Raw genomic sequence first — 138,696 nt, 5'->3', positions numbered from 1 at the left:
GTTTCAGGGAATTTTTTCTTCTTTCATAGCTAGCCAGATGTCTTTGGGATTTCAGTATCAGGATCTTCCACTGTTAAATACTGCGTTTACTCAATATGTCTTAAGATTTTCAAAACCAGAGATTTCACTCAAGAAGAGAAAATACAGTGCATTGCTACACAGTCATCCGTGTCATGTGTCAATAATCTCAACAGCTTTCTGCAGGCCAGAGCTGGTTTTAATCTGTGATAAACATCTTGATTTCAGTTCTTCCCTTTTCTCTCTCACACACAAAAAAATGATTGTTAAAGAAACTTGTTAGCGACACTATTATTTCAACCTCATCTTGGAAAATGAGATAGGGTAGTCCCTGTCTTGCAGTTCTAACCTTTACATGTTTTGTTGTTAAGATTAAAACGGTGCTTTCATCTTCCACTAAAACCAAGAGGAGATGAAAGGTACTCAGCTATTTTCAAAATTACTTTCACTTTTAAAATTTACATACCATTTTCTGTGTCATCACTACCAAGAAGTCATTGAAGCTGATTTTTCCTGTTCCTTCCTTATCGACATCTGATATAATTTCCTTGATCTCTCCTTTTTTAGGTTCAAACCCTAGTGCCCTCATGGCCACCTGTAAGAACAGCAAAAAAGTGTAAGTCATACAAAAATATAAACAAAACCACAGGGCAGGGGGAAAGTTGAACTTTATGCCAGATCACATTAAAACGTGCATTCTGTGACTCAAGGAAAACAGCAAGGTAAGGGGCAGACTTAGAGCAATGCTTCTCTACACACAAGGGCACACTGAAATGCAGAAAACAGGAAAACAACCATTCATACTCTAGCGTGGGGCTTCAGTTAATTCAGAAATGTCCAAACCACATTCTTACCATGACAACTGCCACCTCCAGCTCAGAAAGGGCAAGAATCTGGAGGGTAAGGCTATATAACAGAGTCTTGGGAGAAATACGTTATCTGAGAACATTCGGATTTTTTCTAAAGTCTTAGCATCACTATTTCGGTATATAATTTTTTACATTCTTGTGATACGCACTCAGAGCGTAAAGAGTCCCACTTTGATTACTATTTCGAAGGAAACATCCCAAACTACCACACAGTGCTGTAGATAGCAATATACAAGGCTACTGGAAAATTGAATGTTATTCCATTCCTGTCAAAGGAATTGCTATTAGTATTCCCTCTGCAATGAGAAACAAGACCCTGAATAGTATTTTTTTAAAAAAAGCTTATTTCAGGCCCTGTTGTAAGCAAGATGGCTAAACAGAAGATGCAGAAATGCCTCAACAAAATAACTTCAACTGACTCCATGAAAGAAGTTTCCATCATACCTGCAGCTTTACTGAACTCTACCAGCCTGATCTGATGGCACAAACATGAAAGACCTTAAGCTGGTAGACCACAGAGAACTTCAATGAGTTAATTTTTCAATCTAGTAACAAAAATCTTTTTCAATGAATGTTGGGAAAACACAATTCAAACATTTTGTGTGCCTTTCTGACAACACTCCTATAAGCAGCATATCCAAGGATGCCTTCACTTGCAGACACATGCACGCACACCTACAGGCTTTCCTCTGCTCTCCTTTGATAAAGGGACAACCAGCACGTTGGAAATCAGGTCTCCCCCTGTGGTCTTAACATGGACATCCAGCTAGCAAATAGGAAAAGCAAATTCTGAAAGCAAAAGAAGTCCAGGTTTATTGATCACTATTCTTCTCAAAGGACAGAGGTGGGGATAGATGGAAAAAAATTTGCAATAAAGTATGAAAATTAGTAACATTGGTGTATTCCATTGAATAACCTAATTTGCAAAGCATGCAATCCTCAACAACATATAAGGGGGAGGGGTGTTTAAACTCACCTTTTTAATATGTGCAAAGCCTTTTTGATGTTTTACTAACAGAGAAAGAGACAGTACAGAAAATACAGAACTGTCAATATATTTTGATCAGCCTAGCCCTAAAGACACCTGATAGCAGCCTTAAAGAGCTATAATTAGAGAAGAACATACCTGTTGACAATGAGGTTTTATGCTGGGGGAAAAAAATAATCTATCCTATTTAAGGTCATTTAGGCGTTTATGCCCCTATTTTTAAGCTCAGCAGAGCTGTCCTTTTAGCACCAGGAAAATTCTTACCTTTAGTTCCTTAACATCAATGTTCCCGGTGCCGTCTGTGTCAAACAAGTCGAAAGCCTCCCGGATCTCCTTCTGTTCCTCAGTGAGCTCCAGCTTGGGGCTCGCTTTCTTCTTCTGGGACGCGGGTCCTAGCGAGGGCTTCTTAAAGCTGGAGGCCTTGGCACAGCGACACAAGAGCAAAGGGGGTAAGGCCGCTGCCGCGACGCACCGCCCCGGGAAGGACGGCTGAGGCCTGCAGGACAGCGGCCGCCTCAGCCCCAGCCCCAGCCCACCCCGGGCCTCCCCCGCGGAGCCGGAGCGGAGCAGCACAGGCCCGCAGGCGCCTCTCGCCGCCAGGCCGGGCCGCACTCACCATACCGGCGGCCGCTGCCTCGGAGCGGCTCCAGCCGTGGCAGGCCCAACCTCAATGCCACTCTTCCCCATTGGCTAATCCCCCTACGCCGTTGCTATGCAATCCTCACTCCTATTTGCTGCAGCACCCGGCGGGGGAGGGACTGAGGCGACGGCTATTGGCCAACACGTGGTGGGGGCGGATCCAAGAGGCGACTGAGCAGGGAGAAAAGCCTCTCCTCCTTCCGTCAACGCGATTGGCCGAAACGAGGAGGGCGCAGGCCAATCAGCGGGCGAGAGCCGGCTAGCGCGATGCTCAGCCCAGCAAGCTTGGGAGGAGAAGCGGCGGGAGCCGGCGGGGCGGGCGGGGCCTGCTGGAAGCGGCCTCGCTGATTGGTGGGCTGGAGGCTCGTGCAGGAGCCAGGGGCGGAGCCGGGCCGGGCTGAGGGCGGGCGGCGGGGTGCAGAGGGCGCAGCCTCTGAGGTGAGCGGGCAGGGTGAGGGGCTGAGCGCGGTTATGGGGGCTGTGGGGACAGCCTGGAGGTAGCGAGGCCTGCAGGGCTGTGGGGGTGGCTGAGGGAGGGTGTGGGCGGTGTGCGGGGAGGGAAGCTGGGGAGCGGGGAGGGAAGCTGGGGAGCGGGGAGGGAAGCTGGGGAGCGGGGAGGGAAGCTGGGGAGCGGGGAGGGAAGCTGGGGAGCGGGGAGGGAAGCTGGGGGCTGTGAAGAGAGCTGGGGCGTGGGGAGGGCCGTGGGGGCTGTGGGGGGCAGGCTGGAGGCAGCGGGGCCTGGAGGGCTGAGGTGGGTTCTGCAGTGCGCAGGGGGAGGCTGCGGGCCTGTGAGGAGGGCTGGGGCGTGGAGGGGTGAGGGGGGTGGGTGGAGGTGGGGGCAGTGTGAGGAGATGTGGGGTAGAGGGTGGGGTGGGCAGCTGGGGTCTGAGGTGCTGGGGGGAGGGGAGGCCATAGAGGGGTGTGAGGAAAGCTGGGAGTGGGAGAAGGGTGGGGGTCTCTGGGGTGGGGGGACCAAAAGAGCTGGAGGGAAACTGGTGATGGGACTGTTCATAAATTACATTTTGGAGAGGGATAGGGACTGTGTTAAGGGATATGTAGGGGTAGAAGAAGGAGCAACAGGAGGGTGGATCACCTTGTGTCCATTATTTCTAACCAGCTTGGTGTTCCTGGCTGGACAGGCACCAATCCTGCTTTTTTTTTTTTGGCTTTTTGTTTGCCATTTCGAAGAGCTTTTCAGAAAAATAAAAACTGATGAGTGCTAAATTGTGTAACCTGCAGAGTGAGCGAGTCCAACATATGTATTTGCTTGTGTGAGGCATGGTACTGTGGTAGTTTTATAGCAACATCGGTGTTTCTGGATCTCATCCAGTTGTGTTGGCACTACTGTTCATGAAACGAGATGGGTCAGAGAGCTGCTCTGGCTGAAAACCAACCCAGGCAGAAAATGATTAATTTCTAGCTAGTCATAGCTTTCATCCATCTCAGCGCACATATAGTAGGAGGTAGTGGGAAGCATTCACTAGGAATAAGGAGAATCACATACTCTCTATCACAGTAGTTTATCATAGTGATGGTTTAAAGTGACCATAAAGCCATCAGAAGTCTTTGTGTGCAGCTTGTTTTGATGTTGAGAACAGATCTGATAGGCATGTTGTCTTCTCACCTTTCAGTTGTACTCCATGCAGTAGGGTTCCAGCTGAATTGGGAATTTTGTTTGCTCCTGCTGGGAGGAGGAGCGTATTTTAATGAAACTGGTGGCATCAACAGCCTGTGATGTGAAAAACACTGGCTCCCCTCTCTTTGCTGATGGGCACCAAGTTTGTGCCGGTGTTTCTCCTATGCTGTGTCAGCTGCTGTGGAACAGGTGGACATGATGCAGCTGAAGTGCTTGAACTTCAGTTTTATTTTGTTGCTCCTAACACACTTGAGCAAGTGTATTTTTGAAGAGGACATTTGCAGAACTTGCAATTGTATTCATGTTATTTGGAGTGTAAATATTCAGACTTAAAGGAAGTGCATAAAGCTAATATTAGCTAAAATAAGATGATGCCTTTGTTATCAAGGGTATTTTGTTATATTAAAGTTATGTCTTTGAGAAAGCTATTTGATGTTACTGTTACTCTTGTGCTGCTTATTCGGTTCAGCAGGGCAGGCAGAATTAGCTCACTTTTCATGCTTCTGCTTTAGTATAATGGCTTCAAACCTTGACTTCTATAACTAAAAATGTGGTTTTAAAAGTAATTTTTTTGTGAATAAAATAATATTCTTTTTAAATGAATCAGGTTGATAGTGAATCATCTGAGAAATGGCCACACGCCTCAGATCGGTAAGTTGAGGGCTTAAATGGTGTTTTATGAAGATTTGTCTTGCAGAAACCTATTTTCATAGATACTTCTGAACATTACTAGGGAAGGCATGAGACTGTTCCTGCATTAATACTAACTCTAGAGATATTATTGGAGGAAATGTGATTTTCCAAGGAATAATTTGCTGCTGTTCTGGAGAGATCCAGGAATGCTCCAACCCCCGCAAGAGAATGAGTGATTTTGTCAATGCTGCCAGATCAATTGGTCTGGAGTTTTAGTTACTCCAGGATGATTTCTACATGGCACATAACATTATTCCATGTTGTAGTGCAAATAAAGTCCCAGCTGAGGTTCCTGAGATCAACTAGACCATTGTAACCTCTTATTATGATGACTGCATTGAATACAGGAGGTTAGAATATTGAAAAAGTAACATCTTGCTTAGTTCAGGTGTTCGGACATTACTCTTAGGAATACAGTTTATTAAGCTGTTCCTTTGAGTTACCTGTGGTTCTTGTTTACAGAGAAATTTCTACCTTCTGAACTATTTTCTCGTTAATCCATATGAAGCTAATGGAAGACCAGTGAATCTCAGGTATTTAGGAAACAAAGAAACAAAAAATAACGTAGTGTCATGGTAGAGAGTATGAACAAGTTGTTGTGTCTTCACAGCACTAGACAGGTGGTAATTTGTATCCTAAAATCAATATAATTATGGATAGCCTGCCTTTTTACCAGCGTGTTTTAAAACAGCTGATGAATCCAGGTGCAGCACTGCTGGCTGCAGTTACACTGATTCTGGTGATTGAGTTGGTTCATTTAGTACTTTCCCAAGAGGTGTGTGCACTAGATTGTATTGTATATTATGTGCACTAGTGAGTATTTAAATATTCTGTTTCTCATCACCAGTTAGAATACTGTCCGTATACTTTGGAAAACTATCATACAGAAAAACCTGGACTGTCTCATCTGTGCTGGTAGAAAATGACACTGGTATTTGGAGCCAGGCAGAGGGCGTCATTCTACCACTGTAAACCCGGTTCAGCACATCTAAGTACGGTGTGCAGTTCGGTGCTTTTGTTTTCTGAGGAATGCACTGGAATCAGAATGGTTTGGGTTGGAAGGGACCTTAATGAGAAAGGGTACAGGGGAATGAAAGTAAAAATATCGATGGAACGGAGCGACTGCCTTTTGAGGAGAAGCTGAAAAAGCTAGACACATCGACAGGGAGAGGACACCGCAGCGGGGAGGGGTGGGACTCAGTTTAGAGAATCTGGAAGCTAATGTGTAAAGCAAATGCAAAACTGTTGTAGTGAGCTACAGAGAGTCCTTAGGCTCACATATTCGATATCGTCTGTTTTCTTGCAGCTGTCAAAACCAGAGACCACTGGGCCAACCTGTTAGAACTTTTATTTTTAATTACTTTAATCAGACTGTACTTTGCATGCACCATTCTAAGTAACTGGTTATGCTTTAATGTAACTGAGCAACTACAGTGAACTGGTCTAATTTCTGTTGTGGATAATTGACACTTTGCAGTGGAACCTTTGTTTTAGGATGTAGTGCTTAGAAACTCCTGAACAATTGTAATCTTTGTGTGGTTTCACTGCGTTAAAATTCCCTTCAGCTTGATAGTATAACGGCAGAGGTGGGGTTTTGTGTAGCAACAATAAGCATAAAATTTATTTTCAACAAGGACAGAGCATTCTCTGTACAAAAGCTTCCTCAGAGCCATTGCTTATGTGTTCTGTGTTGGTGATAAGGCCTTCAGTATGTCCAGTTAGACAAGTGACCAGACCACAATCTGGGAGTGACTCTAGACATCTATTTTTTAAAAGCTTAAAAAAAGAAAGAATGAACTAATGACTGACTAAAATGGATAATCCTTGCCTTTACCCAATTGCTTTCCTGGCCTGGAGAAGCCCGGGTTTCACATGCTTTGAAAATGGTTTTGCCCTTGCCAGCAGTGACAGTTTTAGTATTCTGAATTATCTGTGCCATGTGGCTGAAGCAAATTCTGTTTGCTTTACTATCAGGGCGAAGTTTGTGGGAGCCAGTCCTTTTTTTTTAATTTTTTAATATTTTTTTCTCCCCTTTTTTTTTCTCTTCCTTTTTTTTTTTTTCTCTGCTATGTGAGCCACTTGGTTATGAGGCAGTCTTGCCAAAATACAAACCAGTTTGTAGACCATTAGCATGCTTGAACCTTTAAGATACTGTAATATCTCAAAACACTCTTCAATATGTCTGTGCTATGAGTTTAGACTCCTCCAATTAAACTAGCTACTAACTAGTTGTGCAAAATTTCAGTGCATTAAGATCTGGGGAAGTTCAGATCAGCTTACTTGTGCAGTTGATTGGTATGTGTCTGCTTGCTGAAGTGCTTTTCTCCCCGTCTCTGCAGGCTGGTAGGAAATGCACAGTGATCGGTGGGTCAGGATTCTTAGGCCAGCACATGGTGGAGCAGCTCCTGGAGCAGGGTTACATGGTCAATGTGTTTGATATTCAGAAGAGGTTTGACAATGACCGAGTGCAGTTCTTCCTGGGAGACCTTTGCGACAAAGAGGTACAGACTAACAACAGTATGTGATGTGGGTAGATAGAAAGGATGTCTGATTAAATAAGCGTTTGTTGAAACAGCTTACTGACCCTTGCCTGAAGCACTAAAATACCTGAATGCATCACACAGGTTGTAAAAGGGTATGTAGATATGCCCCCCAGCGGTCTTGCTGTGAAGTCAATAGCCTAAGTGGTTTTCTGGTGGAAGCCTCATCTAGGAATATACTTGATGTCTGCTTGAACCTGAAAAGGACAGAACTTATTTCTGTATTGTGATTTGCATTACTGTTATCTTAAATATACAGTGTAATTACAGTCACCATTGGTAATTGCATGTGGGTGCTCTCCTAGCTAACCTCAGCTGCATGAGAACGGCAGAATGCATTATTCCTAACAGTTAAGGCACACTAAGACCTCTTGCCTTAACTCAGTCATGTGTGTGAGCCTTGGCAAAAACATTTGTATGCAACATGAAGAGACGTCTCCCCACCATTATAAAGTATCATGTCTGAGCTTTATGACAGTCATCTCAAATGCAGACAGTGCCATGGGGGACTGTTGGCTGTTAAACCTGCTGCTTGCTGAGTTTTCTAACTCCTATCTCCAAGTAGCTTTGAGTCTAATATCTGCACTTGAGACTATTGCAAGTAGTTAAGTCTAGATAGCCTCCAGGTCTCAGAAAGTTCCCAGGTTCTTCTCTGGAAAGAAAAGGTGATATAGGGTATTTTTTACCTAGCAAGCAGGAGAGGACACTGACAAGATCCTGGATGTTGATCCTCTTCCAGCTGCTGACCTTTATAGAAGGAATATGACTTGAAATTTAGCAGTTTTGTTTCCATAAGAAAAAACTGTGGTTTATTTCCTTTCTTTTTTCTTTTTTTTTCTTTTTTTTTTTTCAGAGTAGACACTATTGCTCTTGCTTCATTGCTGTCTCATGTGATGTATCTTCTAGGCTTTGCTCCCAGCTTTACAAGGTGTGTCAGTGGCATTTCATTGTGCATCACCAGCACCTTCAAGTGACAACAGGGAACTGTTTTATAAGGTGAATTTTATGGGAACCAAGGCAGTCATTGAAGCCTGCAAAGAAGCTGGAGTGCAGGTAAGGGTAGAAAAGTACATGGACACTCCAGGGTGGTGATTATAACAATTGCAGCGTGGACCGGTTTCAGTTTCAGAAGGGCAAAGGTCTCTGAGATACTGAATTCCAGGTTCTTCTTTGAAAATTAGTAGAAGAGAGAGGTTCTGCTGGTCTCCTGCTTAGTGTCTGGTGTAAGCTGAGTCTGTGTTTGCCACAGAAAACCTACACATTGCAATCCTCCTGACTGCAGGAAAAGCATCCATTAAAATTTATCCTACTAGACATCTGGGAATCACCCGCAGGAGAATCATGACTGACAAGTGGATTCTTTCATGCTTTAAGAAGGGGACAGCTCTAAAGATAGCTTTTCTGGCAGTGGAAGTATTCATGGCATTTATTACTTATGTGAATTCTTCAACATGTAATGAGAAGGAACACACTTGTGCCGTAATCTGAGTATAATTTGGTTGAGAAAGTCATTTGCCCACAAAAGAAAGAGCCAGAGGAAATGAGGCTGCTGTTCAGGCAGGGTTGTTGGTTTTTTACTCCTGATGTTATTTTGATATCACAAGAATTTTCATTTAAATTTATAGCAAATTTGCAAGCACAATGCATGAGAAGGTCACTTATATATTCTGGGCAGAGATGGTACCTCCAATGCATGCATTTTGTGCATTTAGAATTAAATGATGTCTATCACATGGGACTCCCAGACTCACAGTTTGTTGTTCGTTGAGATTTTTTTCCCTCTGTGTGTAATAAGCTGTTTTAGGAAATGGGCCATGTGATATTTACCTTCAGGCTTTAGTCTGGATTCTGTCAGAACAAGGAGTTAAGTCTTGTTGGAACTTGTTGGATCTAGTCATCTTTCTATTACGATGCAGATCTTATTTAAAACCATGATTCTGATTACTCAAATACATCACTGACTTCCTGTTTTGAATCCACTAGGATATGTTTGTATCCAACAAAACCATCCAAGATACTCTGCCATTATATTGTTATCATCAAGAAGGACAAATATATTTTAAAAACACTAATTGCGTGTTAAATGCTAAAATGTGCCAAGGCAAGTGGACACTGATTTTCCTGGAGAAGTTTTCCCCTTGACTGGCTGCCTTGGATGTTTGTTGAAATGTTTAGTGCTACCTAAAGGAGATTAAAACAATGTGACAAGAGTTGGTTAAGAGAGTGGGAGTTTTCTTACCTACAGTTTCAGATCGTCTTCCGTTAAACAATGTTCTTCTAGACTTGGTTTATTATCTGTAGAATCTGTTGTTTAAACATTATTATTGTCTTTACTCAGCCTTCGTAAATAATGACCTTTTTGTCTTAGGCTTTAAACAACTGTTTTCTTTCACGTCTGTTGCAGAAACTAGTGTTAACTAGCAGTGCCAGTGTAGTTTTTGAGGGCACAGACATAAAAAATGGATCAGAAGACCTCCCTTATGCCAAAAAGCCTATCGACTATTATACAGAGACGAAGATCCTGCAGGAGAAGGTATTTTGTCATCATTTGGTTAACATTGTTGCTTTTGATACTTAAAACTGCCCTTCTAAAAGTAGGGCATGCCCTAGGGGACACAACACTCCTCAAGACTGAACAGATCTCTCTTGTTCTCCAGAATCTCTCTTTCATTAAAAAGAAGTATCTTGTGCAAAGAAAATGTGCACAAAATCACGCATATGTAGCACTGCCTGCCAGAGTTTTCAAAGTACAATTGAAACAGAAAATTCCCTTCTTTTAGACAAATCTGTCTGATTTTAGCCCTTTTATTCTCAGCATGGAGGCTAGTGAGTTGTGGATTCATTTATTCTGTTACAGAGAAGTATGGCAGGTGGCTGCTGCTTGTGTATTTTGTAGGTGGCCCACGTCCTTTTTTGTAGGCATGCTGAGGGGTTGGTCCAGGGGATGCTTTCAGAGCTGCTGCCTGGCAGTCCAAATACATAAGTACTCAGTAACATCTTCCTTGGCTGGTGAGACTCCTAAGTAGTGTATTCACGTAATAAAAAGAGAATAAAATAAAGCTGTGACATAAATTACCAGGGAAGTTGAATGAAACAGTGTGCTACAGTACAGAAGTTCTTTCTAGCAAAAGAATAAAAGAACTGGCAGAGATGTTGCTTTCACTGCAAGAGTCATGTGATAATCCCATTTCTTAACTGATGCAGCTTTGTTTTAAGAGCAGTCGTACAGAATTTTTTTGCCTTCTCTGCTCTACTAGAAGACTGTTTCAGAACCCCATTTACCTGATTTGCAGCCTGAAGTTACAGCTGGGATTGTGAACATGTCACTGGGGAAAGAGATGATGAGATGAAGATGTGGACTGAGTTAAGGAGTGTGCCAGCCTATAACATGTTTTGAGCTAATGCTACTGGCGAGATACTGAAAACAATCTTGTTCAAAAAGATATAAACATTTCCCCTGCATTTGAATGACTGCTACTTTGCACATTTGCAGACTACCAGTATCTGTTCTGTTTCAGGTTCTTAATGCTGCAGTATTTGTGGTTTAAATATGGTACAACAATGTTTTAAATCAAAGTGAACAAATGTTTTTTCAAACTTTTTTCAGTGGTTTGCATTTCCTATGCTTTTTGTGCAAGAGGAATTTAGACTTGATTCCATACTGAAGCTGATAGTGTGTCCTCTAAAGCAGAGTCTTAGCCTTTAAGAATTTTTCTTATGTTACTTAAAAAAAACTTTACTGAAAATGCAGCATAAAACCATCTGTTCATTCGCAAGCAGAACCACTTTGCAGTAAAGAGGACTAATAAAGTGGAAGGTTATGAGTAGCAATAAAGTCTAGCCCAATATGCTTGTAATAATGTTTTTGTTTTGGGTGAAATAGTGAAAGTATTCAGTGTTTATTTGGATGTGGTGTTCTTGGATTTTTATTAGAAAATCCAGCAGCTGTTAAAAATTCGTAGAACATGTTGTTTGGCAACTCCCAATAGAATTAAAAATCTTCTCTCCCAATAGAATTAAATCTTCTTCAAAGATGCCTTGCTAAATCTGCTTAGTGCTTGGTGCTGCCAGGAAGATGGGATCACACGCCTTCTGAATGAGATTGAGAAGGCCTGCAATGGAAATCTTCCATCGACTGAGGGGAGAGACAGAGGTTGAATTCATAACGAATTCATGGAATGGAGGAACTTTGAAAGCTCCTCTGGTTTCTATGGTGTTAAATGAGAGAGATGAAGAGTTCCCTTCCTTTGCCTGTCAATTAATTGTGTTCAATAATGAAAACTGATTTTTGTCTGTTATTCTTGTTATATTAGAGTATATTACGTAATTACTTCACTGATGGCTTCCCAAGGAGATGAGAGAGCACCAACCCCCTTTAGTGGTGATCTTGGAATATAATACTAAACATTACTTTTCTTCCCAACCTTTCTTCTGATTTGTTGTTGTGTTTGGTTTTTTTTCCACTACAGGAAGTGCTCAGTGCAAATGACCCAGGCAACAATTTCTTCACTACTGCTATTCGTCCCCATGGAATATTTGGTCCTAGAGACCCTCAGCTGGTTCCTATCCTCATCCAGGCAGCTAAGAGTGGCAAAATGAAGTTCATAATTGGGTGAGCAAGGCTCAGTCATTTTATATCTTTTGTTAAAATTGATGCTGAACCTACAAAGCCCTTTTTGGAAGGGCATAATATTAAAACAGTAGTGTTGGTGTGGCGTGGAAAAAAAGTACGTTTCTTTAGTTTCTCACTTGTGATCCAGGATTATCTTTTTAAAAATCTTTCTGTCTTAGGGATTCATGCATTCAGATGGTAAGTGTTTGTAATGCAAAAAGAATATCAGTGGGGAAAGCTGGTATAGCTTGAGCTGTCTCTGTATTGTCTGAAGAGCTGTCCTTCTGAATGTGAGAATGCTTGAATTACTTGCTATTCATTTAACTAATACACACTTCTGGTATTGGAGGCTATTGCAATTAAAAAACCTATATGGTAGTGTTTAAATATTTCTGATTGTAAGATCAAACATATTTGCCTTGTTACTGAGCCTTGCAAAGCTTCTAGTGGACTGCTGAAATTTTAGAGCAAGAAACACTTCAAGCTACTATTAAGGATATCTTTATCAATTGTATTATGCTCTTGAAAAGAAACACACGTTTTAATATATAATAGACTTTTATTACAGGCAAGGAGCTTGTTTGTGTGTATATATGCACATGTGAATATGTGCTTGAGGTAGAAGGCAGAAAGGGAATAGGGTTATGGTTATTTTGCTGTTGGGTTTTTGGGGTTTGGGGGGCGTTTTTAGTTCTTATTCTTCCTTACTAATCACTTCTGAATTGATCTTAAACTGATCTGAAAAGCAAAGCTCCACAGACTCAGGGTTTCCACTTCATGCAGCTCTGCATCCTCTTCCAGTGCAAACATGCATTCCTCACTTGAGTTTTCCTATTTTTATACAGACCTGTATATCCCTTCCAAGAAAGCAAATAAAATGGCTATTCATCCATGAACATAGGAAATTAAATCTTTCTCAGAATGTTGGATTGCAGCAATACTGGGTTTATGGCCAAATGAGTGTAGTGGTTTTGTAACAAATCATTTGTTTTAGTGGGACTCTTGAAAGTAATAATGTGGATTAATTTTAATTTTCTGTACCTATGTAGAAATAGATTTAACACAGTGGCTTAAATCTGTTTCAGCTAGGGCTGAAGTTGGCTTTTTGAGGGAGCAAGTTAGAATTTAATGAGCTGAGAAATTAATAATTGAAAGCTTGTCCTTAAGTGATTTTCTTTCTGCTAGTTACTGCTCTTTCTTATTTGTTCTGTTTCTGTGGATCACTGCTGATTGAGACCTGTAGGATCTGCCACACCTTGCAGCTTGGTAACTTGGGAGCTTTAAAAATGGTACTATTCCAGGAATGTAGTCTTTGAGGGCCTTGACAAGAGCTGAGATAATAACAGCCTTTCCTCTTGTCTTCAAAATCATATGTAGCGATGTCATCTCTCTGACAGGATATAGAGCCTGAAGTTGTAGCAGAAGAGAGCAGAAGAGGAAACTTGGGATAAATATATCTTTTGTGAAAGTCCTTTCTTTTGCCACAGCATATTTTCAGCCTAACTTACCTGAGGGCTAAGCTCCCTATTTTTTTCTCTGCAGGGATGGAAAGAACTTGGTAGATTTCACCTATGTGGAAAATGTGGTCCATGGACACATCCTTGCTGCAGAAAATCTTCAGAAGGACTCTCCCCTGTGTGGGAAGGTAAGGAAGGACCTAGCAAGGGGAGGGGAGTGGGTGTCCTGTAGCTGAACTTCGTCTGCAAGCCTTCCTTGACTTCATGTGTCTGCTCTGTAATTCATGCTGGTTTTTGTCTGTACTGTACATCTATCCTGGAGGTGAGTGGAAGCAGCACACACAAATAGGTCATTTTTTTTTGTGTGTGGGTGTAATGAATGGTTGTCCATCTGGTGACCATTTAGTGCAACCACATGAGCTAAGACATATACTTTAACTTCATGCTGTAAAACTCCTTGTGAAAGGAAATACAGGCAGAATTGTGGGCAGCCAAGATGCATATGTAAGAGACAGTTATTTAGCTCTTATGATAGAGTTCAGAACAGGAGAAACTTTTATTAGATTTTCATGGCACCACGGTGCCCTGGGCATGCACGGTACATACAGCTAGGATGCTTTAATGTGTGTTGTGTCATTCAGTTTGACCATTTATGAGTAATCTTAACCTCTGGAGCATGAGAAGTAGCTGATTTCTTAGCAAAGAAGGGGTTCATTGCTTTTCAGACAGAGGTGGTCAGTGCAAAGCAGTATCACATGAAAGTGCATTCTCAGTCAAGTCAGGGATGTCGGTCTGCTCAGCACGAACATGAGATGGGCCATTGCAGAGACAAATTTGTGGAAACCATAATAATTTTACCATCTGGCTTTTTGTCTTCCTCTTTCAGGCATTTCATATCACAAATGATGAACCAGTTCCTTTCTGGACTTTCATGTCCCGTATCTTGACTGGCTTGAACTACGATCCTCCCAAGTACCATATTCCTTATTGGCTGGCATATTACCTGGCCCTATTCCTGTCTCTAGTGCTGTGGCTGCTAAGTCCGCTGGTCACCATCAAGCCCACTTTTACCCCTATGCGGGTAGCGTTAGCTGGAACGTTTCACTACTACAGCTGTGAACGGGCCAAAAGAGACATGGGCTACAAACCAGTGGTGAGCTTGGATGAAGCAATAGACAGGACTCTGCAGAGCTACCCCCACCTACGTCGGGCGAAGGCCTGAGAAATTCTAGCTGGATTTTTTTTTTCTACTTGATTTTTGTAATTGCTTTGACATCTTAAAATGAACACTGAAGCAAATTTCACTAATTCTGTGGTAATGGGAGCTTACCAAAGTCTCTCCTCCTCACCATCAAAACGGTTTTATCTGGGTTTGAAAAAAAAACATGTAGAGGCTGTGCTAACAGCCTTTCTTTGATGTGACTTCTTGTTTTGAAACAACAGCTGAACCCTATGGACAATGAATAAACACCCTGCTGTGCCCTCTTCAATCCCAACCCAGCACATCGGCATTCCTTCGCCTTCTCTCTCCACCCTTGTCCTCTGTTTTGTTGCTCTGGTGATAACAGCCACCTCTTCTCATAGCTGCAGACTGGTTAATGAAATACTTCTCACAACTGGTTCCTCTCTGTGGTTTGGCTTTTTTCTGTACAAGAGCAATGAAAATGAAAGAGAGGCTCATGCCAAAAATGAGTTCTGCCACCATCTCTTAAATCATTGAAACTAATCTTGTTGTTCCCTCCGTGACTGGTTGGTGATTTGGCTTCCTACTGAGGCATCAGAAGGGAACCTGACAAAAGGCATGCTAGGCCTCCGTTGTGGTTTGTTTGGTTTTTTTTTTGTAAGGAAGCATGTGCCCTTGTTTCTGCAGGAGCCTATTTCTCTTCAAAAATAACCCAAATAAATCAAGAAGAGATGACTTCCTAATTTTGTGTTTCATCTTTGAAAGGGCAGATCCCATCCTGAATATCTCATCATAAACAGTATTTTAATCATTCCCTTTGTGGGGGGAGAAATCTTTGCTGCGGCCTTTATCAGTCAGCACATACTATTTTACCATAGCTCACTTCTTGCAGGAAGGAGCTACAGTGGTTGGAAGATCCTACTGCACAAAGCTCTCATCTTGTCTGACACGTTATTGTTGGTAATGGGGATTTTTGTTGCTTTGACCACTTAATAGATGAAAAAGAGCTCTTTCCACAAGAAAATGGTTATCATCATACTATGCTCACCATGCTGTTTAGTTTAACATTTATATTAAGTGTACTTTACCCTATAATCCTTGTAAGTGCTTCGGTTTTGTTTTTAAATGAAGAGTTCAAGTTAAGAGTTGGAACTTCCCTCTGTGCCAGTTCCTGGCTCCCCAGGAGTTTTGGTGTTTCAAATTTCAGAAGTATGGGAAGCGCCACATTCAATGAGCCTTAACTCATCTGGGAGCTTGATATGCTGCTAGAATCATGTAGAAATTAGTTTTATTTTAACTTCTAGCTTTTTTCTGGAGAGTTCTATGTTGGGGTTTTTTTTTCCTGGAAATTTTTATTTGCTGCTTTAACAGCCAGCTTGTTTTACCAACCTTTGCCTTGCTTGATCTTGAAGTAAATACTAGCCAGTTGCTTGGGCCAGTTCATGCAGTTCTGGTTTGCACTGGTCAGCCACCTTGACCTTTTTTTTTTAATTACCTTTTTCCCTAGTCTGTAGGGTTAAATATTTAGAGCTTGAATTCTGGAGTGCAATTCTTCAGCAGCCTGTTGTTCAAAAACAAGTCCTGTGGTTCCTAGGATTTCTGGAATCTGCTTGTGTCATCCCACATCCCATTTCAGTGGGAGACAGTTGCTGCTTTCAAAGACCTGAGCTGTGCTAGCCTCAGTGTGATGCATCAATGTGCTGGCAGAAATTCACTGTTGATGGAAAGGCTCTTTCTTGTCTCGCTGTTTCTGTAAGTGTGTACCAGTGCCTCATCAATATAAAAAAAATAAAAATTTTGACATATAAAAAGAACACTCAAATGTTGAAATCATGCCTGGCTGAGAGACATGGCTTTATTTCCCAAGGTGTTGTAAAAGGCCAGGCATCTCACCAGCTTTAAGCAGTGAGGGAGGACTGGAGTGTTTGTTCCTGTATTTTTTTGTAATGTAGTCGACTGACACTAAACTTGAAGCTTGTTACTGGAAGAATGGCCTTTTGTGAAAATGGGAAATTCAGATGCACCTCTGCTATGTGCAGTAGAGGTAGCCGCTAAACCCAAGCGGGCAAGTACAGAAAGCCCTGAGGGACAGCAGGTTCTAGTTCAAATGCAGTGCTGCACAGAAAGGCTGGTACTGCTTTTGGGACTCGTGGTGCAGCGTAGCAGGGAACCAGCTCCTCATCTGTGAAGCCGGGATAACACTGCCCTCGAACAGGTGGTGCTGAGAGAATAGGGTTGTATTGAAGTGAAAGGAGCAAGCGCTATGGTTACTTGAAGTCAAATGTAAAAATAGGTAAAAGCACCTTTTGGCCTGTAGATGGCATTTCCCAGCTAGATCTGCCACGCAGCTGCTGTCGGTCCCAAAACTGCTGTCACTCAGTCCTTGGACCCAGTTCCAGTGGAGGGTTACTCATCTCCTGTGCCTTTGGAGCACTGTCAAGGTAAGAGGTGAAGGTAACAACCAGAAGGTGCTACAGAAACAAGAGGCACTGGAAGTTCAAGTCTGCTGGGTAAAAAGCAGCAGGCAATATGGTTTCCCTCTCGTGTCTGGCTAATACAAGAAAGGTAAACCAGAGGTTTGCTTGAATGGGGGCGAGCAGTTTCCCAGAGCCAGGCATGGAAAGAAGCATTGCATCATGCTGGAGTTGGTTTGACTTGGTACTCCCTATATAATTAGGTCAATTCCCAGCATTTCTTCTGGCAGGCTGACTAGCTTCTGTTTTCCAAAACAGGAGTAAACAGGCCCTGTTGCTGTGCTGGAGCATGACATTGCTGATGCCTGTACCCCTCGCAACAACAGAGGACCACCCTTGCTTTATCCATAGCCTCTTCTATCCCCGATCCAGCCTCCTCCTCTCAACTAGTTTTCTCATCCTAATAAGCACCTGCATAAGTCCCATCTTGTGTTTTATGGGCAAGCCAATGAGATCCTTCTGTACTTGCCTGCCTGTGATTTGTCATGCTGCCGCTTTGCAACCTGTATCTTGTGTGTGTCAGCAAGCGAGCAGGTGGCCACAAAGCAAAATTGCCATTATCAAAATTTCCTTCCAAATACCTAGGGTCAAAGGCAGTTACAATTTGTCGTTCTTAGTAATGCTCAACAGGAGCTGCTAAAGACTTCAAAGACTCTCCTATGACACTTGTCAAACTTCTTATCTCTCTCGCTTTGCTTTCCTGGCTTCTTGCTGCAGCTCCTAATTTTGCTGACCTGAGACTGGTTTTGGTTTGATAAGCAGTGGAAGAGATAAAGGAGACACCTTCCATTGCTTACGCTAGAGAAAGGAGAGGGAAGGGAAGAGAGAGAGGGATAGAAGTGCTTTTCTTAGTGGAGTTAAGGTAATGACCCCATTTCCCCTCTTTCAGAGAGACCGCAAAGGAGGCACACACACAGGCGGGGTGTTAAAGGCGAAGAAATACCTTTCAGTCTTGGCCTTGGAGGGTGGGGGAAGCTCTTGTCCAGACACACCTCAGTACTAAAAAGGAAAAAGGGTGGCTTTTGTAATTACTTGAAACAGGTAAGAGGAGCAGTGGATGAAAAGCAGGTCAGAAGTTATCTTGCATGTCCAGTGAGCAAATAGGCATGGAGGCAAACTTAAGTCAGGTCTGAGGTGGATACATAGGAGCTTCCAGGTGGAGGATGGTGTTTGCATTGTGTGAGCATGTGGTTACCTCTGTAGAAGCTCAGTACCTTCAGCAACCTCTAAAAACAGGGATCTGCGATGCATTACAGTGCTCAAATATAGCCTTTCGTGAAACTGAAAGGGGTGCCTTTTCATTCGGTAGATCCTTCCATATGTTGTTCAAATCTGCTGATACTGGTGGTCACCAAGCACTAGTGTGAGTTCCCAGACCTTTTAGCACTGCAGAGCCAAACATGGGCTGGGTTCTGCTCCTTGAGAGAATTGTTTACCAAGTTTCGCTAATGCTTGTGCAAGCCTTTGGAAAGTGCCAGGTCCACAGATGCAAGTGATGGTGCAACTTGGTTCTTATTGTGGGAGAAGGAAAGCAACGTGTTTGCCTCGGAGCCCAGAGGAAGCTTGCTGAGCTGGCGATGAGAAATAAATAAGCATCTCCCTACTTGCAACAGAGCATGTTTGAGGTGTTTCTGTTACCTGATTGCACATGCTGTTTTACTGTCTTAGCAATGCCATCAGGCTGGCACTTAGCCACAGCTTCTCTTTTGTCCTGCGTTTGCTGACAAGATCATTTTGTCTCAGTGCTGAGAACTCCTGACCTCCTGTGCAGGTGTGTCTACATGGCCATGGTGAGATTATTGTATTCTAGCACTAAACAGGCAAGGATACACGATTCTGTTCTGCTACCTGCTATTAGGAAGGTGAGGTCTGGCATTTTGGCAGTGCTTTGTAATGACGCCTCACGAAAAACCAGTTTGATTCCCTTGTAACAAATGGGTGTAGTGGTTTTACACCCTTCTACTCATCGCAGCTCTGTTCAAGCCTCTACTGAGGCTTTGGTTTTCTGTCACCTTGGCAAAGGCCGAAAGGATTGATGGGTTAGTCACCTTCCTTCCACCTTCAATGCAAGGATGGGGGCCAGTTAGTTACACATGAGAAAACATTACTGAAAAAAACCAGGAAATGTTCTGGTGGAGTCCAGAGTTCTGGAGAGGTGTTGACTAATTTTTCATGACTACAAAGTACCAGAAAAAATCTTAAGAATATATTGTAGCAGCTGTTCAAACACAAGCTGGACTAGGCAGGAAGGCTGCCTGCCCTGGGCAGAAGTCCGCTGCTGTCATAGGAATGACAAGAATTGCTACACTACCCAGTGTAACACCTTGCCATAAAATTGGTTGTCCTGAATTTTGAGAGTTGAGCAGGTTCCTACCTCGCAGACATTACTGTTTCTAAAGGTATGTGTACTGCACTTCTGGAAAAGAACATACTGTAGAGTTACACAAACTGGTTTTAAACAGGCTGTTTCTGGAAGTGGTAGCAGTGTGCCCATGACAGGAGAGTTTGGAGCAGGTTGATTTACCCTAGCAAGAAAAGACTATACAGTGTGGGCATAACTGCAGTTCAGAGCCAGCCCAGCCTGCTAGCCTGGCCGCCTGCCTTGCTAGCTGTGAGCTTTCCTGCGCTTACCTCTGCATGGCAGCTTGTCTGCTGGGATTTGGCTAAGGGATCCCCTCTGGGACAGCTTCTGGACTTCAGGAAATGGAGAGTTCATCTGTCAGAGTGCAGGCAGTATTTAATGCCTATTACGCTTCCAAGAAAAAACCCCAAACCAGCCCAGCCCCAAACAAGAAAAACTTTGCTTGGAAAGTGTCTGGTTTGCAGCTCAGTCCTCAGTTTTTCTGTTATGATTTCTTGAATGCAAGTGCCCTTCACGCCACATTCTCTCCTGGATAGTTGTTTTACACTATGGTCAAGTCACTTGTGTTTCTCTCTCCTCCCCACCCCACCCCCCAACAGTCTGAGTCCTTTAAATCTTTTGCTGTTCGGCGTTCTCTCCAGCCTGTGAGTGGTTTCTGTGGCTGCAGCTTCCTTGTGTGATGTAATTCTCATGTCTTGCTGATCCCAAGTGATCTGCTTTGCAGTGCATCAAGAATTTAAGCAAGGCAGATAAACAGCAGTATAACAAGCATCGACCAATGCTGACTGTGAAACATCTTTGAGAGGTGCTTGTGCTCTTCTTGTAAAGCAGATTCAGGGAGAAACCATTTCCTGGTAAAGCCAGATACTCCAGGCTGAAATTTTACCTGCAGCTTTTACAGAAAAATAATGTTTTCTAACTGGAGATGGGGGGAAAGAAGCTGCTTTCGACCTGCTCCTCTCTCCTCCCCTGCTGCAGGAGTGTGTCCATGTCCCTGGAGAAGGTTGTGGTGTTGTAACAGTGGCAGGGCATTCCTCCTACTTTGGGCCTGGCTGGCTTCTCTGGCACACCTGGATGGCAGCATTAACTGCACCTTTGGCTCGTGGCTGAGGAAGGAATCCAGATCTGCAGCAGGAGTGGGTGCGTGGGTGGGTGGGGGTTCAAGCCAGACCCTCTTGGTTTTAACCTGCTACACAGGCAAGAATAACCCTCTTGGATTCTGCTCCTGGACTGAAGATAAGGGACTTGTTGTTGTTGACTTCAGTACAGTACATGCAGGGTTTGCTCCAGAGGTACACAGGTTAACTGTGCTGTTTCCAGATGAAGGCTGCTCTTGCCAGTGAGACTGATTTTGGTGGCTTTTTCCTAAAGCATTGTGAATTTGTTAGTATATAACCTGTAGCTGGTAGCTTGGAAAAGCAGCTACTTCTTGCAGTGGTAGGAGTTACAGTTTTGCTAGCTTCAGAGTAGTATCAGACCATAGCTGTTGCTGTATACATTAGCAAAAAAGACCCAATTTCACTCCTCCTACACACATATGTGTGCGCACACACACACACACACAGAGCGTATTAGATGGATTCCTAACATAAATCTGGAGTCTTAATCCCCAAGCCTCTTCTAGAGGCTAGGGAGATGATGCTCCTTATCTGATTGTCTCAGTTAAGTGCCTTAAAGTGAAGTAAATTGACTCTGCAGTCTTACTGGACATAGCTTCTTGTCTGGAGGGACCTGATCGTGCTGCATTTCAGTGGCCCTGTGCTGTGGTGTTCTTCGAGATGTCACACAGGCCTGCCACTTGCTGGCAAAAAACCTTCTGCCTCTGGCCACTGCTATGATTTTGAAATGCCATGTCATTAGAAACTGAATATGCTCCTGTAATTATGAGGAAGAAAACCACCCATCAGGGTTTCTGTGCCTGCTGGTGTGAGTGACATCCAGCTATACTTTGGGAAGAGTGGTTTATCTAAGAGCTTAATTGGGATAAAACCACAGAGACTTGTTTGGGACTGATTATGCCTAACTGTTCAACCCGCTGAGCACCATAGATGTACTTACTGAGCTTTGTTTGCAGGACGGGAGTCTTATGAACTGTAGTGACATGACAGCCCTGGAAATCTCCAATTCAAGATAAGCTGTCTGCATGGCTGGCCATGGCTATTTCAACTGAACAAAGAGTATGAAAAGCCTTTTTGGGGGTTGGGGGGAGGAGAGATGTGTTCCTATCCTACTGCCCTTACTGGGAAACAAAAGACAAAGCTGTTTACATTAGTATACTTGTATACTAACGTGTGTGTGTATGTATATATGTATATATACACTACGTTTCCTGTGATATCTAGTGTCTCTGGCCCTTTGGTGTTGTCCTAGTCCATGTGAGAAAGATAGAAGGCCCCTTTCCATCTTCTAGTCCTGGAAAACAAGTGTTCGTGAGAATTCCTTCTTCCCAGACTTTTTAAAGTGTGCTTTATCTTTCTTCCTTCTTAATAGGGAAACCTACTCCCTTAGAGGTCCGTGATGTTCATACTGTCCTTGGAGCATCCCCTTCTCTGCTCCTTTTCAGCCAGAGCCATGGCTAGGAGAGTTTCCCTGCTTTACTCTTCTTGCAGAAAGTGGTGTTTGGCAGCCATGTGCTAAATGGTGATGAGTGCAGTGTTTTAGTGGCATGATGCTGCCCTTGGTGATCCTCCTGTGCAGACCTCGAGTCTCTGAAATGCACAAGCTTGACTTCCCTTGCAGTTATATTACGGCAAATGAAAGCAGCTCCCCCGAAGTGAAGGGCTGCACTGCTTCAAAACAAATGAGAGAGACCTAACTGGAGCTGCGGGGTAGGTCTCAGGTTTAATTGCAATGATAAGCTAGTACTTTTCAGACAAGGTACTAGCTGAAGCACAGGCATTGCTACAGTGGAGCAAAGTGCTTGCAGGACACATGGGTACCTCAGCACTGGAGGGGCCATGCACCAAAGGGGAAGAAGCTGTGTGTTGCTGCCGTTCACAAGTGAATCATGGCTTCTTAAATAAAATGAAACTGCACCCCACTGAAATGGGAAATTAGCTGAAAGCAGAATAAAATCCCTTTTATTCTGATGTGGGCATGTGTAGCAGTTGTAGCAGTATCATAGTTCTTCCTTGGCTTTCCCAGACATCCTTAACTCTCCTTTTGCTTCACTCCCAAGAAGCTGTATATGGCCAGTGTGATGTACAGCAGTGAGTAGGCAAGTATTCTGCACTCAACAGGTGTGCTGTGCAGCAGCCGTACATCTCGAACGTGTTAGCCAGCAGCTAAAATTAGGTAGTAGCGTTTGCACCAGAAAACCATGGCTACGTTAACTGAAATAAAGTGTCTCCTCCCTTTGTCCCTTCTCTCAGGAGCATCGCTGCAGGATTAGCACAGTGTGGAGAACCCTCTGTGGGACTGATGCGGATTTCAGACTGGAGTAGCAAGGTTGCTGACTCCTGAAATGGACAAAGGCTGTTTAAGGTCAGTGCTGAGTCAGTGGGGCTTTGGGTGGCATCAGGAGGTTCAATGTGGAGGCTGGAAACTGAGGACACTTCAGAGAGTTGAGTTTGACAGAGGTTGAGTCATTTGACAGTTCATGTTGTGGAGGAGAAGCATTTTGCATGGCATTTCTCCGTGTCTCACTAGGCTATGTGCTGCACAGTGTGTCTTTCACTGACAACTTGTGCACCCAAGTTGTGTTGGAGCTGCCAGCTTGGAAATACATTCTCTGCTGTTCTACCTTGCCACCACACCCCTGGCTTTAAGGCCTGTCTTTGGAAGTTTTGTACGTGTGCTTGGACCTGTATTTTCAAGCAAATAACAAAATGTTACTTAATACTGCACCGGTCTCCTCTTAGTTAATTAGAAAAGCAATTCTTTGCTGTGTTCCGTTCTTCTGAGTAAGAGAGCAATGCTGGTAGACCACTATTATTTTAGCCTGTTCAGAATAGTTGCCTGCATCTAGTAAAACCACACTCAGCTTCTGTGTGTATTGTTTCAGGATCTCCTTATCCATTTCTTTTGGTGTTTAATATTAAGGTCCTCATAATAGGTGCTGCTAGCCTTTTTTTTTTTTTTCTTTTTTTTTTTCTTTTTTTAACATTCATTGTGGAACAGTGTATTCACACTGGGGAGAAAAGCATAGTCCTCAGACCCTGGGGTCCCTTCTGCTTGCTTGGCAGAGGACCTATTGTACCCAAAAGGCTGGCCAGGCTGTTAGTCACTATTATTTCAGGAAGAAACCTGAACGAACCTTCAGCAAACAGTGGGATGACTCAGAGGTTACTGAAAATAAGGCTGCATTGTCAGCTGGAACCCTGGAGCAGAGGATGCTTTACTGATGTAGGGTCTGGGCTGCGTTTCAAACAGCCCACTTTAAACATCCTAAATTTTCCTGAGTTGGACACCTCCCTGTGCCCACTCTGAGCTCAGGGTGTGGCTTTGTGAATATTACATCTTCTCTCCTGTGCTTATCTCAGCTGGGATCACCAGCAGCCTCTAGGGAAGAAAGCTCAGCTGAGCCTGCGCAGCAGTTGGCATTACAGCATGAGTAGATCAGAGAGAAAGATCTGGGATTGGAGTAACAACGTTGACATCAGGGCTTTTCAGACATTATCTTCCTTGTGCTGCTGGGAGCCAGGGATGGGTTATTAGTGCTGTTATAGCACATCCCAGCCCAGCCTGCTTGTGGTTTGCCCACCACCTCACAGCAGATCTATCAGAGGGCTGCAAGGAGACCACAGGAGCACTTCTCTCCAGCAACTCATATACTACAGACTTGGCATTACTTCTAATTGCTTCACAGGGGCAGCAGAAAGTGTGTGCTAGTGGGTACAGAAGTGGGGAGTAGTCCTGACAGATGCTTGGCTGGGGCTTCATCACCTTCTTACCAGCCCATGACAGTCCTCGGCTGAAGCCCTGGCTCTCAGCAGTGCTCTGAACTCATGTCCCCAGCCACCGGTCTTTAGGAGTTGGCAGAAAGTGCATCCACGGGTCTCGCAGTGCCCATTCAGACTCGCCAAGCTGGGCCTCAGGGATCTTACAGTGACCACAGCAATTAGAAGGGGAAGTAAACTGAAGAAGAGCAAAGTACCTGGCAGTTTCCTCTGTAGTGAATAGTGATAATCATAGCTGCACACCTTATTTAAATAGTTAAAGTAGACAATCGCTATTGAGTGCTAATTACAGTGCCAGTCCCTGATGCTACCTGGGTACCACAGCTGTAAGCGGCTCTGAAATTCAAGGGCTTTCTGGTACCTGCATAGCAGTGGGGTGCCTGCTCCCCTTTCCTGCTGGGCAAGCAAGCCTGGCAGTGCTTGGCCTGAGAAGTTTGGGGGGGTGGGGGCTACTCTCTGCTGTCCCAGTGCAGCAGAGGGCTGGGGAACATGGCATTTGCTGGAGAATGCAAAGAATGTAAAGGAGAGCTTACAGGGAGGGGAGACCATGCCGACTGAATGGAGAAACCTGTTTGATTCCCCTGAAGGGCAAAACACACCCAAGTCTCCTCCTCAAAACAAGGCTTGGCTTCCAGGAGCCAGCCCTCTCGGTCCGCCCAGCAGGTGAGCGCTCGGCTTCACCCACAGCTGCCTTCGCTGCCGGGGAGGGTCGGGGAGAGCCGCTGCACCCTTGAGGGCAGCAGTGCCTAGAGGTTGCGTGCAGCCTGCTCCGCATCGGCCTTGCTAGGGGAAGGCACAGCTGAGGAGCCTCTGCAGGTAGGGCTGGGCAGGGAGGCTGGTCCTGGGCGCTGCAGAGGACAGCTCTCCGCCGGGTTTCACCTGCTCTCTGCCTGGGGAGGAGGAAAAGGCGGGCAAGGAGGGCTGTCCTTTCCTGACCGGCTGGTGCGGGGATCTGCTGGGGGTGAGGGAGGCTTGAACCGATACCTTAAATCCTCCTCCTGCCTGGGGAAATGAAGTTTCTCCATTGTGTTCTGGACCAAAGTGTGCATCTAAAATGGTTCATGAGTACTGCAGGGATGGTGTTAGTACAAGTACACAAATGAGGCAGAAGAGGGGAGGTTTGGGTATGGGTCTCTGTTGCTTACCCCATCTGATCACTGAATTCCCTTCCTGCCCATTGCCCCGCATCTTTCCCAAATCTGTCCCCCTCTTAATTTACTACATAGAGCAGGGGGCATGGCAGTGAGCTAACTGGGGAGAAGTCTGTGCGTGGGTAGGAGTGAGCAGGATCTGGACAATATGGGTAAAATTTGAGCCCGTGTCCCTTGACAGCCTCTCAGGAGGTTTTGGGTAAGCTGCATCACTTTCTGCCTCTCCAGTCCCACCTCCTCAGGACTCATGCGGGAAGGAGAAGGCTGCAGACAAGGATTTTTCACTCTCTCCTGCTCCGCCTTGTTTTGTTTCTCTCTGAATTAGTATGAAATCAGCACCCTGGAAAGGAGTGGTAAAGCTGGTACAGAGGAGGTGAGCACCTCCCTCAGCCTTTGCTTCATCCTACCACCAAGCTTGGCGAATGCCTTCTCCATTTGTTTCCCCATCTCCACCCCTCTGCTTGGCCCTTGACTGCTCCAGAGCAAATCCGTAACAGGAACATGAGCTGGATTCAGCTGGGCAGGTTGCTCCGCTGCAAGCTGGGGAGCAGAGATGTCCTCCCTCTTCAGATTGATCAGGACTTTGTATTTAGGCTAGTTTATTTTATTCATCCAGTCAAAGAAACAGCATTAAATTTGTTCCCCAAAATTTATCATGTTTTAATTGGAAGTCATAATTTTCCATAACTTCCAGATGACAGATTTTAGTTTTCTTTTACAAAAATGTAGGTTTTTTTCTTGGTAGAAGTTTGTACCTTCTCTGTGATGTCATGAAGCTTCAATGGGATTTTCTGTCCTGCTCTGTTTGTGGGTCTGATTCAAATGCAAAGCTCTGCCTTCGAAAGGAAAACAAACTTTTCATTCCTTCTTGCTTTTCATCTTTATACATCAAGGCTTAAGGTCAATGGCATGTGGGTGCGGTAAACATCATTATCCTTCTTCCTCTTCAAATACAGAAATTAGTTGAGCAATTAGGAGTTAATGCCTTGTAATTAGACTAATGAAACTATATACCTAATATGGTGAAAAATGATCTAGTAATTTTTGGCAATAACAGCAGCGAAGTTTTGTGTTTGGGGGTGGTCATACTGTGTAGGTTTGTACAGCTCCTAGCACAACAGGAGCCCCAAGATAGTCTCTTGGGATACACAGGTTTGTGTGCCGCTCTAATTAAGTTTATGCCACACTTCCCTGACTTCAATAGCTGACATCTTTGCCAACTTCATCTGGTCAGAATGATTTTTTTTAATTTTTTTTTTTTTTTTTAGTTTTGTGGTGTATGTGGTTGCAAGTGAATTAAAAGACATTATAATTGTGCATTTGCAGCTTCACAACTGTTGTCTTCGACACGGCTGAAACATGTCTGCATTGCTCATATTAATGAATTCTGTGCAGGCTGCCCCATGGCAATTGCAAGTTTTCATCTCTGTTCCCCGTGCTCGGGAAAGAAGAGATATTAGCTGTCCTCAGGCAGCAGTGACCAAGTTCCTGAGAAACTGTGGTGCTGGGCTGAGGCTCTTCGTAGAGATCCTGCACAGCCAGTCAGGCTCTTCTGGAGCTGCAAGTGCCTGATGCTTCTGTGGTTTGTATTCAGGGTCGTGTTGGCCACCCTGAAAAGGGTGGGTGCACAGTTTGATGACCATGATGCAGTTTAAATTATTTGGCTAGTGTCATGGAAGAACTGTGGCAGAGGCATAACATGTCACTTGCAGTGGAGTAACCATCCATCCTCTCCAGCTGACACCTGACTCGTCAAACACCTCCAGCAGTGGTTCCTGGGGAAAAGAACCTCCTCTTGTAGCCTGGCCTCTCCTTAGAGCATCTCTGCATGCACCGAGCAAGGTAGTGATGAGCTTTTGTATTGCATGAGCCTAGAAGGGTTGATTTAAGGTTGCTTGGACTGCTTCAACTATTGCATTCCTAATCATTCGCAAGCTTGACTTCAGAAATCTCCTGGTGTTTCTTAAATATCACCAAGTGTATATGTGATGGTATCAGTGTGAAATAGTCACTGTGTGGAAAAAGAAAAAAGGAAGCATGAAAAGCTGGTCCTTCGGAGAAGCTAAGCATTGTCCAAAACATGAGGACTCTCACCCTGCCTGTATGGATGAGCATTCAGCTGAAGTTTAGTATTAAAAACCTTTCTGCTGTTCAGAGGCAGTTGTGCATGACTTTATCCACATTTGAAAGCCCAGAGCCATCCAGTTACTCCTAATACTGAGCATTATCAAGACACTATAATGTTATTTGCCACTGAGGCACAGTCCAAGTCCTGGAGCGTGCCTCAGGCTGTGGGTCGGGATTTTCAGACTGACTGACAACCTCCCACTTCAAACTCATTCAGCCACCTGTATGCATGAGGTGGGATGAAATCCTAAATTGCAGGTTGCAAGTTCACAGCGTGAAGCCTGAAGTGTAATTCCTGTTGCCACTCATTTCCCCAAGTGTAGACAGTGGGACGGAAGTGTCCATCCTTCCCAGGCACAGGGTGCCACTCAAGTCAGAGTTCAAAGGTGAAATAAATCTAGTTTTAAGAATGCTGGCTCAAAACCATCACAGCCACTGGGCACGAAGCGCTAATCCAGCATGAACTTCCTTTACTGGTTCAAACTTGCTGAAATGAATGCAAAGGGTTAACTTTGTTCTGGCAGGGTTTATGCTAGATCAGGTACAGTCTCTCCAAGCTGCTCTCACTTCACAGGAGATCAGGTAACAGCTGACATAAAGGCATAACATTGGCACAAAGTTTGCATTGTGTGCTCTGGCTAATGCATGAGAAATGCAAGTATGTGCCCACGCCTAATCCAGATCACTGGAGGGCAGTCTGACAGTGCACAGATCTGGATTAGCAATCCTGCAACCTGAATGCTGCCTTTCTGGGGCAGGGTGTCTCATGGCTGCATGTAACCTATGGAGAACAGCTTTTTTCCCTGGCTTTCCTTCCTGTGGGTTTGTGAAAGGTGGGCTTGATCTGAGCATTAAATCAAGGTCCCACCTTTCACCATAAGGGTTGGAGAGTAAGGACTTGGAGCCTGATTTAAGTCTAGATGACAGAATTCTCAGCAGAGTTTAGGAGGTTCAAATGAAGAAGGTTCAAACCTCTTGCAAGCTTTAAATGCATTTTAATTTGAGGACTGTGAAGGTCAGAATAGGCATCAATTATCATTAAACCAGGATACTCTTCTGCGTGACTGACCTCTCAGTCTGTTTGCAGCTGAGGGCCAGCAATCAGGTCACTGGCCAAGTCCTCCATTAGTACACGAGTTCCTAGCTGGTGAAATGAGTTTTGTGCTTTTACCCAGGAACAGGAGGAGCATGTGAGAGCTCCTTGGAAAGCAGCGGGACAGCACGGGTGGTCTCTGCTAACAGGCAGCAGAGCCCAGAGATGCTGCTGGATGAGAGTCGGCAGGTCAGGATTGCTTTGCAGATGGTCACATAAGTGATGCCACGTGGGCTTTGGGCTGCAGGAAAGTAACACTGGTTTAGGACACAGTTTGTCATCTATTAATGACCCTTCTGTTGTGGCATCAAGAGTTTAACTCCCTGTTTCGTGGGCTAGGGAAGGCAGCGGTGCATGGGTCAGTTGTGGGGTACCTGTCCAGAAAGGGTCTGACTGACACTGCATGTCCAGGTGCAGAGCATCTCACCATGCAGCCCTCACAGGGACCAGCGCAGTGAAGTGGGCCTGGTGCCCCAGACATCAAAGGCAGATCCCACCCTGAGCTGGAGAGCGAGGCGCGGGCAGGAGTGCTGTAACATGAACTCGGTAGCTGGCCGGGGCTGTGTGGACAGTTCAGGAGTCTAAAGGCACCCTGTGGCGCTTCCCGGGAAAGCTGTATTTATGAGATCAAAGCAGCTCTGCTTCCTTTCCCAGAGCATTCATTTAGTCCTCAGAACTAGGTCCAATGTCGGATCCAGCTCATCGCCAAGATGAACGGAGGGCAAGGTGGCTATTAGGCACAAAGGGGCTATTACTGCAAGTGCCCTACAAACTCCTGACAACAGCAGGCTGAAAAAATGTTATTAACATTTTAAAGTTGCAGTTGAACCATCAAAAAGGAGGATGGCTGGCAGGTTTTTTCTTTTGTGTGTTTGCAGGTAATAGGGGCTACAGTCAGCTTTTAAAGAATACTAAGTGTTTCATCTCCTGGGCTATAATTACATCTTTTTAAGTGGCTTACATGGAAAGCAGAATCAGTCCCAATTAAATGATGGGCTGCTGATTTCAGGCACTGGAAGAATTTATTAGCAAAGACTGCTGGTCTGGCTGTAGATCAGCTCCTTTGCAGACGACTGTATGAGCGGGCAAGGATCTGTCACCCTCGCCCTCCGCCAGCTGCAGCTCTGTGGCCTCAGGGGGAGTGGTGGCTACGGGGATGGACAAGAGCATGGCTGTAGTTACCCCCTTGTTCAGCCCATGGGCTGTGCTCTGTAGGGATTGCTCTCTGCTGGGGGTCAGAGAGGAGTCTGTGGTGCCCGAGCCGTCTCAGCTCCTCTGCTGGTACCAGTGACGATGGTGCCCGCTGCTGTGCTCGTGTGTGTGTGTGTGTCATCTGTCCCTGGGCAGCCACACGGATCTCTCCAGCTTGTTTCAGGTAGCACAGCCACCTGCTCGCCTGGCAGGGTGAGGGTTTTCGCCAGGAGCCGCTCTCTGAAGCGCTGCTGAGAGACAGAGGCTCTGTGCGCCATTAGCAGCGGTGGCATTGCTTGAAGCGCTTTAAAAACACCAAGCGCGTGGAAATCCCTGCAACTGGGCAGGGACCACTGCGGGAGGGAGAGCCTGGCTGCCCGCAGACGGGCACGCCCTGAAGATTAAAATCTAAACAAGGTTTTAGCTCCCCTTTCCTTCTTAAATAGCTTGTAATTGCTTTCCATCACGTGGTGAGGATCTCCTAGTTAGTGTCTTCAGTGGGAGGCAGCTTTGGCAGCCCCCGCACCCTTCCTGCCCCAGAGCAGCTGCCTGCCCAGCTCTGCAGCACCCCGGGGGCTCCCAGAGGTGGGCATAACCTGCTTGTCAAGGGTCTTGGTAGTGCTCTGTGCCTTTGAAAACCAGGGCTTTTGTGTAAGTGGTTGGCATGGATTTAGCTAGCAGCTCCATTTGAAGCATGCAGTCTCGGGACACGGTCTAATAGGATTTTGGTCCTGCACAGGCAGAACATTTATTTCTTCCGCTGGGATGCTCATGTTGGATGCTTTGTCAGCAGGAATTTAGCCATCGTAACACCCGCTTTTGTGGGTCTGCTGTTGCCTGGGCCATCCCAGTGTTACATCCCAGAGAGTGGTGTTTGAAAGCTGAGCACTAGATACAATCAGCCAGCCTATAAATTGAGGGACTTGGCAGTGGTAGTGTTTTGGCCATATTGTACTAGAAACTCGAGTCTGAGCGGGACTAAATCACAGATGACTTAAAATACCAGAAAGAGTATCCAGCTGTCAGGTATTTGTATTGCCCACAGGTGGGGATCCAGTTTCCTGTATCTTGATGCTGCTTCTAGGGAAGGGCTGGAGAGAGAAGGAGGAGGGGCTGAGGCGGGCAGGCCTGGGGATCCTTCTGGCTTGTGAAGTGCTCTGCAGAATTAAGGAGACTGTAAACTCTCATAACCAGGCCAAGCTCATCCCTGCTGCTTCCTGGAATGAGCCCTGCATAGCTGATGGAGAATGAAACCCAGCTTATCAAGAGGTTCTCCCAGTAATATAACTCAGGTGATCAACCTCTGCTTCTCTAGCATTACTGGGCACTTAGCTCCACCTGTGCTACTTACCTGAGACCTGCTATCGCAGGGAAGGGAGGGGCAATTTGGGTTTAATTGCCTGCAGGCTGATTGGATCATGACTCATAAAGGGCTCCTGAGAACTGGGGTAGAGGAGATGAATTTAAAAGTTGCGCTGTCCAGTGGCCAGTGTGTCACTCCTCCCCCGCGTAGGATCAAGGCATTGGTGGCAGTGTCAGTCGACTCTGTCTTTTCTGTTGTGTTCCACGCTGGAAACATCCTGTGAAGTCAGAGCCTCTGTAAGGTGCCAGCCTCTCTGAATCTTGGCTGTGGGCAGATCCAACAAGAGGGAAGGACAAGTCTGGGAAAGAAGGAGATAACAGGTAAAAGAGATGACAGTGGTATCGGGGCCAAGCAGCACAGCAGGGATGAACGTGGAGTGCAGAAGCCTGCAGCAAGTCAAGACAGCAGGGTGGAAGGTTCGCAAAGACAAACTTGTCTATTTCTCCTGTTGTAGCAGGATCCGATTTTGGAGCGGTACACTGAGATAGTGTTGAATGCTCTGCACTTGCCCCTCTGCTCAGCTGGAATCCAGTGCTGGGTGTGAAGCAGGTACAGAAGATCCAAGTTTCAACAGACTGTCCCAACTCTGCTTCTGGGGTAGGATTTCACCACAGGCGCTAATAAGGGCACAAGCAGGCCACTAATGGGCATTCCTGCAAAACATTCCTATGACGTGCTGCGCCCAGCCGGCATGTGGGAGGAGAGCAACACTCCTGTAGCAAGGATAAAGCTTCACCTCTTGCTTAAGAGCAGAGGGTGTCAGGGAGATTCATCCATCGGAGGAGCAGAGTGGAGGCCAGCTGCACTGAAGCAGGTATGCCCTTAGGATCGTATGAAGATACACCCCGAATTCACAGCTTGGGCTGTGGGTAGAGCATTTGGTGAGTTTCAGTAGGGGAAGGGTCTTCTTAGGGGCTTTTGGGTTGTATTTTTTTGGCTAGGATCATGGTAAAGGAGACATTTGGAGTACTTTGGGGAGGCTGTAGCTGGCAGCTGCTTTGCCTTGGGAACTTGGACTGGCAGTGATGAACCTGATACAGCTCCGAGGTTAGGCTTGTACAGTGTCTTCCCCCGCCCCGAATTGGCAACACTGAACCCTTTCAAAAATACATACAAGTTTTGTTAGGCTTTTGTTCCCAAGAAAAATAAAATTGAAACCTGAAACAAAAGGCTAACTTAAGCCTTTTGTAATGAAACATTTTCATTTTATGTTTTGAAACAACATGGGTTTTTTCCTCAATTTTCATTAATTTTGTTTAAAACAAACATGCAGCAGAACATGTAACTAAATCCTTTGGCTGATTTAGTCTGAATTTCTGTTTGCTGAAAGCTGTGTTCTCATGTAAAACCAGACAACCTTTTTCTCTGCTGGAAACACTCAGTGAATAAAAAATCCTCCATTTTTGCCCATTCCTAATGATGCTTGAGAAATGAGTAAGCCCATAATCCCTTAATTTCCCACTCCTTTTAACATTGCACTGCTATGTTGAAAAAGCAGATTATGGAGAAGGGAGACAAATGTCCCCTCCCTACGTGCCAGCAGCGGGGCATGATTCAGGACCCCTAAAGGACACAGACCCGCTCCGGGACCGAGACAGGCGATGCCACTGGCTCTGCTTGCTGACGCCGGCCACGTCAACAAAGAGACGGGTGTTTTCTTTGGGCTGCCTGTGGCACCGAGCAGCGTGTTGGGCCTCTTCTTTTATCCTCTTTATTAAATAGACTCAGATGGCACCTGGGGACTTGGTCTTCCTTTCCTCAAGCTAAGGCAGTCAGGAATTAACCCCTCTTATTAACAGTGGTGCTGCCTCTATGTAACAGGCTCCCAGTCACGTCGCTCATTGAATGGCTCAGGGCTCTTCCCTTCCTTGGAGAGCAAAACCGGTGGGGGCCTTCCCCCCCTCTCCAGCTTTTTCCAGTCTGCAGACTGCATTTCCTATCGATACACCTTCACTGCTTGGGGACTAAACATCCTGGCTGTAGCCTTTCCAGACTTATTTTCAGTAAGAGCTTGTTCTTGTAAGCTGTCCACAGGACCCTGGGGGTTGTAAGGATCAGAAGATGAAAACTCCTGTAGGCATTTATCCTGGGAAACAGAATCACTTTGATTCTGTTACCTCCCATTAAACCTTATTACACAGACGGGCTTTTGTGAAGCTGTTTCTTCAGAAATTCAGTAGGTGGTTTGATTTAGCCCGTGAGGGGTCTTTTGCAGTTAGGTGCATTTGCTCACTGGGTCTGGGGTTTGTTTCTCATGGCTACAGGTGTCAATAACCCCTGCGTCCAGCATCACGGGGACTGAGGCTTACTGTGCCAGCTCTTAGAGCTTCGCCTGGTTTCCTTCGCTGCTCCCAGCTAAGGGGTTTCTCACAGAGCCCTGTGCTTCTGCAAGTAAAGCACTTACCTTAGAACAAAAGGAAGATGTAAAATGTGTGGTGAAATTGGCACATTTTTACCAGTCTGGTTTTGTTTGTTTCTTTTTTTCTCAAAAAATATTTATTCTTGGAGAAAACCCAACAAAAACAAAACACGGTCCAAATATTATTTGTAGTGCTTGCTGGAAGAACACAAGCGCCAGTGTTGTGTACTGTTTGAAACATCCGTTCTGAGCTGTGTGTGCAGAAATACCAATGCACAGTGACTCTGCCAAGTGCAAAGAAAAAAGCAGTATGCAGAATAGAAAAAACATAATGCATTTATGCCTAGCTACAGATTAAGTCATAGGAAGGATTCAGTATATATATTCTTGGTCTAAGTGTCTGTGCATTGCATGTGCTGCAGTGTTTGTAACCCACAGACATTACTGTGGACTGGTATGTTGGTAGGTGGTATTTGAATTTGCACTGGTTTGTGCTCTGCATGGACAGTACAGATGGCTGTGTGAATCACAGACCTTTTAAAATAGATAAAATCTAAATTATTTTAGCTCAGGAGAAGCCTGTAAAAAGGTGCAGGAACTGAATTCTGTCCCTCATGCTACCTAGAAGTTTTCCCTAGACTTTCTATTTGACAGGTAGGTCATGGATGAACATACCTGTGTCTTGAGCATTGCCTGTAGCAATGCCCAGCTGTCCCTGCTGCGGAAGGAGTCACTTCAACAGGCAGGTTTAGGCACCACAGTCAGTCTGGTGGTATTTTATTGCTTGCTTGATGTCTCTTTCTAGCGGGTCATGCTCACAAGTTCACATGAGTCCCATCTTCCTCACTGTCCAGATTAAACCCCTCCGGTCCTACACCACAGCTTCCTGTAAGCCCAGTGCCAGGGCTCTGTCGGCATGGAAACAAGTGTGTAACGGGGTAGGAATAATGGGGTAGGAATACAGGGGCATGGCAGGAGCACAGGCTGGACAGGGTACACGGGACGTCAAGTGGGCAGCTGCAGCCTTGAGCTACAGCAGCGAAGGGAATAAATGGCCACCTGTCTGCAGCCAGATGCAACTCCTGACGTTCTGTGACGGTTTTCAGAGGGGAATCGCCTCCCAGAGCTGGCGTTATGCAAGCCAACCTCATATTTGTTTCAGGGGTCCCAGGGCACTTTGCAAACATTAAGCCTGAGGCAGCTCTGTCCAGGGAAAGTGTGTTAAGGGAATCAACCTTCCGAGCGCAGCCATTGCGGAGTAAACTGGGCAATGCTTAACGGTGCAGCAGAGCCTGCAATAACTGTTTGGATCAGGAAGTGAGGAAGGATTATTGCTCATTTACATAACGATGGCACCCGAGGGTACCAATTAGGATCAAGGGCCTGTTGCACTGGTGGTGTGCAGGCACTTAATAGGAGGTAGTTGTCTCCAAAGGGCTCCCACTGGACTTCTGAAGAAAAACTTCCATATAAATAGGGAAGGAATAGGGATTTTTATTTAAACAGATTTTAATTTTTTTGTCTCAGATTTCATATTTGTGGTGAGTGTTTGAGAGAAAATATATATTCCTGAACAGCTCTGTTCGGTATCTAAACCAGAGTGACTCGGTGACTTACTGTGTGTCCTTTTATAACAGAGGTGTTCCTAGTCAGGCAGCAGAAGTATTTTCTATTAGGTAATGAATAAACAGGGAACAAAAAGGTGTGTCCAGCCTGGCAGAGCTTATTTTCAAATTGTAAGGCAAGAGGGAAGGGAAGGATCTGGTCTGAGGCAGAAGAGGTTTTGGTCTGCATGAGGTGTGGAGATCTCCATGTTTTCTAAGGGTGGTGACAAGAGTTTGCTGCTCTGTGTTTGGAAACAGGTGATTACAGAGATGGGTAAGTCAGCATGCATAGTGTTAGGGAAAAAAAAAGAGAGAGAAAATGGGATTCTGCAGTGGTGGGGAGATGGAGAGAGGACTGTGGGACAATAGAGAACAGGGATGGCCAAGAGCTGTGTGGGAGACAGAAGTGGGAAAGGTTACAAACTCTTCAGCTGTACCTGCTTGTCTTTTATCCAGTGCCTCAAAATCTGAGACGTGCTTGTTGGTGAATGGAGATAAGGATCCCAGAGGTTCTCAGGGGACAGCCACCTTTGTGTACCAGGAAAAGAGGAAGTGAGTTGTTTGCTGCCACGCTCCTCTCCAGTGCTGCCTGCATTTCTGTGGTGCTGCAGGTCTGGAATTTCCTGTGCATGTAGTGTTCCCCGTCAGCAACAGGATGCTGTAGACATGGGGACTTGGGGTGTCCAAAATACAGAGGGATCGATTGCTATGTTTCCTGTCCCGAAGCACCATTTTTGGGCCGTGGCGAGTCATGTGAGCTGCATTTTTTCCTTTTATCTCTCGTTTTGCCACAAGTGTGAGGTCCTGGGCTAATGTTTGAGTTGTGTTGGCAAGAGGAGGCCAGAGAACAGCATATCTCTGGCATCTTGTGTGGAGGAAGGGGGTTCTTCTAGGGCTTTTTTGAGAATCTGTCCTGAAAAAATAGCTATAGTGGTGTATAGCTGGAGACTACACTCACAGCCAACTCCAGAGATTCAGATATCCCTCAGTACTGCCAGAAGAGAGTTTTTTCTTTGCTCCCAAACTCATGAGGTGTGCTCCCACCTTCTAAATGACTCTCAAAAGTTGGACCGCTGCTTTTGGATCCTAAAACCTCCAGAAATTCAGCCTGCTCCAGTGAAGCCTGGGACTCAACCCACTGGGAGAAAAAGCATTTGTCTTATCTAAAGGCAATAGAAATTTTTTTATCCTGTGGCTGTAGCTAATAATTCCCAATTAAGCTATACCAACAAAACCACTTCTTTTCCTTGTAACAACATCACACATGTAAGTTCCAGCAGCATAAAAGCATATTTTTTAAGAAGCACATTCGCTAACAACATTTTGGTAAGGAAGATTTTTGAAGTGCTCTGTATTGCTTTGTCATAACCTTTCAGGACAATAATGGTAGGCAGTGTTAACAGCTGAAGATACCCCTCCAAATCTAGAGCTGAGGTCTTTGAGATTTACTGCACTGCAGAATTACAAAAATTTAAGTATAAAGGCATAAGTGCTTGGAAACATGTTTTGAGGTCCTATAGCATGTGTTGAAGCCTGAACTCAAATTTTGTCAAAATAGGGAAGCTGTTTCCATTTCTAAGCTGTCCTTGGAGCAGTGAGAAGCACTTTCTTTCCCAGGAGTGTTGTGTCAGTGCTGTAGAGCCAGACACCCTCTTGCCAATCTTCTCTGGCTCCATCAATCTTGTGCTTGTTTCTGCACATAGTTTGAGCAGATGGACTGGGATGTGGACCCACTGCAGCCTGAGAAGCTGTATCTACTCTTTCTTATTCTAACCACCAACCGCTGGAATATCAAAACATGGACACATACAGTTGAAAGGAAGATGCGAGCATTTTTCCTGATAGTAGTTTGCTGACCTGTCTGTCTTTGGTTTGGGTTAGTGGGTCCCATATCTCTCTCCTGTTCTTGTTTCTTCATCACAGCTACTATCTTGGCATCTGTAGATGTCGGTTTCTCTGCCAGGTATCACTGCCACTTAGCATTAAAACAAGTAAATGAGCTTTCCATTTCTCATCTGAGAAACGCTGATTTATTCTAATTGCAGGATTCATGGTATAACCTGGGTTGATTTGTCTTTTAATATTCTAGTTACTGAGCAGACACTAAGCATGCATAAGATCAGCACAAAACTTTACCAAGCCCAGTATCCTGTGACAACAGGAGCCCATAGCAGGTGGTTAAAAAATAAGGGCAAAAAATGGGGTACTTGAATTCTTTTTTTCTTGCTGAACCCACTCAGCTTCCGGAGATCTTGTTTAGGCTGTATTGCCTTGGTCCTCAGGTGAAAGGTAAAAATAGCCACCTGATAGCCTTCATTAATGAAAGAGAGAAAATGATGTTACAAGGAAGCAAAAGAGCTGACTCCTCTCCATCTCTCACAGAAGAGCCTTTGCACCCTTCTCCATCTCTCACAGAAGATTTGCTGAGAGCTTCATTCTGCATTCCTTTTTTACACAGCAGGGCAGGAGGACAGCCGGTTCTAATGCCCAGCAGTTTCTGCAAGTCGAGCAGTAGAGCCATCCCGATCGGTCACACCGTGCAGGTACACAGTCCAGCGCTGCAGCAGGCCTGGTGTGGAGCGGCCACGCCGCTGCTACCATCGAGTGATTCATAGCTGGAGAAAGCAGGCTGGTAGAAAACATTTGCCAGTCCCCCAAAACCAAGCCCGGTGAGCCCCACCGACCTGTTCCAACACCTGTTTGTCAAGCCAGAAATATCAGTGGAGTACAACAGTGTTTGCTGCAGTCCCTCCCAGGATGATGTGAGCTGGGAAGAGGGAAGGTAGTGCCAGAGGAAAAGGCTTGGCCAGTGTGCAGTTTCTGGCACATTTTTATACACGTGCCGAGTATCACCCTTTGTGGCTTCCCTTCCTTTTGGGTGTATTTGTTAGGAGAATCGTGTGAGTAAGAAGCAAAGTTTCTGTTTAAGCAATAAACGGAGACGTTGTTTCTTGCAGGGCTGGCGCGCGGTGCCCACAGTACGTGCCAGGCGGAGCTGGGGTGCGTGACAGGAGTGGAGTTTAGTCCTGCACCTCTGTGAGCTTCAGTCCTCCCTCCAGACCTTCCCGAGGATCTTTCCTATATGCTCCTGAACTCTGCTTATTTCTGTAAAAGATCTGTGCTGGGGGACTAATCACCTCTCGGTTGTGCTGCTGGACAGGTAACAGCTCCACAGCTTCCAAACACCTCCATTATGTGACAGCACGTAGCTTATGTCTACTTCTGCCTTTGATTTGCCCTGGATCAGAGCCATATCAAACTCTTGGAATAGTTCTTTTCCACTGCTTCTCATCCTCTACTTGCTTCAGTTTTATTTTGTCCTGGAATAGGAAAGAATTTACTAAGTAGAGGAGAGTGTCAAATGCAGCTCTGAATTGCAGTCAGCAAGGCAGCTGTGGGTTGAATTTTCCTTACTCAGATACTGTAGGTAATGAAGCCACGTGGCTTCTCTACATGCAGGTCCACAATGCTGTGATTTCTTTTTAACCCAAAGTGGCCAGATTACAGGTCTGTCAGCTGTGCTCCTGCAGACTACAGCCATGGCTCCCACCTTTAGTATAAAGATACCCAAGTGTTTTGAGGCTCTTCATGGATATCTAGGACAACGCTACAGTTTTCATTTCTCTCTAAATAGCAGGGTCAATTAAATTTGCGTGGGAAGGGGGATGTGGGAATGATAAGAAAAGAGGTGGGCTGTCTGCTCATGGTGAAAGCTGAATTAATGTTTGGGAGTGTTTGCAAAAGGGAGAGGGAGCCTTGGGGTAATAGCAGAGAGCTTGTTCGCAGTCCAAACTGGATGAGGAGTGGATTTGCAGGAGGTAGATCTTCGGCTGAGACAAGCTGAAGGAGTAGGCTTTGCCAAGAAGCAATGCTATGAGATCAGCACTCGGCATTCCTTATGGGCGTGTGGCTTCACAGCAATATTGCAGGGACAAGCCCACCAGCAGATAATAACAACCTAATTTTAGATTCACAGACTCCTGAATAGGGTTGGGCATTTTTATTAATGAATAGCAGAGTCGCTTAAGAATCCAGGTTCAGCAGATAGTTTTGGCAAGGAAAGAATGGAGGGTTGTAAAAGCTGGAAGTTGCCCTTGATTTTCTCCTCTGAAAGGACAACTTGTCCCACAGTTTACAGGAAAAACTTTAGAGAGTGAAAAAAGAAAATAAACTTTTCCGATAAAATGTAATCAGGTGCTGAATTAACCTGGGTTCTACTAATCTCAGAACAGTGGGTCCATTTTGAGGGGATTTGCTTTCTTTTGGTTTTTGTGGTGGTTTTTTTTGTTTGTTTACAACTAAAAAAAAAAAAGTCTTGGCAGAATCTGAAACAACCAATTTCCACCCCACCCCCCCACCCCCGACTCCTGGCTTGTTGTTGGTTGTGGTTCAACTACAGCACTAAATGATCACTGTTCTGCAAATTCCTCACCTCAGAGCATCTCTGAGGTTGTACATCCAGGAGTTTCTCCTTGCTGTTTTACTGTGGTCATTTGAAGGAGGTGCCCAGCTGCCATCAGAAGCAAGAACTAAGTAAGATGTTCTCTCTGCTGTGTCCTGGGGCAATAGCAGATATCTCTGCCAAGTGAAATTTGTCAGAGCACTTACGTTATACTCCCATTTGACAAAAATACTAAGGTTTACCCAAGCAGCCTCAGCTGCTCTGAGTTCTATAGACTCCAGAAGGTCTGCCCCACCTGAGTGACTCTGGGCACTTTTGCTAAGGTCTCCTCCACCACTTTCCTCACAGAGCTGGAGGGATGCATCTGTTGTGGCCAGTCTGAAAACTTACTGTTGTGGAGAGCACACCCATTTGATTTTTCCTATCCTTGATACTGAAGGTACATGGCATGGGGAGAAATCACAACCCTGGTTATATATGCCCCAGTCTCCCCATCCTCCAGGCTCTGTGGCCATAACGTTGTTGTGATGCTCTCCCACATAACTTCAAAGTTTTTATATCAGATCTACTATTCTGCTTTCCCCCTTTTTCATTTCTTCCAGGGGCTTGTTGCATTCAAACAGTGACTGAAGTGGAAGGTGCTTCTGAGAACCATGATGTCCCTGGGTGTCAGTAAAGGTAATTTTTTTCCTCGTCCCAAGCTGTTGGGGATCTGTCCACTGTCATGGCTTTCCTTTGCCTTCTTTGCTCAGTTTTATCTGCAGTAACGTCTCTGCTCAACTCCCTCAGTGCAGTGTGCCCAAGGGTACAGGACACCTCTTCCTTGTCTGGGACCTGCTCCAACCTGCAGCTCCAAAATAACATGCATTTGGCTATCATTTCAGTGTCCATGAAGGTATAGAGATCTGAAGAGCTTATGGCCTGACTGATGTTTTGAGATGAGCAAAAGACTAATAAACTTCCATATTATTCTTTTTTCAAGATCCTCCTTAAAACTCTCTGTCCTTGAAATGTCTACTGAAAATACAGCAGCGATCAGCAGCCAGTACAGCAGCTGACTAGGTTGGCTTCCCTTTATCCATGTACCCACACCCTCTTGTTGTCTCTTCTAGAGATAAAAAACAAAAGTCTGTGGGCTGGAGACCACCCTTGTGCAGCGTGCAATAGCCATACAGTAATGAGAAGACTGCCTTTATTATTAATAAACTCCTAATAATGTCTTATTAACCAAGGAGTGTGGAAAAATCATACTGGGGCTACAAGTTGCCCTGAGTTGTCCCAGGAACATGCCCAAGGTGAAGAATTCTGTGGCAGACTGAGATGTAATTTTTAAGCAACAGATGCTCACAGGACCTTTAGGTGTGAATAAAAGGGACAATGCTTCCAAATCTGTAGGTAAGCTGAAACAGGAATATGAAGAAGAGTGGAAATGCCTTACTCATTTCCATTAGGTAATAGATTTAATTTTTTAAACTGAAAATTAAATTTTAGTGCTAAGAAAAGCAGCCCTTCCCTTTCCAGGTGCTCCCCATGAAGAGTACTACTGCTGGTCCCTAAACTACACCCTGGCGTAGATGCGGCCCTGCATAACTGTGCCTTTTAAGTGCTACTGATTCCACCTGAGGAAGAACATCCTCTTCATTGTTATAGCTGTTTTCCTTAGAGACTGTCCAATGTGACCAATTTTTTTTTTTTTAAGTAATAAAATCTTACCCCTACTATGTAACATATACCTGAAGTATATGACAGTGTGTCAGAGATTCATCAATTCACTGCATGTCAGCTGCTCAGCTGTAACTATTTCTGGGCAGCCTTCTGGCCCATCATGAGCACAAGATACAGAGACATAGATGACCTTCCATTCCTGGTAGCTAAATTGAATTATTTCACGTTTGCCACAGGCTAAGAGTGTACAGGCAGGCAGTTTCCTTGGCTTGGATGATAAGAAGTTGTAAAGCTGCAATAACTTGTTGGTGTCTCTAAACTCCTGAGCTGTATTGGTCCAGGTGTGACAAGGAGAGCAGGCTTGACGTTTTCAGCCCTTACCAGTCATTTCCAAAATGGTAAAAGATAGAAGATAGTTAGAAATACATAGAAAAGGAGATTTCCTTATCTGGTCTTCATCCGGGTATTTCCCTGGCTATTCATCAACAGCTATCTCCCTCAGAAGAAAATGCTGGATGGGGAAATTCACAGTTAAAATGTCTTTTTTTTAAAAAAAAATAGTAGCCAGCAGCAATCAATTTAGTCCAGCAGGACTTTGGCACTCCAGGATGACTGATGCCCTTCACATCAGTCACCTGCACATTTCCTTATGAGAAACTGCTCCCCCTTCCCCAGCCTCCCATCTCCTTCCCTGCCTGTTCCCAAAACTTTTGGCTTTAATACTCCTTCCCATTAACCTGTGCTTTTCCCACCCAATATTTTTCCCACTGGGAGGACTTAGCAACTCCTAATCCATGACCTTCTGCTATTTCCTACATTTTAATTTTATGTTTTAATTGCCATTGCTGACTTTCTCAGCCAGAGGACGTAGGTGTTATTTGTGGCCTTGAACAAAGACAAGGAGCAGAATGAGGATGGTGGCAGATTTGCTGTTGGACAGTAAAAGAGAGACCACACAGGCTAGGACATTTCCAGACTCGGGCCAGAACCACACCACTGGGGAGACATGGTTTGAGAATATGTCTTTGAAACTGAGCTTTGTAATGGAAACGTGGAAATGAGGAACCAAAGGACTTCTCCAACTCTGACAGGCCACCAGAGAAAGCTGACAGTCTGGTGTTGCATTTTATGGCTTAGTTCTAACCCCCAACTCTTGGCTCAGCTTCATGCTCCAGACGTATCATCCTCTCCCACAAACCAGAAAAGCCTCATGCTAGAGCTGATGTGATGGGAAATGCTAGAGGGAACTCGGTGCTTTGTAAATCTATGACTAGACCACCCACTGAATGTCTTGGGTCTTCCTGAAAGAGAATGTCTCCTTAATGTTAAACAGTCCTCTGAAAGGAAAGAAGAAACTATGTGAGAGGACGTGATGCATCAGCATAAATTGATCCTGAAGTCTGGATGACAGCTTGTTTCCATCTTTCATTAGAAGTGGCAAAAGACTCATTCAGTGTTTGGATCTCTGACTGAAAGGAGACTCGTGCTCCTCGCTCTCCGAGATTTACCCTGGCTCACCTGCTGATACTATGAATTCTTGCCCTTTCTCAGCAACCCTCCTCCTCTCTCCTTTCTTTCCCTCTGCCTCTCCTAGGACGTGTCATTCCACCCACGGATGAAGACCGCAGGAGGATCATTAAGCAGATGAAGGTTCGCACCACCCTGAAAGGAGATAAGAGCTGGATCCACCACCATAACTCAGACTCTGAGGATGAGAAAAAGAGCAGCCCGCTGTAAGTGTGGCCACTGAGGAACATTCCTCTTCTCCTTTCCCTTTCCCTCATCAACTTCCCGTGGGTACTCTGTTCTCCAGCCTACAGAAGCAGCACATGCGGTGCTAGCATGTTTTGGGGTCCCCGTGATGCCAGGCGATGGTACTGCCAAAGGGAAGCGGTGCTCCTGTTTATTTTTGTTAAATGCAGCCTGGGGAGAAGCTCCGAGAAACAGCCTTTCCTGGGAGCTGAGAAGCCAACAGCACAGGCAGATTTGAAGTCTCAGGAGAACTCTGAAATTTTTTTGAAGCCAGATTGTGTTTCACCATCTCTCTGGCATGACAAACGAAGGGGCAGACCTCAATGGGAGGGAGTTTAAGTGATAAAACAGCCAGGTCTGCAGCTCCTGCAGCTCACAGGGCTTGTCATGCAGCCAGCCTGGTACCAGGGAACGCCACAATCTGGACCAGCTTCTCTTTATTTAGAAACAAAACCAAGCCCAAATTAGTCTTAGCAACTCTCCCCAAAAATGTCTCGCCATGTTCAGTAAGATCAGAAGTTAATTATGTTACTGTGTTTTCTCTTTACTCAGGTCTGGACAGGCCAGTGGGGGATCCACAGCCTCAACGCCTATTGCTCCCCAGAATGACAGGTATTTTTGGGGACCCATCCTGTTGCTTCCCTTCTGTGTTATCTCATGGGGTCCGTGCGTGCTTTCACTGGTTTTTCACAAATATGTGCTCTTTCTGCACCTCCTCATACCCTGCCGCAACTGGGTTGAAAAATACAGAGAGCCTGCATTGGTCAGTGTAACATCTTACAAACTGTCACCTGGTAGAGAGCATGGCTTATCTGCTGCAAAGTCCAGATGGATGAATGGATGGTTTGATGTCTTTAGTGCAGATGAATGGATGCCTTCAAGCTCACGATCTCACAAGATTACTGGTGCACATCAGCTCCTGTGCTGGCACAACTGTATGCTCTAAGCCTGGGGGCTCCTCAGAGCAAGCGAAACCCTGGGTGGGAGCGGAATTTCCTTCAAGGCCAGAACATGAGGGATCTTCAGAAGCCCAGGAGCTTGTAGGACTAGTGTCCTGAAATGTAAAACTGTTGGAAAGAGCTTAGTTGCATGTGAGAACTCTTTGCTAGCTGCAGTGCCATTGCTGGGAGAGCGTTGTCCTCTCCCGTGAGCAGTTTCCTGCTTCCTCTCCTTTTTCTGTGCCGGCTCTTGTCACTTCTTGTTGCAATTAGACAGGATGGTTTCCCTGCCATGCCCTACCTCTTTCTGCCTCCCTCTGCAGCATAGTGCTTTATCAGGCACAGGATAAGTAAAAACAGGGATGTTTGTGACACTGGAAATGTGGCATCTGAAGGGGCATCTTCACACAAATGTGTGAGGCCCTCAAGTTGAAAGAAGGTGAGTGACAGGGAGTCCAGGACACTCAGGATCTTCTCAGTTTATACTTCAAAGGAGAGGCATTTATATGACAAGCTGGACAACTTCTCAGCTTCCTTACAGTTCTCATTCAAAGCTCAGGGAGCAGCTAGGCAATAGGGCTGAGAAGGTCTGCACCCTGCTGGTGCCTGCTCTGAGGACACCGAAGAAATGAGAGCTTGGGGCTGCGCTCAGCACTCATCCTCCAGCGCATCCCACCTGGAGAGCTCCAGAGCTAGGCTGGGCCTGCAGTGAGCCTGCATTTCTGTGTTTGTGAAGGCAACTGGTTAAATTTGAGATTGACTGCCACCTCAAGCATGTGGTGATGGGCAGTGTAAACCTGTGTTCCTGTTAAGCTCTGACCTGATGGCTGACCTTGCTTGGAGCAGAGATCTGCTGAGCTTTCTTACTGAATTATCTTGGTCCTAAGGGCACTTGGGTAGACAGGAAAAGAGGAGGTGGTATCTGCGCAGGGGTGAGGTGAGACTGTCTGAGCTCATTTGATGGGAACCAGGTCCTTGAGGCCCATCCTGGTTCCCACCTTGCTCTCAGGAAGACATGTCCAAGACAGCTTAAAACAAGTTCCAGAGATGCTTGCCTTTGCCCTGGTGCCAGGGGCCAGATCCCCACCTGACAGTATCCCTTTCCTTTCCCTCCAGGGTAGCTATGCCACACTCCCTTCCTGAGAATGGACCCTCAGAGAAGTCAGTGTGAAGATGATGTTTTCCCGTGATAAAACAACCGGGATCTCTGCTGTATCTAATTTCCCTGCTGTGTGCCATGAATCTGGGGGCATAATTTTGAGCCAGAAAACACTAATGGCTAATTTTAATTGGCTAACTCTAAAATTCACTTTTCTTATAAAAATCTTTTATAGCACTTCTTCTGATGATTTTTCATTTTTAAGGAATCCAAGCTTCATTTTGGTGCAGCAGCTGAGGTATCACTCAGGGCCCATTTAGCCAGATTTTTGGCTTGACAGCCACGTGAACGTTTCCCTTTAATACTGGTGCTGCTGCTGTTGGTTTTCCTCATGTTTCTTAACTTGCTAATGTCTGTTCTTTGCATAGGTCTTCTGCCCACAAGCCTCAGTCCGGTTACCTCATCAGGTTCGTATAGATTGGCATATATTTGGGCTGTAGGGGAAGAACGTGATCAGGAGCAACAAGCATGAAAAATATGGCTCTCTCTTGGGTTCTCCTATTAGTTAGGAACATTACAGTGCTCAGGGAGCGACTTAGTGAAGAGATAGTCTTGAAAATTTTGTTCAACGGGTAGTTCAGTAATGTTAACGGGAAATCAGATCTTCCCTGTATGATACAATGACCACGGAAGGATTATTGTGCTGGGAAACCATTCCACCACCCTTGTGATCACAGCACCAGTGATGGGGCTTGTGTGCTTCAGCTTCCTCAGACACATGGGTTGCTGCCCACAGAGACTCTGATGCCACCATAATCCTAAACAGGTTGACAAGCTCTGTGATACCCTACCCAAGCCTGTGCACAAGCTGATTTTAGAATCAGAATCAATTTTACCATGTTGTCTAAGGCCAGGAGATAGTAAGATGGGACTTTTTCCAGGTTGACTGTCCCAAGGAAGCACCTTCTAATTCTTGGGGTCCTGAGCCAGTACCTTCTTCCCAACAGGACACACAGCCACTGTTGGGCTTTAGAGTGGCTGCAAGTATCTTAATTTTAGTTCCAAACTCTGTCCAGCAAAAAATGTAACATGTCTCTATTCCTGTCAGAGGGGTGTTCACAAGAACCATTGATAAGACCTCTTCTGTGCCAGATTCTTCATCTTCTAATGAAGCACAGAAAAGGTACGTGTGTGTCTTCCTCTTTTTCGTGAGAATGGACTTCTAAATATTGTGCAAATTTCTAGTCATCCTCTTACCTTGGCCAGTGCTTGTGGGCTTCCACTGAGCTCCACTAAATCCCTGCTAAGTGTTGGAAGATGTGGCTGTTCATTTGACAGCTCCACTCAGCAGACACAGCAAAAAGACAAGGCATCGGAATTCCCTATTTTCCTCACCAGGGCATGGAATGGCAGTTGGCTGTGAAAGTACTCACGGGTTTGGGTTTAATTTAGCAAACAGTTTTGAGTGGGGGACAAATCACAAGGAGGCCTTGCAAAGCTGTAACAATGCATTTTGAGGTTTTTAATGTGGTTTGGTTGTTTGTTTTGAAACCTGTCTTGTGAGAGGCACTTACTAGATCTTACTAGAATTAAATGTAAGTAAGCAAGCAAGCATGGCTCTGGTCTAAGCAGATGCTTTGTAGCACCTCATGGTGAAACCTTTTGAAACCCCATTTTATCATCTGTTCTGATTCATCTGGGGAGAAGGATGATGCCACAAGGTGACCCCTTCCTTCTCACTGGCTGATTTTGGGATGGAGCAGCACCGTCCCACAGAAGGGTATGCCCTCTGACAGTGTCTTTCACAGTGGCCCTGGGGAAGCAAAGCAGACCTCAGATCCTAGCCTTAGGCTGTGAAAAGATGGCAAACGCTGCCCTTTAATTAAATAGATTTCCCTGAATTCAGAGAGTGGATATTTGGGGTCACCTGGTTTTCCCCCCATCACGTGGAACATGGGGTCACCTGGTTTTCCCCCCATCACGTGGAACATGAGCTCACCTGAGGAAGAGGGTGGTGAAGGGTGAGCACTCAGAAGGGGGATGTTAATAGATGTGATTGTGCCATCTGCAGCGCTTCTGCGAAGAGACACAGCCTGTGCCGTTCTTCCTCTGGCTACAGGATGACCACTGAGGATTACAAGAAACTGTGAGTGTGCAAAGGGGAGCAGCACTTTCTGTCCGTGCACAGGCTCAGCAGCACCTGAGCCTCAGTGATGAAGTCGCCTGCACATGGATGCCCATGTCCAAGACGGCCGGGCAGGGCTTCATCAGCTGAGCAGTGCAGAGCTGTCACTAGGAGCTGAAGCAGGTCCCGGTGGTACCTCCAGGCCTGTGTGGCCCATAAGGTGTTCTTTGAACTGGTAATGGCCTTTGTGTGGAGTGAATCGTATCACTTGGTAGAAATTACGGCAGAAACTGGAGGATGCAGCCTGGGGACTTGGTTTACAGCATTGCTGGCCTTTCTGAAACCAGGAGAAAGGAGGGGCCTTGTGGCAGAACAGCACTGCTGACATTTCCTACACAGCTTTTTATGTTCAAAAACTGTGGCTCTAATCTGAAATGCAGCTGAGCATTTATTATGAACCAGCTCTATACTTAACACCTATGCTAAAAACCCCAAAATTCTATGTGGACATGTACACCCCAAAGCACATGAAAAATACGAGTGTCTTCCACACTTGTGTGCAACACTTCTAGGGTCTGAACTCATGCCCACATGCCCTACCCTTGGATTTACCTTGGGTTTTGCTCTGCAACAGGCTACAGAGGCAGTTCCCTTACCTGGCTCTCCCCTTTCTGTTTCAGAGCTCCGTATAACATCAAGCAAAAATCAGTGGACTTGGATGAGGATGATGTGCCTTTTACTCCAGATGAACATAAAAAGAGGTAAGCCCTCCAGGTAACTACCTTTTTCTTGGAGGGGCAGTGACAAGTGGACTCACTTCAGTTATACTGTTCATTACTGGGAGGGTCAGTTTGATGATGGCTGAGCCATTAGGGCTGATTACAATAAAATAATAATAAGCAGATATTTCTACACAGCACGCATCTGTGCCCACAGGCGACTGCACTCCCAACAAAATATAATTAAAAGCCTGACGTGATTCAACCTGACAGCATACCCCAATTAATTTGGCAGCTGGAAATGGTTGTGGAATCCATCAGCTCTGTAGTGCCTATGCAAAAAGATAGAGATGTACAAATATCCTGGCAGTAACAGGCGGAACCCACCTCCCACAGCCTACATGTGCACCTTTGAGTCTGGACCACTCGGGGGCTTGCATCTAAGTCCAGATCCAGAGAGGTCTGTCCTTCTCATACCCGGAGTGGAATGTGTTTCGTGGTAGATCTGCATCTGATGCAGCCAGCGTCTTTGTTGCTTTCAGTTGAGTTTCTGATTTTGTATCTTTTCCTCAGATACAAGATTTTACAACTGAAAACTTGGTAATTTGCCCACTGGCAATGAACCAATACAAGTGCTTTCAGAGATCTGCACTCCTCCCTTGGTACATCTAGTGGTAGATACATGTGTAGACACGTGCATCCCATGTAGCACATCAGCCACAAAGCCTGTGTCCCATTGTTTTGTCCTGCAGTACGCAATATTGCAACAGTCTAGGTCTTGAAAAGGGGAGCTCCCTCTGCCCTCCTGGAAAAGGAAGTATTTTTTTTTTCTGCCTTACACTTTACATGCACGGTGAAAGTGCCGTGGCCCGGCATGAATGACACTAAAGAAAAAGATAAAGATACTGTTATTCCTCTTAGTTCTGGCTGGATTTCCACTCCCCAGAGCACAGGAGCTCTGTCAGGGTTAGCACAAGCCTCCACTGGGGTGTTCACCTGTTGCCTCTTCAAGGCTGCAGCCTGCAGCCACTAACAGCATGAGCAGAATGTGACCCCTTTCCTCCCTTCTAGGACAGAGGCAGCCAACAGTGTCCTGAGACGCACTGCCAGCAGGGAACGTGCTTACGTCCTCTCAGCAGCCAAGAAAAGCAATGGGTGAGTCTTCAGTGTGCAGGTTCGGGGAAGGAGACAGGGAAGAGGCAGTTGAAGGCAGTCTTACAGGTGTGGCAGCCTGACCCAAGGCTCTCTGAAGGTCATGGGTGCTTTTTCAATGAGTGAAGACATAGCTGCTGTTTCCCTAGAAGTACCAAGGATTTCTGCAGGTTTCTGCAGAACTGGGGAAATCCTCCAAGAGCCTTGGGAAGTCTTCCTTACTGAAATTTCAGGAAGAGAAAACCCATGATAGTCCCTAATTCCCTGAGGCCCACAATCAAGAATTCAACTTTCGGACTCAGTATGACTCTCTCCAGTATTGTTGCATTCAAGGGGAAAATCAGAACCAATACAAACTGTGTCCAATATGGATCAGCTTTTTGCAACAGAGTTTGGCTTTATATTGTGTCTGAACAGTAACTAGATTTAAAAGATCCTGATCTCAGGTGCAACTTCAAAATAGTTCTGTGGGGAAAAAGAGCAATAACAGTAGTGTGTGGATGTGTTACAGGAATGTGAAGGATGTGTAGGAGCCACTGGTGCTCAGGGCTTTGTTGTCCATCTCTTTCCTGGGAGGGGAAAAAAAAGCAGATTTCCAAGGTCTGTGATCTCCCAGGAATCATGATAGTGATTTTTTTGCAGCTTGCTTTCACTCTAAATCCTTTTTCCTCTTAACATAACTCAGTGTGACACAATGAGGCACCAGGAGGTTGCTTGTGCGGGAGGAAGCAGGGAGGGGATGCACCAGAATGTGCCCAGAATGAGAGAACTGCTTAGATAGGACTTTACGGGTGTTGGCACTGGCTGCTGGTTCCTCTCGTGCAGTATGGTGTGGTATGGAGGGAGGCAGGTTTCTGTGCAGGAAGAAAAACAGCCATCAGGAAAGGATACAATTAAAAAGGCCCTTTGGGGAAGCTTCTTTACTTCATGTTATAACTAGCTGCTCTTCCTATTTTTATTCCCTCTGCTCTGTAATTTGCACAGGTTTAACACACCTGGTCACGGTCAGCTCTGCCCAAATGGTGTTACGTGACCCCTTAAATGCCTTGCACCATATGGGTCAGTTACAGGTTAGAAACTGTGGGAGCTGCCCCTGCCCAAGGTGTATCTTTACCTCCAAACTTCTAACGGTTGCCTTCATGCTTCCTTTACAGCAGCCCAACACAAGAATTTCCACCCTTGTTTGCCAAGAGGTAGGTCACTGACCCTCTGGAAGTACCGCTGGCATCATGCATCTGTGTTCTGTACCAGGGCTGCTGTTAAATGCTGGGATAGGAGACCCCCAGGTGTTCCAAAGCAGAGGAGGGACACTTCCTTTATAAGTTCTGGGTTGAATCACGCTGGCTTTTGAGAGCCCACAGTGTTGTAAACACCAAGAATACAGTAGTGACGATGCTTTGGGTTATGGGCAACCTGAAACAAGGAGAGACTCGTTCACTGCCTTTATTTTTCCGGGGGAGGCTGGCTCCAGCCAGCAGGATGCGTGCTCTTCAGGCATCAGGCATTTAACTTCCAAAGCAGTCAGTGTGATAAGGAAATGATGCTTAAGGCGCTCTCTGGAATTGAAGCATTCAACTAATGCTGTTTGTAAAGTGACTGTGATGGCAAAATGCCACTGATCTCACTTCGTTCAGCCAGTTGAGATGCTCACCAGTAGCAGAGCAGAGGGAGCATGAGGAGCAGGAAAAATCTGCCTCTAGGGGAAACAGAAGGAAAACATGGCTTAAGGGAAAACAAGAATAAACTGGCTGAATTAGCTGGCAGTGGGGAATAGGAAACAATGTGGTATTTGTCTCTCTTTTTGCCTTTTGAAAGAATTGAGATAGAAGAAGAGGAAGGACAGCAGAGGAGGAGTCCAACTGTTTCTGGTTCATGCAGGTTCACACCGGATGACAACAGGTATTTACCTCATCCTGGAGTCGTGTGTTGACTGCCTTTGATTTTAGGGCACATTGATTTGTCATCTTTGCTGGTAACTGCATTTTTCTGCAAGGTAGCAGCTATATGAACACAACTAGAGATGGAGGTTTTTCTCAGAAAATCCTGGTGACCCCTTTTTTGCAAAAAGAGAAAGATCCAAAATGAAAAATGACATCAGCTAACTTGGTGAAACAAATGGGCAGGCATGGGGACAGGGCCAGAGTGTCAAAATGTACCCAGCTGACAGCCCTGGGGCGTGAGAAACTGCATTTAACCATGGGCCAACTCTAATGTGAGTGGTATGGTGTAAACCCGCCTCTCCCACTCACACGCCATAGCCCAATCAGTCCTGTCTTCACAAGGTGCTCATATGCCACAGGAATGAGCCTGGCGGCACTGCTGGAAAGACAACTTGCAGGAGGAGTCAGAGCCACCATCAAGCAGCCATCAGATAGTAACGATTTTCTTTTACTAGCAAACTTGGCTGCGTGAACTGACCCCATCACCTAGACATGAAATACTCAATATCTCATTATTTCCAGTCCCCTGAGCCAGCTCTCTGTTTTCATTAGACTTTAGATTTAATTATTCTACTGTGATGGCAACAGATAGGTGTGACCGGAGAGGTTTGAGAGGTTCATTATCTTTAAATTGATCTTTGCTTTGATGGGAAATGTTAGCCTCGTTTCAAGCCCCCAGACCCTTTCACAGGCTCCTGTGAAACCCAAGTATACGCAGAACTGTACGGAGCAATGACAAAGTGCCTTGGTGCGCAAGACCTGGGGCCAGGCTCTCTCTGGTGTAACGGGGCAGTAGCGACACTGTCCCTGAGTCCACACTGGTCAGAAGCAGCTGGCACATGGTGTGGGTCTGAGTGAGACCAGTATGCAGAAACGTTTAGCTGAAATGGAAATGTTTGCCCTAGGAGGGAGAATCCTTCTCTGTTTTCAAGCAGATTCATTTAATTTGGGATTCAGCCCTCTCTTCGCGCTCTGAGGGGTGGCTTGGTGCCAGGCAGCAGCATTATTAGCTTCTCAGCCACTCTGGTCCTTAGTGGGCCCAGCAGGGAGCCCAATAAATGGGGCCTTTCAGCCCAAATTGCTTTGTTTTCAGGATGAAGGAGCTGCCTCATGAATTTTGGTAGCAATTTTGTGCTGTTGTGGTGCAGGTTTGAGGCAGGGCTGGGAAGCAGTTACCCTCCTTTCCTCATGTATTACATACGTGCACAACAGTGCAGTCAATTTTGTGAATGCACTGAGCTTTCATCTATACATTTGGGGAAGGTGGGTTTTAGTGCAAACTGAAACACTGGGGACAGAAGCAGCTCCAGCTGTGTTAAGTAGGAAAAGCCAGTTTCTAAAGACCGAGTATTTCAGCAGAAAGGCAGATACTAGTCATGTCAGTGCAACAGCGTGTAGGGACAACTGCGTGAGTCCCTGCACAGCAGGGTTTGGCCTCACTGCCCAGGAAACAGACACCAGAGCTGGGGGCCAGAAAGCAGGATGTGTGTCCCCCCAGGAGAAGGCACCTAAAAAAATCTTCTATCTTTAATGCTTTGTTACTTTTTTTTTTTTCCCCCTGTCAGTACTAATGGGCTAAGAAAAGCCACCTCTGGGTCTTCCTGGAATGAGCCAAAGACAACAGCAGTGTCTCCCTCCAGGTAAGTGTTACGGCACAGCCAGGATGTCTTGGACATCCTTTGCAGCTGTACCAGCCCACATGTAGGTGTAGGTTAGAGATTTCTGTGGGCATCCCTCTGGGAGGTGAAATGAACGACATTTGTCAGCCTTGTACATGGGACACTTTTCTTAGATGAAGGCAGCTGCTTTAAGAAAGGTTTTATGTCTGAAATCCATGTTATATCCAGCAAAAGTGCTCAAAACTTGAAAGGAAAAAACCCATGCATGCTGAACTCTTTCTTGCCAAATATGTGTAGGGGAATAATTTTCAGTTACTTTCAACTTTGATTGAATTCACGACTATAGTATAAAAAATGCTGAAACGGTTTTCCACAGTACTGCAGGAAGCACTTGGGTTACTGACCTTGTTATGTTATTTTTGTTCTTTGTGTATCATTGGCAGAAGGTAGACGTTTCTGGCAATATCAGTGTTTTTAATTTCAAAATTGCTTCTGTTAAGATGACTTTGTAAGTGAATGTATTGAAAATGGTGCTGTTTGTTTTCCATTTTATTCACAGAAAGGAACACTTCAATGCAGGAAAATTTTGGCCAGCTGCAGTGGGGAGCTGGTTTGTTCAGGAATGACAGCTTTTTTCTTTGCCTTCTCTTGCAGCCCTGAAACAGAGAGTAAGAGCCAACCAACCAGATCCTTAAGTGAAACTTCAGAGAGAATCTCCACTTCTGCTGAATTCAGGTAGGTCTGTTGGCCCTGCATCATCCTAAAGCTCCACGAAGGATAGCAAGGACCATGCTGGACTGGAGAGTTTGGCTCTGTGTTGTGGGGTTTTGCCAGGTACACATGATTGTTCTAGACACAGTGCAGTCATGGAACAATAAATACTATAGCATAGGAAATCTAAGAAAGGAGCACTTTACAAAAGCATTAGCAATCTGGGAGGAAATGTACCCAGATGGAAGCTGTGGGCCTCCCGTGGCTTGAACACTACCCAGTTCATTATGATGGGAATACGAGTGCAAAACCTGCAGACCTTTCTATCTCCCAGACTGATCAGGCTTTCATTTTAATCCAATCCCTGCACTGTGCATAGCACACTTCCCAACACGCACCTTGCTGTACTGTTCTTATATCTCACATTGTGTCCCCTCAACTCCCTACCTAATTGTTCTTGCTGTTTTGCTTGCAGAAATGGTAAAAACAGACAAGTCCCTAATGGAAAACCCTCATCTGAAACAGTGTCACAGCATGGGGATGGGTAAGGAGTTAAGAAAGGCTTATCTGTGCTGCTGAATATAAGGCATAAACCTGCTTTTTGCTCAGAAATAATATATACCTGCTAGTGGTCTCAAACAGATGGGATCTCTCCAGTCATGGTCCTGGGCTGCACTCCAAGAGCATCATCTGCTTGCTAAGCTGCGAGTTTGTCAGTTTTCTCTACTCTTCCTTCACCTCCCTCAAGGATTCTCCTCTCTGGCTCAGTCCCTAAAGAGCCTACTTCATCCATATTTTTTTTAGGTTGTTTTTTTTTTAACTACACTGATTGCCCTCCCACTGCCATTCCCTGGGGAGCTTCTTACACCTGTGAGGGATGTGTTGAACCTCAGTTGCTGGCGGCTCCTGCTAACATTGGTTCTATTCCTGTGCACCCTGTGGAAAGTCTGAAAGGGTGGCTGGACAAAAAGACCAAGTGTAAAAAGTTCTATTGTATGGAGGAAAACCTAAGAAAGAAGGAATTGACTGGGAACCTGAAGGCATGGGTACAGGTTCTAGACACATTAAAGGGCAGAGCTCTGGCACTGTGTAGCTGCACAGGTGAGACAGGGAATTTGCAGTTGAGAGCAGGGAAGCTTCTGGCCCTCCTGGGAGTGAGATCACTCCCTCCTTGTACGCTTATGGCCAGTAGCCTTTATCCTGTGGACTGCATGCAGGGGAGTTTCAAGATTTTTAAAATATGCCCCGTATTAGCAGGGCTCTTTTTGTTCTCAGTGTTATCCCTCTGAATGTTTTGGCTGTGTCTAGACTGAAGTAGGCAGAGTTGTACATGTGGCCTCACCTTTCATTCTGTTGTGCCTAAGCCGCTGTAGGCGGCTTGGATTCGCTAAGTTAATTTGTGTAGAATATACAGTTAATTGCAGCTCACTCTCCACCTGTGAAGGTAAAGCTAGAAATGTTCCCAAACTGGTCTCTCGGGCTGAAGCAAAATCTAGGGTGCTTGAGAAAAGGTAGAGGCTGGACTATTGTCGTGGACATTCAACTGGGGCCCATAAATACATCCTTGTATGTCATCGCAGGGACAGCCTGGTTACAATGCACTCATTGTGCTTGGGGTCGTTCGGGTCACATAGCTGCTCCTAATTGTGAGGCAGTCTCCCAGAGAAATTAGAGGATGCCTCATTACTTAAGCCACCTAAAACTGGAGACAGAGTAATTGGCAGGGAAGGAAGGAGACAGACGCACAGCATGACAGGTCTGGGGGAGTGAAAGATGGGTGTAGGGTCCAGCTGGTGGACCCGCAGAATGGCCTTTCTGGCCCGTGAGTAGAGAGAGAACAACTGTTGTAGGGCGCTTAGGCTCACCCAGGCAAAGAGGCAAGCAGTGCCTCGCTGCAGGGAGCGGTGTGACCCATGAACCGAGTAACCCACGCACTGCATTCGGGCCCATGGTCTCGGAAAGCTTGGCCCTTCCTCTCCCAGTATGTTGAGTTAGCCCCACTTCGTGCTCCTCCTAATCACGTCAGCAGACTGCTCTAGGGTGAGACAATATAAATATGTCAGGTCATATCTCACTGGATTTTCCTTTTTCTAGTGACAAACCTCCGAAGGAAAAGTGGGATGAACTGGCCCCCAGAGCAACTGTGGTTTCCACAAATGGAAGGTAGAGTTAGTGTGAAATTCCTGTATTGGCTTGAGCATTCTGCAAACCATAAACTGCTGCTCTTGAGCTGCCTGGAAATTCTGCATGGATATTTACTGATGGAAAAGCACAGTTCAGCCTGTGCTTTGCAGAACTGTAGCAGTTTCTCTAAAATTCTATATAAGAAGGGGTAGAAAAAGAAAACACTACGCTGTTTAATAAAATCATTTAATATTTTGTTCCAATTTTTTAATTTAGTTTCTAGGATAGAAAAAAATAATAACTTTTGTAGGTAATTTCGGCATTTTCCAGGTTTATTCCCAAACCTAAACCAATTCTGCAATATAATTTTTTTACTTTTTTTTTTTTTTTTTTTTTTTTTTACATTATAGAGAGGTTCCCACTGAATGTCTCTGTAGGCTTCCACCCCCCACCTAACTATTTACTTTTGCAACAAGAGACCCCCTAAAAAACCCAAACAACCAAAAAATTGTGTCCTGACTCTTAAGGTATTGTGGAAAGTGGTTAAAGATCCCATAATGACAGGCAGTACAGTGTAGCTGAGCTGGCTCTTGTCTCCAAAAGCTCAAGTGAAATCCACCATCGCCACTCTGCTTGCCTTTTGTGTGTATGACAGTCACCTGCCCCTGACAGGACCTTGGCAGGATCTTGCCCCTCTCATGCACACCAGCGTTTCTGGCATGTGACCAAGCTGATAGCCAGTGGGTCTCCTTAGCCAGGGCTCCACACCATGCTGCTCTTCACTGCTGCCGTGGACCTTGCTGGAGGCACACCTCCCTCTGGAAAACGCTGATTTAATTTGATCTAGAAACCTCTGTGAATCTGAGAGCACTGCTCAGCGATCCACTGAAGGCGACTAAACCAACTCCGTTCCTGCCCGTGGCAGTCTCTGTGGCAGTCCCTTTTCTAGGGAGTCTGCACCCTTGCTGGGAAAAATTGATACACAAATCAAGAAAGGTCACAAACTGCGAAGAGCAGTGGCTGTGCTTCTGTCCTGCCCAAGGAAGAGGAAGTGAGGGAGGGAAGGCATCGCCCCTGCGGTGTGCAGAAGAGAAGTTCAGCGAGAGATGTTCACTTCTGGGCTGTTCACTGCCCACAGCCTGGAAGCCAGAAAACAGAAATGTACAATTTGTGAATCAAGACACCTGAAGTTTCCCGTTTTGTCAGCTCCCCTGAGACAAGCCAGAGGATGTCAGGGCTTTGCCTCCCCTTCTGTGCAGGCAGATGGAGGTGCCTGGTTGCAGCTGTAGGCTGTAGGCCATCCCACTGTTTTGGGAAGAGTCCTGGCTTGAATTTCTATACCACTGACATCTGTCATATGTTGATGATGTTCAGAGTAGCTAAATGCTCCTTTGTACTTCGTATGCACTGAATTTCCCCAAAGTTTCTTGCCATTTTACCTGTAGAAATATACTAAGGAAAGTCTCTAGGAAGTTTTAGGGATTTCCTCCTCTCTCTTTTATTAAATGCATAAGAAAATAATTGTAGAACATTACCCAAACCAAACATGCTTTCTAAAGTTGATGTCTCTTCTTTTCAGTTATACTGAACACACAGAAGCCAACAATGGATTTTACCCACCAAAGTAAGCACAAAACTATTACCACTGTAAAATTCAGTTTTTCTGCTCAGTTTTAGAGTGAGAGGGCTCTTTTCCTGACCTAGCACTGCCCTGACAAATGTGTTCCGAGAGCAGCACTTTCTTGCACTTGCAAAATAGGGGGTGGACTTGATCCACCAGCTCAAAATGGACTGGGACTTTTCACCTTCTTTCCTTGCAGTAGCATGAGTTGGTTGGATTTATGTCTCTGCCCTTCAGGTCTGCTGCAGAAAATTTACTGAGCTAAGCAGGAAGGAGGAAAACGTGTTATGTTTGAGACAGGAAAATCTCATGTTTGATATTTTTGCTTCTTGCTCTGTTCTCCAACTTGCTAAGCTTCCTTCTGTGACCCACATATCTCCCTCCCTTACCAAGTCCAACTCTGGTTGCAGGGACGTACCTGCAGATGCTACAGAAAAGCTGCACCATCGGTACGAGACCTCTCACTACCTGGATGATGCAGAGCCTGAACCTGCAAGGTCAGAGCCTAGTGCTGGGACTGACAGTGCTGCTCACAGAAGCCAAATGTGTGTGTGAGAATAAAAGTAACACATCCAGAGTAGAGCTGGAAGCAGAATCCAAATTGGGCAACAAAGCAAGGGGAGTCAGAAAATCCTAGGTGGCTAAACAGTGGGAACAGCATTCTTTCTGTTCGGTGTTACACATCAACTTCTTTCTACAAAAGCAGCCTGGAAGCAGATACAGCAGCTTTGTCATTGCTTTTAGCGTTGATCTCAAAAGTGTCTCCATGCCACATTCTTTTTAGAGCATACCTGCTCCCCTGACAGTGTCAGAGGTGCAGATCAGGAAAGAACTGCTGTTGACAGCAAACACACCAATCTCCCTGAAGCTGCTTTCTTCATTCACTTTAGTCCGTTATTTTGGGTCTTGACTGCATGTATTGGTGTACCAAAGGACTTGAGGTGAGTAAATGATGTCTTCAAGCTTCGTAGCTGAGGTGAGGAGGATTACAAGGCTCCCAGTAAGATGCTGTAAATCCCAAGACCTAGAGTGATGAAGGAACATCTTCCCCAAAGCTGTTTGTGTTGTACTTTGACCCAGGTGCATGATCCTGTGCCAGGCCAGAACAGCCTCGTATCCAGCCAAGACGTATAAATTGAGGCCAAGTAACTGCATTAGTTCTGCTAACAGCCTCTATTCCTCTTGATTAGAGATAGTGAAAATGTCTTTTTTTTCCTGAAGGAAAATTAGTTCTCTGAGAAAAATTACTTTCTGTTTTCTGCTCTCATATAAAGTGCAATGTTGTTATTTCATACAAGTCCCCCTTGACACCTTTGGCAAGCTATCAAGCTGAGATTCCTTCCTTTTTTTGACAGGTCTAGCTTACAGTCTGATGTCCTTTTTCCTCCTACTGAGAGAGCCCCTGTGCACCTAGATGACACAGAATATTCCTTTAAAAGGTAAAAGTGTGGTAAATTTAATGAGTAAGTAATACTGAGGATTAAGGGAAATCTGAATGGGGCAGGCACAGGAGGAGGCTTCTTTTCACAGCTTTTGTCCCAAGGATGAAGGCAAATGTGCTGAGGTTTAAAACGCAGCTTGGAAAATAAGCCGAGGTTTGCGTTGTGTCCCTCCTCCATCTTCTTTAATAGGAGCCAAGCATCACAGGTTTTTTTCTTCTCTTCGTGTTTGTGTGCTTGGCGGGGTTCAGTCACTACCTTCTCATTCGCTGGTAATCCAGTGAAGTGCTGCAGTGATGGTGGAGCAGCAGCAAGGGAGCTGAAAGGCAGCTGAAACACACTGAAATGCAACTGTAGTTTAAATATGGTCCCTAGAGAAAAACCCTGGTGCGGGACAGTGAGTGGTACAGATTGACACAAGCCTTGCCTGGTGAGTAGATAGTATTCACTAGTGCAAGAGTTCATGTGCCAGTTGTTAAAGATGTAACGGGCATTTCTTTGGTTATCAGATCTGCTCTGGGCTACGAGGAGAGAAGCAACACCCAAGAGAGCAGGTACACGAGTCCTGAGGTTCCAGCATACAGCAAGCCTTACTGGAATGAAGAAACGTAAGGACCTGGGGTGCTAACCCCGTGTTTGCTAATATGTTCTTTGTCATTGTTGAAAGCCTTGAAAGTACTGATTGCTCAGGAAATACCAAGCACAAGAACAACAGCATAATAAGGGCCATTTGTCCAAGCAGCTCTAAACTGCTCCACTGTCCAGAATCCATTAAAGCAGTAAATTCCCTACTGCGTTTACTGAAGACTAACCACACAACAAATGCATTTAGCATTTCCCAATTTCTTCCCAGCAGCCCCTAGCCTTGCAGCATCTCCTTTCAGCTCCGCCTGTCCTGTGCTTGAGTCTGGGCAGAGACGTCTGCCACATCCTGTACCAGTCCTGGGGTGGGATGGGAGTGTGCATCACCCACTTCTCCCTTGCCTTCTGCAGGGAGAAGCCCAAGACACGGAGCCAGGTAGGAGCTGGGGCAGCAGGACTGTTGGGGCATGCCCCTGGGAGTCCATTCGCAGGGACTGGTACAGCTGTTGAGCACTTTGGATTTTACACCCTAGTGTGGAGATGGCAAAGGTCTCTAGATGCTCACAGGAAGAACAGCAAAACAACTTCGTGGAGGCAGCTACAGTGCTCCCCCGGGGAAGGGGTGTCCTATCCTAGTAGATAAACAAACAGAAACCCAGTGAGCTAAAAAGTAGGTCCAACTCTTCTCTGAGAGACAGAAGCATTGTTACTCCAAAGGTCCAGTGCAAAGTCAACGTGCATCCTGAGGAAAGGGAGTCTGAGTAGAAAGGCAAGAGGAGATGAAGCTGTGTTGAGTGGTATCGTTGGGTATGCTGAATGAGTGAGTCTGGCTACAAAAATAACTTTCAGAATATTGGACGGGGAGGAACATGACAAATTCAGCCTCAGGTATTATCAGACACTGTGTCAGGTGTGATGCCCGTCCTGGCATATACATCCTGATGTATGAGATAGCCACAATAAATCCGATACTCTGCAGGTCTACTGTTGTGCTAGAAAGCAGCATGTTTGCCTAAAGTCATGGACTGGTATTTTCAAGAGCTGACTTCAGTGTGTGAAAATGTCACTGCTTGACCCATCCACTGAATTCCAAGCAGTTCAGTGGTGTTTTGTGTCGTGCTGAAGTCAGTGCTTCATTGTGCTGGTTACAGCTTAGCCCATGCAATATCCTCCACCAAACCCTTCTTTTTTCTCAGTGTGCACTGAACTGAGCTTTTCAGGTGCTTGTGCCTGTAGCCGTGAGTGGAGTTTCTCTTCCTTTGCTAGGTCTTCCCAAGGTTTCAAAGAGGGGAGCACCCCTGGAGAAGGGGGGCATGAGAGCATGCAGGCCTCAGATGACTATAAACCAGAGCTGATCCAAGAAGGGTAAGTGGTCCGTAGAACTCACCCACATTATCTGTTCACTTCATAATTCTCCACATCTTACTCTGTTCCCAATGTAACTGAGACCACAGAACAGCTCCTCTGCTTTGCACCCAGGAATTGGAAGCATCTAACCATCAGTCTGAGGAATGCTGACATGAGTGCTTTCTCCTGTGCCTAACATTTTCCTTCTGTGACAGTCTTGGATGAAAGGCCTTTAGCTACCATGCTGCAAGCTAGAATGGGATCTGGACACATGATTCCCATCAGATTTGGTACCAGATTTTGGTACAGATTTGGCTGTTTGGAATAGGTCTGGCCAAACAGTGTTTCCTGCTCCGTGCCTGATCGCTCCTGTTTTGGGAATGGATGTCTACCCACCCCAGCATGTTTTTTCTCCACTGCCTTAAGCACAGATCTTTACTTTAGGTTTTCAGACTCAAACAACCATACTGAGAAGGGACAAGAGCCTCCTGACCATGATGTCCACCCAAAGCCTCCAAAGTTGAAGGAACATACTGAACATGAACCCAGCTTGAATAGGTAAGGAATCAGACAATTACCTGCCCTGCCTTTTCCTGTAGGGTTAATTCCTTGCATGTCTTTCCCGACATACTTATGCTGATAAAATCTTCTCCCAGGCTCCCCTTTTGTGCCTGGTTCTAGTGCTGCTTCTACTGAGTGAACCTTTTACCGTGGTGGAGAAAACATCCTCAGTAGCTAAAGGCACCAAACGCTGTCCAGCTGGACTGCCAGGAGTTGCTGCCTAGACCCTAAATGTGGAAGCAGAGCCTGCCTCTGGAGATACATGCCTATAAGAAGCCTAATCTGGCATGGGGTAACACCTCCATGGTAACGCTGGGTCTCATTTCTGAATTTCTCCAGTCAGCGTCAGGTCTCAGGCTGTACTCTGGGCACTGTGGCACAGCACCGTTCTCCTTCCCACTGGCCTGTGACTCCACCGGGTTTGTGGTGGCTGTCTCGGTGCCTTCAGCCTGCCTCATGCAAAACAGTGCAGGGCTGAATGTCTGAATGGAAGGACTTTGAGGACTGATTTCTTTGCTTTTGTCTGTATTTTCCCCCTAAAACTGAAGAGTTGAGGCTTTGGTCAAATTGGGCTTCGCTTGTGCGTGTGTTTCAGTGAGCAACCCATCTTCAAATCAACTTGTAAACTGGGCTGCTCTTCTCCTCCAGGTCCGTGCCATGCTCCAAGGACAGCGCTAGTGGGAGTGTGGACATTAACAAGGGAGTATCGCCCTGTGTGCAGAGTGAAGAAGTCATTTCAAGAAGGCAAGAGAAATAATGGACTGGCTTTTTCTGATGAGAGAACATGGGGAATTTACTGCAGGTGGTTCTGGAAAAGGGACTAAGGACGGTGTGTTTGGGTTTAGGAGTCGCCAAGCTGGGCTTTGTGAGCGCATGGAGAAAGGTAGTGAGTGGTGGGACAGCAGAGTGCAGTTAGTGAGGACTGTGGAGGAGGGAGCTCAGGAAGGGGCACTGGGAAAAGCAGTAGGGAGAGAGCAATGGTGTCACTGTCCTGTCCTCCTGGGTTCTTCTGATGAACGGAGCTGTCCTGGATGTACCACAAATACTCCAAATTGTAGTTCATCATGCAGAGAAGAAGCTGTTGCCAGTCCCCAGGAATGTAAGTAAAAGCTAGACTGCTGAAGAAAAAAAGTTAGAGAGAAAACTTCCCCTTTCTCTCCAGTAGCCCCCAGCAAAGTGACCAAGATGGATAAAACTCCATCTGTTGCCTGCTCCATGCCTCCCCCAGTCCACATAGTCCCTTTGCATAAGCCCTCAAGCTTAGCAAGTTACTGAGAGAAATGTGGAGTCCTGATCTGAGTGTCTTAGTGCTTCCAGGTGCAGGTGACTTTGGATCAGACGTAGCAAGGAAGCAGTCAGGACTTCTGCTGCGTCACTCCACTGAAGGACTTAGGAGTTATCTCTTGCCCTGTTCAGTAAATTGATTTTCAGTCTGAGCTCCTGGACAAGCATGTCTTCTTTAGGCCTTCAGAACATCCCACCCTGAATGGGAATCTATAGCTCACTAGCGTTTTGAACACTACAGAACACTTGCTACTAGTAGAGGGCTTTCAGCCTTATTTTTTAAGAGATCTGTATTTTCCCTCTGGTTTTTTCTTTGGTTTTGTTTTTCACATCTCTTTGGATTACCTGGCATATTCCCATGTGGGGTTATTGTACTTTTCTTGAGGCAGGAGATTCTCCAGGGCTTGCACCTACATCCTACAGTAACTCAATGCACAGTGGCACTTCTGCAGACCCTAATGGTGTTCTGTCTTGGCAGATTCAGCGCTCTACCTAGAGAAGGCAGCATCGCTGCTCCAGAGACCCAACGTGCAAATGAATCTGACCCATTCCGGGAAAGGTACGAAGCCAGGGGACCAGGCATGCTCTGCTGCTGTCTCACACATCTTGTGTTCTCCCTGTTGCCCTGCTAAAAGGCATTGTGCATCATTATGAATGCTCATTTGTTGGCTAGTGAATTCAGAAACCAACATCATCACAATGTTACTGCATTTACTCCCTACAGATTTAGACACTAAGTGCTAAAGCTGCTAACAGGCTTTTCCTCCCTGACCAGGGTCACCCCACCTTATGAAGAACAAGCTCACCCCGCCACAGATAGTCACCCTGAGAGCCCAGGAGACTGGAGGCACGGCGAGCCTCACCCAGTGGCAGCCAGGTACAGTGGGACCATCCCGTTGTTTCTCCCCATCAGTGGCTCTCAAATCCTCGTCCTTTGCTATTCCTGCTTCTGGCTGAAGTCCTAGACCTGTGTAAATTTGCCCAGCGTACACCAATCAGATGATACTGACAAAAGGAGTATTAGGTTTAGGATTCAACCCACATATTTCATTTCAGATAACGAATCAACTTAGACAACTGCTGAATCTTGCAGCATTTCATTGTGCTGAGAATTCAGCTTGTGTAGGTGAGGGGAAGTAGTACAGACCCCTGCCATTTCCCCTGACCTTCAGAACCCGTTAAGAACCTATTACCAGCGTGGTGTCCCGGGTTTTCCTCATTGCCTATAGAAAGAGGCATGAATCCAACCCCAGCAAATTCTGAATGCTTGTGTGAGCTGGTCATAGCAAGTACAGTCATTGGCTTTATGGTCAAATTGGCTCTAATTCTTTAGCAGGTCTAACTTCAGCTCAAAAGAGAGTGCTGTCAGTGCATATGAGACCCAGCGTCCCATGCCACTGTACATGGACCGCCAGCCTTTTAACACCAGCGTGTCAGCACCCAGTCACAGGATACCGTCCTATGTAGACAGCCAAGTATTCAGCACCAGAAGGTAAGGGTTTAGGGATGGGATGCAGAGACAGGGAGAGCTGCTGGCACGGAAATATTTGACAGAAGCTCTGGTCCAGGTTGTACGATCGCTGCAGCAAGAAGCGAGAACAGGGTTTTGTTCCCAGAGGGAGTAACAGTATTGCCAGGTCTCACAACACGTAGAACAAGATCATTTTAGGACCTGGAGGGCTGAAGAAGGGATTCAGGAGATCTGAGCTGATAGTTGCTCTGTAACGCTGGAGAGTTCTTAGCAGGCTGTATTCAGACTGCCTGCACAGTGCCTGGAAACCTGACAGATGACCACATCTGTTTCTCCTCTGCAGAGAGGATCATGGAGGAGCAGTCTGGTTCTGTTTATGTCTATATCTACATTCATGTGGTCTGAATGTAACCTGCACCTCTTTTAGCATTTTTGGGAAAGTTGGTGTCACAAAGCTCTTGTTTGCTTTTGGAGGCACCTGCAAACTAGGACTAGAAAAAATGGGATTTTTTGTACTTTGTTGTACTCCATGGCCTGTTACCACCCCCCTGGCATTGCATGATGCCAACATGTCTCTGCAGTGCGAGAAACTTGCACTTCATTCCTGCACTTGGGTTTATATCGCAAACCAAATGCATGTCTTGCCCAGAGCAGGGCTTTTCTCATCTTACGATGAGCTTAGCCTGTCCCTCTTTCTCTCTTTAATGCAGCATTGATTTGCAGTGTTTTTTGGCATTGTTTAAAGTTAAGTTATACAGTTGCCTCAAGCTTTAATCAGGATCAAAGTGCTGATATACAATATAAACATAATCTGTGCTCCAGGGCACTTGCAAGAAAAGAATAACCATAAGCTATAGGCTCATTTGCTCTATTAAAAGAGCTGGAGCTCTGCCCACAGGTTAAAGCCATTCCGCTAATGAGTTCTGTCTTGGAAAAGTGAAAATGTGCAGGTCTGACCTGGATGGGCCAGCTGGTCAGCAGGTCACACGTGTGAGATGGGAGTTTGGTGAGCGCTGGGAAAGGAGACAATACTGAGGACAGATCTGTTCATGAACTGCTTCAGCTTTACTCTCAGATTTTGAGCCTGCTGCCCTGTCTCAGAGCTTTGTACGCATGCTGCAGCACCAGCACAGGTGAAATGGGCAGGGCGAAGGGAGAACACATCGTGATAGTGACTGCAGAGACTAAATATTAGGTAGCCGATGTGGGGAGTCCAGTGACTCCTGGTATCGTGTAATCAGGGCTTTGTGCTTCCTCTCCAGACCTACCCCAGATTACGAAGGGAGAGTTTACGATGGGAGAAGCAGCCCTAGGAGCAGCAGATATGACAGCGCCAGTGCCAGAGGGCACTGTGAATTTAACCCCACAGCTGGACGGTAAGAACTTAAAGGGTGGGATCCAGACTTGTTAACCCAAAGAACACCCCACTGCTACATTTACTCGGTATCGGAGTGTCCTGATCCAGTTCTTACCAATTCCCTGGGTCTCAGCACATGCAGTAAGGTGCTGTTTGTGTGGATGGCAGTGGTGTGTGGATGATTTTGGTGCTAAGCAGGGAGACATTTCGCCAAGATTCTCACCACTTGTGAGAATCCCTCACGTGCTCAAGTTCAGTGCTTGAGATTGTATCACTTCCTTTCATAGCCACGACTCCCTTCCCAGAGATACCACCATGTCCATTTCCCAGAGAAGCCACAGGGTGCCGTTCTACATGGACAGCTTAAACTATAACAGCACCAGGTAAATGGGTAGTCTGGATGGTTGTGAGGGAAACCTCCATGAAACTGTTGTGGCAGAGAAGCTAGGAAGCAAAGCCAGAAGCTGAAAGAGAGGCAAATGGTTTCCAGGGAGTGGATGTGTGATCTAGAGGCATGGAACTACACTTAAACCATTCCTAGCAAAAGCTACTCAGCACAGGGTCTGTGGTATGTCTGTCTCTGGAGATTTTTTCACCATGTGGGGTGCCAGAACAGAGTGGCAGGAGAATGAAAGGCTGGTTCCTGGCTAACCCTCCCTTGGTCTGTAATCAGCCTTTGCAGAGGCTACAGGGGAAAAAAAAGAGAGCGCGCTAAAAGCAGAGAGGGATGCCAAGAGAGAGGATCCCTATCTCCAGAATGTCAGTGATTAAATGACTGAAGTTGTCCCAGAACAAGGCTGTTGGAAGGGGTAGGAGCTATCCAATATGGAGCACCATTACCCTGCGCTTTCTGCAGTCCTTCGCAGCAGCGTCAGCCCATCCACGTGCAGTCTGACACTATGGAGGCACCACTGTAGGTCTGAATGTTGGATCTGTAAAGGGGAGTATGTTGTGGGTGTGAGCAGGAGGCACAAGATCCTCAGACAGCCTAGGACTGGCTGCAGGCAAGATCAGCTTCATCCCTGCAAGGCAGACTGGCAGGTCTCGTTGTGGAGTGGATAGGCAGAGCTATTTCACAGAGACATTTTAGTAACCGCAGTTTTGCCGCCTTCTCCCTTATACAACTTTTGAAATTACTGAGCTGGGGATAGTTATGTTGGACTTTGGCCAGTATGTCCCCATCTCCTCTCCTGCAATGTGTTGCGTGCTGTTTCCCTCCATAGCTGCTCCCATTCAGGCTACGTAATTCACTTAAGATCTTCAAATAAGTACAGACCTTGTTTGATCGTTTCTGCTGTGGCCTTATAAATGAGACTTTTCCAAATCACTTCTCCAGGGAAGTAGTACTGTCATGTGGCAGATGTGAAAAGAATAAGGGGCTTTTTTGGTCTGCGATAAAGATGAATTCATCTGTGCAGTTAAGGGCCTTATTATTGCACTCTCCCAAACTGCACTCCTAGCAGTAGTGGTACATCTTTTCTTGGCTGCCAGCTTGGATCATGTCACAGCTTATGTTTCCAGTGCCCATGGACTTTTCTCTCTCTCGCCAGGCTTCTCTCGAATTCGGGTGAGAGGATCTGCAGTCCAGTTGCCACCTTACCACACAACAGCCCAGCAGCCTCCGGGTACCAGCCCAATTCCAGCACTGCCGGGTAAAGAGCGATGGGTGGTTGTGATCCTCCCGCTGCAATACAGGTTTTATGCGCAGCCATCCTGTTTGGTGAAGACAAGCCAGGCGCTGCTGCTTGGCATCTGGCCACGGGACATTTCTCAGCTGCTCTGGCTAAGAGCACAGACATGGCCATGGTGGCCAGAGCCACTCAGAAGGGAGAGATGGGCTGGGTGCTTTCCTCCAGGTGCCCTTTTTTAGAGACCAGGGTGTAACTCACTGTAGGAGTTGTGTCTTTTCTCTTTAGTGTGGCAAAATCATGAATCCTCCATAACATGTTGTAGCTGGAGGGACATGATGGAGCTCCTCATGCCTTACACGCTCATCACAGATGTGGGGCTCTTGGAAGACTGTTTGCCTTTGTTGTCAATCATGAGCGAGTGAGCGGATTTTGGTGGGGCTGTCGTAGGATCCTGATCTGTCACGTATTACAGGAGATAGCATCCCATCACAGTGCAGCTGCCAACTCAGAGCTGTATTCTGGGATTTGTGGTTTCCACAGGCTCCACCTCAGAGGTAGAAACTGCTGCAGTTTTACACAATTTAGAGAGGGGTTTCAAAGTGGTGAGAGGTCAGCATAGGCTTTGGGTCCTGCTGGCCTTGCCACAGCCTGCTTATTGCAACACCTTTCTAAGTAGGAGACTCTCATCTGCAACACTTGACATGGGAAGTGTCTATGCTAAATTAGAAAAAAAAAAAGCTTTTCTTTCCTTAGCTGTGACATGGCTTAGTTTGCTCATATGAGAAGAAAGGATTACTCATAGCTTGTAGGCTGCAACGAAAATGCACCATGGAGAAAGAGCCTGATTAGTTCATTTCATGGTTCTGGGAAGAGAGCCGGTGGGCACAGTGTCTCCCCTCGATCTGTGACAGAGCTGCAGACAGACCGACAGATGGGGGCATGTCATTTTGAAATCAGAATTTTAAAGAGGGAAGAATATGCAAGAAAGGTCAGCTCTGTAAGCAAAAAAGATCCTCAAATCAAACCAGTGGCAATTTGTAATGGATGAAAATGCTGGAGATACTCCAGTGACAAAATGGTCACTGTGTAAGTAGTACTGTGCCAGTAGGGTTTTAATGTTAATGGGCAGAATCACAAGCTCTCTAAATACTTGTGTGCATAATCCTGACGTGATTTGAAAAAGACTTATCCTTGCAAAACAGGGGATAACTGGATGAAAGAGTTACATTATCCGCCCCATTCTTTTTAATTAACTTGATTTGTTTTGGTGGGTTAATTAGAGGGGGGTATATTAGGTGTTATTTAGCAACAATGCTTGATATTCAGTATTTATTCAAGAACAACAGCATCTCACTCTGTGCCTTTTCATGCACGCGTTAAGTGTCCAAGTGCACACATGTGGTCCCTTGCGCTGTCTCTCATCAGCTCCAGTCTTTTCTGATGCAAATGCTTCTTGTTCTGTCTCCATCCGTTCCTAGAAAAGGGGTCCTCTTTGTGAAGGAGTACGTGAACAGCAGCGAGTTATCAGCCTCCCCACGCTATGGCAGGTATGAGGAGTGTCCAGAGACAGTCATGTGTCTACATACGTGTGCAAAGCAACAGCGTATGGCTTTGCCAGCTAAAATGCCAAGCAAGCTCCTGAGCTGGAACAGTTAGCACTGTGTCAGCATGCCATTGTGCCTGAGCTAATTAGCCCTGGAGGGATTATTACATTGGGTGGGCAGAGAGTTTTGCTAAGGCAGCAGTGCTGCTTTGGGGACCCAGATGGATATCTGCAGTGCACTGTGCTGTCTAGTTCCGTTGCGGTGACAGAATCTATCCCGCAACTCATAGTGGAGGGGTAAACTCCCCCTCTAAGTGGGCTGGCCTCTAAGGTGGGTGACGGGGTGAGAACACTACGCTGCAGGTTTTTAGGCTGCATATTTGGGCACTGTCAGGCTGCAGTGTGCATTTGCACACGTAAATGTATGATTGGAATTGGTGAGAAAAATGTGGAGGTTGAGGGTTCTCAACTCAAAAATGAGTTAGAAAAAGTTAGAAGATGCCATTTTCAAGCTTAAATCTTCATTCTTTTGTATTCTGCTCGAATGTAACTAAGTAAAGCTACTCCAGATTGACACCAACATGACTGAGAGCAGAATTTGGCCCTGCGTGCATCGTGCTTACATTGATGTGGCAGCCGGTTAACACCCCGTGTGATGCCTCCCTGCTGGCATTTATCCTCCCTCAGTGCTGTGTTGGCATTACTGTGGTAGCCGATTACAGACTCCGTAAATCTCTAGCCTTTCCTGTAGGTCGGCAAAGCAGATGTCAGCAACCAAAGCTAAGCGTATTGCTGCAGTGTCTAAAAAACCCAGGCAAACAGAAGACAGAAGGGAGCACTCAGCTGGGTGAGGCTAGCGATGTGTTCCGTGTCTTTTCCTGCATAATAGCTCAGGATTGGGGAGTTTAGTAAGCAGTGAAAAAAGCCGCTATTTACAGGGTCCGTATGTAAACATCAGGACTCCAGTGAGGCCGGAGACGTTTCACTGAGTGTCGTGGAGGCAGGATTTCATGGGTTGCCTGCCCAGCAGCCAGCGCAGCACTTCACCACTCTTCTCTAGCAGCCAGTGGAAAGCACGTTGGTCCCCGTAGTCGGGGTCACAGCCTGCGCCTGTCCCAACCCCAGAGCTGCCAGACGCGTGCTGTGGGCCCGTGGGCAGCATGGCCAAGGTGGCCGTGGCTCTCGCTGGCAGGGAAGCCCTTGCCCTCCCTCACCCTCCTCGGCACCCTCTTTTTTTAGCTGTGCTCCCAGCCTTGTGCTTTCTGCCATTTTAATAAGACAACCTGACTCACAGAGGGGTCTCGTGGCTGGCAAGGAGTAAAAGGGTGGGAGCATGTGGCTGGGAACATACTGGAGGAGACAGGGAGCAAAAGGAAGCAGTATCTTTCCCTTGGCAAGGTTGTTAGGTCTTCTCAGCCCCCTCCTGAGCCGCATTTGACACAGCACGGGCTTTCTGCCGCCCCCAGCTCCTCCTGGCACGGAGGGAGAGTGCTGCTATGTGCCTGTGCCACCCCTCTTGGCCCCAGGCTCGAAGCAGCCCCATTTCAGGGTGTGTGCCCTGGTTTCCCGGCCACACTGCCCACATCCTGCCTCTCCCCGTGGGGACAGCAGCAGCCAGATGCGTTTTTCAGTGCTCTGAAGTTAGGTGCTGGGGCCACCAGCTCTCTTCTGTCTCTGCTTGCCTTTGGGGGTGCCTACTCCCTGCAAACCTCATCTGCCAGGCTGAGCCCAGAGTCAGCTCTGGGTCTGACCCGAGGCACAGCGGTTGTGGTGTGGGGCAGGGAGCAGGTTACTGCCACCCCTATGGAGAATCTGCAGCATCAATCTAGCAAAGGTGGAGATAGTGCTGCCGGCAGCGCTGCCCCGTCAGCCAGCGTGGCCTCTTCTATGAGGGAGATGCCTTTTCAGAGCTGGTTAGGGATGACCAACCTCTCCAAGGAGCAGGCAGCTGGGATGTTGCAGTTAGGACTTCAGTTTCATGACTAATGACTCCATCTGAGATATTCTTCCCATATATCACTGCCAAGTGCTGATCTTTGCTTCTGTCTCCAGTGGCAGCCTTGTGGATTTGACCGATTTGGAGAGAGCAACCTACAGCCACCACAGCTACCTGTCCAGCGCTCCCCTGCAGAGGTGGGACCATTCGGGGCTGCCTTGGGGGTTTCAGCAAACTGTTAAACAAAACTTTAAGGTTTTACTTTTTTAGCATATTGATATGTGTTCAGTGAAATAACAGCATGAAGCGTAAATGAGCTTTGGAAAACACAGTGACATTGACTTTAAGATCTGCACTGCCCTGCTCTTGTGGTCTCTGCATCCCTGCGATAATGTGCCCCTCTGTACTGTCACTTGACAGTCAAACACATGTCGGAGCAGGTATCTTATGGAGAGTGGTGCTGGAGTTAGGTAGGAAACCTCTGGTACCAGCGCTGGGACTGGAACCAGGTTGTGTTACAGAGGAATTCACTCGTCTGTTCCTTCACAGGGCCAGCGAACCTGCTTGCAGTTACTGTGGCCGTGAGATCCGAGACTGTCCTAAGATCATAATAGAACATCTCAACATCTGCTGCCACGAATATTGTTTCAGGGTAAAAAACCCAAACAAAAACTGTAACTACTGACTGCCTTCTATGCACTGCTGTGAAATGGAGTGGTGGGAGGAGGAATCTTGCTGCAAATTCTGTCCTCAGACTTTGAGTAATGTATATAGTGTGTGCCAAGTGCTTGCATACACATCAGGACAAGAAATGTCAGGCAGTCACAGATGTTGGTTGTGTCCCCAATTTTCAGCTCCTCAAATAAATGTGTATTAGAACTAGGAGAATTATTTATCATTACCTGATAGGACAGCAGCACCCTCTTTCCTCATCTCCTTGTCCTTGTGGCAGACTTGCTGCTTTGTGGCCTTTGCACCCCAGCGCAGCTCTTGCTGAATCTCTCAAACTTGCAAAGTTTACAAGTCCATGGAAATGGTGAGTGTGGGGAGGAGGAAGCCTGCAGTGGCATTTGTCTATTGTAAGAAAGTTTAACCTCAAAGGTGTCGTTGCTTTGGCACCCTCACATTTATAGACCAATACAGAGACTGTTTCTCTGCCCCCTCCATGCTGTCATTGCTGCATGGTGCTTTGGTTACTGTCCGACCACCTTGTTTTCCCTCTGGCAGTGTGGAATTTGCCACAAAGCAATGGGAGATCTTCTGGATAAAATATTCATCCACCGGGACATTGTCCACTGTGACAAGTGCTACGAGAAACTCTTCTAGGTGAGTGCGCCTTCACAGCGTCAGCATAAATGCCTGGATGAGAGAGCTCATGGAGTTTACTGACTGAAAAGTGTTTAACTCTTACATTTACCGAGTGACCCATACAGGGATTTTTCCTGTGGCTTTTTAGTGGGAAGCAGTGACCCCTGTTGCAGAATTAGCTAGAAACATGCCAGAGCTGGTCCCAGGGGTCTCGCTTAGAGCCAGAGTCTCTGGCCATAATGTGATAACCAGGCTGTGTTAGCTTCACGTGGGGGAGACGAGTAGAGGGCTGGCTTGAGTGATGAAAGAAATGTCCCTTAGAGGTTGAGAGTCCTCTCGGAAGGGAACTAAAGCCTTCCCCCTTGCGACCCAGGCTAACCCGCCGCAGGCGGCTGGGTGCTGTTTGCAGCCATAACTTCCCTCTAGCCAGGAGGCTGCCTGTCAGTGGCAGGGGCAGTTACTGCTGTCCTTCGAGATGAAAACCACTGGGAAAATTAGAGTTGTACATTCTGTCAACAGGTCAACAAGGAATAGCTTAGATACGGGTTTGTTTTGCCTGATTATCTGGATGGGGCGGGAGTCACCACAGTGGCAGCCAGAAACCCTGCCACTGCACTGAGATTACAAAAAGAGGCTCCTTTCCTCCCTCTGCCTCATGATAGAGAGAAGGAGGGAAAGAGGCACCTGCCTCGCTGCGTACGCGGCTGCTTTGTTTGCCTCCTAATGCGATGTGACTGACTTGCCTTTTCCGTCCCATTCCAGCACGTTCATCTGCTCCACTGCACTCTGTAATGCAGTGTCTTCTGCAGTACCCAGCTCCTGCGTTCACCTTCTCTTTATTTGCTTGCAGGGTTTTGCAAAGCTGGAGAAGGCAGCCAGCGGAAAGTCCTCAGCAGCACCTACGAGAATGTATCTAGCAGTTCCTGACCGGCTAAGATAGCAGAATTCCTGCTCCCCGCTTTCCTCAAGTTATTTTCCCTCCCACTGCCTCATCACAGTGAATGAGTTTAACATCCGCTAGTTTATGCTGTCAGCTGCATACAAGACAAGTGCCAATGCTAACAAGATAAGGCAGTGTCACCTACAAAGATAAGTGGGCTGATTTTCCAGAGGTGCTGAGCCCCTCTGCCTGTCTTTAACTTCGTTAAGATTCCAGAGCGCTCGCTGTGTTGGAAGTCAGGCAGAGCTCCTTAGGTCTATCTAAGCTAATTGCGAGAAACCTTTTCTGGTTTTGGTGGGGTTTTTTTCTTTCATTTCAGCCATCAGGCTGCAGCTTAGTGTGTGTGAGCTGGCACAAAGCAAGAAGATACAAGAAGTGGTAAACACTAAATTTAGGTGCTTGGGAGGGTTTGAATTTAGTTCATAGCAAGAGGCTATTTCTGCTTCTCTCACCCCCAAATTCTGCCTAGAAATAGCTTCTGCCTGGTTTCCATTTGCTTTCCATGGGCTTTCAGGAGCACTTGCAGACTCCTTTACTCTAATTGTATGTCAGCTTTAATTTCCCTTTCCTGCCTACTCCTCAGTGGATTGCTGCAGCAGCATGTGTGTCTGCTGTCTGTTTGGGAAGATAACGCTCACTTTCACCTGGTAGTTTAACTTGGCCTCTGATGGTAGGTGTCTCACGGCCATACAGAACGTGCCAGAGAATAGGTGTCTCAGTCGCCTCTCCTGACAGGGAGCACTGCTCGACTGAAATCTGAATTTCCCCCCACCTCGCCAAGGCTTGCTGTGCTGCCTCCCTTATTGATCTGAATTGTGTACATCACAAATGCTCGCTCACGAAATTGAACTTCGAGCAGATGCTGTACTTACTAGAAGTCAGAATCGCATAATTTTAGCCCTTAATTCAGATGCTGAGAGGTTGAGAAACCTGAATACCAAAACCTGAAAGTCGGGCTCTATGCCTTCAAAGTGCAGCTCCAAATGTGTCCGGAGTTAGTTTGCTCGTTGAAAGCATTAGGAATGACTGCGAAGCGCCCAAGTCAGTTCTGTAGTAGCCCTTGCATGGAAATAGGTGATGGCAAAAGCTCTAACACAGACTATTGTTAGCTAGGTAATTCTTTATGCGCTTAGTGATGGAAGCTGGCATGCATGCAAAAGCTTAGCAAGTTCGTGTTTTACAGCACAAGTGCTGCTTAGCTTTATTTAGGCCACTGTACCAGTTATTTAACCGAACCATAGGCATGACCTCGGAAGCAACTCCGTGAGGAGAACTCGCGTTAAGAGCAGTCACAGCTCTGCCACTGGCAGGCTTCAGGTTGTGACGGGGGACTGGGCAGCTCTATTTTGAGGGTGCATGGCACAACACCCCCCTGAAAGCCCAGCAGGCACAAAGGTGTGATTTTTCAAAAATGATGAACGATTTTGGCTGCCTACGTTTCTAAATTATCAAGATGTTAGAGGCGTTACTTTCTGAACAAAAAGAGGGTCACAAAAGCAGATCAGGGAGATGAAATGCTCGCTTCTGAAAATCACGGCCAGCAGTTCCTTACACGTCCTTGTACCAGTGGTGGGAGATAACTGGTGCAGCAGCTGTTAGACGTCTTATCCCACCATGGTCAAAGGGGGCTTGTTTAAAATACTGAAACAGATGGGCCTGTAACTACAGGTGCGCTTTGAGAAGACAATCTGCAGAAATAATTTATAACCGATTTGAGTTCCTGATGGGTACGTGGCCTTATAGGGAACGGGATCTGTCCATCGTACGTTTCGTTCCGTCTCCCCTCTGCACGGCGTTTCCCTGTTTCACCCCAGTATACAGCTCTAATAAACACTCCTGGCTCATGTGTAGCTTCCTCACCCGCGTCCCCATGTAACGCCCTGCTGGTGTGCGCCCTTTGATCTGGTGGTCTCTGTCGACAATTTTGGCTTCTTGGCGGCCTACGGGCACGACCCGTCTGTGAAGTCACTGAACGCTGTGCTGGCCGGTGTGGCAATGAGGGAGTGAAGACGCGGTGCCAAGGAGAAAGGGGGGGGGGGGGGGGGCGCGGGGGGCAGCAAATGGCCTCGGGAAATACGTGATGTGACATCTTCCACGCGATTCCAGTGGCTCCAAAAGGGAGCCTCGGCCTGCAGGGCGGCATCCCGGGGGGCCGGGGTCCTGCCCCACCCCTTCCAGGCTTCCCGGGTCGGGCCGGGAGACCTGGGGAACCCGACGGCGTGGCCATCGTCACCAACCGATCAATGGCGGATTTTTTCCACCCCCCCCCAAAGACATCTACCAAAGGAACCTGTGCCTGCTCCAAAAAATAACGCGCTTTCAGTTGTTTCGGCCAGGACTGAGGAATTGCTGGCCTGCCCCTGCCCTCCCCCGCTGCCCCTCCTGCGCGAACGGACGGAATCCCCGGGCGGTGCCGGTCCCGGGTCGGGGGTGCCCGGGCGGCGCGGGGCACCGTGCAGCCGCCGGGCCGGGCCGGGGGGACGAAGCGGGTTCTGCCGCCCGCGGGAACCCACCGGGACGGCCCCGAGAAGCTGCCGGAGGGGGGTGGGTGTCGCGCCCCCCCCCCCCCCCCCCCCCCCCCCCCCCCCATGTTGGAGGAGGGTGTGAAAGAAGACGATGTCCGTCACTGTCGCCTGTTGGCAGCGCGTCCCCAGGAGACGCCAGGCTGGTGGCGCGCCGGGCAGGGCCGGGCTGACCGTGTGCGCCGGGACAGCGACCCCTCCCCCTCGCCCACCGGGCCCTGCCCGCCAGCGCTCTGCCCGAGGCTGACCGCCCCGCGGGCCGGGGGGGCCGGGCCGGGGGGCAGCGGGGGGCCGGGCCGGGGGGGCCGGGCCGGGGGGGCCGGGCGGGGCGGGGGGCAGCGGGGGGGCCGGGCCGGGGGGGCCGGGCCGGGGTGGCCGGGCGGGGCGGGGGGCCGCGGGGGGCCGGGCCGGGCCGCGCTCGCCTCCCCGCGCCCCCGCCGCCGCCGCGCAGGCGCAGAGCCCCCCTCCCCCTCCTCCCCCTCCCCCTCCTCCCACCCCCCCAACGGCTGCGCGCGCGCGGCGGCGGCTCCCTCCCGCTGTGTGCCCGGGCGGCCGGAGAAAGGCGGCGGCGGCGGCGGAGCTGGGCGGCAGCCCCTACCCACCCACCGGGCTCCCACCGGCGGCCGCCGCAGGTACCGTGTGAGGGAGGGGTGGGATGGGCTGGGGGTGGCCCGGCCGCGCCCGATCCCCCGCCCGGCTCCGGCTCCGTCCCCGCCCGGGCGCGCCTCACGCAGGATCCCCCGCCCGTGGGGCTCCCAACGGGCCGCTGCCTCCTCCCCGCGGCGCCCGGTGCCGGCAGCCGCCGCTCCGCGCGCTGCCCCGGCTCTGCCCGCGGGGGACCGGCCCCGGGCGCTGTCCGGGCGGCGGGGCCGGGCCGGGGGGCGGCCGCGGTGCGGGGGCTGCTGACCTGCCCGCGAGCACCCGGATGTCCCCGAGAAGGTCCCGCTTGTCTCGGGCACGGTGGGGGCTGGAAACGCGGCTGCCCTCCCCACCCCCCGGCCCTTGTTTCACCCCCAGCCACCCCGCCCGTTACACGGTGACGTTAAGTTTTGCCGCCTCGCGGTCCCCCCGCGCCCCCGCTGCTTCGCCCGGTGCCTTTGCCACTCGCTCCTCGTGGGAAAAGCCCGACCGGCCCCAACCCGGCTTCCCCCGCGGGGGATGTTGCGTTCGCTGCCCCTCAGCCGAGGGGGTTTCGGTGACGGCCTCGTCGCCCTGGCCCCCGCGGGGCCCCCTTGTCCCTGGGCAGCCGGGCCGGCCGTCCCGCTGGCGCGGCCGTGGCTTGGAAGCATCTTCGGGCATCCCGCTCGTCCCGCCGGGATGCGGGCTGGTTTCGCGGGAGTGCGGATGCACGGAAGGAGGGGGCACGCCAGTGGTTACGGGTTCTCGGTAACTACGAATTAAAATTTCTTTTCCCCAAGCCAAGGTGACTTCAGCAATGCTCCTTGCAGGCACGGCTTGGAACGCTGCGGTGGAGGCGCGAGGCAGCCAGCTCTGTTCGCTTACTGCTCCTCGTAAGTGCTGCCTGTGTTCGGTACTAGTTCAGCTGTAAGCCTAAAATTTTCATCTTGCATGTGGAGGAGCAAAACAAACCAAAGCATCAAGTAAAAGAACCAAACCAAACCTGTAATTTTTAGGAAATGTGCTTGGCTACCGCTGTTACAAGTAGCGAAGCAACGAGGAGATGCTAAGGTGCGTTTGGGGGGAGGGGTATTTCTAATCTTGCTGGCTTTGTGTACTTTGTGTGGCACCCGGTTGTCATGGTTTCCTCTACCTGCTGGCCGTCAACCCTTAAAAACAGGAGAAATTTTCAGACGGTGAAGGAGGGGGTGGGTGGGGGGAGAACATCTACAGCCACAAAAAAACCAGGATTCAAATGCACTTGCAATGCTTGCATCAAATCTTTTAGTCTCTGAATTGGCTGCATCATCTAACTCCCTTCTTCTGTCTGTCAGTTTGCCCTCCTTCTGCAAAATTGGCTTTATAATTTTTTTAGGGGAATCCATCTTACTTGCTCTGTGGAACATTAATGTCATATTAGGGGCTTTTCAATGAAGAGTCAATTCAGAAATGAATGCACGCGTTGAACATGAAAGCTCATGTAAATCACTAGTAGGGAAAAACTAGAGTTTGCTTGTTATTTTGTAAGTGCTGTAAAACTGTATGTTAAATGCACCAGTGTTATTATGTGGCTTTTGGGAAGCCTGAATGTCTGTGCTGTTTAAAGCTGCCAGAGTGATGGTGCTCTGCATGCTCTTCCTTGGTCAACACAACCACCGGACGAATAGAATCACAGAATCGTTTTAGGTTGGAAAAAACCTTTAAGGTCATAGATTCCAACTGCTAACCCAGCACTGCCAAGTCGTAGTGCTTAAGACAAGAAAAGCAGAGAGGTGGCTTCATTCTACAAAACTTACTGGAATCTGTAATCCATGGTGTGACATATTTAATTTTCCTGGTTTTCGCTGTGTTTGCATCAGAGAGTGTGCCTCTCTCTTTTCAGTTGTAACAGGAAAATATGCCAGTAAAGACATTAGTCACGTTTATTTTCATGTACCACAGTAACTGCAGTTCTTGTTGTTAGTCTTTGGTGTAAGTTGATACAGAAATGTTTTCAAGGTTTTTTTTCTGCTTTTCCAGGATAAACCTGGTAACAAACAAAGGATGTTTTTACCATTTTCTTAATGCTGTCATTGTCTGACGTCAGCACCTTGCTAATTATGTTTCCTGACTTTGCTCAATCAGTGCTTTTCTCCTGTATTTTGTTTGTAAACAGATGGAAACTAAACTATTGTGCTTGATTAAATCAGCTTCTTTTTATACAGTCTAATTTGCACCATAAGAGTGGCACATCCTAGCTGTTTAAAATGAGTAATTTGTGTGTGTGGAAATGTTTCATACTCATTTCAGTTGTTCTTTTTCAATAGATTTTGATTAAATTTAGTCACCTTGTACCCCAGTGTAATTACTTTATGCCTGTAACAGTCAGAATTTTTGGTGTTTAATTCCAGTTTGCTTAAAATACTGTGTGTCTTTGTGGAGCTTTTATGTGTTTTTCGTGTCTTGCAGTGAAACTGTGCTTTCTGGATGATGGTAGTGCCTGGAAATGCCCCGGTCATCCAGCAGGATCACGCTCTAGAGCCTGACTTAGGACGAGACTCAACGGAGAGCTCAGCCATGGGCCCTGACACAGAGCCGGCCTCCGAGGAGGTTGGCCCCGAGCTAGCGGAGGTGCGAAAGCTGCGGGAGCTGGTGAGGAGGCTGGAGATCGAGAATCAGCACCCAAGAACGAAGAGTAGCAGGAGCATGCTTGGGACAAACATGCAGAGCGAGATCCATACTGGTGTGGATAACCATGGCTCTGGTCTTAATGGGATGGAAATTAATAATAGCATCAATGCCATAACTGAGAAGCAAGAGTTGCAAATAATGGCAGATCTGCACAACCAATTAAGCAAAATAAGAAAAGAGGAAGGAGAGAGCAACTGCTTAAAAAAAGACATAGATGCCCAAATGCAATATAGTCTCATCAGTGCTGCTGAGGAGTTGTCTTCCAGTGTGTGTAAGGTGGAGATGAAGACAGACGATAACGTTAGATGTTCTTCACGTACAGATACAAGTAATAGCACAGAGCGTGTGGGGAACTTGGTCATTGTGGGTATTGATTCCTCGGTTACAATAAATGAACAACATCCCAATGCAAAATGCGGAGATGTAGAAAGTCTTTCGAATGATGCAGATCTGGATGAAGTGAAGGTGTTGGAACTTGAAAATTGCACTGAAGAAGAAGATAGCTGGTATGTATTTCAAACCTTCGGTAATACGTGGAGCTTGCGCTGCTTGGGAGTTTCTGTGTTTAAGTGTGCAATAATTTTTAAGGGTATAAAGTATAGGAACTCGTTTTGTACAGTGTTTTGATTTTTAACAGCAAGAGTGCACTTCTCATTATCAGCTATTCTTATTTTTAAGACCATTGTGCCAGAGCATTATTTTATTAAAAAATCAGCGTAAGGCTTGTCTTCCCCCTTTCTTCCTGACGCTGCTGTAGCAAGCACAGAAAACTTCCTTTCCCTGTTTATGTAAAATGCGTGCAGATGAATGAATGATGGAGGTTTAAAACTTTGTGCGTAGCTGTCAAATACTGTATTTAAATATGCATTTTGTAAAACACAAACCGAGACCTTAAACCGTCTGGAATTTGTGGGTTTTGCTAGTATCTAAAGTTGACAAATCATTGCCACTTCCTGAATATTGTTTCTTTGCAGTTAACCTGTTTCTTTTGTTTAGGGAACTGAACTGAAACAGATCAATGATGTAATCCTTAACAGACCTTACTTGGTAGCACTCTCCACTTCACCAGCAGCCTTGTTTAGAACTTGTTTTATAAATCAGCAGATTAATTTCCCTTGCCCTTCCAAAGCTAGTTAAAGTTTGAGGCTAATTCCAGCTCATGCAATAGCTGTGATTTGAGATTTTTACCTAGCGTTCTTAACTTTTAAGACTTTGTAGGGTAGCCTCTGGGATCTGCAAATTGTGTTTCAAAACTGTGTAGCTAATCTAGTAGCAAAGACAGCATTGCAGAATGGTTGCTGAATACAAAACACATCTTAAACTCTAAAAATTCATTAGCTGTTAGAAGTGATGGTGAAGTTTTGTTAATGGAATGGAGCTCATGTAATGACATCAACTCAAGTCTAAATACAAGGTTATATTAAAAACATGATTTTTTTTTCCCCCCAAGCTTTTTTTTTTAAACAGCAAATACTGGTTCTAACTTGATCACTGAAAAAAAAAAAAAAGGGGGGGGGGGGGAAAGGGTAAAAAGGAAGGAAAGAGGAAAAAAAAAAAAAGGAATATATTTAACCAGTTGAATTTGGAAGACAGGCTTCATTATTTCCATGTCGATGAAAACAGCTAGTTTTATATTCATGTTTATATAACCTGTGACATGAGAGATTCTTCAAACTATATTGACTTGGTAAAGAAACCAGGCAGAGTCTGAGATTTACATGGGCAGTGACTACTGTCCGATGCAATCAGGAGAGATTCTACACCCAGCAGCTCGGTTTATTAATCTTTCCCTGAGCTGGTGGCTAATACGTTCGTTCTTCTTTACCAGGTACCCCTCTCAGTATAACTTGTAGGATCTTCATGGTTTTAATACCTCTGTCGTCTTGTCAAATTTGGTTGATAATAGGTTAGCATATTAAAAAGAGGTACCCCAAGGAGCTTAAAATAATGGTGATATTATGGAGCACTTGTGCAGGTACTATTATCATAAATTACCTTTGATCATTGTTGCATTGCTTCTGTTTCATTTTCCTGTTGTCAAACAAACCTGGTAAAACAAGAAGTGGCTTTTGCAATGGCTTCTTGTTCTAGAGCTCTTCTGCTACACAAAGTGGGGAACAGATAATATATGTACAGTCAGTAGTGCATGGCTGTGCTTATTGCCAGGATATTAGGATTTAGGGTATTATCCAAAATTGTCTTCATAAGCATGTGTCTCGTGTACTGTCTGTGCAGATATTCATGCATTCCTATCAGCAATAACCAGAAAAAAGTAGTTGGGGGGGTATTAAAAAAACCACAACAAACCAACAAAACCCCCTTAATGCTTATGGATTTAGGATCAGCTTTAATAAGGTAGCTTTGCTGATTGGGGGGAATTTTGTACTGGATGTAACTAAGTAGATGTAAGTACCAGATGGAAGTAATATCTAATGTGTTGAGCGGTGTATTAGTCAAAGCAAATAGCTTACTATATTGTTACATTTGCAATCTGTTTTTTAATGTTACACATAAGGAAAAAACCAATCTAATATTGGAAGCGATCATGTGTACTTTGATACTTAGGATTTTTTTGTGATTTCTGAGAAATTCACAGTGGCCTTGTTTTTTCCTGTCACTGCTGAATTGATACATTTTAACAGCCCAGAAAAACAAATATCCTTTTGGTTTTCTTTAATATTACCTAGTAGAGGGGATGATGGTTTGTACCTTAGAGCATACTAAGAGCTCTTTGCATTGTTTTAAAGTCTGGAAGTGTTGAAAACAGGGTGGGGAGCAGAAGGCTGTCGATAAGAGAGGCTTTGGTTGTCAGGGCTTCAGGACATTCTGGTTTCAAGAACAGGTCCAAACTTCAGGGTAATTTCTATCGTGGTATTTGCTTATGCCCCATGACTCCTTAGCAGGTGAAGCCTCCCGCTGAGTCTGCCGTGTGGGTTTGTGCCACTTGAGCTGAGGCCGCCACAGCAGAACCCACTGCCCGGGGAGGGTGGAAGCACCAGGAGTGGGTGGGAGGGTTTGTTACTGCTCCCTGCAGGTGCAGATGGACTCTGTTTCTGCCCCGTTTTGAAATGATTGGCTTTACTTGGATCAAACTTGCAAGCGTTTCAGTGCAACTTCCCTTGGCTTCGGCAAGATATGTGTGGTCTAAGGTTTTGTTTTTAAAAGCGACACGGTAAATCCTGAACGCCTGTGACACGTGAGGTGTGGCGTCACACGCCGTAGCTGTAACTCTGTCCTGCTTTGGTGTCTGTCCCTTGACTTTCTTAGGTCACTTTCTCAAGTAGCTGTTTGAAATCGTAAATATCCTTGAGAGCCAGTCAAGTGAAAGTTTGCTTTCTGTGCTGTCGAGTTCAGTGTGATGCTTAACTTAAACGTGAGCGCTGTTTGCCCACTGCTGGTGACCAGTTCTCCCCCTTGCACCGGTGCTGTGCAGATCAGCTCCCGAGCTGTTTGTAGAAAGGCAGTTACCTGTGCAGAGGGGGCGAAGGTACCACCTGCATTAGCATCACCTTGTCTGTCTTCCTTAGTGTTTGTCATTGTTAGGTACTCCCCCTGCATGAGAACAGAGTTGTGGCTTTCTGTGCATTTAGTTTATTGTTCTTTGTGCAGTGATTTGTGTTCATCATTTTGTTATGCATTCCCGTGCTACTTGTTTGGTGTTTTGCCAAATATGAGTTATTTTTCCTGCTAAGACTCGGGAGAGAGAATTTTGACTTGGAATGATGATGAAACGATTCATATTCCAACTCCCTCTGAACTATAAATTGTTCTTATTCATGTGTCATTGGATGAAAGAGAGAGAAAGAAGTGGCAGAAGTGAAAAGCCTTACATTTTTTCAGTACTTTTTTACTGAATTAAACTATTTTTGCCTCCATCTCCTTTGATGGACTGAGTACCAAACTCTCTGTCCATGCCTCACCTTGAACAACTTCAGGTTTTCTCCTTGACGGAAGGAAAGAGGCCTTTGTACGTGTCTCCCCAGTATTGCTGCTGCTGTTGCTTAAGATCTTGATCCCAGTGGCAAAACTGCCAGCAGTTTAACACAGGGCTTCAGGTAAGCTTTTCTGTATGTATGCTCTTCTGCTTTTTTTTTTTTGTAAAGAAACAACGAATCACACCATAACAATCAAGCACATCCATGTAACAGAACCTTGTCTTTACGTTGCTGCGTTCCTTTTAGAAGAAAATGTAACATACGATGGGTGCGTACATGAATGTACCAGTCAGCCTGAGGTGGTCCTGGTTTCTTGTGGGGTGAGGAGGAGAAGGAATCGGTGTCACTCAGGGGAATCCCTGTGTTGCTGCTACATCCACGCCTTGCACAGTTTTCATTCCCAAAAGCCTGTCTTTCAACGGAAAACAGGCTGTGCTGCCTTCGCCTTAGCGTTGTGTTGCCTCCTGCTTGAATCCAGGGGTTCAACACAGCAAGGAGGGTGCCCTTGAAATAGTCTTTGCAGGAAGAAGGAGCATGGTTTGGTCAAATTACTGTTCAGGAGCTTCCTGGGAGTGTATGTTTTCAGCCTTAGCCCTGTGTCCAGTGGCCACCTATATTAATGTCTTAAGGTGTTTAATTCAGCATCACTGCAGGGTGTCACCCTTGTTAGCTGCTTGTACCATCAGCGATAGGAAAAAAAAAAAATATGGAGAAGTTCCACCAAATGAGGATGTGCTTCTGCCATTTTACCAATATCATGAAAAATACAGCATCTTGTGCCTCTTAATTTGGGGGAGAACTTTAACTCCCTACTCTCTATATAATCAATTCACACATTTCCGCAGGCCACGTCGCAGTTTGCCTGCAGTTTTTCCTTGCTGTTGAGACTCTACATGACTCGGAAACAGTAATCTGCGAGGTCTTGGTTTCTTAGGCAGGTCATCTTACGAAAACCTTCTAAAGATATTTTTAACAATGGATGTCAGCTCTGTTGCATTAAATAATGTACAGATGACTTATCAAAAACATTTCCTGACTGCTTAGATTGTTTGAATAGCGCGTTATCTGTTTGTGCTAGCTGCCCTTAGCGGTGACAATGCTCCGTGTAGGGGCTGGCTGGCTGTGCACAATCTCTGGGTAGACGAGCTCCTTCAGAACCCCGTCTGTGCAGCTCCACGATAGCATTGCTATCAGCAGGCTTCGTTGCCAGTAATTGCCAGTGCCGGAGTAATCTGAAAGGAAGAATCTACCTGCTTCTCTGACGCTTGTGTGCAAAATATGACCTTTCAGGTTCAATTGCTTTTGACGGTGGAGGCTTGAAATGACTGAGCTCTTAGTGAAGTGCTTGAGGTATTGGCTCCCGGCTCTTTCTGTAGGATGAGGTGTGGGCACGGTAATTCCCTGCTCGGTGGCACTGCCAGAGTGGCGGGGGAAGCCTTTTTATCTTGCTGCAGCAAGCCTGCTACCGACGCTGCACAGCATCCTTGCGCAGCGTACGTATAATGGGGCTCTTAAGTTGTTCCACAAGGTGCCTTTTGATCATCCCGCAGACTGCAGGCTGCGTCAGGAGATCAAGCTAATGCGATGTTTAGAGCTTCTCTGTGACTTAGCGACTAGATTTTTGCTATTTTGTTCAACAGGATCAGCCACGAGAGAGACATGAGGAAGTGATGCCCCTTCTGGGTTTTGCAGGATAATTTTTTTTTTTCTCTTCCCAATTTCTGTTACTTGGGAATGAAGGCTCAAACTTCTACTTGGGCTAATACTGTAACGTTTTTTGTGTGGAGTGTTTTCCACAGGGTTTTTGTCTTTTTTCCTGTTATATTTCTGTCCCTTCAAGACCCAGACATGACTGTTTCACTGTTGCTTTCCACAACACTATATTGTCAGTATTGGTATTTCTGTTTAATGTTAAATAGTGTCTAGATTTGAGATTAGAGCAACATAAGCACAGTAATAAATCTGAACATAACTCTCTGAAGTCTGATACATAAAGGAGAGGAAAATGAATGCATTATCTGTTTGAGGTACACACTTTAAGAAGAATTTAGTGGCTGCCTTGGCACTTTCTGGAGGTGCATCTTATAAAGCTAAATTGTTCTAAACATATTTAGCTACCTCAGGACTCTTTCTCCTTGCATTGGTGTGTATAACTCAAAGGTTTGAAAATGAGTGTGATGTCTGCCATTTCCAGTACTGGTGTAGCTGCCAGGGCTACGTGCTGTGGAAGATGATTAATAAGCCGAGCGTATGTCTTAAAAACTGAGGTTCGTTTTACTTTCGGTTTAATTTACTGATGTACTAGTTACAGAGCTTTCTGCAGCTTGGATTTTCTTATGATCTATAGATTTACTAGTGCGTATTCCGCGTGACTAGGACCCTAAATTCTCAGGCAGTACTGGCTTGCACTCTTACAACTCATCTGATGTGTCACTGGGTTGTGAAGATGCTTGTTTTTCGGTACAGCGTGTGAGTTGGGAAAATTGTCATGGTATTTTCTAGATTCTTGGGGCTTTTTATTTAAAGCAGTATTTTCAAAAATCAAACAAGAGTGGCTATTAACTGCCATAAGTCCTCCTGTGACATTGACCCCAAAAGAAAAATACTCTTTCTAGAAGATGCTCTGCTGTTAGTGCATTGGAATATGTCAGTATAAAATGGAAAGAATCCCACAAATTTATTTTTGAGTGGCTACATTCTAATAGAAGGAAAAAAAATAAATCTCACTTTGTGCTTGCTGCACAACTCAAACTACTTGGTTCTTACCAGAGGTGCAGTTCATAAAATACTTCATAGGGGGGAAACACATATACTAGTAAGCAGAAACTAAAGATGTTTTATCTAGGGGTTTCCTCACAGAAGCTGAAGGAAATCTCGTTCACATTTAATAAGTTATGCAGCAAAACCCCAGTACATCAAATTGAGAATATATTCCCAAATGTTTACCTTCTGAATTTTGTATTAGGCCTTGTACCTATCTAGATAACTTCTAATTGTCATTTGCAATTTGACAAAAGAAAACATTCAAAGCACAACTTTTTGCCATTTAAACAGAGCCTGCTTTACACCCAAACTGCTGAGTTGCAGGAACAAAATGCAAAGTAAAGCTTTCTCGGTATTCGGGTGTTTGTTAAAACCAAAAGACTTTGGCTGACTCCTAAACTGGCAGTCGTACACGCGCCTAATGGTACGCCCCGGTACCTTTTCTTCCAGTGCTTATTGGATTAAATTAACCTGACAAATCCAACAGCCTTAGAGGAAAAAACTACCAGAAATAAAATTCTGATTGTCTTTTAAACAGAGCAGTGAGCAGAGCTTGTCACGAAAGACTTTCAGCCGAGGCCTGCTCAGGCTCAGCTGGATGGCGGCGGCGCGTGGGCCTGCCCTCTGCGGCCATGGCAGTTGTGCCGCGGCGGCTGGCGGGGGAGCGCGGCGTGGGGGGAGCCGCTAGCAAAAGGTGACTTTTGGTTCCTAAAAGCGTGTCCGGAAGAATCTTCACTCCGATTTGTGGGACTGCTGGTTTCAGTTTACCGGCTGATGGTGTGAGTGCTCCAGAAGAAGCTGTGGCAGTGTTTTGGGCGGTGTGTCGAACCCTTCCCCAAAGCTACTCAAAAAGGAGAACAGTAAACCTGCTGCTGTGAGACCAAGCCAGAATTCATCACTTTTATAAGCTGCCTGTTGGTGCTCTGAAAAATTGAGTTGTGCTTGCTTAGTTGAGTTTGGTGGAATGATGAGGCCACCTCTTGCCAACAGACTTGTTAGCTGCAGGGCTGGAGAGGGCTCGGACAGCCGGGGAAGCGGGAGCTGAGCTCCGCGTGGGAATGGTTGGAGCAGTCGGACAGGGATCTCCTTCCAGCTGACACCGTCCTGCGTAGAAACGTGATTAACAGCACGGGAGGAGCTGGGCAGGACAACTATTTCCTGAAGTGGAGCAGGATTGTCTCCCTTAACCTAAAATACATGAAGAACAGCGTGACCTGCCCTAAGGAGGCTGTTGGCCTCTTTTTTAGTTTGATGGTTTTATTGCTGCTTTTTTTGGTCTGAACTGTAAAATGAATCCGGAGAGAGGGCACTTTGCTTTCTCTGTTTTATTGGATCTGAGTGGCTGTAATGCTCATTTATCCATGCTGAAACGCAGCAAGATGTGCTTGTGGGGTCTTTCATAAAAGATAACAATTGCAGATTCAGGAGTATTTGTGTTCATGTTTCTCAGCATTTATTTTGTCAATAGCAAATTAACTTTCGTTTGTGTTTTTTTTTTTTTTTTATTTGCATGTGGTTTTGTGTAAAGCTTGGTATGAAAAAGCTTCTGTGTGAGATGTGACCAAAGAGACTGAATCTCTGCTCCTTGAAAAAGATGGGTTTGGCCAGGGGCGGGAATATTATTAAGATCTGTAAAGTCATGAGTGGCATGTCAGGAGGCAGTAGAGAACAGTTACCTTTCACCTGTATCCCATGCTCCAAGAACCAGCAATATCAAGAGTAAATTTGACGACGTGTCAGGTCATTTCAGAGCAGGGGAATGGAGGTGGTTCTTCACCCTGCGCATTGGTGCGTGGTGGGACTCATTGCAGTAGAGTGCTGTGGGTGCTGAAAGCAGATACAGATTCAAAAAAGGGATTAGATGGCTTCACTGGAAAAGGTTATTTTGGGAGCTGTTGCATACAGAGCTGCTCAATCCAGTAGCCCCAAATTGCCAAGCATGGGAGGCCGGGGCAGCTTTTGCATCAGTACAGCTTGTGGAGTGATTGTTTCCATACTCATCCTGACCAGGAGACAGGGTAATTGGTTAGAGAGACAATAGATGCCACCACAGTATTTTAAATATTCCCGTTGTTTATATGTTTTTTTTTCTTGGCCAAACATTACTTTCATGGGTAGGACACTTGGCAACCAAGAGTCCCATAGTGTGTTTCTGTATCTTTGAAACATGAGTGTTTTTCGGAAATTAATGGGATAATTACTAAAATAGCTGATGACTTGGATTAGTTTTGTTGTGGAAAGGAGTTATGAATTGAATATGAGATGTCTGTGTGGGAATGAGTAACTGGAGCAGAAAGACTTGATGTATCTTGCTGCAGGAGAGTCGGTTTATTGCTAGAAGAGAGAGCAGGGTGCAATTGAAGTGCACGTCGACATTCCTTTAAATCTTAAAGCCATCTTCATGATCATTTTATGCTCAAATACTGGATTTTGCACTGATGAAGGTGAAATATTATGTATCCATCAGTGTGAGGACAGCTGTTGGGAGTAGTGCAAATTGAGTGTGGCTGTAGCCAGTTTGCTGGTGACCAAGAGAGTTCTTTGTCACCTCCGAGCAGTTTGCGAGGTGAAGGAGTAAGGGATGGCTGCTTGAGGTGGCAGTGGAAGAAAAATAGCAGTTGTGTGATTGTGTGCGTGGAAGAACTCACAGGAGATTATGAACCTGTTTACGTGAATTTTCTCGATGCAGAGAGGTAGCAGCTGTGCTGGCTGTGCGAAGGGTGGCCCAGAGACCGAGCCTTGGTGTCCGCAGGTGGCAGCTGAATCCATCAGGCTCCTGCATATTCATCTCCCCAATCTAGTCTCAAAGCATTTCCCTTCCAGAAAGGCATTCGGTATCTAAAAACTGCAAAGACCTAGAAGTTTTCTTCATAATTCTACATGTAATTTTAAGAAATTACATTGTGGACAAGTTCAGTATTTCGAAACTGAGGCTGAAGAATATCACAGGCCTGCTCACAAGATCAAAACCACTGGCTTTCACAAACCTCCTCTCTGATTTTTTAGTGAATTCAGAGGTAATCACCTCACAGACTCTTCCAGAAACTGCACAGATGCAGGTCCCTAAGGTCATCATCGCAGAGCTTCCTTTCCTACCTGTGAATGCTGTTTATGAGCCCCTGAATGACTTCAGCAGAACGCTGTATTAAATATCTTTTTGTAGCAATGCATTCATAGCACCGTACATATATATTGGCACATGCATATGAAGATTACTTAGCTGGAACTCTAATGTTAAAGTAAGGTACCTGTTAGTATATGCAGGAAATTTATTGTCTCTGCAGGCAGGTTCTGTTAATGATGGCACTTCACGTTTCTCTTCCTGCCTTCCTTGGGCTATGAATGGAGATCTCGAATGCCCTCTATGTGAGGGTGTTCTTTTCTCAGTGACATGTAAGAATTAAAAACTGCTTAACTTCTGTATGTAGACAATACTGATTATTATTTTTTTTTCCCCTTCCTCACAAAAGTTTTAAGTCTGTTGCTAAATAGCAAAACTGTTAAAACATAAGGTGCTTTTTTTGTTGGGATTTTTTGACTGTAAAAATGGAAATGTGGGATATGTATGTAAAATACTGGAGTTGCTTTTCAGTCTGGCTCCCACACCCTTTGACTTTTCTTCAGAAACATTTTCTGCTTAACGCAATAAAGGTTAAGATGCTGCTTTAAACAAGATCAGTTGTAAATAATCCAACACTGTAAGATGATTATATCTGTCTATACATAGGGCTAATCCTGTATGTGTACGCAGAACAGTGCTAAGGTTATTAGAACTGTCAGAAGCTTAGGCTTCAGGAGAACTTACCCAACATTACAATAAAAAAGGAGGAAAGGTAGCATACAGTCATACTTCCTAACTGTTTGAAATTTTCTAAATCTTCCAGTTAAATGGTTTATCCCTGAAATCTGTGAATAGAGTTCTTGCTATTCATTCAGTGTCTTGGAGAGCTGCTGTTAGGAGGTAGCAGCCAGCCGTTGCCTGCTGTGCAATACAGGGGAACATCCAGAGCCGTGAGGTTTTTAGCAAAAAAAAAAAAAATAAACAGTTAGACTTCTGAAAGTAGATCACCTTGAATCTCAAGTTACAACACCTCCTGTCTGTGTCATGAGATGGGTTTTTTGAGGGGGAGTGAAGGGAAGGGCAGTGGTGACAGGTAATGGTGATAAACCAATGACTTAACGTTTAGTAGTATTCCAGCAGCCCAGGCTTGAACCTGGCCTTGCAGTGGCAGCGTACTTCTCTGTGAAGCCATCTTTAAGTGAATTTTACTAATGTGATAGTAAGTTTTGTTTCTGACTCATAGTATACAATTTATATTTTTCCATCCTGTTTTTAATTTGGATACCTTTTTCTATTGCTTACCGTTAGGTATACTTTGGTAAATGCTACGTTAGTGGCTGTGTGCTTTGAGTTAATGAGCATTTTTTTTACTGTCTCCTTTCAATCCTTGCAAAGGCTCTATGTGTCCCCAAGAAAATCTATTACAGATCAGAAAACGGACTCGCCTTTAAAATGGTGCCGCCAGGTGCTGGATAATCCCAGTCCCGAGACAGAAGCAGCCTGCCGAACTCTTATAAACAGACTTGATCAAGGTACGTAAACTATAAGCATTGCTTCTACAAGTGTCTTTTCGTTCCACTCGTGTACTCCGCGTTACTGAGGAGCAGTAAAGCAAAGGAGATGTGAAGTTTGTGGTTGCCGCAGTGGAGAGCATCTGCGGAGATAGGCTTCAGATGTTTGCTCTGGGGGCATGTTTGTACAGCAGCGTTTATTATTGTATAAAATTGTATAAAACCCCTGCTTTCCATTTTGATCGATAATGCCTCAGCTGGTGAAGGTAAGAGTTCATTCTGTAAACATTTAGAAAATCATGCTGATTGCAAGTAATAGACAAAACAGAGCTGTGATTTTTCTTTTTTTTTTTTTTTTTTTTTTTTTTTTGCCTGTATGTTAAGCTGCAAATACAGGCATTTCAAATTAATTGCCAAACTGACCACCTTGCTTTCTGGGTTTTTAATATGTTCAGAGCCTAAATATTAAAATACATTTTGGTGTTTTCAGGCTTTTGATTTTATTTTATCATTTTTTTAGTATTTAAACACCTGTAATGTAAAAATACATAAAGGAAAAAATGCGCTTCTGGGGAGTGGGGGAGAGAATCACATGGAACTATTATTGCAGCTGTTTTCTGTGTAAGAAGTTCTAGTGCTGTTGAGCGTTTCTAATGGTGATTACTCCTGCCATATGTTACCTTTAGTATTACCTGGTTAAATAGCTGTCTGATGCTCAAAGCTTAAAATAATGACACATTAAAATCTGTAACTTGAAGAAGTGGTGTCACTTGGAAACCTAGTGTATCTTCCAGTTTTACCATCCCCTGAAAGCACTTCGTATGGTGGCTTTTAGCTGTGTTATTTAACCACTGAGGGAAAATCCCTTACTTCACCTGCCTGAAACAAAAACACCGTGGAGCATCCTGTTCAGTACTCGTGTATCACCATCACAGTCAGTGTCCTGGTGTCGTAGGTTTGCGGTTTTTTTTCCTTTCTCAGAGCACAGAAGGATCAATCCCGTGTTCACCTTCACTGCTGTAAGGGCTGTTAGAATAGGCACACAGTTTACTTCATGACAAAACCGTGAAGGTTATTCTGTTTGTACACACCTGTAGTACATCACCTGGAATGTCTGGTGGATATCCTGCCTTTGTCTTTTAAAATGTACTCCGCATTTGTATGTAAGATGGACTGAATTGCTGATAGCCAAGACACTGAGGGCTTTGAAAGTGAATAAGTAATCCTTCTCTATTTTGTATAGCTTGCTAGATCATGCAGCTTTCCCATGTCGACAACTGTGATTTACCCTGCAGCTGGAGGGATGACTAGTTTTATTATTTAATTCTAAAAACTCATTACTGAACACCATGTTGCAGCCTCATCTATCTAGTGTGACTCATGCACATCTGAACACAAAAGCTGTGGTTAGCAGTGTTTGAAAAAAGTGAAGTTTCTGAGCGAATTAATGTTTTGAAGTTCAGTGATGTTCTTAACTGCTGAAAATACAACCTCCAGTTTGGTACAAAAGTTGTTGTCTGCCTGGGTTTCAAATTGGCTGGCTTTATCTTCTGTGTGAATGCAATAATTTTGTTTCCAGTGTGACCAGTAATTTGCCTTTGCTGATTTGAAGTCTGAGAGGCCACTGTTTTGTTTTTTGAAGTTTACATCCTAACAGTGTTTTGGCTCTGTTTGTAATCAGGGTTATTTTGAGTTTAGCCTTGAAATTCCTGATCTGAGATAACTGAGTGTAGTTTGAGAACAAACAATTTACTTTTATAAACCACCTTTGCTTAAAAATTTGAACGAAGATTCATTTGATTAACTCTTTGCTTTCTGTCTGAAATGTCTCAGACTTCATTTGTACTCTCTCTCCTTTTTAACTAAAATAGTCTTATGTTTGGGTAGGAAATAAAAAAAACTATTTATGTAATGAATCTTTATTATTTTCTGAGCTACTGTTTTCTCAGTGGTAATGGTTTGGTGGGCAATTCAGCAGCCCCTTGAATACATGTAGATCACAGAGACATTTCCGTAGTGTTGTAGCTGCTTATTTCCAGCTTCAGTAAGCATGGATGCACGAGGTTTTGCTACCTGGCTTATTTTGATTGTTTCCCTAACTTGTATGCGAGTCTGTGTGCTGGATAAGTATTTCGGAACAGTTGTTTTGTATATGTGTTTGCTCTCCTTTTAATCTAAAGGCATAGCTTTTGTGGTTTAATGCTGTTTTGATTCCATCATTAAAAATTCAGAATAACACATGCATAAACTTCAATGGAGGAGTTTAAAATGACAATGGGGTATAGAGGTGACAGATATTTATAAAAACAGTCTTTGAAGGCCAGCACTGAAACTTTGGGAAGTGTATGGCTTCCTTAAAACCTAGCTTGTCAGTGGTTATTCTTGGAATTCTTCAGAAGTGACAAAAGAAGTTAAAGGGGGAGAGTGAGCAAGGGAACAGGCGCTGCTTTGCTTTCTACATCTTGCAAGTGACACTGCCAAGATGTCTTATGTGAAGTAAATCTTACATACAATATTTAATCTTGTTTGATCTGATGCCTTTCTTTATCTTATGCTCTTCATTTTTAAAAACAATTTGATAACCTTTATGGCTTTTCTGTATTTTTCCTTCTAGCCAGTAGATGGAAAAACCTGTATTGCAGTCCATTGGCATCACCAAGCGCACATAATTTGAATACAGAGACAGGCTCCTGTAGCAATGCACTAAACTCTCCCGGGCATCTCAAATCGACTAACAAAGCACTACTAACCTGTGGCAGCTCAGGTATGGCATGTCAGTAGAGCACTGCAAACCTGTAGTGTTTAAAATGCAAGGAGTATTACTAATTGACACAGGGAATTCCAAGTTTTCAAGAGATGCAAGTCCCCACCATGAGGTTTTTCTCCTCTCAATCTGCTCACTTACTGACCCAGGTTTCATCTGTTGCGTGGGAGGAAACCTCCTTGCATTCTAAATGTCTTGTAGTTATTTCATGGTTTTGTGTTTATAACTTTACATATTTATAAATGGTACTAATTTCAAGTGACTTAGAAAACAGCTGTTGGGGCAAAGAAAATACTGCTTTTAATCATATGTAGGTGTTAACTTTATACAGTTACTTGGATTCAGTTTTCTGACTTGAGCTGTGACGTTTGTTTCAAGTTTGTGAAAATAAAAGGCGCAGTCTACAGGATAAGCCCTTAAATTGGCCTAGTGGGCAGCTAAACACAGCATTACAAAAGCTTTCCACCAGACTTAATTGTGTTTGGAGTAAGATTTCCTACCTTAGAGGCAACTTACACAAAATTCTTGTTAGAAGCCTGTATTTGTAAGTATGATAATGAAGCTTCTCCTGACGGCTTAGCCTCAAGTCTGCCTTTGCATTTACACCGCTGCCTAAGGAGCCCCTGTAGGCTCTTCCAGGAGCTTTGTTTATCCTTGATGCATTTCATGCTCAGTTTCCTAGTACAAATGCTTTGCCTCTTGGCTCTACTATCCAAGGAGTCTTCATTTGTTTGTTTGTTTTGGTGGAAATTGCTATATCCCAGTTTGCATGTTTAAAAACAGAGCATCTTTAACAGCTTCTGGCTTGAAACTTGATGTTAAGTGAACCTTTTCTTTTTTTTATTTTTTAAGAAAAAATAAAAAGGGTTGCATATGGATGTTTTCACAGCTGCAGGTATGCTTTTAAGATCTGCTGGTTTTCTGCTGTAAATAGAAATTAACGCTTATCTCTGTTTTTCAAACAAAAGGACTGGTTTTTTTTGCAAGCTGAATTCTGTAGGGAAAAACCTCTAAATCAATTTCTTGTTCTTAATATGAGGTTGGCTGGCAATCCAGATGTCTAACCCCCTTTTTGCACAGAAACAAGTTACTGATGTGTAAAACCAAAGTGACTGTGCATTTTCTAGACTCTGCAAATCTGCTTAAGCTGTCAAGGGTACCAAATAAAAAGCCAAGTACAGAACAGGCTTGGCCTGTGTACGATTATATGTGATAGTTCACTTCATCATGTTTGGTGGCTCTACCCTTGTGTATTGTGTAGGCTCTAACGTGAGTTTAAAGTTCATTGCCAACTTGATTGACGCAAATCTAATTTTATTTCTAAGAAAAAATGGAGCTTTCCTACAGTTCAGATGAAAAATGTTAAACATTAACTTCCCTTAAAAACTAAACAAAAAAAACCCCACCACCTTTTAAGAAGTCCAGATGTGGTATATTTTGAGGTTTCTATAATAAAAACCGTAATCAGTTCAGCTTGCAAAGTTGAGCCACAGCAGTTTTTGCTGATGAAAGACTATGACTGTTTTTCTTCCCCTCCTTGAATGTTTTTAAATAGGCCTGCAATTTGAAATGCAACAACCAAACTAAAAACACAGAATTGAATTGGGAGCCTTGCTTTTCACAAAGCTGTATTCTGGATACAGCTGCATTAAAAATACAGCTTTTGGTATTAAAGATGATGTCAGTTACAGCAGGAAACCTGCACTGATTCATTATACTACATCCTGCAGGTGCAATCTCTACATGTTGGCTTTATTTCAGCTGCTTACAGTGTGTTTTCCTGACACCAGAAGGAAAGGAATGGGATTATGTTATACAGAGTGCAGTCTTAATGCTGGGGTGTCTCAACCTGGGGTATTTGTGTAACACACACAGACGTGCTCCTTACACTACAGTCACACTTCTGTCACTGTTGTCTGTAAGCATCCTGAAACTGGAAAGACCATGCCTTTTTGAAGGAGGAATTTAAGGCTGACTGATACAAAGCAATTTGCTTAATGTCCATGGAAGAAATTTGTTTTACACCTGGACTTCCAATATGTGTTTTCAGTGTCGTCAGTTACTGTTCTTCAAAGCTGGTTCAAGAAATAACACTGGGGACCTGCTGCGTTTTCCTGCCTGATGGTGGAATTAACCACTGTTTGAAAGGGTTGCTCAGCAATGGTTTTTAGATGTTTTGCTGAGAGCAGACGAAATGTTTTATTCCCAACGTCATTGTTGAGAATTATTCAGTAGGGGCACTGCTGTGAAGACTTCTTAGAACGCAGCAGGCAAAACTGCGTGGGCCAAAGTGAGAGTCAATGGTGACTGACATTGCGTAGATGCTTTGGGAGGCCAACCTGTGTCCTTGGTGGTCCTGGTGTACTGCAGCCTGCGTGCTTTGTATGGAGTGATGATCCTGCATCCCTGCTTGGGCAGGATTTGTGTTTCTTAAGCCTACTCTAGCTGGAAGTGGTATTAAGTGCTCTTACGCTTTTGCATATCTACTAGCTTTAGCTGATCTTCTGTCAGATTGTGTTTTGTAACTTTTTTTTTTGTGGATCTAAATCTATATAGTACTAATTGCAGCCTTGCCTTGGAATTGATTTAAAGTAATGATGTACTGTCTCCTAAAGTAGCTCGTAAGTTATATAGCCCTACATGTCTGTGTTCAAGGGTTAGTTACGTGAGGAGCATATTACGGTATTTTGTAACGTGTGGCATAGATAAGCATGTGCTGTATAGAGGTTTTACATTCAATAATTCTTCTGTGCTTCCAGATTTTTTTCTAGCAATTTTTTTTTGTTGTTATTGCTGTGATTGGTTGGATTATTTTTTTATATACAAAGCAGTATGGTAGTTATAAAATGAGAACAGAACGATGAAGGTATGCTCGCTCTCAAAGGTACCACCCCCAGCCAGAATTAACACTGATGGATGGTAGCAGGATTCTACCACTGCCTGCCCCTGCCTGCCGTCTGCAGGCACGGGTGAGCTACCTGCGAAGTGATGCTCAGCCTTCCTGCAGAAACGGTCATCCCAGATGCCCAGAGGAGAGCTGTCTGAGGAGAACCGAAGGCAGTTGTGGTGCCACATTTCTGTGTGTAAGGGCTACTTATGAGCCTCCCACATCTGAAGGACGAGAACCAGTATAACCCCAAAGTTACATGGCTTGTTCTCATCTCCCAATTTCAGTAGCAAGTAGTTGTACTCTTATGCCATGGAAAATACTGACTTGCTTAAGAAAAAGTGCTAACATGTAAAAGTTTGCAATTGGTGGCGATTATGATGATATTTTTACTATTATTCTTCAAAAGGAAAATTATCTTCCTAATGGTTGACTTACGGAAAAACTTCCCTGGTGGGAAGATCCTTCCAGTCTGTTTTTTATGACCTGTTGCATGAACAAGCTATGTCCTTCCCTGTAGGAGAAGGTTTGGTTTATGATGACAGCAGGGGGAGAAGGATGAACCTCAGGGACGGGGAGGAGGCAGCCTAGCGTAAACTACTTTGCATAAGCAGATCGCATGTCTGATTTTTGAGATGCTGTACTCTGAAAGCCATTTGGATCCTTTTACTCCTGTGACTGCTTACCAACACCCTAGCAAGCACTTTGTGTAACTTTGCTGCTTCGTATCAGTAGTTGCCCCTTTCTCAAAATGGGCAGAAATAATACCAGTGATGTTTCGAAGCTCAAAATTGCCAAGCGTCTCTTTGCCACCTTCTTGACAGAAGTCCACAGTTTGTTCCCCACAGACACTCTGCCTCCTGAAAGCTGCAGGTTAAAATACTGAGCATTAGGTTCTCAATTTCTAATTTCTTAATTATTTCTAGCGACCATGCCTCACCTTCACAACTGCACTGATTTTATTACTGGGATAAACTCTGCTGCTCGTTCTTGTTCTGTATGTGGTGGTCTGAATGCTTTTTCTGTTCCTTCCTCCTCTTCCCTCCTGAAGGTTATCTGAGCATGCATTCTGCACTGAGCTCTCAGTCGTCTGTGGACAGTGAGCTGAGTACGTCCGACGACTCCATCTCTATGGGATATAAACTGCAGGACTTGACTGATGTCCAGGTTATGGCTCGCCTTCAGGAAGAAAGTACGTGACAGTGATCTCCTTTCTTTGTGTTACAGTTTTAGAATTGTAGAGAAACGGAGATGGATTCCAACTGTTCTTCTCTTCCCCCTTTCCCCAACAACCAAAAAAATCTAATACATCATTTGAAATGTTTGTGGTTTGCCAGGGCTTCCTTTAGTAATCTAGAGCCAAACTGCCACTTAAACATAGAGGTTGTATAACGTTCTCAAGATCACACTTCTTAAAGCAGAGGATAGCCTTGAAATTCTTATCCAACCCCCCACTTCGTTAAATAGTAAGCACCCTTTAATACTCAAAAATATTCCAGCCCAAATTTTCTCCGCAGTACAGGTGAAGTTTCATGAGTAACTGTTTCATAATAGTGGCAGTTTAAACAGCAGCAGCTCGGAGTTGCCTGCCTGGCTGCTGTCCCCTCACCTGAGCAAACACAGGCAGCTGTGTGCCTGTGCTGTGCATTGGCTTGGGGAACTCATCCAGCTGAAAAAATAACCCAGCACAATTATTTTTTTTTTTTTTTGCTTGTAAATTTTATTTTTCTGAGCAGATGCCTAACTGCAGCCTGAAATCGTATTGGAAGCTGTCTAGAGGGCTGAGTTTTATAAGCTATTTCACAGAAGATGCAAGGAGTATTTCACTGCTGTGTTGAGTAAAAACCAAGAGTTCAAGGGTACTAGAACTGAAAGAGCTGAAATTACAATTCAACTTTTGTTCTGGTAAAGTGCTCAGAGACAGCTCTGCAAATTTAACAAGCATAAAACATGTTTGTGTCCCAGTGTGTGGGGATTTCAGGGCCCTGATGCAGTTGGAAGAGACCTTAAAGACCACCTAGTTCCAGCCCCCTGCCATGGGCAGGGGCCCCTCCCCCCAGCCCAGGCTGCTCCCAGCCCCATCCAGCCTGGCCTTGGGCACTGCCGGGGATGGGGCACCCACAGCTGCTCTGGGCAGCCTGGGCCAGTGTCTCACCACCCCCACAGCGAAGAATTTCTGCCTTGTATCTTATCTAAATCAACCCTCTTTCAGTATAAAGGTGTTGCCCTTTGCCCTATCGCTGCACGCCCTTGTAAAAAGTCCCTGTCAAATCACGGGTGAACTCGCTGTTAACTTCACTGTGACTTGGATGAGGTCCTAATTGAAGATCAGGGTGGAACAAAGTGGTTGGATCTGTTTTTCTGTGCAAATGAATCATTAATTTGATTTACAGGAAATAGAGAATGAAGTTCTGTTTTTCTTTTGGAGAACATCTATTTGCTTTTAGGACTGTGCCCTTATAAATTTAAAAAATACTGTGATCTAGGAATTGGAATATAGGACCTAAAAGACATAGGATCTTGCTGTCACTTTTATTGCAGCTCAGGAAAAGTTGTATTGATGTGAACAGAAAGAAAAAAGTAGTTACTTGATTTAAACTTGAGTATTTTGTTATGCTTTTTGAATACTTCTTTAAAAATATCAAGGAAACATTACAAAGTTTCCAGTGAAATATGAAAAGCTGGGAATGATGGAAGCTCTTTGTATTTGCGCTGTGAAGGGAGAAGAGCAGGGCATGCTTGTTTTTAATCCTTGCACCGAGAAGAGGATTTTTCAGAACTGTAACTGATGCCTTTCTCAGAAGTCTCTAGAACCAGCTTGCTAAAGTAGTTCTTGATAAGAAGTTGTTTGTATTTTGTTAGGCAGGAAGACTTAAATAAAGGCTTAATTTGGGGGAGGACTTGTAAGTAAACCCGACAGGTGCACTGTAGATGTCAATAAAAAGCAGGTGTTCTTTTTCATGTGGGGGACGAAGTTCAAATCTGTGTTTCAACCTGTTGAAATGCTGGTGGGTGCATAATTAATTGCACTAAAAACTACTGTAAATTTGACTCCTACACCTAGTTAACCTAACGGTGCTTGTGTGGCAATATGTAGTCCCCAGTCACAGCTGCTTGTGTATGTGACACAAGAAGTAATTCAGGTCAGTTTGAATATTAACTCTTTGCTCTAATTAAACAGTACCGATTCGGGTGACGCTGTTCCAGTTTAGAGATTCTGTAAGCTGTGTCTTCAGTAAAGAGTTACTAACTTGACTCTCCTTCCAAGGTGAAATGAATCGTTGGTAAAAGCATTGCGTCTGAATTTGTGTTGTAACTGGGTGTGGAATTTCTATTTTGAAGTGTGATGACTTTGAGCCACGTTGCCCTCCATCCCCAGGCCTCCGTCAGGACTGTGCCTCCAGCTCTGCTTCCGTGTCACGTCGCAGTTCCAGTGCCTCCCTTCACTCTCTGCGAAGGGGTACCTACAGCGACCAGGAGTTCGACACGTACAGCCTCGAGGATGAGGATGATTACGATTGTTCCCTCTCGTACCGTAGCGCTCACCGATACTCCCCATCTCCACTCAGTTCGCCCCGCTGTCAGTCCCCTTCTTCCAGTGCCGATTATGGCAGGTCATCTACTTCCCGTATCCGTCCCCCGAGGAGATCGGTGCAAAGTCCGATGCAAGACCGGCTCAAGTACGCCAACAGCGAAGGTCAGCTGGTTGTGAGCTTTGGATAGGCGTCGATAAAAGTAATTCTTGTGTATACATTTTAAAAGCGCTGTTATTTAATGGATGCTAAGAATGAGCTGCACACTTGTCTCCTTTTAAGTGCGTATGCTTTTCAAGAGATAGTCTAAACCATTAGACATCTCTGTCGCTACCAGGAGCAGGAAATAAAGAGAATTTGCTCTTGATTTCAGAGGAGATGCGCCACAGCATGCCCAACCTGGCCAGGACCAGCCTTCGCGCTTTGGAGTCTGTAAGGAGCAGTCGGAGCTTGGAGTCGGATCTGCAGGTGCCAAGCAGCCGCATCCCGAGAACTCAGCAGCGGTCAGCAGGTCCGTGCCGGCGCTGCCGTGGTCTCTCTGACCCACCTGACCCAGGCGAGGCCCCTGGACGCAGGGTGTACGCTGAAGCATTCTTAAAATACTGTTGCCAGCTGGGTTATTCTTCCCTTTGTTCTCTGTTTCTAGGTCTGGCTCCCAGCAAGCTCCGGTATTCCTCCGGCGCTGGGCAGTCTCCCTTGACGGTGCGGCAGCCCCTGAAGGCCGGGTCCTGCACAACCTCCCTGTTGGCACCCAGGCAGCCCGTAAAAGCCGGCAGTTACACAAGTGCTGTTAGCGGAGTTCGAAAACCACCAGCGTCTTCGCTTAATACAGGGTCTTCCAGTAGCAGCTGCACTACCAGAAGCAGTAATATGGTCACTGTGGCAAAAAATTCACCCGTTAAAGCACGCACGTCTGTGGGAGGGATCTCGGTGCCCAAGAACAAGCCGCCGCCACCGTCCAGGAGGTAAGTGTGAGACTTCAAGCCTCGCAGACCTGAATGTCTGCCTTTATTTCACAGGTTAGAAACACTTTTTTATGGAATTCATGTTCATCTCTGACTTTAAAGTGTGGCATGGGTGCAGAGTTGGGTCAGAGCTACCGATTATAACTTTAGGTGTAGGGTGATGGTTGGAAACGCTTAGAGAAAGGGTGGTGGTTAGCTGGCAGATTCATAGATGTAAGTACTTTGCCCCCCAGTCAAGAAGCAAAGGGTTGCAGTTCTTTTAAGTAACACTACAATTAAATTCTGTTAAAGTATGTGTGAACCAGCAGGCTGGGACTCATTGGCTTCTGGGCGAGATACCCCTTTTCACTGTGTAGTATTACATCTGTTCAAAAAAAAGAAGTGGCTTTTTTAAACAAAGCTAACTATCCAGGAAAATGAAGTGGCACAGGCTCAAACTTACTTCTGTAAGAAATTAATATTATGGTAGGTAGTTATTTGGCGCAGACGTCTGGGTTTGGGAGGGGAAAAACCTCTTCCACAGGACTAATAACCTAGCTTTGCTGTTAATTGAATAATCTTCCCAGATGACCCACTGTGTTACTGGCAAAATAAGTTTGATGGTTGGGTTTTTTTCTTTCTTCCTTAAGTCTTTAGTACTGTAGGTGGGCATTGTCCAAGGTCTAGTAAGATTTTAGAAGGGTTTGGAAAGTAGGACAAATTAACAAGGCTTGTCTTCAGCACAATTCTGTATCATTATAGTAACTGTATTCAGTGGTGAAAGCAGAACATACGTAGTGGTTTCCAAAAAAGCACAATTTTTGTCTTGTTGCACAGGTCTGAACTGATTTAGGGGCTGCATCTTAATCAGAAAGACTAATGGGGTTTTTGGACTTCCTTTTTGACATGTATTTCTAGCTTTTGGCTTTTACAGTTAGCTTCCTAAATATTTAGACAGTGGATAGCTGAAGTCTGTAGACAGTCTAAGGCAAGAGCTGTTCAGTTAGAACAAATCTAATCTCTTTTCTAAAGAATAAAACCTCCAAGATGGTTGTTAACAACTGTATGCACAGACTGCTTTATGCCATCGTGGCAAAGTGCGGTCTTCTCCCGTTCCAAGGCATCTGCTGTGCTTTTGTGTGTGGTAAATTGCCAAAAGCTACTTTTTTACACCTGCTTGCAGTACAATGATAGCGTAAACTTTTACGATTGAGGGAAGTTAAGTTGATTCAGTATCAGACTAATAAGCAATTAATACTTGTTGACTTTCAATGTCCCATTGTGGCCTTAAATTAAAATGTTATCTGCTTAATTAAAAAAATTCAAAAGGGAACTTTTGACCTCTTGATCTGTAGGAGTATTCTACATACAACCTGATTATTTTTTATGTGTTTAGTCATATTTGCAGGGAAACAATATTTCTCTTGCGGGTTTTTCCCATAACTGAGTCCAACAATATTAATAACTTAGCAGAGCAGGATAAATATGTCCCTGGTGACAGTTTAAACCGCCTGAAATTGCTGGTGCGGTGCATGGCCTGTGCACATGTGACTGCAGCTGCTGACCGAAGGTGGGCAGATGTTGACGTTGTCCAAAGCCAGATGCTGCAAAGCTCCATCTAAGCTAAACCCTGCAGCAGGCACCCTGCGCACCTCAGCAGGTCGCTGGGGGCTCTGCTGCTTGTAGCTGTTAGTGACTTCTTGTGTGTGTGTGTGTCTTAAACCAGGTTTCTTCAGTCAGCACAGACCACCGAGGATGACTCGTGGAAGGACGGGTGTTACTGACAACCCGAAGTGCTGATGTGCTGCCAGACACCTCTGTGAAGCAGATCCCCAGCTGGCTGGGCGTAAGAATGGTATTTGAAATTGAAACCAGAGACCCGTTGCACTGCAGACTGATGTATATAGTTCCTCTCCTCTTGAACACAAACCATCCTCACCACCTGCTATTCTGCCAAGAGCCTGACCTCTTCTGGGTGGAACAGCCAGCCGCTTTACTGCGTTTCCACTCTTCTGAACGTTACTGAAATACGAGTCTTCACACGAAGACTGAAAATAGCCTTATTTCATATAAACCTCTACTTGCAGCCCTTCGGAAGGCTTGTCACAGGAGAAGACTTCTGCCGTGACCTGCTCCGGAGGATGCTTGCTTCAAAAGGCTGCTGGTTGTCCCGCCTGTGCCAGAAAGCAGGTTGGAGCTGCTGCTGTGGTGTGTTGCATAGCAGTGGCTTGGGGAGACTAGAAATAGGTATATAGCTGTTAGAAGTTAAGACTTTTTAAATGCAACCTGATGTATTCTAATAATTTGTCTGAAACTCAACTGTTTGGTTTTGATTATATTTTTTTTTTACTTCTGTATAGAATGTATTTCTGCTACTTTTTATTGTTTGTTCTAGAAGATGAAGCAGGTTTTTATAACTGTAGTACACTTCAAGGTGTTGTATTCAAGTGTGTGCATCACAGTTCACAAGTGAAGGGGCAGTACACAATATTTGTGTGGGTTTGTGAACAGGCAGTTGCAGGGAGGGCGGATGCTATTTAAAAACTGCTGTTTATCAGCATCTTCATCTTTCAGATGAGGAAGTTAATGAACACCAGTTACAAGTAAACTTTTTAAAAATAACCCTCCCTGACTGATTTGACTTGAAGTGTTTCTCTTTGATCTCTATTAACTAGCTCCTAACTGCCCTGATTTTTGTAGAAGTTTTTACTGTCTCTTTGGATATGAAGGATTCAGTGTCCTTTTTCCTCAGCAAGTGCTGGATGCTATGGATACAGTCTTAGTACACAAAATATGCACCGATAGCAATGTTCTCCCTGCCATCAATGTGATTTTGATAGTGTAGTTTAATAAAATGTTATGGTGCTGAAATAGAGCTGCTTTATTCAAACAGCAAGCCTGACTTCTGAGTGGTTTTTGTGCTGGGAATGCGGCTTTTCAGGATGGGCCTGGCCCTATACAGCCGTCTGCGGCTGCGCTGTGGCTCTTAATGCTTGGTCCAGAAGTCTCTTATGATGCAAGTATCGATATTTACCTTCAATTTCCTTAGATTTTGTAAGAATGAGGGGGGTGCTAATAAAGGAAAAAATTAATTCACAGCACTCACTTCACATCTTTTCTAGAACATCCACAAGTGGCCTAAACACAACAAAATACACAAAATGACACTAGTGAGTAGGAAGCTCCACAGGTGCCTTAGAGCAGAGAGTGCTTTCTCCATCAGGTTTGCTTTAGAAAGGAAAAAAGAACAATCGGGTACCAACCCTCTCTTCCCTTTTCAGACTGGGTCTGTCACCTCTTGAGAGAGGCCCCTGCAAGCCAGGAACTGAAAAGGAGCGAGGGTTTCTTTCTATATCAATGTTTTATTGTAAGCTGCATAAGATACAGCTGTATGCCGTTATTTTTCTGAAGCTGAAATAACCCGTTTTGCTTCAGAGCAGCTTTTTAGATCTCAGAGCCAGTTCAGCCTTGCTGAAGGGCAGAAGGGCCAGTTCCTGTTACCAGCACCAGTACAGTGGAGCCAGGAGACAGACCAGACTGAGCTGGAGCCATTGCTTATTCCCTGGATACAAACCCCTCCCACCTGTGAAAAAGGCAGAGACAACAGCATTTACACCAGCAGGCTTCCTGCTCCCCGGATGAAGTAAAGCTCTGCGCAGTCCTGCTAGGTTCCTCCTTTCTGGGGAAGGCTCTTTTCTAATACTTCTGCCCAGTGGAAGAGCCACAACCTGGTCCCATTGAACTTACCTTCCCAGTTCACAGAAGGATAAACGACCAGCAACGCTTCCGTTTGAGCTCTATTCCTTGTGTCATTGCTGCAGTCTGTTCCAAGGGCAGGAGCATGCCTGCATCTCCCGGCAGACTCCCAAGCTGAGACAGCTGCTATTTAATGGGTAATTCACAGATATTTAGCGCTAGGTAAAGAACAAAAACTTTCTGGAAAAGTATTTAAATAGTTTAAGGTTATATTCTAGTTAAAGCATATCAGGCATGTACTAACTTTCTATGAAGAACTGCAGAATGGGCGTCTACGGAGATACAGATCTGGATACACATTTCTGGACAGACCAGAGGCTGAAGAGAAGTAAGAAAAAAGTTAAGCAGGGCCTTAATCTGAGGTTGCATCTGCCAGGGTTCACAGGCATTGTACGTACAAGCCCGTGAAGGTGGCTGTCCCACCTCAGGACAGGGCGATCACTTTGCTTTTGGTCCGTGGATCAGGAACACTAAGCGCAGGGCCCAGCTCTGTAAGAACCATGAGATGGTAAAGTTTTATCCTTTCCTTTTTTTAAGCCATTCTCAGGCCAAGGAATCTTCCTTCAGATTTTTACATTCTGTGTCATCCTGAGCCCCAGCAGATGCCCTTAGAATGCAGCTTCGCCTCAAACCAAGATAACCATCAACTGAACTCAAACTGTTTCTGCAAGTGTAAGAGGAAATCCAACCCCCTCATCCCGCTGCATGAGCCTGCTCCTGGAACCCAACACCACCTCAGCAGCTGAAGGGCTACGCAAAAGTTTTACAGAGAGGCTCTGGTGCCAGATGGTGCGTCAGTCTGGGGGAGAAATGCTTCTAGAAAGATGGGTTCTTCCCTGCTCTGCCTAGAGGAGGCACCTGTTATGGGGCATTTCCCTCAAGAACAGGGGGGTTTGTATCACTGGAAACTGCTCTCAAATGTTCTCACACAGATCTTTCATTTCACTTCCAAGTCACACCTCCACTCCTCTGCCTGCATCCTCACTCTTCCTTTTGTGTCCCCTCCTCCCACAAGTGCTCCCTCCAAGCGAACACCGCATCCCTCAGCCTCCCCTTGTCTCGGAGCATCGGTGGGTGCCTCAGTTTGCAACAGAGAGAAGCAGATTTCACCACCAGAAATAAGGCCCCATCAAGCAGTGACAGGTGCTAGCACATCCTGCATCCTCACTAAGCCAAAATCCTCCCAAAGCAGAGAGGTTTTCCCCAGCCACCCTGGAAACCAGCTCACAGCAGGACCTCGCCACGCGGGGTGACGCCAAGCCTGGAGCCAGAGCGTGACCCAGGCCCCCAGCTACACACTGGCTTCACAGAGTAGTTCCTACCAACAGTCTACGTCTAGCACTAGACCCACCTTTCACAAAACTAAGGATATCCGCTTTCTGTACAGTAATTTTATTTAAATCAAGTTAACTTTGTTTTTACACTAATGCCTCAGTGCATCCTTTAAAAGGAAAGGAAGTATTTTCTTTAAAAAGTATTTGTACATAAGACAACAAATCATAGAAATGAACACAGTTAACATCGACAATCCCTAACACATGCACAGTTGTACACTGAACTGCGGGTGGCTGCAGAAGTCGGAGGCAAGAGGAAGGAAATCTTTAAGCTTTACATGTGATCAACACAGATGCCAGTGCCCATGGCTGCCGATCAGAACTGCTGACACTTTCTGGATATCAAGGTCTGATTACCCTTAATTAAATTTCAGCCTAGCAGAGGACAGATCCCAAGAAGCACACAAGTTTATAGGAGAGCTCTTGATCTGGCACCTGCTGGCAAGCTCCGAGGTCAGTGTCACATACACCAAGAAAAGCGCGTGAAGGAGCAGCAGCCTCACGTCGCTGCCCCGCCGGCAGCAAGCCTCACGCAGGGAGCCCACGGCACCAACCAAGCGCTCAAGTTCAGTCCCCAAACGAAGCCTCCCCTTCGCACACCTCGACAGCTTCCACCCACCGTCAGAAGCCGCTTCCCTGGGCCAACAAGATGCAGCTTCCTTTGTAGGCCACGCGATGCTTTTAAGAGATTTCAGTTGTTTCTGTTTCTTCTCTTGGAAACGAGCCCGTAAGAAGACAGAGAAGCCGCCAGAGCCCTCGCCCCAGGCAGCACCAGCCTTGGCTCCCGTCAGCCAGGACTGGCCCGATGACCCACATGTCCAGCTGGGACAGAAATACAGCGCTCACAGCTTCCAGCAGCAGGCCAAACGGTCCCTGTCCTCCAACAGCAGCCCACCATCGGCACACCTGGTCCTACATTTGGTTATTAGCCTTGGGTTTGGTTTTCTTCTTCTTTTCAGAGGACAATGTTACTACGTCCTCTGAAAGAGCCTTTCTTCTTCAGACCATAAATTAATTAGCCATCCGTCAACTCCAACGTTCTGTCCCCTCTCTGCCCTCAGGTTTTAGCGCACACCCTCAGAGTAGAAGCACAAGCAGCAGAGACCTGACACCTTATCAAGCCAGATCAACAGATTGGCCCCAAATTTCACCTTAGCGAGTGATAACATTACTATTCATTTTAGACCACCCTCAAAAGAAGAACGGGAGAAATAACATGTGAGAAAGCAGATACATTGCTGCAACCTTAACTATATGCAGCCAACTCCTTTACTGTATTGATTTAGCCACAAATTAAGGGGGGGGGGGGGGGGGAGCGGGGGGAGATGAGGAAGAAGTGAGGATGAAGAGGCAGCCGTTTCAAAATGCTGAGGTGACCCAACACCCTCTCCTACCACATGCAGAAAGGCCTCCAGGAAACAGGAGACTTCATACAGGGGCAGCACCCACATCCCGCAGTGCATAAAGCTCTAGCCCAAAAGCCATCCTTTTTGTTACTACCAGTATTGCACTTGCAACCTCTATGTGTTGAAGCCCTACAGAACCACACAAGGCCAGACGTGCGGGGAGAGTCACCTGGATCTCCAATATTTGTAGAAAGTGGAAATTCACACATACACCCACTGTGTCCCTCCCCACCCTCTGACACCACCCCTACGGGTAGGCCAGTTGCTAGCAGTACTGTTCTCCACGTGCACGCTCACATGAAAGTGCAAAGCCACGTGGATGAGTATGCACGTAACCCTCCAGAGCTGGATGTACCGCTCACCCAGCTGAGAAGGCTGTAGTTGGGACAGAAAAAGAAACAAAAAAACCCCAACAACCCTTCAAGTAATTTAAAACAGCCCATTCTTGAGGTTACAGCTGCACAGAAGCAGTGACCAGCTGGGCCTGTTTGGGGTGATAAGGCAAAAAAGTCCGAAGTCCTGGAGGGATGGAAGAATGAGAAGGTGTCAGTAGTGAAAGATTACAAGTAATTCTGTAGGTTGCTTCTTCACACTCCTGTGATTCTCATCTCCAAGTGACCAGCACCAGCTGCCTCCAGTTACTTCTGCACACAGCTCGGCCATGCAAGCCCACCACAGGCAGCTGATAGAATAATATAGATGATAACCTGGGGAAAGACAACAGCCACATCAGCAGAGAATTTCACTTCCATCATTCAGTCAGCTGCTGACTTGGCCTGGCAATCAAAACACGAGCTTAGAAACCCCAGGTTATCAAAACCCTCAATAACTTCTCAAATGCTCCACAGGACTTCATGTCAGTGCCTCCTGCTCCGCATCCTTGTGGCAACATGGGGATGGCAACTGCCCTCCAGTAAAACACGAACCAGGGTTCAGTGCTGCCAAAGTACTTCACACATCTAACCTGCAATTACAGTTTGGCATCCTCACATTAGCACTGTTTGCATTTATTACAGGCTGGAGGGACACTGTCACACTGAAAAAAAACTACTTCAAAGTTAAGTAACAAGACACCAACAGGACTAAGGCCTACAAAGCCGTTACAGATGGAGTAAGAAGCCATAAACTCAACACCCTAGCTTCTAACAGAGCTAGCAAGGCAGCTCTGAATGGGCACTTAGGAGCTAGACAGAATGGTCTGGAAAGCTTTTCCTATTGCCTTGACAAGAAAAGCTGCCTGACACAATGCTTCCCTCTCCCCACCTCACACAGGACCGTCAAACCCCTTGTTTTACCGCTAAGACCCTTCCAAGCGCAGAGCTGAGTACGTGCTGGTCTAAGGACAGTAATACGCTATCGGCGTTTTCCAGGAGTTAAGCCTGACTTAAGAGCTAAAGGCTACTACTCCATACTTACAATTGATACAATGATGATGACAATGGTTAGCTTGAGGTTCTTCATACACATGGCTCTAGCAAGGTTCCTGCTCGTAGTTTTGAAAGTGACTGACTACAAGAGAAAGTAAACCAAGTAATTAATTCCTGAACCTGCTGCAAAGGAAGCGGCATCCCAGGAAGCCAGATGAAGTGGCACGTACTTTTTTCTCTGCCACTACTTCCCTACCAACCCAGTCTGCTGCCATTATCTCCTCCAGAGCCGTTTAACTCCCGCAGTTACACCGGCACAAAGCTGAACAGGCATTAAGAGAAAGCTCTCCCACACTATGGCAGGGGCAAGATAAAGCATTAAGGGTAAGTCCAGGACCAGCCTGGGGCTGTGCCTTCTCAGGCTCAGCTCGGGAGAATTAAACACAGCCCACCACAGGCTGCCCACACCAATTATTTACCTTAGAGTACTTTTGGCTGGGTTCTCACTTGACTTCCAACCTTTGGGCAACTGAAGTGCTTCAAAATATTTACGGAACTACTGATCTGATCACCAATTACATGCAACTTTGTTACCCTAACTACACCTGCCAAAATGAGACAACCCGTACTGCCACTCCTGACAGCAGCTCCACAGGGGCTAGACGAGTCCTTTAATGCTAGCATTTTCCTCCAGGATCTGGGCCTACTGCATTTTATGGAAAGCTTGTGGTCATCCTGTTCCAAGTCTTCTCTCTGTATCCTGTAATTCCACCCATTCAAAAACAGGTTTCGGTCACCAAATGATCTCCAGCCCCCGTCAGGCTGTCAGTGCCAAGGACAGCCTGCCCAGAGAAGGGCTGAGGCACCCAGAACAGCCAACTCGGCGGCATTCTGCTGGTTATTTCCAGGTTTTCCCCAAAAACCACCCCCTAAGCTTTTTCAGATAAGGCTACATCAAGCACAACGACATCCCTACAACTGTGATTTTGACTTAAAGCCGATTTCCATGCTCAGCCACCACCTGAACCTTGGGAACACTTCTCTTGCTCAGCCGTGCAGTTTCTCCATCTGGAAGCAGACACCACACCTCATCCCAGCTCGCGCTGGTTCTCCAGAGGGCCAGCAGCTTCTTCAGACCTCCCTCCCCAAAGGGGCCCCTTGCCACTGTTGCTAGGAGGGTTCTAACAAGTTTGGTTTATGTACAATATTCTGGTGGTCAAGGCTCATACAGGAATGACAAAACACAGTCCGTTACTCTGAAGTTTGAGAACTTCAGCCCGGATCTCCCAGGACACTTGCCATCAGGCTCTAAGATGTTCACGCTGGAGGCATATCCCGTTCTTTTGTTTCCTGCGTGGTTTCCAAGATCCAACACCCCCCGAGGAGAACTCATGCATGAATTCAGCCCGGCTGCTGAAGGAATTGCAGTCATTTGCCTAAACCATGACACCTGAGCTGGGACTGCTTCTTGCCACCACCTGAGGAAGTGGTAAGGTTTAAATACCTGACAGCTGGAGGACAGTTTTCCCTGCTGGGGAAGCTCCAAGCACCTCTGCGACCTCTCTAATGCACAAATACTTTTTGCCAGCTGAGACATTTGGCTGCCCACAAGCCCCATACTGGGACACGGCCCTCTGCTGGGTTGCGGGTCAGGTGCCACAGAACTGGGCACCAAGGCAGGACACTGCAGAGGAAGATGCTGAACCAGGTCTCGGGATTCCCAGAGGAAAGACAAAAAAGCTTCCAGAGTGTACAACACTTTACTAGACAACATAGTGCTTTATGATTACATTAGGGGTTTTTTTTCAGTCTTTTCTCACTTAGAAACAGTCCACAAACCTCCACAGTCTTTTACAGACTATTTAGGTGGAACATTTTTTTTTTTATTTTTTTTTTTTTAAATCAGCTACACTTTCCCTTGTTGGTATACTAGAACAACTCTACAGATTAACGTTTCCATTCTACCTGCATCAAGCTGACTTCAGACCAGGCTGCGAGAGAAGTTTTAATTACGATCTTTAGCTTCCCTGTCATTCCAGACACCCACAAATCCCACCGGTACTGGCAGGATACAGAACAGAGATGCATGGGATACCATCATTCTCTTAAAGGAGCTGCAATGCTGGGATGCAGCTTGTGAAACAGCTGTAAAGAGGAGGGGGGAATAAGACATGACTTGCGCCTGACACAGGGAAGGATCACCTGTAGACCTAGATGCTTCAGTGCTTAAAAGTGCTTAAAAGTGGCTCTAGATGTTGGTCTTCCCCTCCACTGCTCCCTGATGCAGTAACACTATTTCCCCATGTTTAAATTCTTCCCCAGACTTACCGAATCCACAAGATTCTCTGTTTTATCAATCAGCAGCTCCAGCTTCTCTCCTCTTTGTGCCACAAGGTCTGGGGCGGGGGGAAGAGAGGGAGAGAGAGAGAGAGAGAAATTCAAATCTGTAGGTAGAATCCCAGTGCAAAAAGCTGCTTCCAATACCCAAGCCCAACTGCAAGCCAGGAGCTTATTAGACATCAAGTAACTCTCAGCTTTTCAGAGACTGCCAACCAACAGTACTTCAGGAACAGTCTCACATCTCCACAGGCTATGTTTTGGGACTGATGACTCAATTTTGATTAATTCCAGATCTAACCCTTTATTTGAAATGGTCAGACTTGTCAAAACCCAAACCAGAGTCTGACACAAAGGAAAAAAGAAAACTACTGAGAAGCATCTTCCTCACAGCAGCTGCAGGAAAGCCACAGTGACAAACAGACCAAATCAGGGCATGCTTCACCCCATCACAAGCTGTGCAAGTTCATCTCAAGTACTCCTCACACCCCCGTGCCACCCTCAGCCAAGCTCAACACAAGTAACAGCTTGCAAACTCGGAGCTCCCCCAGCCCCTTCTTCCTCAGTTCATTCTGCCAAGAGAGGCCACCCCGCCATCAGCTTCTCTCTCGGTAACTCTCCCTGTGGGACGGCTGCTCTGGCCCAGAGGAACTCGGCATGCGTGGCACTGGGGGAAGCCAGATACCTATGTTTCGAACCATGATTCCTTTAAGTTCATCGATTTGAGCTTGCGTCTCTGCCACCTGGTCAGTGCCCTTGCTCTCCGAGTGGTATTTCTGTAACAAATGAATAGTCAGTGAAAGCAGGGACCCTCAACGTTGCACTTCAGTTCCTTAAGACAAAAAAAGGCAACTCCTGGTCACTACAGAACAGCACAGACATAAATGTGAGTTTTCAGATTACCCAAGACATTTGTAAGGGGGTAGAAGAGCAAAATCCGACTTTCTCAGCCACCTACAGACCACACATGCCCATCTGCTCCTGCGCTGCAAGAGCTGCAAGGCAGCCAGGTGCCTGCAACTCCCCAGAGTGCCCAGAAATAACAGCTCCCTTTGAAAGTCTAAGCAACTGGCAGCAAGGAACCTGTGAAATATGGTTCACTAAACGCCTGGGCTACCATCAGTGGTCCCACTCCCACACATAATTTCTGATCTATTTATGAAGGCAATGCACTTCCATGACCTTCTCTACTTATCTCTAGACCACGTCAAGAGAGCCCTGCAATTTCACAAGCATGACGCCATGCAGCCACCTCTGTAGGTGAGCACCACAGGGAGTCCCAGCAAAGATGAGGAGGGCCTGTGAACTGGAAACGCCACACCAGGAGATGCTGAGGATGGCCGGTCCTGAGTGGCCTAACTGCTCTTCCTGTAGAGGATACAAGCAGCCAGGAGGCAGTTTGCTGCCTATCACACCCACCCAGGAGGATTTCACGTGCCACCTCCTAGCTACAGTCTGGCACTTGTCGATGGCTTTGCCAATATCTAATCCCTCTGGTGTACTACAGCAGGTGGAAAAAGCACGTGTGAGATACCCCAGCACCGGGTCAGTGTCTGTGTGGAGCAGGCCCACCTGCTAGCTCATCAGGTACATACAGAAGCACACTCCATTGTGCGACCTCACAGAAGCAAGCCACAAAACCATGACATGCTGCTAGCCTGTATGTCATTCCCATCATTCCTCACCCTTAATTCCCTTCAGTGGTGACAGGGAGTTCACTCAGAGACTGTTCTTCCTGGTTTGGGGATCACATGTGAACCCCTGAGGACTGCGTGGTTGAGGCCAGTAGGGGAGGGAAGCACTAGCCAACATCTCCAGGTTAAAAGGAGTCTCACGGTGTCTGCAGAATCAAAGGAGCGAAACTGAGGTGAAGTCAGCATTGGCTAACCGAGTTCTGCTATTCCTGGACTGATCTTAAGTCGCTGCTCTCATCACAGGTCCTTTGCAGTCAAGCACTGCTCGCCACAGCTCCTCCTATCCCACTCCCTTTAAGTCACCTTCACCCAGGGAAACGGGTCTCTACAGCAAAACTCACAGATAAACTGTTGTTTTCCTCAACTTGTAGCCACTGCACGCACATCTGAAGACCTTCAGGAAGCATCTCTACCCAAATAACAGACTAAGGAGACTGAGGCCAGGACTAGGTCACGACTGCTCTACTTCAGGATCACACACGTGGCTATTTAAACCCCAGTTTCCTTCTGAATAAGTGTTTGATTTGCAGACATTTCTGACAACACGGGAAGCAACAGTCCCTAACCCTAACAGCACCCATATATCAATTCATAATTAACGGTTACAGCACTGAATGCAACAGCTCCTTTGGACCTTCTCCTCAGAGATAAGCTTTTCTAGGAGACTGGCATGCTATCCAAGCCGGTCACTGTTTTATCTGGAAGCGCAGCATCCCTTTTCCGTATTATCCGTGCGCTACACTGGAGTGGGAGCATGACCTCTGAACTGCCACGTGATCTCTTCCTCCACCCTCAGCCTCACACTGGTTGAACTCCTTAAGTTACAGGAATCACCCAGGTAACAGCCCTGCTCCTGCACTGTATGTAATGTTTGATCAGCAGGGTGCTCAGCTCAGCAAGTGTTGGAGCCACTGAGGGAAGAGCTTTTTGTCATCGCTTAACTTCTATTAGCTGATGCCTGGATTCCTATCAATATGCAAGAGCGAAGGTAGGCAGCTCCTCCCGTGCTTTAGAGAAATGGAAAAGCTTGGGTTTTTAGAGGAACATCAACGCCATGGCTCTGAAGACTGCCTGGCTCTCACGATAAGGCAATTCATTTAACTTACTCCAGTCGTGAACAGCTTACAATTCAATGAGTCATCACTTTATATAATTTCAGTCTCCACATATCAAAGTGAAGAAGGAAAAATTCAGTCCTATCACACATGGGAAGTTAATCTAATTTATTATGCACAATGCACTGGGCCGTTCTGGGCCAATGAATAATAATGCCACCCTGGTGGTGTTATTCTTTGCTTTCTATCTGCTGCATAAGCCAAAGAACAGTTTGTGCAGCAAGCTATGTGCAGCTCTCCATGCTCCAAATCACCCCGCTAGACACCGAGGGCACCGACACAAACAGCTCCTTTCACAAACTCCAGGCAGCAACAGGGCAAGTGCAGATCTTCACCCTCACCCACCTCAGAGTCCTGGCTTCACCTCAACATGCAACTAGTGCTGCGGGAGAGCTTTATAAAGCTTGCCCGGTTTCTACACTTACAGATGAGAGAGATGCTCATGGGTCACCAGCATCAGACCTCTCCTCCTGCACCTGTAACATCACCAAACCCGGCACTAACAGTAGATCAGCAGGTTTTTCCTTCTGCAAAGCCCTTCGCAGCAAACAGCAGCAGCACTAACATGCTCACCAGCAGAGCAAATTTGGAACTTCCTACACCACATGTACAGCACCAGTTATAGCTGCCCCAGGTACAGATTGTGTACAAGTTCTTGAAAGCCAATACTGCAAGGACATCTTATCTTTGATTGAATGGAGGGATCAAAAAAACCAGGACCAAACCCAAACCAACATGGCTCAAGTTATGAAGTTGTCTGTAGTCAATTAAGGACTCACTTAAGAGCCTTCAACTGAAGACTCAAAACACTCTCCTTGTAGGCCGTATGCCCTGAGGCTTTGTGCACTAATAAGGCTATTGATTTTGTGAGTCACAGGGCAGTTATTCATTCCTTCTGTATTCTCCACCTGACTTCATTCATTTAATTTGACATGACGTCTAGCGACAGCCCTATGCTTTCTCCAGGCCTGTTTTCTTTACAGGTGCTGGAAGTATACCGCTGCAGACCCAACACCAGGGAGAAGTGCAAACTGCAACATTCCCACTACATTGACAGCTCATATTTTAAAAGCAGCTCAATCCTACACCTAGAGCAACTGCTCTGTGCTTTTTCTCCTCCTCTCTCCCACCAAAAAAACTCAACAACCCCCACTGAAGCAGGGCAGGGTGTTGTTTGCAGACCCAGGTTACACATCACATCCACGCTGCATTAAGTGCTCTGTGAAACACATCACGTTCTACAGAGGGCTGAAGGGAAATGCAAACGCTACGCTGTGCACTTAAACACCGCAGAAGCTATACCCATATACTGCTGTGAATAAAATACATTAAAAAATAAAAACTATTTCAAATCTCTCCTGTCTGGCAGCTGTGGGCTTTGCCACACCTCAAACAATACACAACAAGCAAAGCACTTTAGTGAAAATGGGATGGTAGTATCAAGGCTGTATCAGTTTCCTGTAGTAAGCAAAATAAGCACAACTTCTCTGCACTTCAGGAGGGAAGCCAACTCCAGCCCAACCTTTCCCTTCAGGAGTCCAAGAACAGGCCCAGAGTAGTCAGAATAGTGTCTTCTGAACCCTGGAAATTTCTTAAAAAGGTGATTGCCAGTGTTCTGTATGTGCCCTAACAACAGCATCCGGAACTCTGCTTTAGTTGAGCTGTCAACAGGGCCAATAAAATCAGAGAGCACAAGCCGGAACACACCCGGACAGCAGTGCCGTCCAGTTCCAGCAACGGAAAGCAACACGCTATGCTGCCAGCGGGAAGCCTAGCACAGCCTGCTCCCTTCTCACACGGCAGGAGAGGGGTGCCACAAGATACCTTACACTGCCAGCAGCTCCCCGACAGCGGCTGAGCTTGCGGCACCGCACCCTACGCGCCAAGGCTCTCTTCTCTGTCTACAGCCCTTCACATGCTGTTGTTCAGTGCCTGCACAGACCCCATTGACATGGGCTTAATTTTCCTTCCAGACTGGAATCACACTAGTGGAGCAACTCATCTTGCAAAGACTACAGTGCCTGCAGTCCCTAGACTTGGAATTTGGCATCATCCTAAACACCACTACAGCTTCAGCTGAAAAGCTCAAGTTGAGGACGAAACAAATATTCCCCTCACTTTTGTAACACCCTCATTTTTAATTTTGGGGTTGGAAGGGTCCAAGGCAAACGTCAACTCAGAGAATGTAGGACCTTTCACAAGTCATTTATGCTGCTCTTTAACCTCCTACCCATCTGGGGAATGGAAATCCTTGGAGGTTCTGTGCAAGCTAGCTGGAGAGTCTACCACGGTTCTGTATACAGCACCTGACTGTAGTCCAAGCCCAGTTTTCTTTCCTCCTGGAAAGGATGCAGTACCCTAAGCAAATACCCTGTCACACTCCAGAACTGTGCCACCGAAATTAGCATGAAGTAAATGGGAGACAAGTGAGAGGCAGTCAGGGACTAACAGATACTCAAGTTCTAAAGTTTAGCTTAACAGAAATGGAGTAACAAACATTGTTACAAGTCTTGCTCTCTGTGACAGTGATGTTAGCTTGCACTGAATGGTCAGCTGGAACTAGGTTTGACATTTCAAACGTTACCATCAAGATCTAGCCTCTGGGGCAGCTACCTGGTACAGACAGTTAATGCATCATTATTAACCCCTACCCATTTTTAATCACCTAACTAGTGAAGCAACCCAGCTGCAGGGTAAGCGTGGGGAGAAGAGCCAACTCCCTTGGCTTTATACCCAGACTCAGCACAGTGCTTCAGTTCCGAGTAAGAAAATACAAGGAGAATTTCTGGGGAGAAGTTTGGTTTCTTAGGGAAACCTCATTTAGCAACAGATCTCACCAGCTGTGCAGCTAAGACGCTTGAGAACTCGCTGTTCATTGCATAGGGAAGGGCTGTCTGTGCTCTTGAGCCATATGTGGTCTGGAACCTCTTCTTGATCTCATTCAGGAAGTTGAAGGCTCTGGATCGTTCAAAGTCCTGGAGGGAAGAGAGCAGACCACGTCCAGAGCTGTGTCAAGTCACGAATAATGAAGTGTGCAGGGCACACAGCCAGCTGTAGTGAAACTGTAATTATCAGTTCTTAACAGGCATGCTGCTCCTAACGCTATGGGATTTGACTGGTTATCCTGGGGTTTGAAGAGCAGCCAGATTTCAGTCTCAGCTTCCTGGACATTGCTCAGCAGCAGACTTTACTGGGGAATCCATAATTCTAATTCTGTGCCTAGTACCTATTCCCAACACTTCCAGAATCCAGGAGTATTACGCATATATTTCACTGGCAATTACAGGCTATCCTCTACATCTAGATTCTACTGGACTGGGGCTGCTAAGACAGAAACTATGCAAAACCAAGAACTTAACCTCAAAACAAACTATTCACATGCATCTGAGTCCCAGGCTTAGACTTCAAAGCTGTAACTGATGTGAATGAACAGAAGCAGTGGCTCCAATAAGGAAAAAAAAGCACCTCAGCTTAGCACTCAGTATTGATTTTCTTTAACATACAGATACAAAAAAAAAAAAAGCCAAAACCTGCAAAGAGCCTGTCTGTGCAATAGCTGCGACCAAAATACTTACGTCATCTGTGATGCAGAGGTATATAATCCTGTCTTGGCAGATGTAATGAAACAGATAACTGCAGAGAAGAAAACAACACAAAAAGGTCATTTGGAGCTGCCGAAGGACTAATCTTCTAGAAGACACTAGTGCCTGTGGGGCCTTCAAGGGCTGGAGGAGTAGAAAAGCAAATTCCAGTTACTCTACAGGAACTCACAGAGATGCCTACTTTGTTCAGGGAAGTGTTTCCATTCCTACAAGCTACCCCAAATTAGAGACCACATGTCAAGGAATCACCGGCCTCACGTGCTTCACAGCACTCCACGCTCAGCAATAACTTTGTGGGACATTTAGTTACCAAACACCTTCAGTTCCACATTCTTCCAGCTACTTACTTGTAAAAACAAAACCTTGACAAGATACCCAGGAGCAAGATTTATGTCTAATCCTAATCAATGTGCATACAAGCACCCATGCACTAGTTCACATGTGACAAGAGCTGCAGTTAATTAACGACGATGCTTTAGTGAGCCTCACCAGTACAGTGACTTGCTTCTTTAGCCTTGTTTCTATGACTGCTGGGTTGCCCTACCTTTGGTTTTTGTCACAAAGGCTAACAGACAAAAGCAACCACAGCAGAAAATGAATTAGATAGAACAATAATCAGGCTAAACAGGCCTGAACCATGTGGCTAGGTTAACTATTCATATACAGACGCCTTTGGTGGTGCTGTGCAAACACAGGCATTAGTTAAATGCAACCCTTAGTACCCTAAAAAAGTGCAAACCAGTTCAAAGCAATACTTTCCTATTTCCTATTAAAATTAAACCAAGCTGTTATTTTAGGCCCACCAGAAAAAAAAACACACCTTAGTTCATACACACCTAAACCCAAACCAGAACTGATCAGAGCATTCTAGTCAAACCCACTGGCTTTAGCTGTGGCTTTTTTATTAAATTGCCCCCTCGCTACCATTTGATGCTCCACTACATGATGTATTTTTCTGACCAGTACAGCAGGACAAAATAGGAACAGAGTTGCAAAAAGGCCACATGAACACTACTTTTTTTTTTAAAAATAAATTAAATTTTAATTAAAAACTCTGTGTATCCTTTCACTTTGACATTTGCGTATTCCCATCCTCAGTAAGCATGTGGACCCTCTTACAAACACCAGAATAAAAGCAAGCTAATGCAGGTACTGCACAGCTCAGTGCACAATGCATGTACAGCTCTAAGGGCACAGCTCAGTAGCTTTCAGACTCAGGTTTTGTATTATATAAGTAAGATAACATCAAAATAAGCTTTAGGCATGAGCTAGAAGTATAGTTTACTGCCCTGCAGGTCTGTTCTCATAAAAAAAATAAAAATCCCTGCACATCCGTAACTATTGCCTCTCCTTCCTGGAGGGAGAGAGATAAAGCTTGTCTGGTACTACCTTGTAGGCTCCCCAGCAACTCGTAGAAGAATCGTAACAGCAGAGACAGAATAACCCCAAGAACTCCTGACGCTAGAGGGCTGGTTTTCCTTGGAGATTATACGAAAGACACAGAAGTTCTTCTTGAAAACAAAAATAACTCATTAAATGCATTTAAGAAGTTCAAACAAAGTTAAAAAAATCAAGTTCTTTCCTGTTTCAGAAGGAGAATTGATCCTAGACAGGCAGATTACAGGGCAATTTTCTAGCCTACAAGCTGGGACTCTGGCAAGGTAGAAGGATCCCTGAAACCCTACAGAGGGGAAGAATGACAACTCCTTGTGCTCACTCAGCTTCACAGTTTCACATTCTGCCCAGTTATCACTGTCAAGGGGGAGAAAAAAAAAAAAAACTAAAAGGAAAAATAAAAAAAAGAGAGAGAGGCTATTCTATAGCACTACAAACCAAAAACCTTGGAGGAAGAAAATCCCCCCAAACAGACGGCTAGGATCAATTCCTTCTCCTTTCCTAGAGGGAAGGCAGGGTTGACAGATTCTGACCAAAGAGGCAGTTCTCAAAAGCCAATATAAGGCTTGTCAGAAGAAACTAACTTTAGCAGAGGAGACACTGATGGTAGCTCAGTGCCCAGAGCTGCTAAATGGCAGCTGTGCTTCAATAGCACAACGCAAACCAGAACCACCAAACTGCAGTGATGTTAAATCCTCATTAAGGAAACAGTCAGTAATGAGCAAGAGATTATACACTTTGCAGCATGCTTTGCAAATGTAAATGCATTAGTTACCTAGCTCTCAGTGCTCCCCAAAGAACAAATCAGTCTCTATCACAATTCAAGTTTTCATTGAGAAAAGTGCACTACAGTACTCCTAAAACTCAACTCCATAGTTGGCTGAACAGCACACAAGGCAAAGTTACATCAAAAGAAAATAACTGTACCTTAAAATTACAGTAGAGAAAAAAAAGACTCAGCATCCAAAGTATGTTAGACCACAGGGCAGGCAACTTCCTCAGGAAACTCTGCCCCAGGGACTTTTAGTGCTCTTAAGCCAGGGAGAGACACGAGAAGATACCCCAATTCTTGCAGCCAAAAGAGGTTTCACACAACAGAACAGCTTGGGCAATACTGAGAATCCTGCCCCGCTGCCAATTCCAAAAAATAAAAAAAAGAAGCTGAAGTAGGATCTAATGCTTCTAAATCCGCTTTCTCCACAGATCTTTAGTTTGCCCACCAGCACACTGACTTACCTACTCTGCATGTGCAACACATCGGCATAGTCTCAGGTGATGTTACATCTACTCCCTCCGTTCTATCAACATTAATCAAGCATTGCTCAGACATCTCTACAAGCCTGGGAAAAATCCTTCTGTCCCAGAGGCTGATTTACGGTAGCTCAGGATGACTCTACAACTTACCTTAAAGCAACAAGGATCAACAAGTGATCTGAGAAGGGTGACATTTTTATGTGAAGCCATGTTTAAGCCTCAGAAAAGCCAACAAACGACTCCACAAGCCAAATACCAAAGTCTCTTAACAGTTTGACATCCACAGCTGAGCACCCTCTAACTCACTCTGGAGTTGCACAACAGAAAACTTCACTTCCTATCAACTGCCTTGGTACTTATTGCTTAAGCCAAATTCAAATCTTGGTTATGCCGTGAAGTTCTGAGAAACAAAAAGTAGCTGTTGAGCTGACTGCACATTCAATCAGCATACTAACACATCCAAATATGAATTTGGCTACGCCCCATTTATCCCTGTCCTCGTGCATGTTCACTGCTCTCTTCTTCCATTCCCAGAAGACAAGCATTACTCACTTCCCATGTGAATAGGTCAGTTTGTTGTTTTCAGATGGTATTTTTGCCAGGATCTGCTCTGTCACCTCCAGGAAGTTTCCTCCACACCAGGCATGTTTGGCAAGGATGGTTGTGCCCCTCGCCACAACAGCGAACAGGATAGCCATGACTTCACACTACCTGCAAACAAGAACACTGCAAGAATTAGATTCACGATATTTGGCAGAGAAAGTATCATGATCTTAACCATATTCTCTCAGCCCTCAACATAATGGGAGGGAGGTATAAGCTTGTTTAATACTTCAACAGGACACCATTATCAGAAAGCTGCACTTATTTCCCCTTTTAGGCTCTGTTCAGAACACCACCAAGGCTACAATAACCTCTAGAAGAAGGTTTTTCTATTTACAACTGCATGGTGTCCCACAGTCAGCGATCCCATAATGAATTCTGCCTACCTTGTTTCCACCTAGATTTCTATCTATTAGTACATATTTTTGCTCTTCAACTGACCCTTCCATTTTTTCTTGCTTGCTATTGAAAAAACTGCCAGTGGCGAGCAAGCTCCAGTTCAGAGAGGAAGTAACTGGCAGCTATGTTAACAGCAGCTCAAGGTACAGATCAAGTCCACCCTCCCTGACACATGACTGGTTAGGGTTAAAGCCTTGGCTTTCAAACTGAAGAAGAAAAACTACCAGTTGCTTAGAGTCACGCCATACACATCCCCTTGTAATGGTCTACTTAATGGTCACTAAGTGTATATTGTCCTGAGGCTCCTGTAAACGCACGGAATTGGCACTTCTCAGAGAGACAGCACATTTGCAAACTGATTATCCTCAGCAACACACCATTTCTACAAGCCAACGTACCAGCATAAATATCAAACTGGACAGGTTACAGTGTGCGACTGGTTGAGGGCCAGACTTCTGTGGAGTCTCCAGAGCTGGAAAAACACACATGCTATCATATAAAGGGACACACTTAATCAGATCAAGTATCATTAGATTAATCTACTGACGGACCTAAGATTTAACATATGAAACCACAGGTCAGACAGAGCTGTGACATCTGCTTGGCTGAGCCGGTCCATCTATAAGCCTCTTTTCTGCTTAGGAAAGGCTTAGGAAGACTTTTGACCCTGCAAACCCTCAAAATCTTATTTTTCACTTTGCACTTTGACTGCCCACATACTGCCCGCTTTGATTTGTGTTTAGAAACAGCTGCATTCTGGCTGGAAAGAGCAGACGCCTATTTCAATGCCACCAAGTAGCTTGGAGACCTCTCTAGGAATAGGTACAACAGCAGAGCGGCTGCAGTTCCACCTCAGGACCTGGAGACCACAGGCAGAAAGACCAAACACTGGTGTACCCAGCCAGACTTCCCACCCCTCTGGCACCCACTGGAGTGACCTACTGACCTCTTCTGTGGCAGGGATCGGTCCTACCCAGCACCGTGCAGACAGATCTGCCCCAAGAGCTCACACTCTCACATGAACCGATGCACCCGTGGAAGAGGGGGGGGAGGAATGCAGAAATGCAGAGCTGTCAACGAGGCAGTGAAGTTGAGATACAATCCCTATCCCACTGCATCGGGGCTCGCTCTGTCAGTCTGAGCTTGGTGCTGGCCGAGCCTGCCTCTGTCAGGCAGGTAATTTCCCAAACCTCCCACAGGTTTAAAAGCTCAACATTGGAGGGGAAAAGGAAACAAACTTGTGGATTTATTCCACAAGAGAATAGACTCCACAGCTAAGCCACAACCACCTGGAAGCACTAAGGTATTCAGAGCCAGCACAGCTCAAGGGAACAGAAGGCAAAGGATGAGTTTGAGAAGGGCCACAGCAAGCAAAGTGGGAAGCTGAACAGTAAAACATCTCCAAGGACACTGTTTTGGAGCACAGCACCTAGCCAAGCGCACTCTAGAAAACCTGAAAGGGTTCATAGTGCCACTACAGAGGAAGAGAGAATACACCAGACAAAGCCTCACACCACTCAGATGCAAGTTCCCAGATCAGCTGTTTCCCTTTTCATGACCAGCAACACAACAAAGGGCATCAGTAACTGGAAGAGGGGAGGAAGCACCAGAGCACTCAGCAGCAGCTCCCCAAACAGATTTGCTGCTTTCACTTCCTCCTGGCCTAAAGCTGGTGCTCCAACCCCTATCTGCGCCCTTTCACGGGCACGGGGGAAGCCCCTTGTGCTGCTTTGCACGGCTTGCTTCTTGTTTACCTCATCTCAGAGAAAGATCTGTTTTCAGAACAAAGGCAACTTGTTGCATTTACGGGCTGCTCTCTTTGAGCTGACATCTTCCCCTGTCCTCACTCACTGCGTCCCAGTATCCACGCCCCCGCTTGCTTCCCACCTACCACTCCCACCCAGGAGCCAACCACATCCAGACCAGGCTCAGGGACTGAAACAACACGATTTACAGCAGACAGGCTTGCACAAAACCTTAGGAAGGAGGAAGGTGAAGAGTGCCCACACCAGCAGACCCTCTTTCACTACTGGTGAAGGAAGTGGGGTTTGCACAGCTGTTCCCCTCCCTTCCAGACTGTAGCAAGCAAGCAAGCTCCAACTCATTAAAAAATGTCAGAAGAAAGGCGATAAACAGCTAGGTTTGTGCTTTGTTTCCTCCCACAGTCACAGGTGCGCCAGCTTGCAGGTTCACAACCGCCTTCTAAGGAGCCTGTCAGCGTTACAGAGAATCCCCCAAAATCTTAGATATAAAAGAGGAAATTATCTTTAAATAAAGAATAGGCGGTGCTTATTATGGTCAATTAAGCAGTCAGTGTCCACCTGAAGATGACCGTGGAAGTTACAGAACATGGAAAAGAAAGGCTAAGTTTTTCCCCTTACATACTTTCTAAGGAAACTCCTCAGCACAAAGATACCCAAGGAGAAAGAATATAAAGCACAGAAGAAAGTCATGACTACCCACTATCTGTAACACAAAAATGAAAAGCAAGTTCAAAACCAGCTTCCAGCAGAAGGAAGTAGCTCTTCACACAATGCATCCTCTGAAGCTCATTCCTGCATGTTATCACGGAGAAAAAAGTTCACGGGAGTTCAGAAAGTTTATAGAGGAAAAGAATGACTATAAAACAAATACCACCCAAGCAGCCTCTCACTGGAGCCTAAGAGTTTATGAAGAGTTTCTTCGATTCTTCCACTCTTCCCTAGACATCCCACCAGTCACCACGCAGCCAGGCCCACCTCCAGCCCCACTCAGTATATCCGCTCATGACACTGAGAATCACTCACTCCACAGAAGTTCAGGGTATTTTTTTTTTCCAGGGAGAAATACTATGAAGATCAAGTAGAATCTTCAAGCAGCAAACCAGGTGGCCCACCAAGTCAGATCCATGGTCCAGCCCCAGTCAAGGTTGTAACTCTCACAGCACTTGGGCTTTAAGGCCGCTCTTGCTCTCACACCATTCTTCTCATACAGGAACAAGGAAGTTATACAAAGGCCTGTGAAGTTCTAGGGCTCTCAATTTAGAGAAAATGCCTTAAAAGAGCTTAAAATGCACTCCCAAGGCATTGTATCATCTCTTCTAACACTTGAACTACCAACACATCATATGACAAGCACAGAGCCAAGTAATTTGCAAAGCCTCTTAGAAGCATGACCACAACCTTTTCCTTCTAGCACCACTGAAACCGAACCAGCCTGCCAGATCACATCTCACCAACTCTTAGAGCTTCCTCGCAACAGAAAGCTCAGAATTCCTTCCAGAAAGCTGTACTGCAAGAGCTCACAGACCGATCAACCTGCAGCACTGAGCTCTCTGACATCCTGCCACAGAAGACTTAAGCAGCCAACCTAGCAGTTCAGTAGATTTGTTTTCTTTTTTTAAGCCAGCATTATATTTCTGTATCAACCACATGTTGAATTGCATTAGAGCAGGAAAAGCAGTCATAGATTCCAGTGATATTTTGCTGCTGCCTCTGACCTTAGAAAGCTACCATCAGCTCTTCACAGCACTGTTCTACAGACACTGAGGGTCACAAAGCAAGCCTCTAGTGCTCCAAGTCAAGACTCACCTACCTCTAGTTAAACACGAGTAAATTACTAATCATAATCCCCACTCCACAGACCTGAAGAGACCAAAAGCTTTAGCCTGATGCTCACAGCTTATTCGTTTAAGATCAGAGCATTTGGACTTGGCACTGAGCAGAAATAGAGATTACTCCGAGCTAAAACATAGACAAATAAGCAACTCCTTGGAACCTTCCCGCAGGAAACACTACCTCCACCTGAAGATTACGTTAACAGAAGGGAAGCCAAGTGCAAAACCAGACCCAACACGTTTACAATGAAGATGAAACGCAAAACTAAACCTTGGATAACTCAGGTTAAATGCTTATCACACCAGATACAAGGGTAGCCACACAGCTGATACTGAATGTCATAAGAAGAAATTATTAACTGCCGCACAACTGTTCCTAGTTTCTCCTGATCAAAGAGATAGCAGCTCACTCCTGTCTGATGAGGCCACAGAGGGAACAGAAAAGTAATACCTGTGGCCAATGTATTCAACTGTGTAGTCCTTCACAAGTGATTCTCTACAAGCTTAATCTCATCTCCTTTCCTACACCTGAGCTTTGACTAATTTAGCCAGAAGATGCAAGCTACACAAACTGTGCTTTATTCTGTTTTCTACTCACTCAACTCCTGCTCCCTTTAGGTGCTACCAACCCTAGTTTTCCTAAAAACAAGGAACTGCTGAGCAGCACAAGTGAAAGAATTTGTGAACAGTTAGCAACAGCACACTAATCTGCAACAATACTAACTAACCCAAGAGGAATTTATTACAGAATCATGTCCCTTCAGATCCACCAAGACACAGTCATCTGCAGTGCTCTGGCCAGCAACTGAACCAGAACCATGTCAGTGCATGGCACAGCACTAGGTCACAGAGAGGAATAAACAAACACAACTAAGCCTCTTGAGCCAATCAGGTGACTGTCAAGTATCAAGAAACAATCTCTTCACGTTCCAGTCACTCAATGCACAGGGTCAATATAAAGGAGCAGCTGTAAAAGAAAAAAGTCACAAACCCTCCCCCCACATACACACTGCAAGAGATCAGCAGCCTGCAAGGCAGTGAGCAACTAAGCTCAGAACTACAAAGCCCACACGAGCAAAGAGGCACCTTAATTCCCAGAGCAGAACAACTCCAGGTTCAGACTGAGGATTACAAAGTGGTTTAGACAACTTCTAAAAGTCTCTGCTCTTTTCATATTGTATATTTGCAGAACTCACAGAGGTGAGGTGCCAGTTCCATAACATCACAAGTAAGGTGACGCTTGCTGACACTGTAGGATCCCACACTCTTTGTGACAGCAAGGAGAGATCAACTCACTCAATTCACAGTCCTCAGCCTTACTCAGGAGGCAGCAGCCATGTACTGCGGCACGACAGCTGCCCCAGCTTCCAGCAGAATGTTCACCTGTTTTGCTTCATTTTGTCCAAGAAGCATCTCTCTCTATATAAGCAGCACCTCATGCAGCCCTGTAAAACTCACTTATCGCTTTTGTTAGTAATACAAATCTATCAAACTGCTACATAACATCTCTCCTCAGAAGTTACAAGAGTCAGGAATTGAATTTATTAAAATCAACCCTTTCGTATAACCTAGAAATTACAACTATTTTCTGTCTAAACTTACAAAATTGAATGGCTGGAAGGAACTAAGACCAAGCCTTCCTAAAAGAAAAACTCAGAGATATCAGGTAGGCCTTGCATGGAAAGGCTCCAAATCAGAAGGGAAAGGGGGAAAAGGCTGGATTCCTCAGCCACCCAGAAAACACCACGGATCCAAAGAGCTCCTGCAGCAGTGCCAGAAGCATCTGGCAACTAACGGACATAAAGCACAAAGGTGAGCCGAGCATTGCATTTCTATCACGACGACTATTTACTCACTGCAAGTCATGCTGCAAAATGCGCCATGCTGCTGTCTATAAGGCCCCTCATAGTATTTAAGAGAAGGGCACAGAAAAAACTGCAGCATCTCAAAGAACGTCAGAAGCTAAGGTTCAGTCTTCAATGTGATATTTAAAACTTCAGTAGGGGTGATTTATTATTTTCAAGTGAGACGCAGAACTACCTGTTTGTTGCTCTGACTTCACTGGAGATCTAGAATAAACTATCAGATGGCAGTTAGGACAGCTGGGGCAAGAAGCAAACACAGAGAACTATGCCCATCCTCTATCAGTAGCACGGCCCTCAGCAGCCAAGGGGGACTTGTCACTTATTCTTCTTGACCAGAAGATTCACAGCCTCAGCGCCAACAAGCGACGGAGGAGGTTACTGCTTGTATTTCCAGAAATGCTCTGCACAGAAAGCAAGGGGCATCGCATTACTACATAAAACCAAAAGAAGTGTAGATGTTGCAACCCTTCAAGTTTCAAACTGCCTGACTGCAATAAGATCGTTTAAGTACGGTGACTTCAGCAGAAAGTAGCCCAGGCTTCCCTTTAACTTTTCCTTGGCATCGGCAAATTATTATTTCTTTAAAGGATATTGCAGTGTTAAGCCTTGTAGTGTATTTCTTCATTTTAAGCCTGAGAAGCACGACATTCATGCACCAGCTTCACAGAAGTTCAGCTTCCTCTCTGCCTGCGTAAGCCTACTTCAGGTACCCCTGCTTCATTGTTATGGAAACAAACTGTTAGAGAAGATGAACCCAGCTTCTCTGCCAGGCCCATCAGCTTCTCTGGCCGGCGGCGTGGCGTGGTTTAGGAAAGGGCTAAAGGAACCGAATATAACTATTGGGTAAGCAGCTCTCCTGAGCGGTAACGCGTACCCCCCAAGGCATGCCTAGCTACAGCGTCCCCCCGCACCCCACCGCAAGCGCGGCTGCGGTTGTTTATCACCGGCCGCTCTCCCCAGCCCGCACACGCCTCCGCTCCCAGCCGCACCAGCAGCGCGACGCTGCGCGGCCCAGCGCAGCAGCAGCGGCCGCCCCCCGCAACCACGGAGCCAGCCCCGCGCTCCCCCCCTCCGCTGACACCGAGCCAGGCCCTGCACCCCCGGCCCGAGCAGCGCTTCTCCCGCCTGCCGGGAGGCCCCGCCGATGCCCGGCCCCCCCTCACCGCAACGGCTCCCGGCCTTGCGGGCCCAGCCACTCAGTCCGGCCCCGCCGCGGCCTGCCGTCCCGGGGGGCACCGGCGACAGAGTCGCTCGCTTGAGGGCAACCGGATGCTGTCCTGAGGGGCCCGACCCACGGCCCCGCCGCCGCTCACCGGCCGTCGCGGCAGGAGGGAGCGCTCGCAGGCCGCCGCGCTCGTTAACGGGCCCCGGCCCCGGGCCGCCGCGACGCGCTTCCGGAGGGAGGGGGGCGCCGCGGGGGCCGCTGGGAGCCGCAGTCCGGCGGCCATGGCGGAGGACGGCGAGAGGAAGGCCGCGCTGGAGACGGTGAGGGAGAGCGGCCGCTCGGCGGCGGGGGACGGGGCAGGGCTCGGCGCTGCGTTCCTCTGGCAGCGGGAACCGGGGCCTCGCCGGTGCTTCGCGGGCCCGGCTCAGCGGCGGGGCTCCCTCAGCGCGGGGCCCGCGCTGAGGGAGCCCCGCCGCTGAGCCGGGCCCGCGCTGAGGGAGCCCCGCGTCGGGATAAATCGTGACAGCGACGATAGATCCGAGGGAAAACCGCCTCCGCAGGGCGCCCTCGGCCGCATCCCCGGGCTGCTGCTTCGTCCCGGCAGCGGGAAGCGGCAAACAGCCCTTCGGAGGCCGGCCCGGGTCTGCGGCCCACTTGCCCTCTCACATCCCAGCCTGAATCCCCCTCAGTGCCACCCCTCAGCCCTGCCCGGCTTGTTTCAACCCGTAAACCCTCCTGGTTTTACCTAGCATGGGGCGGCTGCTCCGTTCCAGTGTCTGTGAACGGCAGAGGGAGAAAGAAGCTGAGGAAAGCGTGTAGTGTTTCCTGAAATGGGAGGGACAGAGAAGAATACACCTTTTGTTTGAATTTCTTGAAGTTTGGGTGATTGAGAAGCAGCTAGAGGTCAGGACTGGCTAGAACAGAAGCAGCTAGAGGTCAGGACTAACCTATTTTAAAGCTAGTCATGTTTTCTAAAAGAAGCCTCGTTTTTTAAAGATTTGATTTCTCAGCACTGTGTAACATCAGGCCTTGGGTGGCTTTGCACGTTGGCCGCAGGGCCCGGCAGCATGCCTCGCCTCCTCTCTTCCACCCATTTCAGGTTGCTGAGCCCTGTGACAGGAGTTTATGGACCCTCTTTCCATCTCCAGTCCCCGTTGCAGACAGCAGAAGGCACTAGATGGCACTGGACTTCATGCTAACGGGGTTGTAGGCTCCCAGCTGGCAGTTACACCAAGTCACAGTGACAGGGAGAGCTGACACAGGATCATCCAGTGCTCTGTGCACCTGTCTGTCAGTGGGAAACGGGGAAAGCTGAGCACCAGGACAGCCTTACAGGAGAAACAAGTAGGTTCTGTAAGTTGCCTGGTTTTAAAAGCTGTTTTTGGGGAGAGCTTAATACAACGGTTTTCCATAGCCTCTCAGTCTGCAGCCCCCAAATTTTTGTGATGGTGCAGCTGACCCTGGAGCCTCTTACCAATAGTCTGGCTTCTGGTCATTACCTTTCTCAGGCCCTGTAGAGCCATATTCTTCTCCCCAGTTGTGCAGGCCACAGGCTGAAAGTCACAATTGCGCCAGGAAGTCCAATTCTAATCCTGCAAGTCTGATGTGATGAATGAAATTGATCTTTGAAGAGATGCCATTAGGAGAGAGGCCCCTGGCAACAAACCAGCAGATTCCTCCACGAGGAATGCAGGACAGTACAGAAAACAGGAGGATGTGTAGAAAGCGATACTGGCTCATGAAGACCAGCAAAGGACCATATATTCTGACACACAAGACAAGTTATAAACTGCAATGAGTGAAGGAAGAAGCAAGTTGTAGGACTGCTCCCCACCCACTTAATGTCTAGCTGATCCCATCTATCTCGGCGCTGTGCTAATGTATCCGCCACAGCACTACCTTGGCACCAAATACAACATTAAATAATTCATCATCGTAAATCACAGCCCCTCTAAGCAGGAGAGCTTCTGGATGATGTGAGAATGCAGCGTTTAGGCTTGTATAGCCAGTAGAGGAGGAGGGTGTCTAATGCTTGGGTGGCCAGGTTGCAGGGGCTGTATCCTCACTTTGCTGAGAGGGTGTACCCCAGATAGGCACCTTGCCTGAGACTGCTTTTCCCAAAGTGGTGGGGGCCTGAAGGGACCTCTGGGGATCACCCAGTCCAACCCCTTGTTAAAGCAGATTTTCCCAGAGCTGGTTGCACAGAATTGCATCTGGGCAGGTTGTGAATGTCTCCAGAGACGGAGACTCCACAGCCTCTCTGGGCAGCCTGTGCCCATGCTCTGTCACCCTCAGAGTACAGTTTTTCATCATATTCAGATGGAACTTCCTTGTGTTGCAGTTTGTGCCCATTGCCCCTTGTCCTGTCACTTGGTGCTACTGAAAAGAGGCTTTTCCATTTCTGTTGTCTCTGAGGGAGTCAAGTGAATTTGAACAATCCTAAAGCTTCCTTGAGATCCCATCAGCTTTTCCTTCTGCCTCTACCATAATGCAAGAACAATGACAGTTTGGTAAAGAGACTAGCAAATCAGCGTGTAACCAAGGAAGAAAAACTCCAGATGAGCAGAGTTACCTACTCCATGGCATCGGGGCTTTTTTTACAAGTTGGTTCACAGGACAAGTTTTCTTGTGATTAATAGTTTGATACCTGGACACCTCTTAGATGAGACTCAAAAACACTCTGAGAAATCTCAACCTTCTGCCTCAGGGCAGGGACTTGATAGCTGCAGGGACCAGAGAAAAATCTGTCCTCCAGGGCAATGTGTCGGTTTTCCTCAGAAGCATCAGACAGCATCTGTGCCAGAGGCGACATACCTAACTAGGTGGGCCAACGGTTTCATGAGAAGCAGCAAACTTATGGTCCTGCTGAGATCCAGAATTGTACCTGAGGACTCTGCACAGGAAAGAGGAGAGAGAAATTGAGTCTGTGAAGCAGACAAGTTCAGCGCAATGTGTTCCTTATGGCTGCGTGAAAAGGCTGTGCTCTGGTTTTCATCTGCCAGAGCAATGCACTGGGTACTTAGGCTGTGCTAAGGTGGCAGGGACAGCTTAAATTCACTGGGTTGCTGCTCTGAGGCACTTGGTGTAGCCCCACGAACTGGCCCAGCCACCATGCATGCCAGAGATGCATCCTCTCCTTTCCTTCCTATGCGTTCATGTTCCTCCAGCTCTGGGAAGGAACCCAAACTCAGTGCAGGTCCCAGCACCGTGTGTTAAACTCCCAGTTATCCTATTTTTCAAATAATTTTTATGCAACATTTGTAACTCAGCTGTAAATACTGCTTTCTGTCTGGAAAAGCACCTCTTTGCTCCCATGTGTGCAGAGCCACACCCGAGCTAAGGTGTAACTCCTGTTGTGTGATGAAATTGGAAGAATGTCAGTCCCAAAGAACAGAGCTGTGCCTGTCTCGGGCGGGGTGGGGGGGTGGGGGTGGGGGGGTGGGGGGGTGGGTGGCACTTGGGGTTTTGGCACTTCTAACCCTGTGACTGGGCGCCTCCTGAGTTAGTCTGCTCTTGTCTGAGCCTGTAGTCTTTGGAAAAAACAAGCACTCAAGTTATGACTGATGCTAATAATTTTAGTAAATACTTCCTTGCAAGGCCTCATGGTAGGGGAGACTGAGGCCAGTCGCTGCTTCTGGGAAGATGGAGGATGGTGCTGGATCTGGCAAGCAGGAGAGCAGGCAGGGTGTCCCATCCATGCCCCTGGCTGCCTGAGTGACCTGCGTCAAATCACACATTTTTGTTCCACAGCAAGGGCAGGTGGTTTTGCCACTCACTGCCTCATTTTAATCACCAGTTACACTCACCGCTTTCGTTGTGGATTGCGAGATGCTGGGAGGTGAGCGAGACCCTGTCAGTCCAACATCCCTGTTGTTGATGTGATGTTGCTGCATCGTACCTACCCTCCTGCAGTTGCTGGTGCACAGGGAGCCTGCTCTTGAATTGTGCTGCAGGTCTGGGTGATCTCTTCATCCGTGTTTCCTTTCCGAACTGCTGAGTAAATTCCCTGCGGAGGCCGTACCTGTAGAAGGAGGAACAGGACTGCTAGGAGAGTATTACTACCCAAGGGAAACGTGAGGGGTCATAAAACCCCTGGAGCGGTTGAGGATTTGGCCACGAGCAGGATGTGAAGAAATCAGCACTCAGCCCAGCTCCTCACTTAACCTTAAACCTCTCTCTGCTGCTGAGAGAGGAAGCAGTTGGGGGCTGTCTGGGCACATCAGGCTCCACAGTGGCTACGCTGAGCCTGGGGAAAGGTCAGGCTCAGCAGCCCTCTGACAGCTAAGCGATTAGTTAGGTGACTTGGGTTTGGAGGGGATCCCAAACCAGGCTTCTTAGGAAGCGTTAGCTGGTAGAGCTCTTTCTGGGTGCCTGAGCAAAAGCAGCAGGAGGATCAGGAGCTGGCTGCTAGTGCTGCCGGGTTCATTACACGTGGGGCTCAGCGGCCCAAGGCTTGCTGGTGGGCTCCCCAGGCTCATCCTAAGCATGGGAATCTGGGCTTGCAGCTCCTTTTGGTTTCAAGGTGGGATAAGATTTCCCTGCTGACAGGCAACATTCCTCCCTGGGAAGTTTCTGACTGTCCCCTGTCATTCCTATCTAGTCAAGGGCTGGTGGTGGGACCTGGGGTAACATCAATCTGAACAGTCATTCCCAGCTTCCTTGCACTATGGGTCCTGAAGCTGCAGTTTTCTTTGGGCTCCTCTTCTCTCCTGTGAAGAGGAAGGACACACAGGCACTTTGACGACCAGGGAGAGGTTTCACTGAGGTCTGTGATGTTGCAGTTTTCCCTCATCTGCAAAGGTGCTCTTGGTCACACTGCAGCACCTGAGACATGAGCCACAGAGGTGGCCCAGCTAGACCTACAAGCCCTCCCAGTTACTGTGGTGAAGCTGAGCACAGTAGCTTATTCTTCACCCTAGGGCTGGTGTTTGTTACCTCAGAGAGCCTTACAGCATTTCTTCTTTCCCCATTTGTGGCAGGTCCAGGCAGATGGGACAGATGGAAACTGCGTCACGTTTGTGTTGCACGATGAGGACCACACACTTGGCAACTCCCTCCGATACATGGTCATGAAGAAGTGAGTAGAGCCTGTCTGGTACCTGGCATTACTGCGGGTACCTGTCTCCCACTCTGGCTTTCTTCTTACTGATCTGCATCTCAGTTGTTGCTGGGACAAGGCAAATAATCAGAAACCACCTCTATGTATGCCTGTTAGAGGTGCCAGAACCTCCTTACCTACTACCTCTCTTCAAGGATTACCTTTTTCTCTGTGCTGCTTGTTAGCGTTGGGACCCTGAGTGCACTAATAGGCCTTAATAGGCCTGACCAACCATACCTGGGACCTCCACCCACACTCTGCCCATGGGCCCAGGAGCCCCATTTAAGCTCAGCTCAGGGCTTTCAATCCCTCCTGGGCAATGTTGTAGGAGTATGGGCCTCCAGCTCAGCCTGTACTGGGCTGTGAATTCTGTTCACCTGCATGCTGACCCAGGGACTGAATTCCTGACCTGATATCAGCCCTTCCTCATCACTGTATACCTATTTGGTGCTCGCTGGGTGGTGTCTGACCCTCATCACCCTCACCTGACCTGACCCTGACCTGCAGATTGACTTGCTGGCCTGACCTTGGGCCTGCTTCATCCCCACAAACCTGCCTGGTGATCCAGACCCTTGGCTGACCCTAGCTACCACCTTTGCACCTACCCTGCTCCCTTGCTTGGGTGCTGTGGGACAGAGCTAGCCTAGTAAGGCCTGTGCCTTCCTGGCCATCTTATTGTTCATTGCTCCCAGCTCCCCATCCCTTAGGGAACAGCCAGCCCTCACTGCTCCTTGATGGCTAATTGTGGAGGAAAATTAGTGTCTGACATGTGAAAGGCTTCTGAATATCTTACTTGGCCCTGGGTAAAATGATGCACGACTCCATGTAAGTACATGTGGTCAGGCAGTATCTGTGTCTTCTTCTGGGACAAGTGCTGTCAGAAAAGAGAGTAGGAACAGCCAGTATCAAGCAAATTGATCATCTTTCACGCTTGCATGGAGATGCAGGAATTGGTGCTGGGAATTAATTATCTTGCTGCCCCCATCAAAATATACAAATATGTTCACCCTGGTTGCCCAGTTTTATCGAGCTGAGCAGCACTGAGGGTTTGTGAAGATCTGCTGGTAAGCCTCAGAAAAATTGCAGCAGGCAATTCAATGCATCATCTCAAATGACAGTTGCATTGCAAATGTCATGTGAATTCCTCTGATAAATCATCATGATGAGAAAAACAGCAAGCTTCTTGCAAGGAGCTGTTCTTACTGCTGGGTGCACAAGTGTTCTACCAGCCACCTCAGCTTATGAAGGCAGGTGCCATGCAGGCCACAAGCCATCTTGGTAAATCCTTGCAGTGCCCTAGACCCATCAGCCTCTTTTGTCCAGCAGGACTGCAACAGGCTTGCATACAGTGAGGTTTCCAAGCATCCCGGATCCCTGGTTTGAACTTGGCAGGCTTCCCTGTGGACTGCTGGTGCTTCCGAGATGGTGCCTACGATCGTGCCAGCCATGTCCTCCCCCTGCAAAGCTCCAGCTGCAGCTCCAGGACAGATGGGGGTGTGTGAATAAGGTTACACAGGTAGTTTCCCTTCAGCATATCCCTCCCATAAGACCCTCAGCTATTTTAGAAACACCCTGAGCCCCAGCAGGTCTGGGGTGGCCTGAGCATCTGACTTGCCAGAGGTTTGCTGTGGACTGGCCTAGGTTTCACAGTTTCTCTTTTCTTTCCCTTCCTGCAGCCCTGATGTGGAGTTCTGTGGCTATTGCATCACACACCCCTCAGAAAGCAAGATCAACTTTCGGATCCAGACCAGAGGTATGGGCGTGCACATTTCTTTTGTGTCTGGGGCCACCTTTCTTTTGTCGAATTCCCCCTGCTCATGTCAGGTTTCCGCTACAAGTCATTTAAATAAAGAAAAGCACTTTGCTCTCTCTTCTGTGCTAGCTGCCTGCAACTGCTATGGCCCGTGCTCAGCTGGAAGGGCTGTTCTGAGCCATTATAAATGATTCTACGATTCTGCTACAGCTCTTCTGTTTCCCAAGTATAGGGCTGAGCCAGCTGAGGCCTGAGGAGCCCACAGCCTTGCCTAGTCGCGAGGTGTCTGGGTTGGCTGGCAGCACGCACCAAACTGTAGTGCTGGGGTAGAGTAGGTCTGCTACTTAGTGTCAGAGGTGATGGGAGCTCCATCTGCACCTAAATCAGCACAGGAATCGGAAAGCAAAGCCAAAGTGGCTGACATGTAGCTGCAATGAGATAACTTGTTTCTGCTTTTCCTTCTCGGTTGTCTTGCAGCTTTGGTCATCAGGCTGGTAGCAGGCCATGCTGCCTCAGAGCGGCAAGGGAGAGGGCTACCAACCCCTTTTGGAAGGGTTTTTTTTTGCAAGTCACCTCCCATTTCACTAATGCATCTTCTTTCCTGAAGGAGCCCTTCCTGCTGTCGAGCCATTCCGGAAAGGGCTGAACGACCTGATGAGTGTTTGCCAACATGTGCTCAACACCTTTGAGGTGAGACTATTCCTGAAAAGCTCAGGGGCCTTTTCTCTCTTGGTCTCAGAGGTGAGAGAAAGGGGCTGAAACCTGTGCTAAAGGCACCTTTGACAAGAAAAAACTGATAGTTTTTTCAGACATTCTCTGCCTGACCTGCAGCATGGCCTGGCTTTCTTTCCCTTGGAGTGCCTGTAGAGTTCAGTAACTTCTGAAGGTACCTGAAGCTCTGTCAGAGCTTCTCCGGTCCCTCAGTCTCTCCAGGCACCGGACAGAGAAGTCACAGTGCAGACCAGGGTGGCGGTGTATGTGTCACTCAGATACATGCTGTTAACGTTTGTCCTTTGTTCTTGTTTGCAGAGGAGCATGAAGGAATACAGGGCCCAGAGGGATGAAGAGATGCAGTAGTATTTGGGGATGGCAGTCCCCATGGTTGTGTGTAATGTCTCTGTTGAATTCCCCGTGTCAAGCGTTTTTGTTTGTGTGGTGTTTTTTATGACTGCTTTGATGCAAACCTGTATTTTCTCTAATAATAAAGTTTATGAAGTTTGGTGCCGCAGAAGTGACACTGCGTTCAGCTCAGCACGGGTATAGGAAATGATAGCTAGAAGGCAGCTCTTTCAGTCTTCCATCTTCTTTCCCTCTCCAAGTGTTGCTGTTTCCTGCCCAGGCTTTTCAGATCACAGGGTTTGCAGGTGGTCTGCTGCACAGACTTAGCTGCCCCAGGGAGCAAAGGGGTTCTGTGCTGTGTAAAATCAAGCTTTTAGAGGGGCAGCACCCTCCCTCAATTTAAATCTTTCTGTTACTCGCACCATTGCAGTTGACTGAACAGATAGGGCCAGCCTTCCTTTTTCAACATATCATTATAAAATGATACTCTGCTCATTTGGGAGGTGAGATGAGTAAAAAACCACTTGCTTTTTGTAACCCCCCGAAGAATGCAGACAAAGGCAAGCCCAGACCACTCCTGATGAACAGGTTTAAAGGGTACAACACTGAAACCCTGGCCTCGATCGGTTCTGCTGGCAGCTAGCCAAGTGAAAGCCTTTTGTTGAGCGTAATGTGGCGTGAAATTGCAGGGGTTTTTCTGCTCTGTGCAGGGCGTAGGATTGTGAACCTTTCTAGTTTGCTCTGCACAGGGGGGACGCTGCTTGTCTCTTCAGTGGAGGTCTGCAGTTACCAAAGGAACCTGCTGACACTCAATTAAGTATTTAGCAGACTTTGCAGACCCCCTGCTGCTCAATAAGAAAAACCCAGAGATTTTCCTTTCAAACACCAACATGTTTTATTAACGTACAGAGGAATAAGAGGGAGGATGTAAAATGTCAGGTCTTCTCTAGAAAATCACTCTTTCAAATACGAATTGACAGACTTGGTCTCTCGGACAGGCTGGTGATGGGTTTGTGTTCGCAGGCACTAGGCCAAGAAGCCAGCTGAACCCTACATTTCATAATAAGGCTCCTTTGCCTCTCTGTTTGCTGCAGTGGATTCAGCCTGCCCTGCCAACATGGTCCCACATCTATAGTGGGTAGCTATCGTGGCTTTGCTTTTGGCTGATCCCCTCTGGCCCACTTTCTTCATGCTGAAACCCGTGGGTGGTTAAAGCACGCTTTCATATAGGGCTTGGGGCATGTGGGGAAGAGGGCTGTGCCTGATGGGTGCTGGTGAGTGTTTCACCCTGCTGCATAGGAGCAAGCACAGGCCTGGGGACTTTCTGGTTGGAGAAGCAAGAGGGAGACATAAAAAAAAGCAGGAAAGCAGTTTACCCAGGGCAGGGGGAGAGGGTAAAGGGGTGAGTAAACCAGGAGCGGACTAATGCACCTGGGCTGAATTTCAGCCCTGGTGTCACGGAGAACAGCTTTTTGAAAAGGTCTTGAAACCCAGCTGGTTGCTTCTTCCAAGACCCAAGGGATGCTGTGGACCAGTTGCATGTTGGCTGGGCTGGGCTGGGCAAAGCACTGTTTCTGGACTTCCTCTGCCTGGGGAAGCAAGGGAAGGATGTGCCTGCCCAGGACTGTAGAGCTCTCGCCTGTGAAGGGCAATAGGAGCTGGCAGCAGGGAGCTCTCTTCGCATTTGCATTCCCATGAACAGCTAAAACCAGGTTGCACGGGCACACCTTGTCTGACAGTCATTACTTCCCCTTGAGCAGAAACTCGCTGGCCCTGGCCTTGGTTGTAGCCTAAGGGAGAGCTTCTAGGAATGGGAAAGGGCTGTCTGGATGCCAGTGCAATAAAGAGCTTTAAAAGGGTACTGAGTCCTGCTGGTATCTCGGCTCTTTTCTCCTCTCTCTCCTCTCTCACGCTTGGTCAAACTTTATGATGTTGGTTTTACTAGAGGATGTCTGGGAGGAAAACACAAGGGGAAAGTTATACCAAAGGAGGATGAAGTCACTGTTAAACAGGCATGCAGCAAGCGGTGGCAATGTCGGGAGCTGGGGGTGAATGCGTGTCAGTCTTTTTGTTGTAGTATTAATAATGTGCAGATCTGAGACTGGTTTTGAACCGTTTAAGGCTGAAATGTTGATCTGAGTATAACTGCTAATGCAGGAGTGATTAAATCTGCTCTTGGAGCATAAAAAGAGATGTTAGCCACTTGGGGCCCAGGAGGTTAAATAAGGTAAAAGGATTCCCCTGTGTGCTTGTAATTGCTATCTGCCTTGTGAAAACCAGCAGGTCCTGGCTGTTCTGCCTGTCCTTAGGAGAGGATCGTGGCTCTTCAGTGTTTGGGACGCTGCTCCTTATGGCATTACCAAGATCACCACTGGGAAATTGTCAAGATACTTCAGTCTTCACTGAAATTAGCAAGTAAAAGACAGAACAACCTTTGCTCAGCTGCTGGCAGGCACTAAACTGCCTGTGTGCCTTGCTCTTGTAACATGGTAAGTCTCACTTTTACCAGTTGGGACTGACTTTATTTTGCAGCAAGGAGGATGGCAACAGCCAGGGACAGGTCTATAGCTCTAAACTCCTAAGCTGCTTTTTTTTGCTTTTTCAGTTTTTTGGTGCTTGTGGCTCCTCTGCCAGGAGGATGTGCAGAGCTTGATGCTCTTTCCTGTTTTGAGGCACTGAGGCATTTCAGCTGGCTCCTCTGTCCCCGAAGTATTTCAGTCCTCTAGAGAACAGTATCTCCCTCCCCCACGTCCTGGTGCAGTGAGCTGATGTCCACGTTCCTCCTGGGTCTCGAACTATCTAATTTCTAAAGAAAGCTGCTTCTCCTGACTGCCTAAGGGATCCTGTGTTCCGACAACTCCAGTTCATTTGGCATTATTTCTTTTTAATTAAGGGCAGTCCTGTGACTGGTGTCTCGGGGTCAGGTTGGAACAAAGCACCTGAAAACTGGCACCTGGGCTAGCAGAGGGCAATGTACGTGCCAGGAGGGCAGAGTTGGGCAGGACAGGGGGAGTTGCATTCCTTGCACGTGTGCGTGCTCATCCTCAGCTTGTCACCAGTGCTGGTTTGGGGCTGAAGCTGCCCTGCTCAGCACATCTGTTGGCCTTGAATTACCTACTGTGACCCCGACTTACCAGCTTTACCTGACAGATCTCCAGATCTGACCAACAGCATCCTTTGTCAGCCTTCTCCAGGCTGTCCAGGCTATAACGCCACTGACCCAAATCAGACCCCAGCAGGCAGGTCCCCTGCTTACACGGTGTTTCTCATCTATGTGACTCTCACAGTGGGGTCCCCACAAGCCAGGGCTACACTCCAGGCCTGTGCAATGCATTGAGGACCCCAAGAGAGAAAGATGTTGGCTCAACCTGTGATCAAAGCGCCAGCCGTTTCAGGTGAGGGAGGGAAACTGTAACCACGGGGTCAGAGCATCCCCGTTAGCTGCTAGCATCCTAAATACTGCCTGTTACAGGACTTTATTACCTGACAAGTGATCTGACACCTCCATGCCCCCCAGCATTGTGTGGCCCAACAAGCAGACCCTTGTTTGAAGTGCCAAGAGGTTTGTAATTAACAGAAAACCCCTGGTGATGCACGTGGCAGCAGATGGAAAGGTCAGCACATCCCATCTGTCTCTTCCCACCCTCCCAGCCACCAGCGCTGCACAGCTGCCCTGGCACCTCCCGAGCACGCTAGACCCAGAGCTCGGGTCTACGTGTGGATTTTAGGGAGTACGATCAGAGATGCAATGGCAGAGGTGTTAACCCGAAGCAAATCACTCCGTAGCGGCTGCTTGCAAGGCGGCAGGGCAGGCCTGGGGCCAGCCTTGTCCTGGCAGGAGGCTGCCGGGGAGCTGGGCTACCTGGAGCTGAATTTGCCACAATTTGCGGTAGGGCAGGGTGTGAGTGAGACATTGCATTAGGCTTGGTGTGCCACTGGCTTACCCACTGCTACGTCCTTGGAGTGGTATGAGGTGTTGAAGTCACAGAATCCATTTGCCTGTAAATGTGGACAAATACAGAAATACATAGAATTCAGATTTTTTTGTATAAGCACAATCATTAAAAAATATCCTTCTGCTAAGATGTCTGCAGGGAATGCTTCAGTCTTTATCAATTTTCTCTGTTGACTTCATCTGTCCACCAACAAAATGCAGCCAGCTGTAGGG

General features: G+C 46.4%; 7 protein-coding genes across 19 annotated transcripts in view; 4 read left to right on the top strand and 3 right to left on the bottom strand.

Moving 5' to 3' along the window:
• The window catches only part of CETN2 (centrin 2), a 4,514-nt gene extending 1,923 nt beyond the window's left edge, over nucleotides 1–2,591 (bottom strand). For 2 of the 3 annotated variants that reach the window (XR_008735286.1, XM_055727707.1), the window contains exons 1-3: nucleotides 2,497–2,566; nucleotides 2,140–2,295; nucleotides 485–613 (exon numbers count right to left, since the gene is read on the bottom strand). Coding sequence is in view for 2 of the 3 variants with exons in the window: in XM_055727707.1 (XP_055583682.1) it covers nucleotides 485–613; nucleotides 2,140–2,295; nucleotides 2,497–2,562 (351 nt within the window). In the remaining variant the exon portion in view is untranslated. Of the gene's footprint in view, nucleotides 1–484; nucleotides 614–2,139; nucleotides 2,296–2,491 lie in introns of all 3 variants that reach the window. The other variant, XM_055727708.1, reaches the window with a different exon arrangement.
• Nucleotides 2,592–2,900: 309 nt separating this feature from the next.
• On the top strand, nucleotides 2,901–15,378 carry NSDHL (NAD(P) dependent steroid dehydrogenase-like). 2 transcript variants are annotated; one of them, XM_055727705.1, is made up of 8 exons: nucleotides 2,901–2,952; nucleotides 4,758–4,801; nucleotides 7,183–7,344; nucleotides 8,290–8,436; nucleotides 9,788–9,916; nucleotides 11,853–11,995; nucleotides 13,538–13,640; nucleotides 14,339–15,378. In XM_055727705.1, the coding sequence occupies exons 2-8, from the start codon at nucleotides 4,781–4,783 to the stop codon at nucleotides 14,672–14,674; spliced, it is 1,041 nt and encodes a 346-aa protein (XP_055583680.1). In that variant the 5' UTR covers nucleotides 2,901–2,952; nucleotides 4,758–4,780; the 3' UTR covers nucleotides 14,675–15,378. The 2 variants fall into 2 exon arrangements, with proteins under 2 accessions (XP_055583680.1, XP_055583681.1); XM_055727706.1 differs by lacking the exon at nucleotides 2,901–2,952 and adding an exon at nucleotides 5,306–5,376 and having other exon boundaries at nucleotides 4,773–4,801.
• Nucleotides 15,379–25,071: 9,693 nt separating this feature from the next.
• On the top strand, nucleotides 25,072–74,358 carry ZNF185 (zinc finger protein 185 with LIM domain). Its single transcript, XM_027809317.2, has 33 exons — nucleotides 25,072–25,185; nucleotides 40,262–40,337; nucleotides 42,919–43,057; nucleotides 43,629–43,688; nucleotides 45,542–45,580; nucleotides 46,222–46,296; nucleotides 47,185–47,259; nucleotides 47,919–47,999; nucleotides 49,029–49,112; nucleotides 50,264–50,302; nucleotides 50,925–51,008; nucleotides 52,615–52,689; nucleotides 53,323–53,403; nucleotides 53,855–53,923; nucleotides 55,474–55,542; nucleotides 57,083–57,127; nucleotides 57,535–57,621; nucleotides 58,480–58,563; nucleotides 59,073–59,171; nucleotides 60,412–60,510; nucleotides 60,937–61,050; nucleotides 61,702–61,797; nucleotides 62,816–62,896; nucleotides 63,113–63,214; nucleotides 63,671–63,829; nucleotides 65,071–65,184; nucleotides 65,453–65,548; nucleotides 66,716–66,817; nucleotides 68,275–68,343; nucleotides 70,392–70,472; nucleotides 70,825–70,927; nucleotides 71,503–71,601; nucleotides 72,434–74,358. Exons 2-32 carry the CDS (start codon nucleotides 40,313–40,315, stop codon nucleotides 71,599–71,601), a joined length of 2,625 nt encoding a protein of 874 aa, XP_027665118.2. The 5' UTR covers nucleotides 25,072–25,185; nucleotides 40,262–40,312; the 3' UTR covers nucleotides 72,434–74,358.
• A 1,187-nt stretch (nucleotides 74,359–75,545) lies between these two features.
• Nucleotides 75,546–102,627, top strand: LOC102048673 (SLAIN motif-containing protein-like). Of its 5 annotated transcripts, none has more exons than XM_055727612.1 (10): nucleotides 75,546–75,677; nucleotides 76,494–76,556; nucleotides 78,112–78,839; nucleotides 89,488–89,624; nucleotides 92,218–92,367; nucleotides 96,306–96,446; nucleotides 98,634–98,951; nucleotides 99,161–99,298; nucleotides 99,434–99,752; nucleotides 101,458–102,627. In XM_055727612.1, the coding sequence occupies exons 3-10, from the start codon at nucleotides 78,130–78,132 to the stop codon at nucleotides 101,513–101,515; spliced, it is 1,971 nt and encodes a 656-aa protein (XP_055583587.1). In that variant the 5' UTR covers nucleotides 75,546–75,677; nucleotides 76,494–76,556; nucleotides 78,112–78,129; the 3' UTR covers nucleotides 101,516–102,627. The 5 variants fall into 5 exon arrangements, with proteins under 5 accessions (XP_055583587.1, XP_055583586.1, XP_055583589.1 ...); XM_055727611.1 differs by having other exon boundaries at nucleotides 76,464–76,556; XM_055727613.1 differs by having other exon boundaries at nucleotides 75,558–75,677; nucleotides 76,469–76,556.
• Nucleotides 102,628–104,858: 2,231 nt separating this feature from the next.
• On the bottom strand, nucleotides 104,859–130,004 carry VAMP7 (vesicle associated membrane protein 7). Of its 5 annotated transcripts, none has more exons than XM_055727619.1 (9): nucleotides 126,767–126,830; nucleotides 120,392–120,465; nucleotides 119,544–119,702; nucleotides 116,316–116,373; nucleotides 115,578–115,715; nucleotides 110,617–110,707; nucleotides 109,923–109,990; nucleotides 107,644–107,736; nucleotides 104,859–106,934 (listed from the first exon to the last, which is right to left on the bottom strand). In XM_055727619.1, the coding sequence occupies exons 3-9, from the start codon at nucleotides 119,687–119,689 to the stop codon at nucleotides 106,866–106,868; spliced, it is 663 nt and encodes a 220-aa protein (XP_055583594.1). In that variant the 5' UTR covers nucleotides 119,690–119,702; nucleotides 120,392–120,465; nucleotides 126,767–126,830; the 3' UTR covers nucleotides 104,859–106,865. The 5 variants fall into 5 exon arrangements, with proteins under 5 accessions (XP_055583594.1, XP_055583591.1, XP_027665087.1 ...); XM_055727616.1 differs by lacking the exon at nucleotides 126,767–126,830 and adding an exon at nucleotides 126,617–126,755; XM_027809286.2 differs by lacking the exons at nucleotides 120,392–120,465; nucleotides 126,767–126,830 and adding an exon at nucleotides 127,364–130,004.
• LOC102049131 (DNA-directed RNA polymerases I and III subunit RPAC2-like) lies at nucleotides 126,783–134,700 on the top strand. Of its 2 annotated transcripts, XM_055727621.1 has the most exons (5): nucleotides 126,783–126,938; nucleotides 131,598–131,695; nucleotides 133,393–133,469; nucleotides 134,077–134,159; nucleotides 134,499–134,700. In XM_055727621.1, exons 1-5 carry the CDS (start codon nucleotides 126,900–126,902, stop codon nucleotides 134,544–134,546), a joined length of 345 nt encoding a protein of 114 aa, XP_055583596.1. In that variant the 5' UTR covers nucleotides 126,783–126,899; the 3' UTR covers nucleotides 134,547–134,700. The 2 variants fall into 2 exon arrangements, with proteins under 2 accessions (XP_055583596.1, XP_055583595.1); XM_055727620.1 differs by lacking the exons at nucleotides 133,393–133,469; nucleotides 134,077–134,159; nucleotides 134,499–134,700 and adding an exon at nucleotides 133,043–133,382 and having other exon boundaries at nucleotides 126,850–126,938.
• A 3,915-nt stretch (nucleotides 134,701–138,615) lies between these two features.
• Nucleotides 138,616–138,696, bottom strand: part of LOC102049302 (endothelin receptor type B-like) — a 13,477-nt gene continuing 13,396 nt past the window's right edge. Inside the window, exon 8 of the mRNA XM_005441954.3 lies at nucleotides 138,616–138,696. This exon is cut by the window's right edge and continues 1,999 nt beyond it. The gene's annotated coding sequence lies outside the window, so the exon portion shown is untranslated.

This window comes from Falco cherrug, chromosome 15, assembly GCF_023634085.1.
Source record: "Falco cherrug isolate bFalChe1 chromosome 15, bFalChe1.pri, whole genome shotgun sequence".
Classification (NCBI taxonomy): Eukaryota; Metazoa; Chordata; class Aves; order Falconiformes; family Falconidae; genus Falco; species Falco cherrug.
This window is presented reverse-complemented; position numbering and strand designations above follow the sequence as displayed.

Bases quoted from the DNA above. Each gene is read 5' to 3' on its own strand.
- LOC102048673 (XM_055727612.1), top strand. From the start codon at position 78,130: ATGATGGTAGTGCCTGGAAATGCCCCGGTCATCCAGCAGGATCACGCT. The intron at 78,840-89,487 runs GTATGTATTTCA...ATCCTTGCAAAG, and splicing joins ACTGAAGAAGAAGATAGCTG to GCTCTATGTGTCCCCAAGAA. The intron at 92,368-96,305 runs GTATGGCATGTC...TCCCTCCTGAAG, and splicing joins ACTAACCTGTGGCAGCTCAG to GTTATCTGAGCATGCATTCT.
- VAMP7 (XM_027809286.2), bottom strand. From the start codon at position 119,689: ATGGCTATCCTGTTCGCTGTTGTGGCGAGGGGCACAACCATCCTTGCC. The intron at 115,716-116,315 runs GTAAGTATTTTG...TCTTCCCTCCAG, and splicing joins ACCTCTGCATCACAGATGAC to GACTTTGAACGATCCAGAGC. The intron at 106,935-107,643 runs GTAAGTATGGAG...GTCTTTCCCCAG, and splicing joins TCATCATCATTGTATCAATT to GTTATCATCTATATTATTCT.
- NSDHL (XM_055727705.1), top strand. From the start codon at position 4,781: ATGGCCACACGCCTCAGATCG. The intron at 4,802-7,182 runs GTAAGTTGAGGG...CCGTCTCTGCAG, and splicing joins TGGCCACACGCCTCAGATCG to GCTGGTAGGAAATGCACAGT. The intron at 11,996-13,537 runs GTGAGCAAGGCT...TTTTCTCTGCAG, and splicing joins AAAATGAAGTTCATAATTGG to GGATGGAAAGAACTTGGTAG.
- LOC102049131 (XM_055727620.1), top strand. From the start codon at position 126,900: ATGGCGGAGGACGGCGAGAGGAAGGCCGCGCTGGAGACG. The intron at 126,939-131,597 runs GTGAGGGAGAGC...CATTTGTGGCAG, and splicing joins GGAAGGCCGCGCTGGAGACG to GTCCAGGCAGATGGGACAGA. The intron at 131,696-133,042 runs GTGAGTAGAGCC...TTTGTCCAGCAG, and splicing joins CGATACATGGTCATGAAGAA to GACTGCAACAGGCTTGCATA.
- ZNF185 (XM_027809317.2), top strand. From the start codon at position 40,313: ATGATGTCCCTGGGTGTCAGTAAAG. The intron at 55,543-57,082 runs GTAGAGTTAGTG...TCTTCTTTTCAG, and splicing joins GTGGTTTCCACAAATGGAAG to TTATACTGAACACACAGAAG. The intron at 58,564-59,072 runs GTAAAAGTGTGG...TTTGGTTATCAG, and splicing joins ACAGAATATTCCTTTAAAAG to ATCTGCTCTGGGCTACGAGG.